The 144,179-nt window shown below is 43.0% G+C and overlaps 1 protein-coding gene across 1 annotated transcript; it reads right to left on the bottom strand.

Annotated features, from left to right (window-relative positions):
- Nucleotides 1-38,339: 38,339 nt before the first annotated feature.
- LOC311132338 (sodium/hydrogen exchanger 3-like) lies at nt 38,340-99,817 on the bottom strand. Its single transcript, XM_084165584.1, has 16 exons — nt 99,468-99,817; nt 84,447-84,749; nt 84,019-84,179; nt 74,823-74,901; nt 73,983-74,160; nt 56,559-56,779; nt 49,188-49,390; nt 48,957-49,046; nt 46,570-46,640; nt 46,291-46,420; nt 45,847-45,998; nt 40,749-40,869; nt 40,471-40,644; nt 40,307-40,361; nt 39,422-39,502; nt 38,340-39,248 (listed from the first exon to the last, which is right to left on the bottom strand). The coding sequence occupies exons 1-16, from the start codon at nt 99,685-99,687 to the stop codon at nt 38,962-38,964; spliced, it is 2,526 nt and encodes an 841-aa protein (XP_084021710.1). The 5' UTR covers nt 99,688-99,817; the 3' UTR covers nt 38,340-38,961.
- Nucleotides 99,818-144,179: the final 44,362 nt, after the last annotated feature.

The raw sequence follows: 144,179 nt of genomic DNA, 5'->3' as shown, positions 1-144,179 counted from the left end.
CTGATACCCGTTGCCTCTGATTGAGAACCACACTGGTCAACATAGAAATACTAAACTAGAACGAAAACAAACGAAAACTCACACCCTGGCTCAACATACTAGAGTCCCCAGAGCCAGGGCGTGACAGTGACCCCCCCCAAAGAAGCAGCTGACCCGTGCCGAACCAGGCACCGGTGGAACAGGCACGGGCTGTGCCGGACTGACGACGCACACCACTGGCTTGGTGTGGGGAGCAGGAACGGGCCGAGCCGGGCTGACGAAACGCACCCCTGACTTGGTGCGGGGAGCAGGAGCGGGCCGGACCGGGCTGACGAAGCGCACCACTGACTTGGTGCGGGGAGCAGGAGCGGGCCGGACCGGGCTGACGATGCGCACCATAGGCTTGGTGCGTGGAGCAGGAACAGGCCGGGCCGGGCTGACGACGCGCACCACAGGCTCGATGCGAGGAACAGGAACAGGCCGGACCGTACTGGGGACACACACCACTGGCCCTATGCAGGGATCAGGAACGGGCCGGACCGGACTGGTAACACACCCCAGTACCCCTCGCCGTGCCTCTACACTTTCCCTCTCCTCTGTGACCAGTCCTGGCGGCCTCCTCTGCAAACCCGCTGGACCGCTCTATCGCGGCCTCCTGCTGCCCCGTCGTCCACGGCGTGAGCCCCCCCCTAAAAAATTTCTGGGGGTCTCTCCTCCCCGTGGGCCAGGCCCAGTCGAGGTTGATGTCCTTTAGCGATACCTCTGGCGCTGGCTCCTGGACACGCTGCTTGGTCCAGTGTTGGTGGGATCTTCTGTCACGATCGTCGGATACAGAGGACCAAGGCGCAGCGTGGAAGGTGAACATATTTATTAAATAATGATACATGAACAAAACAACAAACGATAACGTGACGTCCAAAGGTGCAAAACACAAACCTATACAGGAACAAGATCCCACAAACACTGTGGGAAAACTGGCTGCTTAAGTATGGTTCCCAATCAGAGACAACAAGCAACAGCTGATACCCGTTGCCTCTGATTGAGAACCACACTGGTCAACATAGAAATACTAAACTAGAACGAAAACAAACGAAAACTCACACCCTGGCTCAACATACTAGAGTCCCCAGAGCCAGGGTGTGACATCAAGAATATGGGTAGTAGTAATAATTTGTCGTACAGTGAATAATTAGTCATTTGTCATACAGTAAATAATTTGTCTGGATTTCTTGAATCAGAAATGCCCTAAACTAAACTGTTGTTCTGGTCTATCCTCTCTCGAGGTTATGGCGAAGGTGACCACAGATGGTATCTATATGCATGGAAGGGATAATTTGGCCTCCTTGTAGCTCAGTTGGTAGATCACGGCGCTTGCAAGCCAGGGTTGTGGGTTCAATTCCCACGGGGGGCCAGTATGAAAATGTATGCACTCACTAACTGTAAGTCGCTCTGGATAAGAGCGTCTGCTAAATTACTAAAATGTAAATGTAAAATGAGAACAGTGTGAACCTCAACCCCCTCTGACCGTCTGAAGTGACCGTCTGAAGTAATGGCGAAAATGGCGTTCAGTATGGTCCTTTACCACTCACTCACGGTAGGTGAGACCTGAGTCCGAGCCCGCAACCTGTACACAGCATCCAGTCGAAGCTATCAACTGCCTTTTCTCTCAGGAGTACGACATGAGTCCACGTGGAGGGAGCACGTTCCAAACTTCTCTCACATTGCTGGTATACTGGTTGGCAAATGGACAAGACATAATGGGTGGTAAAGGTGGTGGCAGCCCAGGTGTGACATTAGTCTGTTTGGGAAAATCTGATTATTCCTCAGACATTGAAATCGGGACATTAATCATGGGTCATCCACTTTGAACATGTGTGCCATTGGGAAGACGAACTGTGAAGCTATCTGAAGAAGACAATGAAGACACGCCGGAAGAATGAGTGCCGTGAAGGAGGGTGGGTTGGTTAACTGTGCCCGTAATTTAATTTAAATTGTTTATTTGGGGTATCAAGTTGATTGTGGCGGTCTACACACTGCGAAATGTATAGTAATTTGTTTGTGTGCTATTTATTTTTATTTTTTACCTTTATTTAACTAGGTAAGTCAGTTAAGAACAAATTCTTATTTAAAATGATGGCCTACACTGGCCAAACCCGGACGACGCTGGGCCAATTGTGCTCCACCCTACGGGACTCCCAATCACGGCCGGTTGTGATACAGCCTGGAATCGAACCAGGGGGTCTGTAGTGACGCCTCAAGTACTGAGCTATGATCTCACACACCCGATAACCCCAAGATGAACACAAGGTAGCTCATGATGCCCCGATCTGCCGGGGAGGGGTGGAACTAGCCAGGAGATCTACTATATAAGACCTCTACATTTTTTGTATTGTTGGGCTCTCAACGAATCACCTACGGGTGGTTCATTGAGTAGCTACATTATTGCAATAATTAATCGATATTAAAGTATGATTGTTGAATCTGCAGTTTCTCTTCCTTTTGATTAGAATTTCCATGACAGGATGTAGTTTCCAGTACAGGTCGGTGGAAAGCCGGGAGGGTGGCAAGCTCTACACCAGGACATGGAAGAGTCAAAAAGAGTAAATCCAAGTGGAGTTCAAGTTAGGCAGTAGTCCAAAAACATCCAAGGCACAATGTCAAGTGGAAGGATGAAAACAGCAGTAGGCAGGTGTCTGCACAGATAATGCCCCAGTGCAGAGTAGGGTGCCCAGGTATATCCAAGTAGGCCTCAAAAGTTTCAGCAGACCTGTTTTGTATGCCTCCTTAAAAACTCTGTATGCAATATTGCACTATTGTCCAATGTGTTCACAGCCAGATGAAACAAAGGTAAATGGAGACAAAAATCCACAAAAAACTTTTCAGCTTACCTTGCTTCAAAGTAGCCTAGCCAAAATCCAACCAAATGTGCATGCAATTATTTTTATAAAAACGTCCATATGCCATTGAAACCAGTAGGCCTTTTTCGCTCATGTTCTATTGGTTTCATATCAACTTTCTTTCATTGTCCAGTAGCCCATGCTAGTTGTTGCATATTTAGATCTCCCTTTCTACATTTCTAATGAATATTTTCATCTCTGTCACATGAAACCGCTCACAATGGTGTTTTCCCGCTAATTGCATTATGGAACGAATATTTGTGCATAGTTTACTGCCTTGTACGCAATCCTGCGCTTATAATGTGAAGAAATAATAGTTTATCAAAATTGTTCTGATCGGTTGCATGAGCCTCATTGCTTTTTAACTTTTATTGGATGTAAAGAGAGGAGGACGTGTTTTCTCTAGCAGGAGGTAAGCTTGGCTTCTTATATGGTGTTGAGTAAAGCTTAAACCATGTATTTAGATTGTAGGTAGGTATTGTAGTTAGGTATTGTAGGTAGTTTATTTAGGTAGTTATTGTAGGTAATTATTGTAGGTAAGTATTGTATTCGAGTGAGCCCGGTGAAGCACGAGGCTAGCTAACCCACTACCTGGACCAATAAAGCTAGCTAGCTAGCGGGTAGCTACTGGTAACTTTTAGCAACTGTAGTAAAGCTTAAACCATGTATTTAGATTGTAGTTAGGTATTGTAGGTAGTTTATTTAGGTAGTTATTGTAGGTAATTATTGTAGGTAAGTATTGTATTCGAGTGAGCCTGGTGAAGCACGAGGCTAGCTAACCCACTACCTGGACCAATAAAGCTAGCTAGCTAGCGGGTAGCTACTGGTAACTTTTAGCAACTGTGGATAGTTGTTTCCAATGTTATTTCACGCTTAAGAGTACCTGTAATTAAGCCAGCTAGCTACCTACCATTCAGCTGTTTTTCTAACCTCATTATCTGAAGCATTAACGTTAGGTAGTTAGTAGCTACTGTACTTAATTACAGCTACTGATTGCAGAAGACCAATGTCTTCTTGTCTGCCACCCAGACAGCTGGCGTCGGGTAAGTTTGGCTTTATGCATAGCTTGGGCTTTGTCGAGTAAGGCTTAAACTATGTATTTAGATTGTAGTTGGGTATTGTAGCTAGGCATCGTGGGTTGTTGTGGGTAGTTGTTGTATGTAGTTATTGTAGGTTAGTATTGTATTCGGCGGTGCTGGGTGTAGCACGAAGCTAGCTAGCTAACTCACCTCCTGGACTAGCTGGCGAGTAGCTATTAGCAACGGTAGCAACTAAATACAATATCCTTTTAGCCAGCTACATTCGTTCGCAGCGACGCCGTTTTTCAAACAAAGTCAACACAGCAGCCATTGCTAGCTAGCCAACACTACCAGCTAGCTGTACTGTAGCAGCTAAATACAATATCTTTGTGCTAGCTAGCCAACGTTTAATTATTGCTGCGTTATGAAAGGAACTAGACACGGACACTAATTATCTGTTTAGTGTGTTAACACACTATTGGTAGTTTGTTGTAACCAAGTATTGGTGCTAAACTGTGTATTATTGGATGCTAGCATGCTAGTTAGCTATGGCGTCATAGTTAGCTAGCTGAATAAAGTAAGTTGAGTCTATTCCTTGAAACATTGAACCGCTGTAGTTTACAACAATTCTAATTTCTAAAGTGGAAGTTGGGAGAGTTTTATTCGGGTGGTTCAGTGAAACAATTATAGTTTCTGAGGTGGAAGTTGGGAGAGTTATATTTGGGAGTTTTTTGGTGAGGGAGGCCCTGCTCTCTCCTTTCCCAGATGTTTAGTTCATTTCATTCCGATCTCCTCTGCATTATTGTAGCCATCTGCTACAGCCTGTCAACTATGCCTCTGCCTATCCCTGTTCTCTCCTCTCCGCACAGGCTACACAAACGCCTCACACCGCGTGGCTGCTGCCTCTCCTCTCCGCACAGGCTACACAAACGCCTCACACCGCGTGGCTGCTGCCTCTCTAACCTGGTGGTCCCTGCACGCACCACACACCTGGAGTTCCAGGTCTCAGGCAGCCTCTGGAACTGCCGTTCTGCTGCCAACAAGGCTGACTTCATCCCAGCCTATGCTACCCTCCAGTCCCTCGACTTCCTGGCGCTGACGGAAACATGGATTACCACTGAAAACACTGCTACTCCTACTGCTCTCTCCTCGTCTGACCATGTGTTCTCGCATACCCCGAGAGCATCTGGTCAGAGGGGTGGTGGCACAGGAATCCTCATCTCTCCCAAGTGGTCATTCTCAATTTTTCCCCTAACCCATCTATCTATCTCCTCATTTGAATTCCATGCTGTCACAGTCACTAGCCCATTTAAGCTTAATATCCTTGTCATCTATCGCCCTCCAGGTTCCCTTGGAGAGTTCATCAATGAGCTTGACGCCTTGATAAGTTCCTTTCCTGAGGATGGCTCACCCCTCACAGTTTTGGGGGATTTCAACCTCCCTACGTCTACATTTGACTCATTTCTCTCTGCCACCTTCTTTCCACTCCTCTCCTCTTTTGACCTCACCCTCTCACCGTCCCCCCCTACTCACAAGGCAGGCAATACGCTTGACCTCATCTTTACTAGATGCTGCTCTTCTACTAATCTCACTGCAACTCCCCTCCATGTCTCCGACCACTACTTTGTATCCTTTTCTCTCTCGCTCTCCTCCAACACTACTCACTCTGCCCCTACACAGATGGTAATGCGCCGCCGCAACCTTCGCTCTCTCTCTCCCACTACTCTCTCCTCTTCCATCCTATCATCTCTTCCCTCTGCTCAATCCTTCTCCCTCCAATCTCCTGATTCTGCCTCCTCAACCCTCCTCTCCTCCCTTTCTGCATCCTTTGACTCCCTGTGTCCCCTATCCTCCCGGCCGGCTCGGTCCTCCCCTCCAGCTCCGTGGCTTGATGACTCATTGCGAGCTCACAGAACAGAGCTCCGGGCAGCTGAGCGGAAATGGAAGAAAACTAAACTCCCTGCCGACCTGGCATCTTTTCACTCCCTCCTCTCTACATTTTCTTCATCTGTTTCTGCTGCTAAGGCCACTTTCTACCACTCTAAATTCCAAGCATCTGCCTCTAACCCTAGGAAGCTCTTTGCCACATTCTCCTCACTGCTGAACAAGCTCCCTCACGACGCCAGGACAGCGGAGTCACTCACCACCTTCCGGAGACATTTGAAACCCCACCTCTTTAAGGAATACCTGGGATAGGATAAAGTAATCCTTCTACCCCCCCCCCCCCCCCCCCCAAAAAAACAATAAAAAAAAAAAAATTTGTAAAGTGGTTATCCCACTGGCTATAGGGTGAATGAACCAATTTGTAAGTCGCTCTGGATAAGAGCGTCTGCTAAATGACGTAAATGTAAATGTAAATGTAACCTGAATTTGGGATCTATCGTCCCACAACTGTCCCAGAGTCAGTTTGGAATAGGCTTTTTATTTCTCTACCGAAATTTTAACTTGACAGAAGATTGACATAGGCTAGTGATTTTGCTGTTCGTTACTCTTCTTGTGCTGTCTAACTTAACTATTATTCAGGATGAACTAGTGTCAATGTCGATTAATCACAGCTCACAATCCTGCAATAAAGAGGGTAAAAGAAACTGTCTCAAGTGAACATTATCTACCTTTTTGTTCAGTTGTAAGCGCTCCAATTCGTTTTATTTGTAGCTCAGCTGGTAGAGCACGGCGCTTGTAACGCCAAGGTAGTGGGTTCGATCCCCGGGACCACCCATACACCAAAAAAAATATGTATGCACGCATGACTGTAAGTCGCTTTGGATAAAAGCGTCTGCTAAATGGCATATTATTATTATATTATTTGATTGTCACTTTTTTGGGGGGATATCAGCCATGTGAACATATTTTACAGCTGATAATGGCATGCAATGCCAATGCAGCCATATGCCTACAGCAGTGGTTCCCAACTCCAGTCCTTGAGTACCCCCAAAAGCACACATTTTGTTGCAGCTCTGGTCAAACATACCTGATTCATCTCATTGAGGGCCTGATAAGTTTAATCAGGTGTGCTTGTCCGGGGCTACAATAAAACTGTGTACAGTTAGGGGTACTCAAGGACCGGAGTTGGGAACCACTGGCCTACAGTATGATGGCATTAGCCTTATGGGAATTTGCAATGCAACACTTGACATTGTGCATCTGAAGCAGAAAATAGCTTAACTCACACATTGTTTACATATTGTTGAGCTATATGCTCTCAATTTAAAAATAATACCAGTACACAATGTATATGAGGCTAATCATTATACTAGATGGTGTACATGCCCTGTGCTGATATGAAATTGTTTAGTGCAAATCCAACCCTTGTAATCTTGGTGATGAAATGGCTGGAAGCAGGAGATGGGATCTTTAGTTTAAAATCAAGTTCAATGCCAGATACTTTTCTCCCTAAAGGTCTGAGTGGCACTTAGAGGTGCCACTGTGATAATGAAGATGGCTTGCCGAAGACAACCACAACAATTACATATGCTAAATGTGGTTGAATTGTAGAATAAAGAATAGTTAGGCTTAGGGCTGTGGCGGTCATGAAATTTCATCAGCCGGTGATTGTCAAGCAAATAGTTGTCAGTCTCATGGTAATTGACCGTTAATTAACATAAACACATTTAGCATCTCCTGGCTTCCACACATAGCCTAAAAGCCATTGATGCAGACCTTTGGAACATCTACATTTTAATAAGTCTAATAAATCCATGTAATATAGCGTACACCTTCACAATAAATCCATTATTTATTTTAGACAGGTCTAAAGAAACATGATATGAAGAAAATGTAGTCTATTTCAGAAGAACAGAATAGCATACTCTGAGTTGTCCTTATGTTAGGTCCTGATCTGGCTATGACATATGGCTGTGAGCTACACAATTCTGTGGCATTATTTTATATTTTTTTATAGTATGAAGAATACAATTGAACAAAGCTGAATAAAATAGAAAGAATATTTTCTCCAAACGATTTGAGGGAGTGCGCACGTGGCTATTCTGTGTTGAGTGGTTAACAAAGAAATAGGTACTGCTATATGCTTAATTTAGAGTTATTAATGCAACTTTAGTTGTTCTACAAACGTTGGGCTATATGTTTTGATTTTTAATACATTGTAAGGCTGCATGATGCAACTCTAATGATGATTTGAAAAAAGTCGCTTGAAAGACACATTGGGATGCAACTGCGTGTGTCCTTATCCAATTCCGAGGTGCATATTGAAGATATTGGAAGAACTGTCAACATTTACTTTTTGTCAGCCAACAAGATGAGTAGGCCTAATGAACAGCAAAAGCACTAGCCTATGTCAATCTACTATCTCCCATAGTACAAAAGTTGACCTATTCTATTCTGTGCGAGAAATAAATATTACAAACATAGTCTGGGACAGTTGTGGGATGCGATGGATCCCAAATTAATACAACCACTAGCATAAAAAAACTGTTTTACGCAATGAGGCTGACACAATAGATCAGAACGTTTAGCTTAAAATGTTGCTAAACTATTAGGCTATTTCTTCACATTATAAACGCAGCAATGCGCACACCGCAATAGACTATAAGCACGAATGTTCCATTAGTGGGAAAACACCATTATCAAAGGTGACCACAAATGCTATTATGCATGTAATGCTTTTATTATAATGGTGCATTTTTATGGTGAAAATTATCTTCCCCAAACTTGAAACTCAGGCGCTGTCAGTTAGGCTGTACACCCATTGTAAAGCGGATTAATGTGCTTCATTTTAAGAATGTCACACCCTGGTTCTGGGACTCATTATGTTGAGCCAGGGTGTGTGCAGTCTATGTGGTTTTGTTCTATGTTGGGTGTCAAAGTGTTGTATTTCTAGGTTTGGTCAATGACTCCCAATCGGAGGTAACGAGTGTCAGCTGTCGGCTCGTTATCTCTGATTGGGAGCCATATTTATTTCTGTATGTTTTCCTGTGGGGTTTGTGGGTTATTGTTCCGTGTTTCAGTGTTTGTACTGTGGACTTCACGAGTCGTCTTTTGTTTTGTATTTTACGTGCTTACTCTTATTAAAGTCATGTTCGTTCAACGCGCTGCGCTTTGGTCTCCTTCACTCCTAGACGATCGTGACAGAATAACCCACCAAAGAAAGACCAAGCAGCGCGTCCAGGAGCAACAGGATCCACCTACACAGGATTTATATCCACCCATAAAGGATTCATGGACATGGGAGGAGATTCTGGATGGTAAGGGACCTTGGGCACAACCGGGAGAATATCGCCGTCCTCGGGAAGAGCTGGAGGCAGCTAAAGCCGAGAGGCGGCGATATGAGGAGGCAGCACGGAGGCAAGACTGGAAGCCTGTGGGTACTACCCAAGAATTTCTTGGGGGGGGGCTAAGAGGGAGTGTGGCGAAGTCAGGTAGGAGACCTGCGCCTACTCCCTGGACTGACCGTGGAGAGCGAGAGTACGGGCAGACACCGTGTTACGCAGTTGAGCGCATGGTGTCTCCTGTACGCAGGCATAGCCCGGTTCGGTACAGTCCAGCTCCACGTATCGGCCGGGCCAGATTGAGTGTTGAGCCGGATGTCATGAGGCCGGTCCCACGCAGCAGGTCACCAGTGCGTCTCCTCGGGCCGGCGTACATGGCACCAGCCTTACGCATGGTGTTCCCGGTTCGCCCACATAGGCCGGTGCGGGTTATTCCACCTCCCCGTACTGGTCGGGCGACGGGGAGCATCAACCCAGGTAAGGTTGGGCAGGCTCAGTGCTCAAGGGAGCCAGTACGCCTGCACGGGCCGGTATTTCCGGCGCCACCTCCTCGCTCCAGCCCAGTACCACCAGTACCTACACCACGCACCAGGTTTCCTGTGCGTCTTCAGAGCCCTGTGTCTCCTCCACGCACTGGCTCGATGGTGCGTGTCTCCAGCCCTTTACCACCAGTGCATACACCACGCACCAAGCCTCCTGTGTGTCCCCAGAGTCCTGTGCGTCCTGTTGTTGCTTCCCGCACTAGCCCTGAGATGCGTGTCCTCAGCCCGGTACCTCCTGTTCCGGCACCACGCACCAGGCCTACGATGCGCCTCAGACGGCCAGAGTCGGCCGTCTGCCCAACGGGGCCTGAACTGTCCGTCTGCCCAACGCCGTCTGAACGGCCCGTCTGCCCAACGGCGCCTGAACTGTCCGTCTGCCCAACGCCGTCTGAACTGCCCGTCTGCCCAACGGCGCCTGAACTGCCCGTCTGCCCAACGCCGTCTGAACTGTCCGTCTGCCCAACGCCGTCTGAACTGCCCGTCTGTACTGAGCCTGCAAAGCCGCCCGTCTGCCATGAGCCTTCAGAGCCGTCCGCCAGACCGGAGCCGCTAGAGCTCTCCGCCAGACAGGATCAGCCAGAGCCTTCCGCCAGACCGGATCAGCCAGAGCCTTCCGCCAGACAGGATCAGCCAGAGCCTTCGGCCAGACAGGATCAGCCAGAGCCTTCGGCCAGACAGGATCAGCCAGAGCCTTCCGCCAGACCGGATCAGCCAGAGCCTTCCGCCAGACCGGATCAGCCAGAGCCTTCCGCCAGACCGGATCAGCCAGAGCCTTCCGCCAGACAGGATCAGCCAGAGCCTTCGGCCAGACCGGATCAGCCAGATCCGTCGGCCAGCCATGAGCAGCCAGATCCGTCAGCCAGCCATGAGCAGCCAGATCCGTCAGCCAGCCATGAGCAGCCAGATCCGTCAGCCAGCCATGAGCAGCCAGATCCTTCAGCCAGCCATGAGCCGTTCAGCCAGGATCCGCCAGAGCCGTCCAGCCAGGATCCGCCAGAGCCAATCAGCCAGGATCCGCCATTGAGTCAGGTGCTGCCCCTTAGTCTGGTGCTTCCCCTTAGTCTGGTGCTGCCCCTTAGTCCGGTGCTGCCCCTTAGTCCGGTGCTGCCCCTTAGTCCGGTGCTGCCTCTTAGTCCGGTGCTGCCCCTTAAACCGGTGGGGGTCATTTGGAGGAACCTACGTAAGCGGGTAGTGACTATGGTGGGGTGGTGGTCTAGGCCGGAGCCAGAACCGCCACCGAGGAGGTATGCCCGCCCAGCCCTCCCCTGTTTGGGGGTTTTGAGGCGCGGTCGCAGTCCGCGCCTTTAGGGGGGGGTACTGTCACACCCTGGTTCTGGGACTCATTATGTTGAGCCAGGGTGTGTGCAGTCTATGTGGTTTTGTTCTATGTTGGGTGTCAAAGTGTTGTATTTCTAGGTTTGGTCAATGACTCCCAATCGGAGGTAACGAGTGTCAGCTGTCGGCTCGTTATCTCTGATTGGGAGCCATATTTATTTCTGTATGTTTTCCTGTGGGGTTTGTGGGTTATTGTTCCGTTTCGGTCGGTGTACCGTGGACTTCATGAGTCGTCTTTTGTTTGTAGTTCGTAACTTTAATTAATAAAGTCATGTTTCTTGCACACGCTGCGCCTTGGTCTCCTTCGCTCTTAGACGACCGTGACAAAGAAGTTATTTGGCCACTTTAGTTGTGATACAAACCTTATCATAACATATAGGCCTATGGGCTAGGCTACATGAGGCTATGATTCGAAAACATTTTTAAAAAAAAGGCAATGTTTCTTGCCTTAAGCTGGGCATCATTCACAAGTGATAATATATAATTCACAAGTGATAGGCTAATATTGTCACCCTTCAGACTATTATTGATTTAATCTTGTCTTTACATATACTAAATAATTTATGTGTGAAATTAGTTTTGATTTAGAATGGACGATTATCATGCACCTGTCTCGAAACAGGGGCAGGGGAAAGAATACATGTAATCAATGCCCTTATACTGAACAAAAATATAAACGCAACATCTCTGCACTTGAATAGCGAATGGAGGACACTTTTCCTGTGGTTCATTTTCATGCCAGCCAGGTAGGCTATTCTCCTGTTGTAAAGAGAAGCAATGTGCTTAATATTTGCTTAATATTAAGAAAGTTGATAAATAAATATAGTAAGCCTATAGAAAGCTGATAGGATCCTCCTCTTTTCAATAGAGGCCATCACTCTGTTTTCTCGCATAATTGCATAGCCTATAGAAGCTCATGGGCTCTCATTAAGTGTTTGATTAGATTTTCGATTACATTTGCATTGATGTCAGAGTGATTAGAGGGACAATAGAGTACTGAGTACAGGCAGCTAGCATGTTTTGTAGACTACTAATGACCATCAGCAGCATCAGAGCTTGGAGAAGCCTAATTACCGTGACTAAACGGTCAGGTGGAATTTGACTGCCTTCATGATTCGTGACCGCCGGTGTGACGGTAATACGGTCACCGCAACAGCCCTAGCTATAAGAAATACACTTTATTCATAGGGACAAGGCAAAGCAGAGATGACACACTATACTTCATTTCACCCATACAACAATATAGCCTATTATTAAAGAACAGTATGTTTACAATATCATAAACAATAGTTATTACATGTTGTTGCAAATTACATTTGATATATTCATACAGTTTCTTTTGTCATGACGACAAGGTTAAGGTGCTCTCTACTCAAATGTCACAACAGAATCATTCAGATTGACCAAAGCACAGCATATGACAACCATCCTGTATAGAAGTACAAATTGATGCTGCTGCAGCATTGCTCATCTTCACAGGGAGAATCCAGTCTACATGGTTGTCTTGATAGAGGTCAGCTGGTAAACCTACAGTACATAAACAAATGAAAACCACAACTGATGTTAGAATATCATGTCTTCAGGTCACCTATACCATCAGGGCTCTTAATTATTTGGTTATGTTTAATTCATTCAGGTGTTTTAGTGTCATATAAAGATGAAATCTATTGTTGGGCTGGAACAACATTTAGTCAACACAACATGTTATCTTATCCCATTGAGGCATTTGTCCATAAATTTTCCCTCCTTATGAATCAAGTTCTCAAAAAAGTATCATTGGGTCAGTGCCACTGGAGTTTTTTGGGATAATAATGTCCTCCAGGCTATATGGACCTCATTGTACAAGTTGTGCCTCCCCTTTTCATGGTCATGGCTAGAAGGGATCCAGCTTTTGTCAAATTAAAGTAATTTGACTTTTGTAGCAGATTAGGAGAATTTACGCTGCAGGCTAGGATAATTAACGTAGCATGTTAGGAGAATTAGGTTAAGGTAAGGAAAGGGGTTAGGCTTAGCTAAAATGCAAAATAATGACAACATTAATTTCACAAAAGCTGGATCCCTTTTAGGCCTAGATTACATACTTACATTCAAGACAAGGTATTTTTTACTGATCTGTTGTCAGCAGAGTAGGCCTAGGCTACCATCGTATTAAAAAAGATTGCGCTAATAATGTCTCCAGTCATAAAGTGTAGTAGAAGTGTATGAAATGTTTATCAAAGGCCAAATCTTTCCCATGCAAAGAAAACAAACGTCTCTGATATAGCCTATAGGCCTATGCCACTACACTCTCATTAATAGCCTACCCAATCTACTCACGACATTAGGAATAGCAGGCTTACATTAGACTGTAAATGCGATGATAGATGCATGTAATCCTTTGTTATAAAGGTGCATTTTTATAGTGTATATACACTATATATACAAAAGAATATGGACACCCCTTCAAATTAGTGGATTCGGCTATTTCTGCCACACCCATTGCTGACAGGTGTTTAAAATCGAGCACACAGCCATGCAATCTACATAGACAAACATTGGCTGTAGAATGGCCTTACTGAAGAGCTCAGTGACTTTCAACGTGGCACCGTCATAGGATGCCAGCTTTCCAACAAGTCAGTTCGTCACATTTCTGCCCTGCTAGAGTTGCACCGGTCAACTGAAAGTGCTGACTGCAGGAATGTCCACCAGAGTATTTGCCAGAGAATTGAATGTTAATTTCTCTACCATAAGCCGCCTCCAACATCATTTTAGAGAATTTGGCAGTATGTCCAACCGTGTGGGCATTCGGAGAGTACGACCCTGCCTTACACAGGAAGCGGCACAGGTCCTAATCCAGGCACTTGTCATCTCCCGTCTGGATTACTGCAACTCGCTGTTGGCTGGGCTCCCTGCCTGTGCCATTAAACCCCTACAACTCATCCAGAATGCCACAGCCCGTCTGGTGTTCAACCTTCCCAAGTTCTCTCACGTCACCCCGCTCCTCCGCACACTCCACTGGCTTCCAGTTGAAGCTCGCATCTGCTACAAGACCATGGCGCTTGCCTACGGAGCTGTGAGGGGAACGTCACCTCCGTACCTTCAGGCTCTGATCAGTCCCTACACCCAAACGAGGGCATTGCGTTCATCCAACTCTGGCCTGCTGGCCCCCCTACCTCTGCGGAAGCACAGTTCCCGCTCAGTCCAGTCAAAACTGTTCACTGCTCTGGCACCCCAATGGTGGAACAAGCTCCCTCACGACGCCAGTACAGCGGAGTCACTCACCACCTTCCGGAGACACTTGAAACACCACCTCTTTAAGGAATACCTGGGATAGGATAAAGTAATCCTTCTATCCCCCCTTACCCCACCCCAAAGAAAAAAAAGAAAAGAAAAAATAAATAAATGGTTGTAAAGTGGTTATCCCACTGGCTATGAGGTGAATGCACCAATTTGTAAGTCGCTCTGGATAAGAGCGTCTGCTAAATGACGTAAATGTAATGTAATGTAAATGTGGGCGAGCGGTTTGCTGATGTCAAAGTCGTGAACAGAGTGTGCCCCATGGTGGTGGTGGGGTTATGGTATCGGCGGACAAGAAACACAGTTTCATTTTATCGATGGCAATTTGAATGCACAGAGATACTGTGACGAGATCCTGAGGCCCATTGTCGTGCCATTCATCCACCGCCATCAACTCATGTTTCAGCATGATAATGCACAGCCCTATGTCGCAAGGATCTGTACACAATTCCTGGAAGCTGAAAATGTCCCCGTTCTTCCAGGGCCTGCATACTCACCAGACATGTCACCCATTGACCTTGTTTGGGATGCTCTGGACCAATGTGTACGACAGGTGTTTCAGTTCCCACCAATATCCAGCAACTTCGCACAGCCATTCTAGAGGAGTGGGAAAACATTCCACGGGCCACAATCAACAGCCTAAACAACTTTATGCGAAGGAGATGTGTCGCGCTGCATGAGGCAAATTAATCTAACCCCCTCAGTGAATGGCAATAACACACCCAAGAAACACCCACATCAAATCACACCCCTAAGACAACTCTCGTTTGCCATTGTAACAGCTGTCCCGCAAAGACAAGAAGACTGGTCTCGGCACCAGTGTAACAGATGTGATCGTACTTCGTAACTGTCTTGCATTGTGTTTTTAAAAAAGGACTGTCCAGCCAGCGAGCCCAGTTGATTGCTGTTTATTCTAAAGATAGGCACAAGGAAGCACATTAGATGTGCAGGACAACAGTATGTTGATGGCTGTAGATTTGTGATTTGTCTGTTAGCATGGACTTACTCTAAAATTGATTAAAATGTTTTTCCCCTCATCAATCTACACACAATAACCCATAATGACAAAGCAAAAACAGGTTTTTATCATTTTTTCAAACAAATTTATTCACAAATTCAAACTGAAATATCACATTTACATAAGTATTCAGACCCTTAACTCAGTACTTTGTTGATGAACCTTTGGCAGCGATTATAGCCTGGAGTCTTCTTGGGTATGACGCTACAAGCTGGGCACACCTGTATTTTGGGAATTTCTCCCATCCTTCTCTGCAGATCCTCTCAAGCTCTGTCAGGTTGGATGGGGAACGTTGCTGCACAGCTATTTTCAGGTCTCTCCAGAGATGTTCGATCATGTTCAAGTCCCAGCTCTGGCTGGGCCACTCAAGGACATTCAGAGACTTGTCCCTAAGCCACTCCTGCATTGTCTTGGCTGTGTGCTTAGGGTCTTTGTCCTGTTGGAAGGTGAACCTTTGCCCCAGTCTGAGGTCCTGAGCACTCTGGAGCAGGTTTTCATGAAGGATCTCGCTGTACTTTGCTCCGTTCATCTTTGCCTCGATCCTGACTAGTCTCCCAGTCCCTGCCGCTGAAAAACATCCCCACAGCATGATGCTGCCACCACCATCCTTCACCATAAGGATGGTGCCAGGTTTCCTCCAGACGAGACGCTTGGCATTCAGGCCAAATAGTTCATTCTTGGTTTCATCAGACCAGAGAATCTTGTTTCTCATGGTCTGAGAGTCTATAGATGCCTTTTGGCAAACTCCAAGCGGGCGGTCATGTGCCTTTTACTGAAGAGTGGCTTCCGTCTGGCCACTCATATAGGCCTAATTGGTGGAGTGCTGCAGATATGGTTGTCCTTCTGGAAGGTTCTCCCATCTCCACAGAGGAACTCTAGAGCTCTGTCAGAGTGACCATTGGGTTCTTCGTCACCTCCCTGACCAAGGCCCTCCTCCCCTGATTGCTCAGTTTGGCCGGGCGGCCAGTTCTAGGAAGAGTCTTGGTGGTTCTTCTTCCATTTAAGAATGATGGAGGCCACTGTGTTCTTGGGGACCTTCAATGCTGCAGAAATGTTTTGGTACCCTTCCCCAGATCTGTGCCTCAACACAATCCTGTCTCAGCGCTCTACGGACAATTCCTTCGCCCTCATGGCTTGGTTTTTCCTCTGACATGCACTGTCAACTGTATAGACAGGTGTATGCCTTTCCAAATCATGTCCAATCAATTGAATTTATCACAGGTGGACTCCAATCAAGTTGTAGAAACATCTCAAGGATGATCAATGGAAACAATGTGCACCTGAGCTCAATTTCGAGTCTCATAGCAAAGGGTCTGAGTACTTATGTAAATAAAGTATTTCTGTTTTTTGTATTTAATACATTTGCAAACATTTCTAAAGACCTGTTTTCGCTTTGTCATTATGGGATATTGTGTGTAGATTGATGAGGAAATTGTTTTACTTAATCCATTTTAGAATAAGGCTGTGATGTAACAAAATGTGGAAAAAGTCACCATGCTTTCCCAAGGCACTCTATGTACTTTTCTGATCTTAACAAGTCACTGTAAACAATAAACATGACATTTCACATGTTCACAATAATGTTATTTTCTTTTCACATGCTTGGGTAACTGTAAGTATATAACTATTGAGTCTCTTTTACTGTGAGACATTTAGTTGTCTTTTAATAAACAATTTATATATCACAGTTCTTTTTTTTTCTTGCTCAGAGTTCAAGTGGCTTTGAAGCTTTGTATGCCTCTGAGAACGACGAACACTAGCGGTGGTGATCATTCTCAACGGTGGAAAAGCCACCAGCTGTTTCTGAGCCGGGCTCAGAGTATCTGACTCTGAAACTGGGTTCTCCTCTTGGTGAACTGTTTCCTCTGTTACAGTCTCTGTCTGTGGAACGTATACCACAGAAGAACTTGGATAGCTAGAGAACAGCCTGCCATCACAACTGGTAACTCACTTGTTGTTCCTTCCCGTCTGGCAAGAATCTGATCAACATGTCTGCGAACCACTTTACCATCTCCCAACATTACGTTGTAGGAGACAGGACCAGTCACTGAGTCTATGAATCCAGGAAAAAATATTGGCCCATGACTGAAATTTCTGTTAAGGACAGGGTCCCCCTCTCTAAAACTTCGTCCCTTGGAACGTTTGTCATGATTCTCTTTCTGTCTGTTTTGTTTGCGTTCAACTTTCCTTTTCAGGTCTGGATAGACTAATTCCAATGTGGAGCGTAGTCTACGACCTAATAACATCTCAGCAGGAGAAAGTCCTGGTGTTTTTCTCTAGCTAAACAGAACACGTGACACTTTTGCTGCTATGCTCCCTTCTGCACTTTTATTAATAATTTATTTGAAAGTCTGTACTGCCCGTTTCACCAGTCCATTTGAAGATGGATGATATGGAGCAGATGTCACATGCACAATACCATTGTTTCTGAAGAATTCTTGTGTTTCTGTACTCACGAAACAGGTCGCATTGTCGCTCACCACCATCTCAGATATCCCTTGAGTACTAAAGCTCTGTCGTAGGCCATCTGTAGTAGTGGTAAATGAAGCAGAACTAACAGGATACACATCCATCCATTTTGAATGGGCATTGATGATTATCAGGGACATTTTCCCCATGAATGGCCCTGCGTAATCTATGTGCAATCTTCTCCAAGGTTTCTCTGGAAATTCCCAAGGTTGGAGTGGAGCTGCTGCTGACGCGTGTTCCTGACACATGTCTTGACTAGATTCTCTATCTCCTGATCTAGTTTTGGCCACCATAAGTAACTCATAACCAACATTTCCATACGCGAGACCCCAGGGTGACTCTGATGTTACCGCTGTAGGATAACCTGGCGTGCTGACTGTGGAATAATCAATCGTGCTCCCCACAAACCGCAACCATCCTGTACACTCAACTCTGTTTTCCTGATACATTATGGTGTGAATTCAGTTTCTTCGGGTTGTTGTGGCCATCGCCTTACCACATATTCTCTAACTCTAGACAGTACTGCATCTTTACCTGTCCAGGTTCTCACTTGCTCTGCAGTCACAAGTGTCGTGTCTGTGTCCACGAACATCAACACTATGTCCTCTTGAGCTGTTACGATGGGCGTGTACGGCAGCGGAAGACGGCTCAAGGCATCTGCGTTCCCATGGTACTTTCCTATTTTGAAAATGATTACATACTCATATGCCCTCAACGTCACTGCCCACCTCTGTATTCTCGGAGACACCATCTGTGGAACTGCCTTCATTTAATTGGAAAGAGAAAGTCAAGTTTATGATCTGTATATATGGTAAACTTCCTGCCATATATGTATTTGTGGAACCTCTGAACCCCAAACATTACTTTTAACCCCTCTTTGTCTAATTGAGAATAGTTATTTTCTGCTGAGTTAAGAGTTCTCGACATAAACCCTATTGGTCTCTCAGTTCTGTCTTGCATAAGGTGTGACAGAACTGCCCCTACCGCGTAGATTGACGCATCACACAAGAACCAACACATTCGATAACTGCATCAGTTTCTTTGATATTGCAAACAAAGCTCTTTTCCCCACTACCACTTTGTCTCTTTACGCAGTAGTGTGTGAAGAGATGCTAACACTGTTGACAAGTTTAGTAGTCCCAGGTAAGCTTTTAACTCAGTCACATTTGTAGGAGCAGATGCGATCTGGATTGTAATTGTAATTGAGTGGATGAATACCCATGGCATCTACTCTGTGTCCAAGGAACACTGCCTTGTTCCCCATGAAGGTACACTTACTCGGCTTGAGACGTAAGCCTGCACTCTCCAATCTCTGTAGTACCTCAGTCAGTGTGCTCAGATGCTCTGGCAACATGTGGAATCAACATGTGGAATCCCATGTGGAATCCCTTGAAGTATGCCCTCGATGGTCCTCTGAAAAATAGCAGGACTGCTGGAGACACCAAAAGGTAAACGTTTATACAGTGCCTTGCAAAAGTATTCTTCCCCCTTGGCGTTTTTCCTATTTTGTTGCATTACAACCTGTAATTTAAATGGATTTTTATTTGGATTTCATGTAATGGACATAAACCAAATAGTCCAAATTGGTGAAGTGAAATGAAAAAAATTACTTGTTTCAAAGAATTCTACAAAATAAATAATGGAAAAGGGGTGCGTGCATATGTATTCATCCCCTTTGCTATGAAGCCCCTAAATAAGATCTGGTGCAACCAATTACCTTCAGAAGTCACATATTTAGTGAAATAAAGTCCACCTGTGTGCAATCTGAGTGTCACATGATCTGTCACATGATCTCAGTATATATACACCTGTTCAAGAGGGAGGGGCTTTAAGCGGAGATGTATGTGAAAATTACTATAAAAACTGAGAGCTGGGAGGTGGAAAGAGAGATGCTTTGCAAATCACCTCGGCTTTGTCTATTTGTAATAAAGTCTATCTTAATTCTACAAAAACTCTGAAATACTTTGATTATTTGATTAGTATAAGGACGACATTTTCCACATCATATTGGCGACCACGAAGGGACTGGAAAGAGACCATTGGGGTACTGCGCCATCGGAGAACGTTTGGACGAATCACACACAAAAATACAGTGGCCACTGTTAATAGAGGTAAGCGATGTTCTTACTTTTAACATAGAAATTGTGTGATTCGATCAAGCTGAATCTGAGGGTGAGGTACGGGAGGGGTCTCTCCAGTATTAAGGACTACATTTAGGAAAAGTACAGAGTTTTTGTTGGAATGAGAAATAAGCATGCATGCAATGTTATTGTTTATAAGTGTAAATAAGTTCAATCCTGTGGATACCGCTTTGGAGAGCTAAGGTTAGCACTCCAGAGGGATGAACAGGCAGGTGGCTAGCCAGTACGTGAATAGGGGCTCTAACGTGGAGTTAATTGTTAGAGGCTGCTCGGGGGTAGGTATATTGTGAGATGTTAGTTCAGTGAATAGTGACCAGTCTATAAGATTCTGGGAGGATTTTATGACTGAGGGGCAGGGTCTAGGTAGTTAAAGTTGTTGTTCCACTGGAGGTAGATTATGATGAACTGACTTGTGGTAATAAAGAATCATTAGAAATACAAATGGTTTGGTTGATATGAACATATTACAATATGATGAATTTTATATAAGTGTAATTGATTACTAGAGATTGGATAAAATAATAAGTGGAATAATGTATAGGTACTGACTTGTGCACCCAAAACGTAGACGTGCGTGAGGGGTGGGAGACAGTACATAGATAATTTGATAGAAATAAGATTAAGCATTATAATAATTATCTATCATTTCGGAGCTGAGGTGATATAGTAAAGGAATTGTAGTATATGGTAGGGGAAAAAACAAATCCATTTGATTAAACTCGTTAGATCTGTTTCCAAGTCAATTAATGTAGATTTGACTCGTTGACTGCTAATTAATTCCTTTCGAGTTTGTGAGATCTTTGTTCTGTAAAGCTATTTTCTGATAATTGTGTTATGTGCCAGATGTTAAGACTACAGACCATTATAATTGGAATAAAGGAGGATTTACTTGTCATTTCAATAAAGCATAGGTTCTGCATTACTGACTAAAATCTAGGTTTCTGATTGTAGTTCGACTATGGTTATGGGTTGCTTAGATTTATAGAACAGTCAGTGTTTATTTTGTGATGTAAGACTGGACGATTTAGCAGCTTGCTTGTTTCGAATTGAAAGACTCACTTATTCAACATGAATAGTGGGACGTTTTCGAGGTAGTCATTTTTTGCGTTGCCTAATGATTTGATAGTTTAAACTACTGTGAATAGTGTTGTAATTTGGAATATTGAATTGAATATGAATATGAATATGAATTGAATGTATGCTTGTCAACTGTAGCAAGTGTTTGTTTTATTAACTATAGCCTAATCAGAAAGGATAGTTACATAAATGTAATAGCGGACTGGCAATTACAACAGAGCTGTGGCCATGATTTGAATTGATAACAAAGGAAAGTAATTTAATAGGGAAGTGAGAATTTCAAATTTTAATTGTTTGGGTAGACTGGAATGAAAGTAATGTCTTTTAATAATATGAATGCAAATATACTATTAGTTATTGGTGGTTTGTGAATAGACTTTACTAATGCCATGTTCTAGTTCGCTGGGTAAAAGAGAGTCGTACTTGCTGGACTGTATCGGGCTGTAAGGGACATTTGAAGCAGAAGTCTGAATAGTTGAATGGGAAACATTCTTTGACAAATTCTAATTGTTATTACTTTATTCTATAGTTTGCGTAACACCAGTGATGTATGCAAATAGTTAATGAATTCTAAAACAATAATTTGTTTTCGTTACGTGGACCAGTGGATTGCATGTAGTTTTGACTATTACACTGATGGGATAGCACCAACTTTTTTAGGTTATAGATTTGTTAAACAACAAATTTATATTTTGACTAAATTAATGCAATAGGCTACAATTATAACATTATCGGAAAAAGGCACAATCTAATGCGAAACAGTTATTACCTATGTCATTGATCCAGTAAGGATACCAGGATAATAGTAATAATATAAATCTGGGTAGGAGAATTTAGGAGAGGGACTAGCTGTCCAGATATAAAGAAGTAGAAGAGAAAGCTCAAAATAAATAAATAAAAAGAATATAGCGCATAAGGACAGGAGAGTAACTGTGTTATCTGGATGGGAGATGAGACAAGGGAACAAAGGATAAGAAGACTATTAAAAGAAACGCAAGGGATAACATTTCATTTTTGGAAAGAAGCAGAGTATGAAGATATATTAGGAAGAAGAATACCATTAATTGAGGAAAATAAAAACTTTTAGCTGAGAAAGCTAACAGAAATAATTTACCTTGCATCCTAATATAAACACTGAACCAAATATAAGATTAGCAACAGGAAGGCCAAGAATACAAGGAGTAGGGATGGCAGGAACACCAGTAGAAATCATGAAGAGAAGGCTCCCAGAGAATAAGGAAGAGATTGGAAAAATCTCTGATAAATGGGAAATAAGAACCAGAAAAATAGCAACAAAATGGCCAAAGGAAGGAACGTTTGATGTAACAGTGTGTGAGGAAATGGATACCCTAATAAAGAACTATAAAACAGGAGAGAAAGGGGAGAAAAGAAAGAAGAAGAGAGAGAAAGAGAGAGACATTTTGAAAATATTTTTGGAGGAAGGAAAGCCAAAGCTAGAAGGATAATAATGGAGAAGGAAAGAGAACCAAAAAAGGCTGGCTTAACTACACCACCACCATACACACAAGGGGGGCAGTATTCTCAGGTCACAGGACTAGTCTCAATAACAGGGAATGTAGAGATAGAAGAGGAAAAAGGGAAGCAGCAGGCTTCCACACCAAAAAGAGAAAAAGGATCACATTTAGATATAGACTGTTATGGGGGGCTGAGGGGCATGTTAACAAAACTGGAAAATTATGGGATAGATGAACAAGAGTATGATGGGCAAAGAGATGGGGAGAATGCAAGTAATGAGGAAGGTGAAGAACTTAGACAGTATGCTGACTCTGCTCAAGAACAGTGAGACAGAGGGAGCCACGGGATGCAAAACTATAGTAACAGAATTAGGTAAGGCACTGCAAGCCCATCTGGAAAAATCAAATTTAAGAAGCAGAAGGACAATAAAAAAGCCAGAAAAGTATGGAGCTCAATATCCCATATTGGTAAAATGGACACAGGTTCACTATGTGCCCTGGGGATCGCAGGACCTGGAAGGCCTGGTGACTAGACTGCCTAACCTGCATGAAGGAGCAGGAAAATGGATTAGAACATTTGAAGAACAAACAATGGGGAGCTACTGGCGGTGGGAGACTTGAAGGCATTGCTGGCCAGGGTGGTGGGAGTGGCCAAAATGGAGGACCTGTTGCAGGCGGGTGGCCTCATACAGGCGGTGCGGAGGACGTTACTGGATGGAGTTGCCTTTGACAATTATAGGCCAGGACTATGGCACAAACTGAGAATAGAGTATCCAGCCAAAATAGACCCTAAAGCACTGAGAGGGGAGCCATTGGGGGATAAAGAAAACCAGGCAGGTTACCTGGAGGACCAGCTCAAGAGGTGGCGACAAGAAACAGAAAAAGATCCAGAGGGGGATCCACTGATGACAACACTGTTCAGGACATCATTGATGGAAGCAATGCCAATGCCTGTCAGAAGCAGACTGGAAGATGTGGTGGGACTAACATCAAAGTCACACAAAGAGTTCTGCGACCATGTTATCCATGCAGTGGAGAAATACAGGAAGGATGAACAGAAACTGACAGAGCAAGGGAGAGACATAAAAAAAACTGGCACAGATGCAGCTGGAAGAGCTGACAAGAAAGGACAAAAAGAAAACACAAGCCCCAGTGATCACTCCAGCGCCGCCGGAAGAGGGCACCATGGCACCTGTCATCCAGGGAGGTCAACAACCACCGCCTCAGCAGCAAGGCCAAAGAGTTCCTGCCGCACCAGTAGTGAACGTGTACACACAACAATCCCCTGGACAGTGGCAAAACAAAAAGAATAAAAGCGGACTGAGGAATCAAGGGCACCGACCACAGCAGCAGACATACCAGAATGGTGGACGAGGACGACCTCCAGGCGTCTGCTGGGGGTGCAATCAATCAGGACATATGAGAAGGGATTGTCCTACTAACCTATGGCTGCCTAGGCAACCACAACAGGGTAATTGGCAAAGAAATGGCCCCAGCTCGGATGCATGGCGGCAGTCTCAGACACAGGCTCCACAGGGCCCAGTGAACCCGTGGGGAGGACCAAATCAGGGATACTAGGGATGCCCAGGGAATCCTAAAGGGGAGGGTCAGCTAGTGGCAGTAACTATGCAGGCTGATGAAGAACCTATACTGCAGGTTCAGGTGAATAATAGAGGCACACCAATGATGATAGATACTGGAGAAACTTACTCATGTGTAACTCCAAATTATGCCTCTCACCTCCCCATCTCAGGCAAAGATGCAAAGACAGTAGGATTTTCGGGACAAACGCAGCTAATACCTATGACAGTTCCAGTAAAACTAGAAGCAGGAGGAAAAGTTACCTGCATACCCATATTAGTGTCAGAACAAACTCCATTTAATCTATTAGGAAGAGATGCACTGTGTAGAATGGGCATCCAAATTAAAAGCACATCAGAGGGACTAATAATTGATCAGGAAGGTGTACGTCCACAAATGATGATGGCCATGGACAAAACAGCAAATGTATATTGGATAGGGAACATAGAATCACCAGTACACGAGGTACTAAAGAAGTGGGGAAAGTTTATTAGGGCTCAAATTCCAGAAATGAAGTTACCAAAATTAGGCTATCATTGTTCACTACAATATAACCTGTATCAAAATCATTTGCTAGAACAACTATGGTTAAGGAAGGCATGGGGTAAACCGGCCTCCATGAGATCACAATATTTTGTAATAGGGAAACAAGTGGCAGCAATGGAAGCGCAAGATGCTCCAGGTTCTGATATCATACAGACCTGGTTTGAGATACCAGGAACAGAACCTCACATAACACTTTTAGTGGCAGAGGGATATCAGGCAAAAGATTTGGGGCCAATGATGAAAAAAGCTATGAATACACAATGGGAAAATACAGAGAATCCATTGATTTTCCAGTCTGCTGACAAGAGCCTGATTAAAGTCCTATGTTCTGCAGAATTGATGGGGGAACCACAGGAAGTGGAATTAACTGAGGAAAGACAGATGCCAGTAGTTAAAGAAGAAATAAAACAGGAAACGTTAAGGAAACAAATGGAAAGTATGATCACAGAACAACTATGGGCAAAACATGATACAGATGTGGGTTTGGTAAAATCAGCTAATCCAGTTTGTGTTAAAGTAAAGTAAAACCCCCATAGAAACAGCAGTACCCAATGAAACCTGAAGCAGAGGCAGGAATCCAACCTACAATAGAGGGATTGTTAGAGGCAGGAGTACTGATTAAAACTCAGAGTGACTGTAACACGCATTGCTTCCATCAGGACCTGAGACCAGTGAATGAAATAGTTCAAGATTACCAAGCAGAGGTGCCCAATCCACACACACTGCTGACAAACATTCCACCAGATGCAAAATGGTTCTCAGTAATAGATTTATGTGGAGCATTTTTCAGTGTACCATTAGCGGAAGAGAGCAATTTACATACACAAGAATGCCTCAGGGATTTAAGCATTCTCCTCATTTATTTAATCAAGTGTTAAGAGCTGACTTAGAAGACCTAACATTGGAAGGATCACTAATACAGTATGTAGATAACTTACTGGTTTGTGCAACCATGATAGAGCAATGTCATCAGGATACTGTAAAAATATTGGAGAGGCTTGCAGAAGGAGGACATAAAGTGTCAAAGAAAAAGCTTCAATATTGTCAGGCACAGGTTGAGTACCTAGGAAGAACTATAGCTCAGCAGACTAAAGCAATTGCTCCCTCGCAATTGGAAGGGTTGAGTAAGGCTCCGATAACACAAACAGTGGGACAAATGCTGACATTTTTAGGAATGACAGGATTCAGTTCAGATTGGGTAGAGGAGTATGCAGTAAAAACAGCCCCTTTGAGAGAAATAATGAAGAATGCAGGAGTAACAGAGTTGAGGACAAAGCTGAAGTGGAATAGCAATGCAATAGCAGCATTTGAAACGATAAAACAGGATATGCAAACAGCCCCAGCACTAGGAACTCTAGACTACACGAAACCCTTCCTACTGTATGTAGCAAATCGCTGTCAGGGATTTGCAACAGCAGTATTGATGCAAGAAACCTGTGCAGGAAGGAGAAAGCAGCCAATAGCATTCTATAGCTCTAAATTAGATTCGGTAGCACAAGGACATCCACCATGTTACCAGGGATTGGCAGCTGTACAGTATGCATATGACAAAGCATCCACAATCACAATGGGATACCCAGTGGTGATCTATGCTCATCATAAAATAACTGAGTTGATTGAGAAAGGAACATTTGTACTGACCAATGCTAGAATATTAGAGCATTTTACTTTATTGACCTATCCAGACGTAACCATAAAACGATGTACTACATTTAACCCAGCAGAGAGGATACCAATAGAAACTGAAGGTGACCCGCATGACTGTGTAGCAGAGTCTTTGATGTTCACTAAATTGAGACCTGATTTGTTGTCAATTCCAATCCTAGGAGCTACAGAGGAGTTGTTTGTAGATGGGTCTTGCTTTAGAGATTATGAAGGGAATCATGCTGGTTATGCAGTAGTAAGGAAAGGGCTAGATGACAAATTCTACACCATAGAGAGTGAAAGTTGTGACCAACCATGTTCTGCTCAACTAGCAGAGCTGAGAGCATTGACAGCAGCATGTAACCAAGGAAGGGACAAAGTAGTAAATGTTTACACTGATTCAGCATATGCGCATGGGGTATGTCACTTGTTTGGAGCAGTTTGGAAACAGAGAGGATTTAGGAGAACAGATGGAAGCCCAATTTTGCATTTTGAACAAATACAAGAACTAATGATTGCATTAATGAGGCCAAAACAAATAGCAATTGTTAAATGCCAAGCACATAAAAAGGGAAAGGAATACGTTACCAGAGGAAATGATGCAGCAGATGAGGCGGCAAAAGTAGCATACAAATGTAAAGTAGCCATACAGGTTCCACTGATTCTGATAGAAGCAGCCCCAGAAATAGATGATATAATAAGAATGCAAGAGAGAGCCAACATAAACATCACACTATGTGGGAAAAAAGAGGTGCAACAAAAGATGGGAATAATTTATGGAGAACACATGAGGGACTAATAATGGCTCCTATAACACTTATGGATTTACTTATTACTAATGCACATGGACCATTTGACCATTGTGGGAGAGGGGAGGTAGTAAGAAAGATTAGGAAACAAGATTTTGGGTCTCCATATATGCAAGCAACAGTAGATTCAAGATTGGAAGAATGCGAGACATGTGTGCAAAGCAATATCAGAAAAGGAATAACAGCACCAATTGGACATATACTGGTACCAGAGGGACCTTTCAAACGCCTGGTAATAGATTGTGTGGACATGATAAAACCAGTGAATGGGAAAAGGTATATGCTAGTAGTAATTGACAGATTTAGCAGATGGGTAGAAGTAGTTCCATCTAAAACTCTAGGGGCAGCAACAGTAGTGAAATTCTTAACAAGAGAAGTGATGCCACGATTCGGAATCCCGACAGAAATCAGTACAGATAATGGTTCAGCATTTATACAGAAAACGGTAAAGCTAGTGCTGCAGCAGTTGCGCATAAAACAAAGATTGGGATGTGTGTATCACGCATGGTGGAAAAAGTTAACGGGACTCTGAAAGCAAAAATTGCAAAGAGAAGCACGAGATTGAATTGGGAAGATGCATTACCTCTGGCACTAATGAGTTATCGCATGCAAGCTAACAGAATAACGCATGAAATGCTTACGGGTCGACCCATGCCAGTGTCAGTGATAAGAGGACCATATAATTGGAAAGAGAATTAGAAGAATATATTAGGCAACTAACTGCGATACATAAAGTTATCTACCAACAGGAGAAAAACAGAGTTCCAGAATCAGAAGCGAATCCACCACGACCGGTAGTCCCAGGGGAAAAGGTCTACCTCAGGGTCTTCAGAGGGAAGTAGAACGAATCAAGACGTGAGGTGCCATACATCGTCACCCACTCTACACCAACGGCTGTACGGATAGAGGGGAGCTCGACCTGGTATCATCTATAACACTGCACCAGGGTACCACGAGGAAACCAACGATCTAGAGATGAAGGACCTGAGGATGCTGGAGTTGGCGAGAATCAGGAGATGGGGGAAGATGGTAATGGGAATGCTACTGATGAGCTACGTGCTCTTGTTGATTTCCACGGCAGAAGGGCAGACCTTCAACACCATCCAGACCTTCAAGACCTCCCAGACCTACAAGACCTCCAAGAGATTCCAGACCTCCAAGATATTCCAGACATCCAAGACGCACCAGATATCCCCATCATTGATTTCTCTGCCCTTGACTAGTTCCCCTAAAAGTAAGGGGAATGGCATACTGACAATAGTAAAGAGCAAAAGAACAAGACAGAGAAGAGAAACAGACAGGATTAAAATGTATATTCCTGCACAAGCAGGAACCATATCTAAAATACAGAAAGAGATCGCTATTAAAGTACGAGGGTCAAATGGTTATTGGTGTGGGAGGAACCAGCACAAGGATTATGGGGAAATCACATGGGGTAACTGTGACCTTAAGATAATATAAGGACATAAGGATAACAGCCCAAGACATAGATAAACAATTTGATGCAGTACTTATAAGTGCTACATTTCCAGGGGGAAGGGTTGTTGAAGTAGTTATTCCTTGGGAAAGTGCACTAAACCCTTTACATGTTAGAGCCCTACCAAATGCAGAAGAAAGGGAATGAAAGGAGGCGCTAAACAATGACTGGTATAGATGGGCACAATATACTACATTAAAATTAAAGAAAGAGAACTGCCTAATATGCACTTCATCTCCTTTAAAATAATTAACAGTAGTTCCAAATCCCCACAGTTACCAGGACTGTGCTATGTTCAACCACAACTTCTGTCATCTAAGGAACTCGGAAAGACCATATTGCCCAGCAGAATGTTTGTCATATTTAGGAAATCCTAAATATAAACAATTTTATAATCAACCAGGATGGGGAGAGACGTGTAAGCAACTAGACGTTAGAATAGGAACAAAGAAAAGGGAAACACCAGAGAAATATCAAATAGACTATGAGCAAAAATATGAGTGTTACAATAAAACAATTGGGTTATATAATTTGGGAGAATTCAAGGGAGAATGTGAAACTACATGGCATCTAGATACAGATAGCCTTTGGAATGCAGACACCCCTCAAAGAAAAATCAATCAGGCAGCAGGGTCAAGTACTGGAGTAATAGTTACCCCAGAAGTATGCGAAAATCAGACATTGGCATTGTCACTTATCGATCCATATGAGGATCAGTCAGTGGCAATTGCAGATTTTTTCTGGGTCTGTCAGGGGCAACTAAGGACAGTATTACCAAAAGGATGGAAAGGGATCTGTGCCTGGGTACAGTTAATACAAAAAGTTGTAATAGTTGACTGGAAGGCTTTAAAGGTTGATACACGAGATACTATAATACAAAGATAAAAAAAGGCATATGAAGCCGATCTGAACGTACAGATAGATGTTATAGGCCAGCCTAGAGGAATTCCCAATGAATTTAAAGCTAGGAGTGAAATTAAATCAGGATTTGAATTAATACTCCTTTGGATAACTCCTAATAAAAATTTGGAATGGATCAATTACATATATTACAATCAACAAAGGTTCATAAATTATACTGATTCAGCATTATCTGCGCTGGGAGAACAAGTACAGGCAACAAGTAGAATGACTTGGCAAAATAGACAGGCTCTAGATTGGCTCCTAGCAGAAAAAGGAGGAGCCTGTGTTATGTTTGGAAGCGAGTGCTGCACGTTCATTCCTAATAATACTGCCCCAGGAGGAACATTCTCTGAGGCAATGATCAAGCTTAAAGGATTAAGACAGGAAGTCAAGAACAATGCTGGGCAGGACGCATGTGCCTGGGATTGGTTGGACTTAACTTTTGGAAAATGGGGAGCAATGTTCACAAAAATGGTAATGATGATAGGTATAGCACTGGTAGTAATGTGAATAGCATTTTGCTGTGTGTTGCCATTGCTGAAATCCCTGTTGATCAAAACAACGGTAAAACAAATGACTGTGAGGAAAATGGCTATAAGGACCAAAACGGAATGGGACATGAAATTGACAGAGGTGATCCCTGTTCCAGGGAAACCAGGACATTATATGAATTCTAACAGGAAACCTTGCAATGTCAAAAGAGGACCACTTGACTGTCCTTATGGAAACCCAGAATGTGTGTATGGGGTAGTGGCAGGAGGAGGATGGACTTGTCATGACTACAAGGACCAGCAAAACCTGGACAGATCTGGAAGTGAACATTTTAATCTCTCAGACTTGTATCCTATTCCATATTACTTTAGTGATGATAATGACTCTAGATTATATCAAAATAACTGTCTTAAATAGAGATCATGGTTAAAACAAAGTTGCATGTATTTTATGTATTTTAATGTGTTAGGATACTAACACGTATATTGGTATTGTTTTGAGTAGAAACGCTAATATTGTTTATTGTGAGTATAACCTTAAATGCAAGGATTGTGCTTGATATCATAAACATAAGTATTCTTATGTTAGTTACTATATTAATCATTATATACTTTTGTAAGGATTTGGGACCAATGAAGTCCCAGAGGGGGGATATGATGAAGATTTTTCAGTAAACTATGAGATAAACAGAGTTTATCACAAATATGACGAACATGGAGTCAGAAATAAATATGGGTACTCTCTGTTGCTGGGCAAGAACTTAATTGGTTCCTTTCACTTGGTTTTGTGTGTGTGTGAAATGGGGATCTGACCTCGGGTCGAATTCCTCGCTCTTACCTAATCCATGACTGTCCTACCTTATCAGAGACTGAAACCAGATGGTTGCCTTTTGCCTCTCTCCTCAAACAAAGTCTTGGGAGCGGACCAAGAGTTGAGCAGAGTTCAGACTAATCATGAGTAATTACAGCATGATGGGAGGGAAGAAAGGAGTTGGGTTTGGGTATGTTTGGGAGATTGAGTGTGGACCTGTCATGTCCAACAATCAATATTCAGGTCAAGCCAGGGTGAGCCGGGGTTGAACAGAGTTTAAACTGAACATGATTATTTTTGCATGACAAGGGCTTGATTGATTGTACTACTATTGATTCTAAACTGAATAAAAGTCAACTTTAGCCGCTATCTTAGACTAAGGAAGTGGGCGGCGTGGTCGAGAGGGGGAAACTGAGGATGGTGGTGGGGGAACCCAAGAGGGAGGGGCTTTAAGCGGAGATGTATGTGAAAATTACTATATAAACTAAGAGCTGGGAGGTGGAAAGAGAGATCCTTTGCAAATCACCTCGGCTTTGTCTATTTGTAATAAAGTCTATCTTAATTCTACAAAAACTCTGAAATACTTTGATTCTTTGATTAGTATAAGGACGAGATTTTCCACATCATCAGCTTCCTCACTGATAGGATGTGTCCCATACCTTCTTACTCCTTTTTCTTGCTTCTTACTCCTCCCCCTTTGGATTGGAACTCTCTGCAGGGGATTTAGCCCTACATGCTTGTTTTATGTGTCCTTGTTTACCATACTTATGGCACTTTTCATCTTGAAAACGGCACTCGCCATGTGATCACCTTTACATCTGTAACATGCTTTCACGTGCTCACCTCGTGCTGGTTTTGCTCTCTGACATGTGCACACTTCCCTGGCCTGTCCCTTGTTTCCAAGTCTCACATTAGCACTGTCCACACATTTTCCCTGGATTTCTTTTACATCCTTGTTGCCAGTCTCCATTGCTTGAGCAAAGACCAATGCTCTATCAAAATTAAGTCCAGTCTCGGATAACTTCAGTTGGATCCAATCATTATTTATGCCACAAACTAGCCTATTTCTCAGCATTTCCTTCAGATTGTCCCCTTAACTGCAAGCTTGTGTCAGTTTACGCAACACAGCTGCATAGTCCACAACACCCTCCTCCACATTTCTGTTCCTTGAATTAAACTTAAACCGTTGCATGATCTCACTAGGCTTCAGGATGAAATGTGCTTTTAGCAACTCCACCAGCTCCTCAAAGTGTTGATCTCCAGGCTTACCAGGACTAAGCAGATTCTCATAAGACTGTAGGTTTGGCTTCCCACTGAACTGAATGGTTATTTTCTTGTCATTTTCTATTTCGTTTGCCTCAAAAAAATTACCAAGTACTTCACAGTATTCCTCCCACAATTGCGTCAAAGGGAGATACCAATCCTACCCTGGCAGCCATTTCTCTGTTAGGGTCTAGTTTTAGCCTTCCAGCTCGTGAATCCTTATAAGTCCATGGAACATGAACTTTTCATGTATCCAGTTGTTCTTTTCATTGTCCTTTTGTAGGAAAGCTAAAATAGTTATTCCATCAAACTCCAAATTATTTGAATAGTACACAACGCAGAACAGAACATCCAGGTTAAGGGTCAGTGGCCCAAGCCCGTGAACAGTAAAGTTCAGACAGAAGGGGGAATCAGATCGTTATGATTGCCAGGACTTTTGGTTTATATTTTCATTTGTTGCGCTACTAGTACTGCCTGTTGATGTTAAGGAGGCAGCTACAGTAGCTGGATGATATTAACATATTTTATTTTTATTTCATGAAATTTATTTTATTTCATCTGGGTGCTTACGGCACCTACTAACACCCTGGTACTACCCGTAGCTCCCGTTCCCCTCAGTCCGTGAAAACAGTGAGAGAAAAAGGTATGTGTTGCAGATTACTCCTGTGGAAAGGTCCATAACCTTAAATAAATAAAGCATCTCAATGTTAATGCTATAGGTATTGTTATAAGGGAGTGTGAGACTATTGAAACATGTAACTTTCAGAGTTTTTATTGTTGTAATTGATGTAGTTTTACAGAGCGCTAAAAAGTATTGCTTTTGCTAGCTACACTATATACAGTGAGGGAAAAAGTATTTGATCCCCTGCTGATTTTGTACGTTTGCCCACTGACAAACACATGATCAGTCTATAATTTTAATGGTAGGTTTATTTGAACAGTGAGAGACAGAATAACAACAAAAAAATCCAGAAAAACGCATGTCAAAAATGTTATAAATTGATTTGCATTTTAATGAGGGAATTAAGTATTTGACCCCTCTGCAAAACATGACTTAGTACTTGCTGGCAAAACCCTTGTTGGCAAGTCAGACGTTCCTTGTAGTTGGCCACCAGGTTTGCACACATCTCAGGAGGGATTTTGTCCCACTCCTCTTTGCAGATCTTCTCCAAGTCATTAAGGTTTCGAGCCTGACGTTTGGCAACTCGAACCTTCAGCTCCCTCCACAGATTTTCTATGGGATTAAGGTCTGGAGACTGGCTAGGCCACTCCAGGACCTTAATGTGCTTCTTCTTGAGCCATTCCTTTGTTGCCTTGGCCGTGTGTTTTGGGTCATTGTCATGCTGGAATACCCATCCACGACCCATTTTCAATGCCCTGGCTGAGGGAAGGAGGTTCTCACCCAAGATTTGACGATACATGGCCCCGTCCATCGTCCCTTTGATGCAGTGAAGTTGTCCTGTCCCCTTAGCAGAAAAACACCCCCAAAGCATAATGTTTCCACCTCCATGTTTGACGGTGGGGATGGTGTTCTTGGGGTCATAGGCAGCATTCCTCCTCCTCCAAACACGGCAAATTGAGTTGATGCCAAAGAGCCCTATTTTGGTCTCATCTGACCACAACACTTTCACCCAGTTCTCCTCTGAATCATTCAGATGTTCATTGGCAAACTTCAGACGGGCCTGTATATGTGCTTTCTTGAGCAGGAGGACCTTGCGGGCGCTACAGGATTCCAGTCCTTCACAGCGTAGTGTGTTACCAATTGTTTTCTTGGTGACTATGGTCCCAGCTGCCTTGAGATCATTGACAAGATCCTCCCGTGTAGTTCTGGGCTGATTCCTCACCGTTCTCATGATCATTGCAACTCCACGAGGTGAGATCTTGCATGGAGCCCCAGGCCGAGGGAGATTGACAGTTATTTTGTGTTTCTTCCATTTGCGAATAATCGCACCAATTGTTGTCACCTTCTCACCAAGCTGCTTGGCGATGGTCTTGTAGCCCATTCCAGCCTTGTGTAGGTCTGCAATCTTGTCCCTGACATCCTTGGAGAGTTCTTTGGTCTTGGCCATGGTGGAGAGTTTGGAATCTGATTGATTGATTGCTTCTGTGGACAGGTGTCTTTTACACAGGTAACAAACTGAGATTAGGAGCACTCCCTTTAAGAGTGTGCTCCTAATCTCAGCTCGTTACCTGTATAAAAGACACCTGGGAGCCAGAAATCTTTCTGATTGAGAGGGGGTCATATACTTATTTCCCTCATTAAAATGCAAATCAATTTATAACATTTTTTACATGCGTTTTTCTGGATTTCTTTGTTGTTATTCTGTCTCTCACTGTTCAAATAAAACTACCATTAAAATTATAGACTGATCTTTCTTTGTCAGTGGGCAAACGTACAAAATCAGCAGGGGATCAAATACTTTTTTCCCTCACTGTATACAAAAGTATGGGGACACTTGTTCAATTGAGTGGATTCGGCTATTTCAGCCACACCCATTGCTGACAGGTGTATAAAATCGAGCACACCGCTATGCAATCTCCATAGACAAACATTGGCAGTAGAATTGCCTTCAACGTGGCACCTTCATAGGATGCCACTTTTCCAACAAGTTAGTTCGTCAAATTTCTGCCCTGCTAGTAACTCGACTCAGGATATGACCCAGATACAGACACAGGAGACGGAAGGTTCAATACACAGAGTAGTTTATTAAACCACAGGAAGCAGGCAAAGGGCAGGTCGAGGACAGGCAGAGGTTTGAAACCAGGTCAGAGTCCGACAGGTACAGGGCGGCAGGCAGGCTCAGGGTCAGGGCAGGCAGAAGTTTGGAAACCAGGTCAGAGTCAGATAGATACAGGACAGCAGGCAGGCTCGGGATCAGGGCAGGCAGAATGGTATGGCAGGCGGGCTCAGGGTCATGGTCAGGGTCAGGGTCAGGGCAGGCAGAAATGGTCAGAACCGGTAGGACTAGAGAAAACAGGAGTACGGAAAAACACGCTGGTGGGCTTGACGAGACAAGACGAACTGGCAACAGACAAACAGGAAACGCAGGTATAAATGCACAGGGGATAATGGGGAAAATGACACCTGGAGGGGGTGGAGACAAGCCCAAGACAGGTGTAACAGATCAGGGTGTGACAGCTAGAGCTGCCCCGGTCAACTGTAAGTGTGAAGTGGTTATCCACACAAGCTCACAGAACGGGACCCCCGAGTGCTGAAGCAAGTAGCGCCTAAAAATCATCTGTCCTTGGTTGCAACACTCACTACGAGTTCCAAACTGCCTCTGGAAGCAAGGTCAGCACAAGAACTGTTCGTTGGGAGCTTCATGAAATGGGTTTCCATGGCCGAGCAGCCGCACACAAACTCACCATGCGCAATGCCAAGTGTCGGCTGGAGTGGTGTAAAGCTCGCCGCCATTGGACTCAGCAGTGGAAACACGTTTTCTGGAGTGATAAATCAATCTTCATCATCTGGCAGTCCGACGGATGAATCTGGGTTTGGCGGATGCCAGGAGACGCTACCCGCCCCAATGCATAGTGCCAACTGTAAAGTTTGGTGGAGGAGGTATAATGGTCTGGGACTGTTTTTCATGGTTCGGGCTAGGCCCCTTAGCTCCAGTGAAGGGAAATCCTAACGCTACAGCATACAATGACATTGTAGACGATTCTGTGCTTCCAACTTTGTGGCAAAAGTTTGGGGAAGGCTCTTTCCTGTTTCAGTATGACAATGCACCCGTGCACAAAACGAGGTCCATACAGAAATGGTTTGTCGAGATCGGTGTGGAAGAACTTGACTGGCCTGCACAGAGCCCTGACCTCAACCCTATAGAATACCTTTGGGATGAATTGGAAAGCCGACTGCGAGCCAGGCCTAATCTCCCAACATCAGTGCCTGACCTCACTAATGCTCTTGTGGCTGAATGGAGCAAGTCGGGGCAGCAATGTTCCAACATCTAGTGGAAAGCTTCACAGAAGAGTGGAAGGCTGTTATAGTATCAAAGCGGGGACCAACTCCATATTAATGTCCATAATCTTGGAATGAGATGTTCGACGAGCAGGTGTCCACATACTTTTGGTCATGCAGTGTTGCATGTCTTTCTGTGATGCCGATGGTTAGCTGAGCTGCCAACGTATGCTAGCGTTGCATCATGGGAGATGTAGTTTTAGCTCTCTAAGGTCTGAATGGGATAAATGCGATTTGACGCTGTAGCTTGTTTGTATTACAGTGTTTTGTATATGAGTTGTTGTATTTTAATACTGTCAACACAGAAAGCACCTAGCAATGTATTGGAGATGTGAGACAGGATATCTGTTTTACTTTTCTTCATGCTCCTCTATAGAACAACTTGTCAGATGGTGCATTGAAGACTGATGTATTCCTGTCCTGTCTTTTCATAATACCATTGCAGATATACATAAGCCGAAAAAGACAGCTCTGGTGTCGCTCTACACTTTTACTTCGTTGGGGAGTCAAGCGTGAGTGTTAGTTCACAAAAGGCTTTTTTAAAACTCTTTGAGGAGGTAGGGTTTCAGATGTTTTCGGAAGATGGCCAGGGACTCTGCTGTCCTAGCTTCAGGGGGAAGCTGGTTCCACCATTGGGATGCCAGGACAGAGAAGAGCTTGAACTGGGCTGAGTGGGAGCTGCCCTCCCGTAGGGGTGGGAGGTCCAAGAGACCAGAGGTGGCAGAATGGAGTGCTCAGGTGTCGGGTTTGAGCATAGCCTGAAGGTAGGGAGGGGCAGTTCCTCTTGCTGCTCCGTACGCAAGTATGATGGTCTTGTAGTGGATGCGAGCTTCGAATGGAAGCCAGTGGAGTGTGCAGAGGAGCAGGTTGACATGGGAGAACTTGGGAAGGTTGAACACCAGGCGGGCTGCAGCGTTCTGGAGAAGTTGCAGGGGTTTGATGGCACAAGCCGGCCACGTTTGACAAAAAATCTTAAGTATCTACTCCTAATTAAGATTCAAAGATTTCTGCAGAAAGAATGGGGTGTCAGCTATGATATGACATTTGTCAACATTCTATAGCAATATAAAGTGGGAAAGCGGCCGTGCGTTTGGACAATTAATAGACACTGTAGTAAATAAAACCGAATAAAAACATCTGTCTTGTCCAGGAACGGAGTCTACACCGGTGCGCCATTGCCAATCAGAGCTACAGTAGGCCTATATGCAAATAAGCCATTTGCCACACGGGCCTGCCATCATTCACTTTGAACTGGTCTTTGTGTTTACAGGCAGTAGCAACAGCGCGACTGTATATCATTAGAATGCATTCGCCAAAAGCCACAAAAAATACACCAAGAACGGATTTCTGCAAATACCATGGGAGTCCTCTTACATTTGGGAACAGTCCTACTGAGCAAACAACCATGAAAAGGTAGGCTAAATCTCCCTCAGTTGCCTATGCACCTCAACAACAACAAGAGCTAAAAATCTAACAAGGGAACATTAGATAAACCCTCTCTCAACTTTTTCAGCAAAATAGCACTGACAAATGATGGGGAATAGTAGCCTGCTGCTTGACTGCCAATGCATGCTTGTCCCAACCCACGTTTTGACAACTGAATGGGAACTTGCCTCCCTTACAAAAAAAGATTGCAGTTTTGAAACTGCAGTAAAAGTGCAGTAACTGCAGTCGATTGTGGTATTCTGTAGTAAAAAAAAAGCTTGAGAGGATCTGCAGAGAAGAATGGGAGAAACTCCCCAAATACAGGTGTACTGTTGATATTATGCAAAAAGAAAGCTACACCCTTACGAAAAAAGATTGCAGTCAGAGCGCCGTGTAACTGCAGTATGCTGCAATTACTGCGTCCAAAATACCACAGTCGACTGCAGTTACTGCACTTTTACTGCAGTTTCAAAACTGCAATCTTTTTTTGTAAGGGCAGCATTCTTGTTTAGACTACTGTAGCCAGATCGATAGATATTTTGAAAAGCAGTGGTCTTAAAGCGCCAATGTACTATTTTGAGATATAAAAATATATTACACAGCTATTTAATATATCCCATAATAACCAAATGTGGCCTATTACTATCTGAATATAGAGAGAGAAAGCATGTCAACCTAGCCCCTGCATGACCCTAATGCATTTACTGTATATACTACCACGTCCAGGCCAGTAGAAATTCTGTTTGGGCCAGTAGATTTTAAAGTGAACGATGGATCCTGTATAGATTTACCATTTGTACATATTTACCGTAACAGAGATACGAAGCTAGTCATTGTGGAACACCTGGCTATTATGAAAGACACCACTGTAAGTGAATGATTGTTGCAGCCCCTCACCATCTGTGAATATGTCTCCCCTGATAAATATTCTGCTTAGATTAGTGTAATGCAAAGGCGAACAGACTGATACAAGATACAGGTGGCCAATACACTTTATTGGGGAACAAATAGTGGCTACAAGTCTCTCAAACAAATTGAAAAAAACACACACAAAGCGATTAAGACATCATTTCAATCAATACAATTGCAATAGGCCTAAAAAGGCCTAACATTTCTAAATCTACAATATAACTTTAGATAATTTTCTCACATTAAGGGGTGAGGTGGTCACAAAAAGGACAGTCTGAACCCATGCATAAACTTGCTTGTTTGGTGTCATTCTATGGACTTAAATATGGCGAGTGTGGTGGAACTTTATTTTACTGTCGGTCAACATGGGATCTAAGTGAGTTTGTATTTGTTAAAGGGATTGGTTTTGTCAGGTAAACTGAGTAAAAATGTACCTTGGGTTTGGATGGCAAGGTCACATGTCCAATCATTCTTATTTGGTGTTGGTCTCATGTCTTAAGATGGAGTTGCATACAGTACAGTCCCCTTTCCTTTAAAAAACCTAACCTACAACTAAACACACAGTAAGAACAGGGAAGAATTCAGTCAACTGTGCAATTCCAAAAGCCTTATTTGGAGAGCACATTGCAACTGGGGTCAGAACCTGGACCTAGGGTTAGGGGTCAAAAGAGGTCCGTTTGTGGAACGGCTACATTTGGGTTCCCCGACCCTGTCCGTCTTGTGGTGGTGGGGGCTCAGAGATGCCCTCCTGTTTGCCAGGGGAGTCAGCCAGCAGGAAGGAGTCATTGGAATGGGTGCTGAGGCGCAGCGGAGCCAGGCGGAGGTTGCTCGGTGTCCAGGGCAGTCTCACCTGAGCCCTCTGAGAAGGGGTCACGGTGCTGCTTTCCGCCTCGGCTTCAGCCAGCCATGAAGGAATCTGCTGCATTGGTGGCATGGGGTCCATCTCTGCCATGAAGGCTGGGTTGACGATTCCAGCTAGACCAGGAGGGAGATTTAAATTAATTGGAATTGATTTCATTGATTGAAAGTTCTCTTAAGAGGTGAGCTTATTGTTGTTTAGTGACTGAAGCGTTTTAGTGTCTGACTTAGACATGTTTAACTTGGTTAATTTAATTCATTTTGAGTTGATGTGAAGAAGACTCTCTTACCTCCTCTATTGGCTCTCATGGGGAATGAACCACCAGCAGCCTCGCAACCAGAGGCACTGTCTCCTTCAGAAAACTCAAAATCTGGAGCCAGAGAGAAATTATGTTGTTTACTTATGCACAGGTATCTAAACCCAAATGGCAGAAAGCAAATGTAATCAGCCTCGTCCTCTTCCTATGTGTCACTAAGTTTTATGTCATTGGTGTTACCGGCTTGAAATTCACTCCAAAGATACTGTATACAAGGACCTTGAGTGTTCCCTCCAGTGGCAAACTGTTATAAGGGGAGGGGTTTATATTAAAGAGAAGTATTAGCTAATCACATCCATGTAGTATGTTTTAAAACTGAGGATTCCATTGATACATTTAACCGGTGTGAAATGGCTAGCTAGTTAACGTTGCGTGCTAGTGGCGTTTCAATTGGTGACGTCACTCGAGACCTTAAAGTAGTTGTTTCCCTTGCTTGGCTCGAGCCCAGGTTGGGGCAAGGAGAGGGTCGGAAGCAATACTTTTATATAAATACAAAGTGTCATTGGTGTTACTCTATTTAAATTAAGGGAAATTACATTGTGAGCAAAATGGTTAATCATATCACTTTAGTAAATTATTTTTAATAGATTTGAGAATATGTGGCCTCCATTTAAGAAAACCCTCAATTACCTAAAATGTGTCATTGGTGTAACCGTCATTTGTGTTACTACTCCTACTGGTGGCACAATGTTATCATAATGGTACAAATTATTAAAAGATATTAAGCTGCTATATTAGTTGATTTAGAATAGGTACCCCCAAAACATCTAGAAAAAGGCCACCGTAGTTTAAGAACGACTCTCCCCTCAACCTCATATAATGCAAAAAAGAAGTGAAAAGCAAAGAGCAAAGAAGTACCTTCATCCCCATAAACATATCTTTTACTGTTATCCGTGGATTTTCCATTTGGCATCTAAAAATGACACAAAGTCAAATACACAACATACATATTATCACATTGCCTCCAAGAGGATGGTTATGAAGACAAGGGGGAAGGAGAAAAAAGTGCAGTCATTCCTGACCTTTTGTGGCTGGTCTTTCTTTAAATGCTTGGTTATCTTCTTGGGTGGAGCGACACCCATTTTGGCTGACTTGAAGGACTCTAGACGGCTCCTCATTGTTCTCTGGAAGATCTCTTGCACCTCATTCTCGTCCTTGTTGACTTCGAGTTGCTTCCGACTGTACCTGTGTCTGTGCTGTTAGGTGAGGGAATGAGAGCAAGAGAAGAGGGTAAAAAAAAGTTGCTTTTTTAGCGCCCCTGAGATTTTTGAGGATCTAATTGTCTTTGACTAAGCAATACCTGTTTCCTGCCTTTGTACAAGTGCTGCTGCAGTAGATGGTGTGCGTCAAAGTCCTCTGACTCCCTCATCTTCAGGTCCTGCTCATGTATGTCCAGGCAGACAGAGGGCACACTGTCCAGTCTAGAAGGGAAGAAACATAAATGTTCACTGTTGGTAATTTGCTGGCCACTGGAAGGCAGACTTGAAAAACGTACAAGGGCCCGGTTTCCCAAAAGCATCTTAAGGCTAAATTCATCGTTAGAACCCACGTAGGAGCATTGTTCAATCTCAGAGCTGTTTCCCAAAAGCATTGTTTAATAAAGTGGCACTTGAAAACGCTTGTTATTTACCAACTCCCTCAAACTACTCGTAGAACAGCTAAGATGTTTATCTGTCTCTCTGTGACCGGCAATAACTTCACAACGAAGTTGACTACAAATGTAAAGTTGCCAATGTCTTTGCAATTGTTACAAACAAGCAAAGGATGAAAAGATGCTTCAAATGAAAACCGAGATGACTGCATTAAAATATAAATAATCTATAGTATAGGCTACATAGGCCTACAGTCCCAGTCAAAAGTTTGGACACATACTCATTCAAGGGTTTTTCTTTCTTTTTACTACATTGTAGAATAATAGTGAAGACATCAAAACTATGAAATAACACATAGTAACCAAAAAAGTTTCAAATAGCCACAATTTGCCTTGATGACAGCTTTGCACTCTCTTGGTATTCTCTCAACCAGCTTCATGAGGTAGTCACCTGGAATGCATTTCAATTAACAGGTGTGCCTTCATAAAAGTTAATTTGTGGAATTTCTTTCCTTCTTAATGCGTTTGAGCCAATCAGTTGTGTTGTGACAAGGTAGGGGGGCTCAAATAGAACAGCTCAAATAAGCAAAGAGAAACGACAGTCCATCATTACTTTAAGACTTGAAGCAGTCAATACAGAACATTTCAAGAACTTTGAAAGTTTCTTCAAGTGCAGTTGCAAAAACCATCAAGCGCTATGATGAAACTGGCTCTCATGAGGACCGTGACAGGAATGGAAGACTGCTGCAGAGGATAAGTTCATTAGAGTCACCAGCCTCAGAAATTGCACCCCAAATAAATGCTTCACAGAGTTCAAGTAACAGACACATCTCAACATCAACTGTTCAGAGGGGACTATGTGAATCAGGCATTCATGGTCGAATTGCTGCAAAGAAACCACTACTAAAGGACACCAATAAGAAGAAGAGACCTGCTTGGTCCAAGAAACACGATCAATAGACATTAAACCGATGCAAATTTGTCCTTTGGTCTGGAGTCCAAATTGGAGATTTTGGGTTCCAACCGCCGTGTCTTTGTGAGACGCAGAGTAGGTGAACGGATGATCTCCGCATGTGTGGTTCCCACCATGGTGCATGGAGGAGGAGGTGTGATGGTGTGGGGGTGCTTTGCTGATGACACTATCTGTGATTTACTTAGATTTCAAGGCACACTTAACCAGCATGGCTACCACAGCATTCTGCAGTGATACGCCATCCCATCTGGTTTGCGCTTAGTGGGACTATCATTTGTTTTTCAACAGGACAATGACCCAAAACACACCTCTAGGCTGTGTAAGGGCTATCTGACCAAGAAGGAGAGTGATGGAGTGCTGCATCAGATGACCTGGCCTCCACAATCACCCGACCTCAACCCAATTGAGATGGTTTGGGATGAGTTGGACCGCAGAGTGAAGGAAAAGCAGCCAACAATTGCTCAGCATATGTGGGAACTCCTTCAAGACTGTTGGAAAAGCATTCCAGGTGACTACCTCATGAAGCTGGTTGAGAGAATACCAAGAGTTTGCAAAACTGTCATCAAGGCAATGGGTGGCTACTTTGAAGAACTTCAAATATAAAATATATTTTGATTTGTTTAACACTTTGTTAGTTACTACATTATTCCATATGTTTAATTTCATAGTTTTGATATAGTCACTATTATACTATAATGTAGAAAATAGTAGGTGTGTCCAAATGTTTGACTGGTTCTGTACATGAAAAATATTTTCCTTTATTATTTTCCCGTAATCCTACCACCCCTACCCTAATTGGAGTAAACTAATGGACAACAACACTTACACTTCTACTTCCAGCTAATACACTGCATTTGGAAAGTATTCAGACCCCTTGACTTTTTGTTACGTTACAGACTTATTTTTTTCAAATATAAAAAAAAAGGAAATATAACATTTACATAGGTATTCAGACCCTTTACTCAGTACTTTGTTGAAGCACCTTTGGCAGCGTCGAGTCTTCTTGAGTATGACGTTACAAGCTTGGCACACCTGTATTTGGTGCTTCTCTGCAGATCCTCTCAAACTCTGTCAGGTTGGATGGGGAGTGTCACTGCACAGCTAATTTCAGGTATCTCCAGAGATGTTCGATCGGGTTCAAGTCCGGGCTTTGACTGGGCCACTCACAGACATTCAGAGACTTGTCCCAAAGCCACTCCTGCATTGTCTTGGCTGTGTGCTTAGGGTCGTTGTCCTGTTTTGTGCCCCCTCGGGCTTGTGCGGTGGAGGAGATCTTCATGGTCTATACTCAGCCTTGTCTCAGGGTAGTAAGTTGGTTGTCTGTTGATATCCCTCTAGTGGTGTGGGGGCTGTGCTTTGGCAAAGTGGGTGGGGTTGGCCCTGTCCAGGGATATCGTCGGATCCCCCCCCCCCCGTCAGCCTCCAGTATCTATGCTGCAATAGTCTATGTGCCTGGGGGGCTGGTGTCAAGTCTTTCCTATCTGGTGAAATTCTCCTGCCTTATCTGGTGTCCTGTGTAAACTTTAGTATGCTCCCGCTAATTCTCCCATCACTTGCTCTCTCTCTGAGGACCTGAGCCCTAGGACCATGCCTGAAGACTCCTGGCTGTCCCCAGTCCACCTGGTTGTGCTTCTGATCCAGTTTCAACTGTTCTGCCTGCGGCTATGTAACCCTGACCTGTTCACCGGACGTGCTACCTTGTCCCGGACATGTTGTTTTCGACCTTCTCACTCTCTCTCGCTCTCTCTACCACACCTGCTGTCTCGACCTCTGAATGCTCAGCTTTGAAAGGCCAACTGACATTTACTCCTGAGGTGCTGACCTGTTGCACCCTCCACAACCACTGTGATTATTATTTGACCCTGCTGGTCATCTATGAACGTTTGAACATCTTGAAGAACAATCTGGCCTTAATGGCCATGTACTCTTAAAATCTCCACTCGGCACAGCCAGAAGAGGACTGGCCACTCCTCAGAGCCTGGTTCCTCTCTAGGTTCCTGCCTTTCTATGGAGTTTTTCCTAGCCACCGTTCTTCTACATCTTTATTGCTTGCTGTTTGGGGTTGTAGGCTGGGTTTCTGTAGAAGCACTTTGTGACATCTGGTGATTTGGTCATGTGTAGTACCTACTATATAATTTTGTAGCCAGTCAAGATGCTCTAAATTGTGCATCTGTAGCTTTTTGAGGATAGTAAATACTACAGTATACTACAGACTGCAAAAAAACTACAGTAAATACTACAGGTATGTTTGCAAAAACACAACAGTAATTACAATAGTGTATATACTACAGTATTTAATTTGCATATACCCTTCCTATTCCCCTCCCCCATATCCCAATTTGTGCCACCCATAAATGAGGAAACCTACATTCCAAGTATAGACCATATATTGTGTTCCCTAAAGGTTATAGAAAAAAACAGAAGCTCTGAACTATCCGTTCAGAACTCCTACATTCATTCAAGTTATGGGAAATTTGCTCTTTGAGTATTTTGTCAAGTAGTTTTCCTCAAGGAGAAAGTGCCCAATGCTATGTCAAAGATAATAAAACAAAAACACTACAGTAAATACTACAGGATACTACAGTCCGCAGAAACACTACATTCATGACTATGGTCGTTTTTTTGTATATTTTTTTTACTACAGTATTTATACTATAGGAAACTGTAAATACTGTAGTATTGTTTTCATGTGGGTGTTGAGCACATCCTAGAAGGTTTGAGACAGCCTTTATCCTAGAAGGATCCACTAGGCTCATGCAATCTCCTCGGGGTGGTCACTAGTTCTCCATCAACTTGGTTAACTGTCATGCAACATCATTTCCATCCTATCCTACAATATAGGGATTTTACTACACTGATGACTCGCAACCGCTAGGGTGCATTCACTCCCTTCACGAAGCAGACTGGCTCCCAGACTGTTAGACACAGCAGGCACTTTTCACCTGTTCAGCTAGCTATGCTGTAGGTATAGCCACCGTTGGGCACCATGCGTAGGGTATTTGTTTCCCACAACAGCGACCCGGGTTGGCCGGCCGTTTGCTAAATTGGTGCCGAATATGGGATGGTGACTATGGGACCATTGGAACACACCATGCGTGTTTTCTTAAGGTGATGCCTCTGTAACAGATCGTCCACTCTTGCTAGACTGATACAGACGTCTAGCCTCCTTATTGGAGCAATATGACAAGGGAACCCCCCATCTATGAAAGGTTGTTCTAAGGAGGGATTGCGCTATGCATGCCAAAATCCCATTCCTATGGTCCCGTTCCTGGCCCTGCCAGTCTTACTGGCATCCCGTATAGCAGCTTTTCAGCCGCAGGAAGGCGTACATCGCCTACAACCAGTGACCAAGCAGATAGTTTGCGCCGCTGGAAAGCATGGAAATGAGTTCTCTAATTTAATACTGCTTTACTTAGCCATTACATCCGCAAAGCAGGTGAGTAAGCTGCAAACACTATCAGTTTCAGTGCCTGTACTTTGCCCCATGGTTGTCCAAGGTTGCTTCAACCTAAACCCGTGTTTGTGCCTAAAGCTAGTAGTGCTTGCTATAGCCTCTCTTTAGAGCTGTTGGCCATGTCAAACATCCTTCCTTCCAATATGCTTTCTATGTTAGAATTGCCAGAACAATCTGAGATACCAAAAATATTTTTTGCTGGCGTGGAATCACCCAACAGGGTTTAAGTTTACATATCCGCCTTCCCAAGTTAATGATGCATGTGTTTTAGACATGCATAAGGTTGCATCCCAAATGGCACCCTATTCCCTATAGTGCATTACCTTTGACCTCAGCCCTATGGAATAGGGTGCCATTGGGATGCAGGCAATGTTACTTACAAGATGGAGGAGACTGGAACATGATCCGGTCCCATATTTTCTGTCATGATGTAAGGCATTATCTCTGAGAAATCGGCACCAAACTTCTTATTGAAATCCACATCGGCCTTGCTTTCATTCCGTACGAACGCCAATGAGCCTCTGCGTTCTCCCTATGATAATGGGATAAAAATACTTAATCAAATCAAAGTTTATGGTCACGTACAAAGTTTAGCAGATGTAACAGTGCGTGCAGTGAAATGCTTATGTTACTAGCTCCTAACAGTTCTAATAACACAACCATTTCGCTGCACCCGCTGTAACATCTGCTATACACATTTTTGTCATGGTATGCCATCCAATTTTTCTATTTGTTGTAATGTTACAGTAAATCAGTGATCCTGGAGGTTAACCTATTGTGTAGCATTGTAACTACAGTATTAAGTTGTCATGGCTTTCCCTGACCTCTTTCACATAGCTTGAAGCATCCTTGAGGTTGAGCTTGTGGAAGATGTTGAATATTTGGTCACAAGACTTCCTGGCAGAGGATGTCATCAACAGCCAGTACAACCACTTCTCCTCAAAGTTATTCCACCTTAGAAGGATATCAGAAGAGAGTCAAAAAACTATTTAGTGCTCACTTTAGTCTTTGAAGGAATGGTATGTAATACATTTATTTAAATAATACTTATATGATAATAATAACTTATTGATGTTGCTAATATGATGTTAGTGTCCACATACTTATCTTTCATGTAGTTATCTCCTATTTGTCCAGAAATGTCCTCTATGGCGACAAGCATGTGGTCGAAGGTCTGAAAAAATAAAAGAAATGATGAGTCATGGATTTATTTTGTCAAGATTATATTTCAATTGACCAATTTCACACACTTTTAGATGAACTGGTTGATGTTTTATAAAAGAGGGTTTAGCTACTGACACTCAGCCCTTGATGAACAACCTTCATCTTGCAGACCCATCCGCCTCTATTCACCTGTCCCCCTTGCCACTAACTGCTGTCGAGTTCATGTTTGGGGGGGCCAGTTGACATGTGCATTACTGGACACAGGTTCCACAGTGACCCTTAACCACCTGGTGCTTAACCTTGATCACAGTAACTGGAGAACGAGCTCCTATACTGGGAAGCTGTGAAGTCTACAGGTGGGTGACTGTGAGGCTGAGGCAAAGCTTGACTTCCAGACAAATACCATTATGTTCCAAGATGATAAACCCATTCCCCTTCTCAGTGAGTCTGCCTTCCCACGATGCCCACTGACCAGAAAAGTGACACTCCCAGTACGAACAAACCAACCGTGCCCTAGCCTTCTGTGGGAAGCCCCCTTTCAGAGTGCACGTTCCCCCTCTCCAATGATAGCCACCACCATGGAGCCCCATGAGGAACTACAGCCCCCGCCTACACCAGTTCTACAGATGGCAAGTGTCACCACAGACACAGAATCAGCAGCAGTCGCCACTGTCAAAGCCATGTGGGAGCAACTTTACACATTCCGGCACAGCTTTGCTGTCACCCCTATTGATGTAGATCGAACCCACTTGGTGCAGCACACCATTGCCAATGCGCCAGATGGATGCCCTATGCCTGCGAAGCCGCAGCGGAGGAGCTCATAGAACAGATAGCATCTACTGACCCCAATGAACCGTGATAGGCCTCCCCGTAGTCATGGTCCCCAAAAAGGATGGACCCTGTAGGTTCTCTGCTGACTATCGGCAACTTAACAACAAGATGGTGAAAGACTCCTACCCACTGCCTCGGATAGACAGATGCCTCGATTATGTCGCTGGCTCAGCTTGGTTCTCCTCCCTGGACCTACGGAGCGGATACTGGAAGGTACCTCTGGCACCCGAAGACAAAGCAAAGACATTGTCTTATGGAGAAGGTTCTCAAAGGTGTGCCCGGAACAATGTGTATTGTATTTCAATGACCTACTGGTGCGTGGGACAAGGTTTGAGACTGCGTTGGAAAACATTAGGGAAGTTCTGGGCCGAATCCAAAGAGCTGGGCTGAGTGCAGTTTCATGCAGAAAGAGGTTACCTTCCTCGGACACAGAGTCAGCCAGGCAGGCGTCATGACAAAGCCGGACAAAGTCGTTTTTACTGATATCCACATGGCAGTCAATACTCTCTTTGAGTGGGGGATGGACCAACAGCCTTTAACATCCCGAAGCAGGCTTTGTGTCAGGACCCTGTGTGTATCGCCCCAGATCTGGGAAATCTGCCAGCAGTGAAGGCCTCGTGCAGTCTTGTCGCAGCTGACTTCAGAAGGAGAACGAGTTGTTGCATATTACAGTCGCACCTTTGACAAGCCTGAGAATAATTATTGTGTAACCCGCCGGGAGCTTCAGGGAGACGGGTATAGCTCATTCATTTTAATGGCATTCGCTTTTAACATTATAATGTGAATCAAGTATATTTTAAAATGTTGTGTATTCAATAAAGGATACACGTTTTGAAAGTGCTATTGTGTACATGATCTGGGGTTATAATTATGTTTGTATTTTTCAGAGAGCTTTGGAGAGGCCTTTCGCTGCTCTTACTGTTGAGTTAGTTAGTGTCCCGATAGGTAGGTCGTTGAGCTGGTATCCAGGTAAAATACTTGGGGTTGCCTTAGTAGGTGGACTAGTTAAATTGTCTTTTTATATATATATATATATGTTTGTATGTTGTGTCACCACTCTTCCCTAGAGACCTCCTGGGTTGGCTGTTCTTAGGAGGGAGCTATTTGATTCGAAAGCAGACTGTGCATTCTTATGCCATTTACCACCAGTTTGTTATCCTATAAGAGTATTATACCACGAGTGCGCTATCTCACACTGTTTCATCACGAGTGTAGTAGCTTACAATGAGTATTTCATCACGAGTGTGCTTTATTTAAAGTCCGCATGAATCTCGCCCTGCTGCTAATTTATTTGTGTGTTCTCCTCTTAATAAACCGTGGAACTTTGGAACTCTGTTTATAAAATTCATTTGACAGACCTGTGATTGAAAAACTGGCATAGTACAGTTTACTAAAAGTAGAAACGTTACTTTTGGGATTTATTCGAGAGATGTAAGGTTTGTTGTCTGATTCTCTGCGGTTGATGAACAACAAAGACTTCTAATCAGATAGTTACCCTACTCTGTATTTTTTCAGCTAGTGTGCGTTCTGTCACTGCTGCTCTCTTCACTTTCAGCCAGGTGACCAGTGGTTTCATGGTTATTCCCTGCAACAAATAAGGAGATAACAAATTAACATATACTGTACCAGTCTGTTCAAGTCAAGACATATTACATTGTATGAAAGAAAACTACAAATGGTGAAATATGTATGGTCTGATGTTTGACATTTAAATGAGCTATTTTACCTGCAGCATCACAGTGAAGTACACTACTATGAGGGTGGTGCTGATCATCAGATTCTTCTCCTTGTACTTATTCTCATCCAGCAAGAGCACAAGGCCATAGGCTACGGCCCCTCGTAGGCCACCGTAGCCCATCACTACTTGATCAATAAAGTCCAAGGGAACCAGTCGGTACTGGTTCAGAATCCAGGTCAGTAAAAAGACCCCTATGATATAAATACACACATATATTTCTGTTACATGTACAGTGCCTAGTGAAAGTCTACACACCCACTGCAGAGTCTAAACATTTTGCTGCCATAAAATTACATGTAAAAAGGGATTAAATTAGTTTTCCTATACAGATCTGCACAACCTACTTCACATTTTCAAAGTGAAATAAAATTATAAAAAATATTCCTAATTTTTAAAAATACAGTACCAGTCAAAAGTTTGGACATAATTACTCATTCCAGGGTTTTTCTTTATTTTTACAATTTTCTACATTTTAGAATAATAGTGAAGACATCAAAACTATGAAATAACACATATGGAATCATGTAACCCAAAAAGTGTTAAACAAATCAAAATATATTTTATATTTGAGATTCTTCAAATAGCCACCCTTTGCTAATCATGTTATTCTACCTGCGACACGGTAGTATTGCTCATGTAAAAATATCTTTCTACCTCAGTCCCCCCTCCTGCTAGCTAACTACATCGCTAGCTAGTGTGACTTGGTTAGCCCATGCTGCAAGGCTTAAGCTAGCTCGGCTAGCTCGCTGCAAGGCAAGCTAACCTCGCAATTCTACCTAGCTCGGCTAGCTCTCCCCCTCACTTAGTTTAACCTGCGTTTATTCGCCGGTACTAACTAGACCGTTGACCCGGCCACACGCCTCTTTCGGTCGTGGGAGTAGGCTAACCTAAAGGCTAACACTATCCTAGCTCAACCCCTTCAGCTAGCACCAAGCTAGCTACAGTACAACTCCAGGTAGCTGCTAGCTAATGTGGTTCAGCCTCGTTGATATAGCGTTCTCTACTGTGCTAATCGCTACTAGTCATCAGCCACAAGGCTTCTTTCTTCCCAAAACGAGCTTAGCACAGCACTCAAATACCCATGTTCTTGTGCTTGCAGTTCTAAGATTGCTAGGAAGGATGTTCACCATCTGTGCATAATGTGCTTGGGACGGAAACATGCCAAGATGGCACTCAAGGACTTTGAGTCCTACGATTGCTGCAAGTCGCTAACTGAGGCGAATCTGAAGAAGAGACTCAAACCGGCCTCTCTCTCGGTAGCCCGGTTCAACCCACGACCAAGCACAGCTGGAACGAGATCATGGATAGCCTCAATTCTGCCCTCTATCAGTCTTGGGAAAAGGCAAATTAGGGGACGATGAGGATGATGGAGCGATTAACTTCGCCAGTCTCTTTGAGGCGGCACCTGACATGGAGGTCGACCAGGTCCCACCCTCTCAGACTCTTAGGCGAGACAGCCCCGAAGACAGAGAAGACGCCATTGCTCCACTGGAGTTTGGGTTCCTTGATGTCTGTAGGCGAGCCGCGACGAGACTGGAGATCGAGTGGCCGGCTCCCCCGGGGAACAGAAACCGAGAAAGGGATCTGTACGATGGGAGAAGACTTTCCACTAGCTCAGCCCCAATAAAGCAACTGCTACCTGCAGTTCCAGCTTGCCTACGGGAAGCTAAGTGCTTGTGGAATACTGTAAGTCCCTTACTGGCAAAGTGCTGGCTAAGGCTCCCCGAGCTTGGACAAGCACAACATGGAGGAATCCGAGTTTTGCAGCCCCCATAAAAGCCGATTTATGCTTGATCCGGCTATATGGTGCAGAGGCTCCGTATGGAGGGTGTGAGACAATTGCTCTCTCGCTCACAGTAGCCCTGTGGGTTGACATGGTTAACCTCCCTGTGTCACGACTTCCTCCGAAGCTGCCTCCTCTCCTTTTTCGGGCAGGCTTCGGCGTTTGTCATCACCAGCCTTCTAGCCACTGCCGCTTCTCATCTCATCATTCCATTTGTTTTGTCTTATTTATTATACACACCTGGTTCATATCCCCTCATCAGTACCTATATAAGTGTTCCCTCTGCCCCTTTGTCTTTGTGTGTGATTGTTTATTGTGGAGGTTAGTTTAGCTCGGAGGAGCTCCATGTATTTTGTATCGCCGGGATATTTCACCCGTGTGCCTTGTTGTTTACCAGTGCGCCTGATTACTCACTGTGTTTGACGCATTGCTGCATACCGCTGTGCCTTCGGAATAAACCCTTTTATTCTGTGATTTACCCTCCTGCGTCTGTCTCCTTTTAAATCACTCGCCACAGAATCACACACCCGACATGAAGTCAGCAGGAGAAGAGCACATGCCTGGAGTCGTGGCACGGATCCGGGAGCCTTCTACAATGTTAGCAAGCTTGGGAGAAGTGATGGATCGGGTTCTCCAGGTCATCCAACGCCTGGAGAGGAGAGGACCCAACCCGTCGGGACCAGCTGAGCGACCGGATCCAGCCACCCACACCCCAGCACCCAGAGGGATTAATCTCTCCCGACCGAAGGATTATGACGGGACAGCTGCCCGCTGCCAGTGATTCCTCCTGCAGCTGGAGATCTACTTCTCGTCCATCAGCCCGGCTCCATCACGCTTCTTCACAAAATTAGATCTCCGGAGTGCATATAACCTGGTGTGTGTCCAAGAGGGGGACGAGTGGAAGACAGCATTCAGCACAACCACAGGGCATTACGAATACCTGGTGATGCCGTATGGTTTGATGAATGGTCCATCCGTTTTCCAGTCCTTTGTGAACGAGGTGTTTCGGGACATGCTTGTTCGCGGTGTAGTGGTCTACGTTTTGGTGTATTCCGAGACTTGCACCTCGCCCTTCGAGCTCATCTCGATAATAAGTGACATTCCAGTCAGCCGGTTCTCTACCTGCTTATGACCAGTCCTGATGTGGTTGCCTTTCGCAGGGTCCCGTATGGCACCCTTGCAAACAGAACCCTTTTGACCACTGTGTCTGCCCCAGTCACCAGTTGGCTAAATGCCCTGCGCACAACCAGCGTGTGGACCGTTTTCCTTCGGCCTGCTGCTAACACGCAGTACCTATATGTAGCCTGCTTAACCTCTCTCTGTGATTCAGGTCGAGTAGTTTATTCATGGTCGGCTTTTGGGATTCTTTCTGACTTCCTGTCCGCTGCCTTTCCCAGAAGAGCATCTCCTTTCGTTCCAGTGTCTGCTCTGTGCCTTTGCTGGAGTGGACAAAACCCTTTTACTATGCTGTTATGCTCTCCTTGGTACCTGCCTTCGACAGAAGCTGGATACCTTTCTCTTCTCCTACACTATCCTGCTGGGATAGTGGGGGCTATTAGGATTTATTCTAATAGTTGGATGTTGGCCTTCGGAGGGGGCCTACTACGGCCCTCTCCTACAGAGAACTGAGCGTGTTTCCTTTTGGGGTATCTCCTCTGGGAGATCGGTTTCGGGACCTCTTAGGGTCATCTGTGCCGGGACCTCCTGGCTTTTGGAGAGCAAGTTGCGATACAGGAGTTCACTATATCCCATTGTGAAATACGGAATGAGTAGTTGAAATATAGAACTCAAGGTTATTTACATAACCCTGGTTCTCTGATATTATGAGTGAAGTATTTCACTGCACCTTTGAAAATTGTCAGTGAGTGGGAGAGTGGCACTTTTAAGCAGGGGGGGTCGGACCCTTTTCGCTGTTCTCCCGGTCTGTCTCCAACAGATGTTTGTGATTTGGTTCTTCGAGTTATGGGAGTTCCGAAACAAAATCCTATTGTGAAATATTTCACTTATAACCCCGGTTCTCTGATATTATGTAAATAACCTAGAGTTTCACCATGTGTTGTATTGGATTTGACACAAACCTGTAGTTTTTAATTCAGTTTTGAAAAAGTTATTTTCTTTGCTGTGTTGTGTCACGCCCTGGCTCTGGGGACACTGTTATGTTGAGCCAGGGTGTGTAATTCTATGTTTGTATTTCTATGTTGGCCTGAGTGACTCCCAATCAGAGGCAACGAGTGTCAGCTGGTTGTCTCTGATTGGGAGCCATATTTAACTGTCTGTCTTTCACTTTGTGTTTGTGGTTTCTTGTTCTTATTTGGTTTGTGTTCAACCGTAGACATCACGTTTTCGTCTGTTGTTTTGATCGTGTGATCATTCTAATAAATATAATGTTCGCATTCAACGCTGCGCCTTGGTCTCTCCCTGACGATCGTGACAGAAGAAACCACCAAAACTGGACCAAGCAGCGTGTCCAGGAGCCATCGCCTGGGGAATCGCTTGCAGATCTCCGTGGCAACCTCAACTGGGTCCAGCCTTGTAAAGAGCAGAGTGGATGGACTTGGGAACAGTTGAGGAAGAGCTTCGACTGGGTCAAGCCCATTGAGGAGCTGAATAGCGGGAGTTGGAGACAGAAGAGCGAGAGTTGGGCGAGAACGATAGAGGCCTGGCCCACGGGGAGGAGAGACCCCCAGAAAATTTTTAGGGGGGGGGCTCACGACGTCGGGGCAGCAGGAGGCCGCCAGGTTACGGGGGCCACTGGTCGAAGAGGGGATGGAAGGTGGAGAGGCACGGCGAGAGGTACTGGGGTGTGTTACCAGTCCGGTCCGGCCCGTTCCAGATCCCAATGTAGGGCCAGTGGTGTGTGTCCCCAGTACGGTCCGGTCTGTTCCTGCTCCCCGCACCAAGTCAGTGGTGCGCTTCGTCAGCCCGGCTCGGCCCGTTCCTGCTCCCCGCACCAAGTCAGTGGTGCGCTTCGTCAGCCCGGCTCGGCCCGTTCCTGCTCCCCGCACCAAGTCAGTGGTGCGCTTCGTCAGCCCGGCTCGGTCCGTTCCTGCTCCCCGCACCAAGTCAGTGGTGCGCTTCGTCAGCCCGGCTCGGCCCATTCCTGCTCCCCGCACCAAGTCTGTGGTGCGTTTCGTCAGCCCTGTCCGGCCCGTTCCTGCTCTCCGCACCAAGTCTGTGGTGCGCGTCGCCAGCCCAGTCCGGCCCATTCCTGCTCCCCGCACCAAGTCTGTGGTGCGTTTCGTCAGCCCGGCTCGGCCCGTTCCTGCTCCCCGCACCAAGTCTACGGTGCGTGTCGCCAGCTCGGCCCGGCCTGCTCCCCGCACCAAGTCAGTGGTGCGTTTCGTCAGCCCTGTCCGGCCCGCTCCTGCTCCCCACACCAAGCCAGTGGTGTGCGTCGTCAGTCCAGCACGGCCCGTGCCTGTTCCCCACACCAAGCCAGTGGTGTGCGTCGTCGGTCCGGCACGGCCCGTGCCTGTTCCACTGGTGCCTGGTCCGGCACCGGTCAGATGCGTTACGCCGGAGCTAGAGCAATCCGCTCCATCAGTGTGCAGTCCAGCTCCGGCCAGCGGGGCCAGACCGGACCAGGGGTACTTTGGGGGGTTGGAGAGGGAGTGGGGATCAGGCCCGGAGCCGGATCCGCCGCCAAGGCGGAGTGCCCACCCGGTCCCTCCCCTGTGGTATCCGCGCCTTTAGGGGGGGGTACTGTCACGCCCTGGCTCTGGGGACACTGTTATGTTGAGCCAGGGTGTGTAATTCTATGTTTGTATTTCTATGTTGGCCTGAGTGACTCCCAATCAGAGGCAACGAGTGTCAGCTGGTTGTCTCTGATTGGGAGCCATATTTAACTGTCTGTCTTTCACTTTGTGTTTGTGGTTTCTTTGTGTTTGTGACATGTTGTCTTGCAGTATTACTTAACGGCCTTGTTGCAAACAGAATGGATGATTTGGAGTGGATTTTTTTTAACACAGGCTTTCTTCTTTTCACTTTGTCACACAGGCAAGTAATGTGGAGTGAATGCAATGTTGTTGATCATCTGACCATTTTGAAATATTGTGGTGGCAGCATCATGTTATGGATATGAGTTTGTCAGGATCAAAATAAATATGAAAGGAGCAAAGCCCAGGTAAAAAGTTAAAGGAAAATACTACAGTTTACTACAGAATATTATAGTACTTACTATAGAATTCCGTACTAACTGTAGTATACTCTAGAAGACTATACTCCACACTGTAGTATCCCTTGAGTATGTAGTGCTTACTATAGAATCGTATAGTATGCTGTAGAATACTATACTCTACACTATAGTATCCCTTGCTCAAGTGCAGTACTTACTATAGAATTGTGTAGTATACCGTAGTATAATGTGAAAACACTACAGTGAATACTACTGTAACGTCTGCAAAAACACTACAGTGAATAATACTGTAGTATAGTAATTTAATATGGGGTGTGTAGACTTTCACTAGCGACTGTATTTAAAATATGTATTCGATTCATTTTGAATAACTTTTGAACAAGATACTTTCGAGAGCTGTAATTTGTATTTTCAAAATACGAAATACTTTTCTATACCATTTTGTTATAGCAGTTCACAATTTTGTGGCCCCTTTTACCCTGCATTGGTATTAGAAGTATGATGGCACTGATGTGATGAGAGCATCGGCTAAATTACCAAAATGTACATGTACTGTAAATGTTCAAATGAACACTCGCAAAGCATGCTCGTTATTATTCTAATTAGCTCTGCCCCCGAAATGAGACCAATAATAATACCCAGTGTGCTTTGCTATTGTTAATTTTTGTATGTATATTTTGGTCATTTAGCAGACAATCTTATCCATAGCAACTTTCAGTCTTAGTTAACTAAAGTAGTAAAAAAAAAACACATCAAAGTCATAGCAAGTAGAACGATTTTTGTTATCGTTATTGAGAATGTTGTTGTATTTTGAAAATACAAAAATACCTAAAATTCCTGTATTTGGTGCCTCCCGAGTGGTCTAAGGCAGTGCTAGAGGCGTTACTACAGACCCGGGTTCATTCCCGGGCTGTGCCACAACCGGCCGTGCCCGGGAGTCCCATAGAACGGCGCACAATTGGCCCAGCATCGTCCGGGTTATGGGAGGGTTTGGCCGGGGGGGCTTTACTTGGCTCATCGCGCTCTAGTGACCCCGGTCGCCAGTTGAACGGTGTTTCCTCAGACACATTGGAGCGGCTGGCTCAGGGAAAAGCTGGCAGGTGTTAAGGTGCGTGGTTATCTAGATACTATACAAAAGTATCCTTTTATTTTATTTTGATACATTGGTCTGTCGGGTATTTCGTATTTGAAACAAGATACTTTCAGATGCATCTTTTGCCAATCTCTGCATACACACACATAGTGTCAGTGCTGGTAATGTGAAGCATTCAACAAGTATCCTTGTGTATAATATTGAGCTACACACACAAGGATTGCAAGTTGGTAATTGCCTAAACTTCCAAACCACAATATTGTTCATCCTGTAGAGATTGAGCAAAATAGAATCTCCATTGATTCCCCCTCTCACAAAATCATACTAAAGATTATGACCCAAACTCACCCATGAACCTGAACACAAAGATGAAGAGGAGTGTGAGGAGGATAAAGGCTGTGTTCCACACCCATATAGACGGATCTATGGCCGAGATGCCGAGGAAGACAAAGATGATGGTCTCTGAGCCATTTGCGAACACCTTCATTGTGGATCGTACCGTGTTGACCGACTTCTCGTCCATGTTGGCATTGATATACTTCTGACAGCAGACGCCACAGAACGTACACCTATGACACAGCAAGAAAAGGGTCATGTCACTTAGAACATATACTAAAATGCAGTAGGTACTGTATGTGATGGTAAATAGAGAGCTTTGACATTGTTGACCAGAGTCAACCTCAAGGGTCATCAATGGCAAATACATACACTCTCAGAAAAAAGGGTTCCAACAGGGTTCTTCGGCTGTCCCCATAGGAGAACCCTTTATGGTTTCAGGGAGAACACTTTTTGGTTCCATGTAGAACCCTTTTGGGTTCCATGTAGGACCCTGAAGGTCCTACATGGAACCCAAATATGTTCTACCTGGAACAAAAAGGGTTCTACCTGGAACCAAAAAGGGTTCTCGTATGGGCACAGCCAAAGAACCCTTTTAGGTTCTTATGATAATGTGTAATTAATTGGGTAATAAAGGATGGAATATAAAATATGAATGTATATATATATTCTACAGTAAACGGGGCACCACCTATCATTTAAGTCCTGAGGAAACTTTCTTAGCAAGTATGGATAGGAGGATGGTTTCTTTTAACTCACAAGGATAGAAAAAATATAATCACAATGATTCTAAACGAGACAAAGCAGGGAATTAAAGTGAAAGAAAGATACATGCTCACACCAATAGGGATTAAAGGAGTGAGAAAAGGCTGCATTGAATGTGTTTACGTTTAGTAGCTCAATCTCTCGGATTCACAAACGCCCTTTCAGTGCAAAAGGTCCCTGTTCAAACAGTTCCGGGTTGGTGTCTTCGTCCAACTGAGATCGAAGCGAGAGCGGAGGACAATCATTCAAATTCCAACATTGGTGTTTGGCCTCCACTCATTGAGATCGGGGGGTCAATAAGCAAGGGGCGCTTTTCAGTTACCAACTACGCTGACGTCTGAGCAGCAGAAGGATTTCGGTCGGCTATGGCTATTATTCGCACCATGCTTTTATAGTTCAGTTCGAATGGACATTGAGGTCAGTGAGTTTGGGGCTAGGTGCTGAGGCTCCTTGCCTGATTGGCTGAAATATTCTGTGGTAGCATGTTCCGTGGTAGCAGGAGGTGCACCCAGCCCCACGGAGGAGAATCCCTTTCCTTAGGGAATTGAATATTGTTCCATTATTGATGGATACATCCTTTGTCCACCGGGAAAGGTGAGTCATTGTTCAGGGTATACTGTTCCCTACATAATGATACAAAACCTGTTCTCCTTGAAAAATAGAGAATTTATTCACAACGGGGAGAATACACAATCTCATTTAACATTTCTACAGCACACAATGATCATAGCATGCATCAGTATAGTTCTTGCCTCCACTTCTTGCCTCTCAGCCTAGATCCTTATATAATGATTTCTCCCAAAAAGCAAGGTTTCTGGTGTTAACAAGAATGTTCTCCTGATTCCAAATGAACGGTCTGGATTCTGTCTGTTTAGAGCAGGGCGAACCATTTGGCGGGCCCCTGCTGTTACGATGCTGTTACTGGTGGACTTACCATTTGGCAGAAGAGGCAATTGACTCAGGCCTCACATCATCAAGGGGCCTCGTGAGCTGGGCGTAATATATATATATATTTTTTTTTTATCATCCTCTTGAGGCCCCTCAAGGTGCCCCCCGCTAACGACCCACTGTCGTGGGCTGCTCAGCTCAGCTCATCACTCTCATTCTGTCTTGCTTCAGCAGGTTGGTTCAGCAGCAGTAAAATCTGAGGGGAAGTTTCAAAGTTGCAAGGGAAATGGGGAGGGAGGGGGTTTTGCCTTCCTAGCTAGCTAGCTTAACTAGCATCTCCCAATTTGATGCAGTCAAGACAGGTACTACATAATCATATTGGATGATAAATAACCTAGTTATGGCAGCTAGTATTCTACTATAACACGAGTCGGCTTGGTTGGTTGCTGTTTCTCGCCCCTCCCCCGCCTGCTAGAGTGGCACCTCTCTCTCCTTTTTCATGTGGTTTTCCAGTAGACTAAACTCTTTGTTGCGTATTGCTACCTTTAACAGTTCAGAAAGTGCATTGCAAAAAAAGTTAAAGGTAAACACCTCTCTCCCTCCTCTCCCTCGCACTTTATTACCTCCGGTTAACTTTATTACCTCCGGTTAATAAAGTTAAAGCTTAAAAATAGACTCTTCTGCTGCTTCCCTCACTCGGATCGGACTGGGACTATACGGAACGGGTGTAGTTGTCCTCGTGTCCGTTCAGAACCGTTCTCTATATTTAATTTATTTATTTATGCATAGTAGGAAAGCCCCAGGTCCATTTCGGAACAGGTCCTACTTTTTGGACCCATGAAGAACTCTAATGTGTAGCCCATGTATCTGATGCTGTCTGGCCAAAAAGAGAATGGCATGTCATACTCTTTTTGGCCAGACAGCATCAGATACATTTACATTTACATTTTAGTCATTTAGCAGACGCTCTTATCCAGAGCGACTTACAGTTAGTGAGTGCATACATTTTCATACTGGGCTACATACAGTGGGGAGAACAAGTATTTGATACACTGCCGATTTTGCAGGTTTTCCTACTTACAAAGCATGTAGAGGTCTGTAATTTTTATCATAGGTACACTTCAACTGTGAGAGACAGAATCTAAAACAAAAATCCAGAAAATCACATTGTATGATTTTTAAGTAATTAATTAGCATTTTATTGCATGACATAAGTATTTGATCACCTACCAACCAGTAAGAATTCCGGCTCTCACAGACCTGTTAGTTTTTCTTTAAGAAGCCCTCCAGTTCTCCACTCATTACCTGTATTAACTGCACCTGTTTGAACTCGTTACCTGTATAAAAGACACCTGTCCACACACTCAATCAAACAGACTCCAACCTCTCCACAATGACCAAGACCAGAGAGCTGTGTAAGGACATCAGGGATACAATTGTAGACCTGCACAAGGCTGGGATGGGCTACAGGACAATAGGCAAGCAGCTTGGTGAGAAGGCAACAACTGTTGCCGCAATTATTAGAAAAAGTTCAAGATGACGGTCAATCACCCTCGGTCTGGGGCTCCATGCAAGATCTCACCTCGTGGGGCATCAATTATCATGAGGAAGGTGAGGGATCAGCCCAGAACTACACAGCAGGACCTGGTCAATGACCTGAAGGGAGCTGGGACCACAGTCTCAAAGGAAACCATTAGTAACACACTACGCCGTCATGGATTAAAATCCTGCAGCGCACGCAAAGTCCCCCTGCTCAAGCCAGCGCATGTCCAGGCCCATCTGAAGTTTGCCAATGACCATCTGGATGATCCAGAGGAGGAATGGGAGAAGGTCATGTGGTCTGATGAGACAATAATAGAGCTTTTTGGTCTAAACTCCACTCGCTGTGTTTGGAGGAAGAAGAAGGATGAGTACAACCCCAAGAACACCATCCCAACCGTGAAGCATGGAGGTGGAAACATCATTCTTTGGGGATGCTTTTCTGCAAAGGGGACAGGACGACTGCACCGTATTGAGGGGAGGATGGATGGGGCCATGTATCGCGAGATCTTAGCCAGCAACCTCCTTCCCTCAGTAAGAGCATTGAAGATGGGTCGTGGCTGGGTCTTCCAGCATGACAACGACCCGAAAAACACAGCCAGGGCAACTAAGGAGTGGCTCCGTAAGAAGCATCTCAAGGTCCTGGAGTGGCCTAGCCAGTCTCCAGACCTGAACCCAATAGAAAATCTTTGGAGGGAGCTGAAAGTCTGTATTGCCCAGCGACAGCCCTGAAACCTGAAGGATCTGGAGAAGGTCTGTATGGAGGAGTGGGCCAAAATCCCTGCTGCAGTGTGTGAAAACCTGGTCAAGACCTACAGGAAATGTATAATCTTTGTAATTGCAAACAAAGGTTTCTGTACCAAATATTAAGTTCTGCTTTTCTGATGTATCAAATACTTATGTCATGCAATAAAATGCAAATTAATTACTTAAAAATCATACAATGTGATTTTCTGGATTTTTGTTTTAGATTCCGTCTCTCACAGTTGAAGTGTACCTATGATAAAAATTACAGACCTCTACATGCTTTGTAAGTAGGAAAACCTGCAAAATCGGCAGTGTATCAAATACTTGTTCTCCCCACTGTATAGTAAGACAGAGGGGGTTGTTTTGCTCGCTCTGATGCTTTCTCCAGTGAGATTGTTTTAGCCACTTGTGAATTGAAGGAAAGTTGGCTGGTGCACAGTGCACTGTTGGGATGCTGGAATTATTTTGGATGAATATGTGAAGGTAACCAACTTTTTGATGTGAATTGTTTGACAATCAGATGGAAACATAATCACTGGTTGTGTTCATGGCAAATTAAAAAGTAATATATGTTTACAGTTAAATTACATGTCTTTACTATAAAACAGATTTTTTTTAAATGAGGGGGGAGCCTCAGACTGGCCTCTGCCTGGGGCCTCCAAATCACTAAGTCTGCCCCTGGGTGAAGTCCTGAATAGAACGTTTGAAGTGGATGTTCTGCTATTTAATGGTCCTCTGGAGTGTTCTGGGTCATCCTACTCTCCTTGACCTGTCGGGATCCCGGTAGGGGTTGAGGGGAGCAAGGCTTCGGTTCATGAGACTATGGTTGGCAGTCATACTACTCCTAAGCGCAGGTAGAGTACACAGGCCAGACATCCTGTGATGATCCAGCCTATCATGATGGAAACACATTGGATGGTGTCTGATGGACTCTAGGAATGGGTGAGGGGTGTCCTAAGGGATTTAGGTTTAACTGGGGCGATGTGCAGGCCCTGGGTAGTCAGCTTAAAGTCAAGGAGTTTAGTACCGTCATAGAGAATCTCATCTTGAATGAGTCTAGGTAGTACAATGCGACATCCCCTAGGTGTACTATATCTCCTTCAGGAACCTGGATGAGAACAGTTTGATTTGGGAGAGGCAGCTTAGTGACAGTGTCATGACGATCATATGTGACTATGACGTGGCTGGCCGGGGTACTGACGAGCCACGAATCGCCGGCTATCTCAACCTGCGTGACTGTTATGTCATCCTTAGCGGATACTACAGTTTGACAACGTTCATCCTCAGAAAACGGCTTAAGGCTGCACAGACGATCTACATTATATAAGATGAAGGGTTTACCAGGACACAAGCAGTGAACGTCTTTTGTAGGGTTACACATGATTAGATTGGGGGTCAGATACAGGTCAGGATTACTCTCTAGGTAAGCAACCATAGGAGGGGTGTGGAACTTAACATGCATATACGGTTAAGTATGACTTCACAGAATCTTTCTTGAAAGCCACTCAGGTAAAACAAGGACACCACGAGGACCCTAGAACCTAATATGATAGGATGAAATGGGCCCTCTTTCCAAGGGTGTATACACCAAGTGCAAAGGAAGAAGATCATTTAAAGATCATATGCAAAGCTTCTGAAGATACAATGTCACCCCATGAGCTAAGAGACCTCACCAATGAGATGTGGCATGATGGATATGTCTCTGTTAAGAAACATCACAGTGCTGAACAGTCGGACAACCCACAGCGACATAGGAATAGACAGAAATGTCCTAACCAAAAGTCAGGACACTGGTCCTCATCAGATGCCAGGCATACAGGACCACACCAGTACCTAAGTGAGCAGCTGCTTACAACTCACATAAATATGTTTCTTAATTGATTTTTTTTTACTTTGAGACTTGTGTGTATTGTTGTGAATTGTTAGATACTACTGCACTGTTGGAGGTAGGAACACAAGCATTTCCATACCCCTGCAAAATATTTATCTGCTAAATATGTGTAAGTGACCAATACAATTTGATTTGATATTTTGATTTGTTGTGCACCTGATGGGTAGTCGGCCTATGAACTCTCGAACCGAGCGAGTCAGTTTTCCTGATCAGGAAAACTTTATGGAGTTTAATAGGGTTAAAGAAAAGCGAGATAACTGTAAGATATTCTTGAACACTTCTATGTTTGGGATCAAATTTATTGATAAGACGGGACAACTCATTGAGCTGCTCCAGAGTGTCCAAGGAGTCAAGTTCTTTGTTCCTGACAGGTGTTACTTGGGAGGGGCCAGATTGCTCAGAAAGAGCGGGTTTTCCCAGTTCCAAACCACCTTGCTTTGTGGTGAGATTGTCTGTTTCCCGGTAGGCAACATCTGAATGGGTTTCCCAACAGTCTGCTCTGTCTGGAATCTCACTCCAGCCATATTTCATCATGCCTGATTGGTCAGACAGTATTCTAAACTAGTTCTGGGTATGGCTGGCATTGGATGGTTTGTCAATTTGCTCTTCCGCCCCCTGTTGGGAAGGAATGAGTTCACTTAGTGTTAGCCTAGCATCCTTAAGCTCGGCCGCCTTTTTCACCAGCTAGAAAGATGCATTATGTGTATCAGACTGTACAGTCGTGGTCAAAAGTTTTGAGAATGACACAAATATGAATTTTCACAAAGTCTGCTGCTTCAGTTTTTATGATGGCAATTTGCATATATTCCAGAATGTTATGAAGAGTGATTAGATGAATTGCAATTAATTGCAAATTCCCTCTTTGCCATGAAAATTAACTTAATCCCCCAAAAACATTTCCACTGCATTTCAGCCCTGCCACAAAAGGACCAGCTGACATCATGTCAGTGATTCTCTCATTAACACAGGTGAGAGTGTTGACGAGGACAAGACTGGAGATCACTCTGTCATGCTGATTGAATTAGAATAACAGACTGGAAGCTTTAAAAGGAGGGTGGTGTTTGAAATCATTGTTATTCCTCTGTTAACCATTGTTACTTGTAAGGAAACACGTGCCGTCATCATTGCTTTGCACAAAAAGGGCTTCACAGGCAAAGATATTGCTGCTAGTAAGATTGCACCTAAATCAACCATTTATCGGATCATCAAGAACTTCAAGGAGAGAGGTTCAATTGTTGTGAAGAAGGCTTCAGGGCGCCCAAGAAAGTCCAGCAAGCGCCAGGACCGTCTCCTAAAGTTGATTCAGCTGCGGGATCGGGGCACCACCAGTGCAGAGCTTGCTCAGGAATGGCAGCAGGCAGGTGTGAGTGCATCTGCACGCACAGTGAGGCAAATACTTTTGGAGGATGGCCTGGTGTCAAGAAGGGCAGCAAGGAAGCCACTTCTCTCCAGGAAAAACCTCAGGGACAGACTGATATTCTGCAAAAGGTACAGGGATTGGATTGATGAGGACTGGGATAAAGTCATTTTCTCTGATGAATCCCTTTTCCGATTTTTGGGGCATCCGGAAAACACCTTGTCCAGAGTTGACAAGGTGAGCGCTACCATCAGTCCTGTGTCATGCCAACAGTAAAGTATCCTGAGACCATTCATGTGTGGGGTGAGCCAAGGGAGTGGGCTCACTCACAATTTTGCCTAAGAACACAGCCATGAATAAAGAATGGTACCAACACATCCTCAGCGAACAACTTCTCCCAACCATCCAATAACTTTTTGGTGACGAACAATGCCTTTTACAGCATGATGGAGCACCTTGCCATAAGGCAAAAGTGATAACTAAGTGGCTCGGGGAACAAAACAACAACATTTTGGGTCCATGGCCAGGAAACTCCCTTGACCTTAATCCCATTGAGAACTTGTGGTCGATCCTCAAGAGGCGAGTGGACAAACAAAAACCCACAAATTCTGACAAACTCTAAGCATTGATTATGCAAGAATGGGCTGCCATCAGTCAGGATGTGGCCCAGAAATTAATTGACAGCATGCCAGGGTCTTGAAAAAGAAGGGTCAACACTGAAAATATTGACTCTTTGCATAAACTTAATGTAATTGTCAATAAAAGCCTTTGACACTTATGGAATGCTTGTAATTATACTTCAGTATACCATAGTAACATCTGACAAAAATATCTAAAAACACTGAAGCAGCAAACTTTGTGAAGACCAATACTTGTGTCATTCTCAAAACTTTTGACCACGTGTAAGTGATGAAACCTCCCCTTTGAGGTTTCCATCCTTGTCTGTTTGGGCACTTGGCTTGGAAAATGCAAACTTCTGCAGTCTGGGTGTCAAGGTACCACAACAATGTTTTTATTTGAACCATGAAATAAGACATTGTCATGGTCCTGATTGTCTCTCTATCACAGGTGAAGGATATTTTAAACGAACAAAAATAGTTCTACAAGCATGTCACGGATTCAGCCGAGGCTGCTCCTCCTCCTTGCTCGGGCAGGCTTCGGCGTTCGTCGTCCCCGGAGTACTAGCTGCTACCGATCTATGTTTCGGTGTTTGTCTTGTTTGGTCTTTATTGTTTACACCCGTTTCCCATTATGTTACATTGTATTCCCTTTATAACCCCCTGTCTCTCATTGGTTATTGTGTGTGATTGTTTTTCGTGAGGTCGGCAGTAGCTGTGTTGTGCGAGTATTTGTTTCCTCCCTGTTAGGAGGTTTTTGGGTTTTTTGTACTTTGATTACTGTGTCAGTAAAGTACATCTGCCAGTGGCTCGGTGTCCTGCGTTTGACTTAGTTTTACCGCATACACGTCACCATGACAAAGCAGTTGTTGTAACAACAAGATAATAGCTTTAAGTTTTGTGTCTAAATACTGGTCAACAAATAAAATAATAGACAACCTGACCATAGAGGTCCAGGACCTGAAGAACAGTTTGCTGTTCTCCCAGGGTCAGCTCGATGAGTTTAAACATCAGATCGGCAAGATGACAGCAATCTGTAAGTCATTGAGAGAGGACATCAGTTCTGTATGTGAATCCATAATAACAATGACAGAGAAATCAGATTATCTCGAGGGACAATCAAGGCGGAACAACATTGTTGTGGATGGAATTGCAGAATCTCCACATGAGACCTGGACGGAGTCTGAGGACAAAGTGAGGGAAATTATCTCAGAGAAACTCAAGATGGACCACAAGAAGATTGAGGTGGAGCGTGCCCAAAGGACTGGAAAACCCACCACTGGTCCAGGTGACAGGCCCAGGCCAATAGTGGTAAAGTTCCTGAGGTTCAAGGACAAGGTAGCTGTTCTGGAAAGAGCCAAGAACTTGAGATGAACGTAGTCAGGTCCATAGATATTTGGACATTGACCAAGTTATTATTATTTTAGCTGTCTACCACTGCATATTGGAGTTGAAATTAAATAATGAGCTGAAAGAGCAGACCTTCAGCTTTAAATTGAGGGTTTACGCCCCCCCCCCCCCCTTTTTTTTAAGGGACCAAAAGTAATTGGACAATTGGCTGCTCAGCTGTTTCATGGCCAGCTGTGTGTTATTCCCTCATTAGTTAATGTACAAGTAAGCAGATAAAAGGTCTAGAGATGATTTCAAGTGTTGCATTTGCATTTGGAATCTGTTGTTGTTAACCCTCAATATGAAGTCCAAAGAGCTGTCACTGCTAGTGAAGCAAGGCATCATTAGGCTGAAAAAAAAACCCATCAGAGAGATAACAAAAACATTAGGTGTGACCAAATCAACTATTTGGTACATTCTTAAAAAGAAAGAATGCACTAGTGAGCTCAGGAACACCAAACGGCCCGGAAGACAACGGAAAACAACTGTGGTGGATGACAGAATAATTATTTCCCAGGTGAAGAAAAACCCCTTCACAACAGTTAGCCAGATCAAGAACACCCTCCAGGAGGTAGGCGTATCTGTGTCAAAGTCAACAATTAAGAGTTTATATATATATATATATATATATATATATATATATTATTTTTACTTTTTTTGTCTATGGGTTCCAGACGTCAGGCATTCATTGACTGCAAAGGATTTGCAACCAAGTATTACAACTCAGAATTAAATTTATGATTATGTTAATTTGTCCAATTACTTTAAATTAAAGATGAAAGTCTACACTTAAAGCACATCTTGATTGTTTCCTTTCAAATCCATTGTGGTGGCGTGCAGAGCCAAAATGATGCAAATTTTGTCACTGTCCAAATACTTATGGACCTGACTGTACATCTTCCTCAACGAGGACTATCCTGAAGCTGTGTGCCAGAAGAGGAAATAACTTATCCCAGCCATGAAAGCTGCCAGAGCGAGTGGGGACATTGTCATAGCAGATGTAAGCAGTCTCATTGTCCAAAAGCCAGGAAGGGATGAGAGAGCCAAGCCTATGGGTTCGTAGCTTCAACCCCGCAGCTCACACACACACACTTACACACACCAACTGATTAATGGACTGCTGAATGTATATATTCTTTCTCTTGCTTTGTTTGCTCTTTTCCATATTATGTCTATATCTGATAAGCTACCCAGGAAAGGGCTGAAAATAGTCCATATGAATATACGTAGCCTTAGAAATAAGGTTCATGAAATCAATAACTTGCTAACATCAGATAACATTCATATATGTGACCTACCGGCTCGATTCGGTCTTATGTAGCTAAATTTGAAATGGTGATTTTTACATTCGATAAAAGTAGAGACTCAGAGCTAGAAAATTGTATATCATACACTACAGTTGAGGAACAATGGGAAAGTAATTCTGCTTTAAAAGTTGATAAACTTGAAACCTCATTTTTGAGAAAATGGCCCTTGAATGTTTTGGTACACCTACTGGAGAGCACTTCTTTGTCTACACCCATTCAGCATCGTTCATTCACACCCTCTTAAGCTTTAGCCCAACCAAGCTCTTTAAGGATTCACGTGTGAGGCCATGTACTAAACAACCAAAGATTTCAAGACTAAAGGCTTGTTTATACTACGGATGTGTTCGTAAATTCAATCTGGAGTGCCAGAGTGCGCTCTGGGCATTCGTAAACTCTGAGCGTTGTGAAGAAGTGAAGTAGTGACACGCGACATACACCTAGTTTCCTGAAGTGAGTCACATATTAGCTATTTCTGAGACTCACTTAGATAATTCATTTAATGATATAGCAGTAGCAATACAAGGATATAACATCTATTGAAGAGACAATAATGCTTATGAAGGATGTGTTGCTGTATGTATTCAGAGCCATATCCCTGTAATGCTTAGAGAAGATCTTATGTCAAGTGTTATTGAAGTGTTGTGGTTGCAGGTTCACCTGGCATATCTAAAGCCTTTTCTTTTGGGATGTTGCTATATGCTACCAAGTGCTAACAGTCGGTATCTAAATAATATGTGTGAAATGCTTGATAGTGTATGTGATGTAAACATAGAGGTCTACTTTCTTTGGGACCTGAAAATTGACTGGTTTTCATAAAGCTGTCCCCTCAAGATGAAGCTTCTCACTGTAACCAATGTCTGTAATCTGGTTCAGGTTATTAACCTACCAGGGTGTTTACAAACACTACAGGAACAAAATAATCCACATGTATTGATCACATTTTTACTAATACTGTAGAACTTTATTCTAAAGCTGTATCCGTACCCATTGGAGGCAGTGATCACAATATAGTGTATAAATCCATGAAAGCCAAAGTTCCAAAAGCTGGGCCTAAAATAATGTATAAGAGATCATACAAAATATTTAGCTGTGACTCTTATGTAGATGATGTGATTTAATAAGGTGCATCCAGACGCTGTACTTGATACATTTACGAAATTGTTTCTTCCAATTATTGATAAACATGCACCTGTTAAGAAACTGACTGTTAGAACTGTTAAGGCTCCATGGAATTGAAAAACTGTATGGTTGAAAAAGATGGGGCAAAATGAGTGGCTTTAAGTCTGGCTGCACATCTGACTGGCTGACTTACTGCAAATTGAGAAATTATGTGACTAAACTCAACAAAAAGAAGAATAAAATGTATTATGAAGCCAAGCTCAATGATATAAATAATCATGGGAAAAAAACAGAGTACTTTAAATAAAATGATGGGCAGAAAGACAAATTCAACTCCATCTTGCCAATTATTTTAATGATTACTTCATTGGCAAAGTGGGCAAACTTAGGAAGGAAATGCCAACAACGAACAGTGAGCCATCGTACTCATGCATAAAAATATACAAATAATGAAAGAAAAGCATTGTAAGTTTTAATTTTGTAAAGTTAGTGTGGGAGAGGTGGTAAAATTATTGTTATCGATCAATAATGACAAACCTCATAGCATTGATAATTTAGTTGGAAAGCTACTGAGGATGGTAGCTGACTCTATTGCCACTCCTATCTGTCCAATCTTTCATCTGAGCCTAGAGGAAACTCTTTGTCCTCAGGCCTGGTGGGAAGCCAAAGTCATTCCGCTACCCAAGAGTGGTAAAGTGGCCTTTGGTTCTACTGGTTCTAACAGCAGACTTATCAGCTTGCTGCCAGCTCTTAGCAAACTGTTGGAAAAAATGGTGTTTGACCAAATACAATGCTATTTCTCTGTAAACAAATTAACAACAGACTTTCAGCATGCTTATAGAGCAGGGCACTCAACATGTACTGCATTGTCACAAATGACGGATGATTGGTTGAAAGAAATTGAAAATAAGAAGATTGTGGGAGCTGTACTGTTAGATTTCAGTGCAGCCTTTGATATTATTGACCATAACTTGTTGTTGAGAACTTATGTATTATGGCTTTTCAACATCTGCCATATCCAGGATTAGGAGCTAACTATCTAATAGAACTCATAGGGTTTTCTTTAATGGAAGCTTCTATAATGTCAAACATTAGAGATGCTTCAGGGCAGCTCTCTAGGCCCTCTACTATTTTCACCAATGACCTGCCACTGGCATTAAACAAAGCATGTGTGTCCATGTATGCTGAGGATTCAACCATATACGCATCAGCAACCACAGCTAATGAAGTCACTGAAACCCCTAACAAAGAGTTGCAGTCTGTTTTGGAATGGGTGGCCAGTAATAAACTGGTCCTGAACATCTCTAAAACTAAGAGCATTGTATTTGGTACAAATCATTCCCTAAATTCTAGACCTCAGCTGAATCTGGTAATGAATGGTGTGGCTGTTGAAGTTGAGGAGACTAAATTACTTGGTGTTACCTTAGATTGTAAACTGTCTTGGTCAAAACATATAGATTCAATGGTTGTAAAGATGGGGAGAGGTCTAGTTAAGCTGCAGCTGGCCCAGAACAGAGCGGCATGTCTTGCTCTTCATTGTAATCAGAGGGCTAATATTAATACTATGTAGTTGAGGAAAGACTGACTGCGTCACTTCTTGTCTTTATAAGAAACAATTTGTTGGAAATTCCAAATTGTTTGCATAGTCAACTTACACACAGCACTGACACACACACGTACCCCACCAGACATGCCACCAGGGTTCTTTTCACAATCCCCAGGTCCAGAACAAATTCAAGGAAACGTACAGTATTATACAGAGCCATGACAGCATGGAACTCCCTTCCATCTTATTTAGCATAAGTGAACAGCAAACCTGGTTTCAAAAATCAAATAAAGCAGAACCTCATGGCACAACGCCTCTCCCGAATGTGACCTACTTGTTGTGTGTATGTACTGTATGTGTAACTGATAGATGCACACACACACAACATGTTAATATTTTTTAAATGTAATAAATTGTTGTCTTTTTTTTGTCTGCTGTGTCTTTTTCATTATGTGTCGGACCCCAGTACAGAAGGGGGAAAAAGTATTTAGTCAGCCACCAATTGTGCAAGTTCTCCCACTTAAAAAGATGAGAGAGGCCTGTAATTTTCATCATAGGTATACGTCAACTATGACAGACAAAATGATAATTTTTTTTCCAGAAAATCACATTGTAGGATTTTTTATGAATTTATTTGCAAATTATGGTGGAAAATAAGTATTTGGTCAATAACAAAAGTTTCTCAATACTTTGTTATATACCCTTTGTTGGCAATGACACAGGTCAAACGTTTTCTGTAAGTCTTCACAAGGTTTTCACACACTGTTGCTGGTATTTTGGCCCATTCCTCCATGCAGATCTCCTCTAGAGCAGTGATGTTTTGGGGCTGTCGCTGGGCAACACGGACTTTCAACTCCCTCCAAAGATTTTCTATGGGGTTGAGATCTGGAGACTGGCTAGGCCACTCCAGGACCTTGAAATGCTTCTTACGAAGCCACTCCTTCGTTGCCCGGGCGGTGTGTTTGGGATCATTGTCATGCTGAAAGACCCAGCCACGTTTCATCTTCAATGCCCTTGCTGATGGAAGGAGGTTTTCACTCAAAATCTCACGATACATGGCCCCATTCATTCTTTCCTTTACACGGATCAGTCGTCCTGGTCCCTTTGCAGAAAAACAGCCCCAAAGCATGATGTTTCCACCCCCATGCTTCACAGTAGGTATGGTGTTCTTTGGATGCAACTCAGCATTCTTTGTCCTCCAAACACGACGAGTTGAGTTTTTACCAAAAAGTTATATTTTGGTTTCATCTGACCATATGACATTCTCCCAATCCTCTTCTGGATCATCCAAATGCACTCTAGCAAACTTCATACGGGCCTGGACATGTACTGGTTTAAGCAGGGGAACACGTCTGGCACTGCAGGATTTGAGTCCCTGGCGGCGTAGTGTGTTACTGATGGTAGGCTTTGTTACTTTGGTCCCAGCTCTCTGCAGGTCATTCACTAGGTCCCCCCGTGTGGTTCTGGGATTTTTGCTCACCATTCTTGTGATCATTTTGACCCCACGGGGTGAGATCTTGCGTGGAGCTCCAGATCGAGGGAGATTATCAGTGGTCTTGTATGTCTTCCATTTCCTAATAATTGCTCCCACAGTTGATTTCTTCAAACCAAGCTGCTTACCTATTGCAGATTCAGTCTTCCCAGCCTGGTGCAGGTCTACAATTTTGTTTCTGGTGTCCTTTGACAGCTCTTTGGTCTTGGCCATAGTGGAGTTTGGAGTGTGACTGTTTGAGGTTGTGGACAGGTGTCTTTTATACTGATAACAAGTTCAAACAGGTGCCATTAATACAGGTAACGAGTGGAGGACAGAGGAGCCTCTTAAAGAAGAAGTTACAGGTCTGTGAGAGCCAGAAATCTTGCTTGTTTGTAGGTGACCAAATACTTATTTTCCACCATAATTTGCAAATAAATTCATTAAAAATCCTACAATGTGATTTTCTGGATTTTTTTCTTCTCAATTTGACTGTCATAGTTGACGTGTACCTATGATGGAAATTACAGGCCTCTCTCATCTTTTTAAGTGGGAGAACTTGCACAATTGGTGGCTGACTAAATACTTTTTTTCCCCACTGTACCAGTGAGTCACCCTCATATGTTACATTACAAAGGCGCCTCAAGGAAAGTAAAAGGCAATTTGATTTGAGTCAATAAGTACATTACATTACACTAAAAACAGGCACGTAATCTGCAATCTTTATTGTGAGAGCCATTGTGACATTAAAATTCCAATATTGGTGTTTGGTCTCCACTCATTGAGATCGGGCGGATCAATAAGCAAGGGGCACTTTCCAGTTACCAACTACGCTGATGTCCGGGCAGCAGAAGGATTTAGGTCGTTTGTGGTTATTATTCGAGCCATGCTTTTATAGTTCAGGTCGACTGGACAGTGAGGGCGGGGCTAGGGGCTGAGGCTCCTTGCCTGATTGGCTGAAACGTTCCGTGGTCTCGCTTAGAAGGAGGTGCACCCAGCCCCAGGGAGCAGAGTCCCTTTCGTCAGGGAATGTAATATTGTTCCATTATTGATGGATAAATCCTTTGTACAACCGGGAAAGGTGGGTAATTGTTCAGGGCATAATGTTCCCTACATAATGATACAAAACATGACCTGCTCTCCTTGAAATAGAGCGGTTATTCACAAAGTTTAGAATACACAATATAATTTAGCATTTCTACAGCACACAATGATCATAGCATGCATCAGTACACTTCTTGCCTCCCAGCCCGGATCCTTATGTAATGATTTCTCCCAAAAAGCAAGGTTTTTGGTGTTTACATTTACATTTACATTTTCGTCATTTAGCAGACGCTCTTATCCAGAGCGACTTACAAATTGGTGCATTCACCTTATGATAGCCAGTGGGATAACCACTTTACAATATTTGTTTTATTTTTTTGGGGGTGGGGTGGGGTAGGGGGGTAGAAGGATTACTTTTATCCAATCCCAGGTATTCCTTAAAGAGGTGGGGTTTCAAGTGTCTGCGGAAGGTGGTGAGTGACTCCGCTGTCCTGGCGTCGTGAGGGAGCTTGTTCCACCATTGGGGTGCCAGAGCAGCGAACAGTTTTGACTGGGCTGAGCGGGAACTGTGCTTCCGCAGAGGTAGGGGGGCCAGCAGGCCAGAGGTGGATGAACGCAATGCCCTCGTTTGGGTGTAGGGACTGATCAGAGCCTGAAGGTACGGAGGTGCCGTTCCCCTCACAGCTCCATAGGCAAGCACCATGGTCTTGTAGCAGATGCGAGCTTCAACTGGAAGCCAGTGGAGTGTGCGGAGGAGCGGGGTGACGTGAGAGAACTTGGGAAGGTTGAACACCAGACGGGCTGCAGCGTTCTGGATGAGTTGTAGGGGTTTAATAAAGAATGTTTTCCTGATTCTATTTGAATAGTCTGGATTCTGTCCGTTTAGAGCAGGGCAAACCATTTAGCGGGCCCCTGCTATTACTCTGCCATCCTGTCCTGGATAGAACGTGTGAAGTGGATGTTCTGCCATTTAATGGACCTCTGGAGTGTTATCTTGTAAAGGCGTCAGCATACTTCAGTCAGCTTCACTTGAACCATAAGCTCGCATACTCCCTTAAAAGACCTTCGCTTGAAAAACTAGAAAAAGTGGCAATAGTACTGTTTGTCCATTTTGAGATGCCATAACCACTTCCTCAAAATAGTCAGAATAACTCAAGAAATCTGTCATTAATTTTGACCTTTTTGCCGAGGAGATCTTAGTAGCGCAATTTTACACCTAACTAAGATGTTTGGTGCAGTATTTCTCAAAGAAAGAATTTGCATGAAAACAAGTCATCTCTCGTTGAATGACAACAAAGACTTTATTGAAGAATCCCTACTGATGACCAATTACCAACGAAGGTGCATAGACTCTGGCTACCGATTTCAGCTTGCCTAAAGAAAAAAATGTGTGTGCCCGAACAGCCGAAAAACCCCTTACCAAAGTCCAAAGCGAACAAAAACGTCACAAAATGTCGTCATAATATATGCACAAACTCTTCCAAACTGTTTAGTCTGGGAAGCATGCGGACACCTTAATCCAGAGTGCATTGGGAATGGGGGAAAAGAGTTGGAATTGGCCTGGTCTTTCATCAGCCGACTTCCCTACAATAGCTCCTTTTTTTCTAAGAGTGTACTAAGTAATTGAAATACATATCCAAAAACTAAGCCAAGGTAAGTGGAAATATCATGTTAGGTTTCCAGTGGAACACCCCTTAACAGAAAGGGTATACAGTAAATTGTCTAATAAATCAACATAACAGTCAGAAAGACTTACGACAGGATAGCGGATAGGGAGAGCATCTCGGCTGTGAGGTAAGAGAGGTAGCCCAGGACGAAGATGAAGCCTGGCTCGATAATCTGGATGTTCTTGGTGCATCTGGTCAGGAGCGAGATCAGCACAGCAAAGATGACACCAATCAGGGAGCCTCCAACCGCCACCACGAAGAATGAGACTACACAGAGCAGAGGAGGGTGATAAAAAAGAGAGAGAGAAAGAGGAGGAAGAAGAGAGTCAGAAGGACATAGAGAGGGAACAAAGAAAGTAATTATTTCATGAAAACATAAAATGTTAGTTAGACCAGCGGTATGCAACCCTGTTCCTGGAGAGCCGCAGGTACTGTAGGATTTTGTCCCAACTAGGTACCCCACCTGACCAACTGAGCTAATTGATCAGTTCAGTGATTGCCTAAATTCAACATACTTGGTCTTCCAGGTCGGTTAAATCAAAAACCGCTCTCCAGGACCAGTGTTGCCTACCCCTGGGTTAAACAGACTCTATTGCTTGTTGCATTACCCTTACAGTTTGCTTCAAGTTGGCACAATAAGCTGTCACGTTTGACTATCTGACAGGGCTCCATTTGTTGGCCTGAGAATCAAACACTTATTCCATACATAGTGCAGTACTTTTGACAAGAGCCCTATGGAACATGGTCAAAATAAGTGCACTATATAAGGAATAGGGTCAAAAGAAGTACAAAAAAAGTATGAAAATGTATGCACTCACTACTCTATGTCGCTCTGCTAAATGACTAAAATGTCAAATGTAAAAGAAGTGCACTATATAAGGAATAGGGTGCCATTTTGGACGTAGCCAAGGTGTGGCGCTCTTACGTACTTATGCCTTTGATGATCTCTACAGCGTTGATTTGTGCCCCTCCAAGCGACACAAATGCATTAAACACATTGAACAGCACCTGAGGGAACATGGAAATAAAGATGAACGGTCACTGAGGAGGTGGGGAGGTTAAGCAACCAAATCAATTGAACATTACATTATTTAATGTGTTACAATTAATTGAATCAATTGTGTAATATAATCCATTAGATAAAAATTGTATTCTTAAATCATTTGAATGTGATTGATGTTGTTATGTAGGCCTACAAACAGACAAGTAAAGCATGTGACTGACCGGTGCAGTTCAGTCAAAGTGCCTTGTCTTGTGTATTGCCTTTGTACTTTATTTGTCGGGTTTAGGTTTCCAATGATTAATGTCATTACATTTGGAACTCCACAAACTTCTTATTTAACACATTACAAAAAGTTAAGTAAATGTGTTTGGCAAAAAACTGTAGTGTACACATTAAGTCTGTGTCCCAAATGGCACCCTATTCCTTACCAAGGGGCATATTCAGACTTACCCTACGCACGTGTGTAATGAGGTTTGTGTGGGTGGTTCCCTTGCGCGCACTGAATACATTTAATTAAATCCCAGAAAACACACCCACTGGGTGGCCTACCAATTTGCTCAATGAGTTTTTCTTCAAATCGTTTTTCGGTTCATTCATCTAAAGCAATCCCTTTAAATACTGAATTTGATTGGCACAACATTAGAATGTAGCCTATGGAGAAGGCGTTCAGAATGGAGATGAATGAAAGATGCATATGCATATTTATCTCTGTTTCAGAACCCATGCTTAGATTTAAAAACACTTAAGAGTGAAATATATATATATATTTTTATTAACCTTAGGCTTACGCACACAATAAAAAAACTGTGATTTAATTAATTCAGAAAATTGCCACATTCAGTTCTTCAACCCATGATAAAGTTGGAAGATTAGTGTACATATAAATATAATATGGAGAATAGTGTCCAGTAGTATACCCTGACCTATTGCCCGCCCTAACCATGGAACTGTGTGATCCCACTGGTCACAAACTGGTTGAATCAACATTGTTTCAACGTAATTTGTCAACGTATTGTGACATGGAATCTACATATGAAACACATTTAGATTTGCAAAAAGTCATCAAGCAGTACTATTTTCATCTAATTTCAACCAGCGTTGCAAAGATTGAATTGAGGGCAATACTTCTACTTAAATACAATCCCACAGAGCACAAAAAGGTTGAATTAATGTTCAATGTAATTTGTCAACAAATTGTGATGTGGAAAATGTCTACGTGGAAATGTCTACGTGGAAAATACATTGGATTCATAAAAAGTCAGCAACTGCTGATTTGAGGGTGACTTTTCTACCACAGGAGTATGTCATCATGGTAACCAATTTTCAACGTAGACAAACCTTGTATAAAATATGTTGAATTTGTACCTTTGAAACAACGTCAGATCTTCAACATTATATCCACTATCAGAAAAAAGTGTATGCCGGGCAGCACCTCCTACTGGAAAGTTGATCTATCTACAGCTATGGTTGCTAAACTTCTAATAGTTAGCCTAATTTCAGTTAATGTGTATAGAGCAGTGGATGATCTCCAAGGCTGGAAGACTGTTTCCCTTTTTCTCAGTGATACAACAAATTATCTATTACCAGTGTGTTCATATACCTACATTTAAAAATATATAATTTAAGTGTCCACTTCACAATAACATCACTTCCAGTTGACCGGGTCAGCTCTAGTAGGGCAGAAATTTGACGAACTGACTTGTTGGAAAGGTGGCATCCTATGACGGTGCCACGTTGAAAGTCACTGAGCTCTTCAGTAAGGCTTTTCTACTGCCAATGTTTGTCTATGGAGATTGCATGGCTGTGTGCTCGATTTTATACACCTGTCAGCAACGGGTGTGGCTGAAACAGCCAAATCCAAGTAATCTCCCAACATCCGTGCCTGACCTCACTAATGCTCTTGTGGCTGAATGGAAGCAAGTCCCCGCAGCAATGTTCCAACATCTAGTGGAAAGCCTTCACAGAAGAGTGGAGGCTGTTTATAGCAGCAAAGGAGGGAACAACTCCATATTAATGCCCATGATTTTGGAATGAGACATTCAACGAGCACTTTTGGTCATGTAGTGTATGTTTTTAATATGTTTTATTCACGTCTTCATCACAATCCCCCAAAAAATCTAAGTTAAATAATAGGACTATATTGTTTAATTTGATTTAACTTCGATTTTTGGTTGAGATAGAGACGTGAATCCTACACATGATTTATTAAATTGAAGACAATCTGGATATTTAATTGTTTTTGGTTGTCAACGCAAACAAATATCAACATTTGAAGGAGTTGACTTTTTCCACATTTTGTTACGTTACAGCCTTATTCTAAGATTCATCTTTTTTTTTACTCATCAATCTACACACAATACCCCATAATGACAAAGCAAAAACAGGTTTTTAGAGTATTCAGACCCTTTACTCAGCACCTCAGCGATTAAAGCCTCAAGTCTTCTTGGGTATGACGCTACAAGCGGGCTGTCATGTGCCTTTTACTGAGGAGTGGCTTCCATCTGTAACGTAACAAAACGTGGAAAAAGTCAAGGGGTCTGAATACTTTCCGAATGCACTGTATCTGTGCGACTGGCTTAATCCTATTTTTTAATTTAAATGTTTGGTTTAAATGGAGACGTGAATCCAACATATCATTGGTTAATTTATCGACGACTTAACAGACTATTTACTGTATTGCAAAAGTGATATTGAATGTTATATGATTGTCAACACAACCAAATATCTATATTTCTGTGCCACTGACTTAGACTGGCTTCCAGTTTGTCAAAAAGATTATAATTTATAATACAATTTCAAAGCTGAAATGTCTTGAGTCAATAATTATTCAACCCCTTTGTTATGGCAAGCCTAAATAAGTTTAGGAGTAAAAATGTGCTTAACAAATCGCAAAATAAGTTGTGTGGACTCAATAATAGCGGTTAACATGATTTTTAAATAACTACCCCATCTCTGTACCCCACACATACAATTATCTGTAAGGGCCCTCAAACGAGTAGTGAATTTCAAGCACACGTTCAACCACAAAGACCAGGGAGGTTTTTCAAGGCCTTGCAAATAAGGGAACCAATTGGTAGATGTGTAAAAAATCATAATTTAAAAAAGCAGGTGGTGAATATCCCTTTGAGCATGGTGAAGTTATTAATTAAGTTTGGATGGTGTATCAATACACCCAGTCACTACAAAGATACAGGTGTCCTTCCTAACTCAGTTGCTGGAGAGGAAGGAAACTGCTCAGAGAGGCCAATGGTGATTGAAAGAAAGTTACCGAGTTTAATGGTTGTGATATGAGAACTGAGGATGGATCAACAACATTGTAATTACTCCACAATAATAACCTAAATGACAGGAACCCTGTACAGAATACATTTTTTCCAAAACATGCATCCTGTTGTCAACAAGGCACTTTAGTAATACTGCAAAAAAATATGGCAAAGAAATTAACTTTTTAATCTGAATCCAAAGCGTTCTGTTTGGGGCAAATCCAACACAACACATCACTCAGTACACTCTTAATATTTTCAATCATGGTGGTGGCTGCATAATTTTATGGGTTGTCTTGTCATCGGCAAGGACTAGGGAGTTTTTTAGGATAAAAAGAAACAGAATACAGGCAAAATCCTTTCCAGCAGGACAATAACCTAAAACACAAGGCCAAATCTTTAATGCAGGGAAACTTAAATCCATTCTACCTCATTTCTACAAGCATGTTAAATGTGCAACCAAATGAAAAAAAACTCTGGACCACCTTTACTCCACACACAGAGACGGGTACAAAGCTCTCCCTCGTCCTCCATTTGGCAAATCTGACCATAATTATATCCTCCTGATTCCTGCTTATAAGCAAAAACTAAAGCAGGAAGCACCAGTGACTCAGTTAATAAGAAAGTGGTCAGATGACGCAGATGCTAAGCTACAGGACTGTTTTGCTAGCGCAGACTGGAATATGTTCTGGTATTCTTCCAATGGCATTGAGAAGTACACCACATCAGTCACTGGCTTCATCAATAAGTGCATCGGTGATGTCGTCCCCACAGTGACCGTACGTACATACCCCAACCAGAAGCCATGGATTACAGGCAACATCCACACTGAGCTAAAAGGTAGAGCTGCCGCTTTCAGGAGCGGGACTCTAAACCGGACGCTTATAAGAAATCCTGCGATGCCCTCCGACGAACCATCATACAGGCAAAGAGTCAATACAGGACTAAGATTGAATTGTACTACACCAGCTCCGACGCTCGTTGGATGTGGCAGGGCTTGCAAACTATTACTGACTACAAGGGGAAGCACAGCCGCGAGCTGCCCAGTGACAGGAGTTTACCAGACAAGCTAAATCACTTCTGTGCTCGCTTCGAGGCAAGCAACACTGAAGCATGCATGAGAGCATCAGCTGTTCCGGATGACTATGTGATCACGCTCTCCGTAGCCGATGTGAGTAAGACTTTTGAGCAGGTCAACATTCACAAGGCTACAGGGCCAGAATGATTACCAGGACGTGTACTCCGAGCATGCGCTGACCACCTGGCAAGCATCTTCACTAACATTTTCAACAGCCCACCATAGTCCCTGTGCCCAAGGAACACTTAGATAACCTGCCTAAATGACTACCGACCCGTAGCACTCACGTCTGTAGCCATGAAGTGCTTTGAAAGGCTGGTCATGGCTCACATCAACACCATTATCCCAGAAACCATAGACCCACTCCAATTTGCATACCGCCCCAACAGATCCACAGATGATGCAATCTCTATTGCACTCCACACTGCCCTTTCCCACCTGGACAAGAGGAACACCTACGTGAGAATGCTAGTCATTGACTACAGCTCAGTGTTCAACACCATAGTGCCCTCAAAGCTCATTACTAAGCTAAGGACCCTTGGACTAAACACCTCCCTCTGCAACTGGATCCTGGACTTCCTGACGGGCGGCCCCCAGGTGGTAAAGGTAGGTAACAACACATCTGCCACGCTGATCCTCAACACGGGAGCCCCTCAGGGGTGTGTGCTCAGTCCCTTCCTGTACTCCCTGTTCACCCATGATTGCATGGCCAGGCACGACTCCAACACCATCATTAAGTTTGCCGACGACACAACAGTGGTAGGCCTGATCACCAAAAACGATGAGACAGCCTCTAGGGAGGAGGTCAGAGACCCGGCCGTGTGGTGCCAAGATAACAACTTTTCCCTCAACATGATCAAGACAAAGGAGATTATTGTGGACTACAGGAAAAAAAAGAGGACTGAGCACGCCCCCATTCTCATCGACGGGGCTGTAGTGGAATACGTTGAGAGCTTCAAGTTCCTTGGTGTCCACATCACCAACAAACTATCATGGTCCAAACACACCAAGACAGTCATGAAGAGGGCACGACAAAGCCTATTCCCCCTCAGGAAACTGAAAACATTTGGCATGGGTCCTCAGCTCCTCAAAAAGTTATACAGCTGCACCATCGAGAGCATCCTGACTGGTTGCATCACCGCCTGGTATGGCAACTGCTCGGCCTCCGTCCGCAAGGCACTACAGAGGGTAGTGCGTTCCACCCAGTACATCACTGTGGCCAAGCTTCCTGTCATCCAGGACCTCTATACCAGGCGGTGTCAGAGGAAGGCCCTAAAAATAGTCAGTCTCCAGCCACCCTAGTCATAGACTGTACTCTCCATTACCGTAGCCCCAAGTCTAGCTCCAAAAGGCTTCTTAACAGCTAATCATGTCTTCCCAGACTTTTACGCTGCTGTTACTCTGTTTATTATCTATGCATAGTCACTTTAACTCTACCCACATGTACATATTACCTCAATTACCCCGACTAACCGGTGCCCCCTCACATTGACTCTGTACCAGTACCCCCTGTATATAGCCTCCCTACTGTTATTTTATTTTACTGCTGCTCTTTAATTATTATTATTTTTAACTTATCTCTTTTTTTACTTAACAACTGCATTGTTGGTGAAGGGCTTGTAAGTAAGCATTTCACTGTAAGGTCTACACCTGTTGTATTCGGCGCATGTGGCAAATAACATTTGATTTGATTTTAAATCTACACTGGAGTTGCTTACTAAGACGACATTGAATGTTCCTGAGTGGCTTAGTTACAGTTTTGACTTAAATCGACATGAAAATCTATGGCAAGACTATCTAAAATCTATGGCTGTCTAACAATGATCAACAATCAACTTGACAGAGCTTGAAGAATTTTAACCTTTTCACGTGTGAGTTACAAATATCTCTAACGGTCGCCCCAGCGTGAGTTTATTTTTTTATGTGTGTGATGTCAGAATGCACTTACTGTTCCAAAATATGTTTGTTACGTAACATGACAGTTAACCCACGCTGCCCTCAAACCAAGGCACTCTGCCTGCTAATTAACTATAGGCTATGGTTCAACATGTCAATTTCAAATTATTTTCTAACAAGTTTTATTTTTTAACAACAGTTTGAATTGAGGTGTGTTCCGCCTCCTCATTCATTCACATAGAAGAAGCCCATTTCACTGTTGCGGACAATTTACTTTGAGGCATTACTGAGCAGGACACACTTCTCTCTTCAATGAGAGCCCAAGCACAAACTTTTTCCTCCCTGGCACATTTTCCGGCTGGCGCCCGCATTGCCTTCACTACTGATAACAACTTTGGACTTGTGTGCGTTCCTATCAAAGTGCCTTATACGCTATCATTATAGTTTCTGTATATCATGTTGTCATTTCTACTGTAGCACACTGTATGTATGTATGGAGCATTATGTATTTACTTTTATTCAAGTTTTCAAGTACTGTTGACGAATCATGCATTCCGATTCTTGTATCGATTGTAATGGACACATATGATGTGTGTAAAATACTTTTTTGAAGGTTGTACTGATTATGATGAGCTAATGCTAAGCTAATTGCCAGCTATGTGTGGCGCCATGTTTGTTGACATCATACAATGCATTCTGGTTGTCACATAAACGTCTGTCAGGGATGATTCACTCTTCTTTCGAGTAAACTTCTGGAAGTGAATGATGAAAGTGAATGATGGTAGATGACACACCCCCTTCAACATGCATACTGCAAACAGACTCAACTCATCTTGTCAGCTCTTCTTATCATCTTTGGTTGACACAAAAAAATAAACATGGCTGCGTGCATAAACTACCCATCGTCGGAATACTTTCGATATAAGTGTTTTACTCAATTATTTCGATCACTGGTGAGGTCACCCATGATGTGTTGAATTGTAAATAGTAATTGCTATTAGCTAATTCATATTATGGTTTCTGTCAGTCGAGAGTTAGCTAAATATGACCGCTTGTGCTAGGTCACTCTTTCCTCAGTTAGCACTACGACTAATGTAGCCTACATTTTCCGGTTTGGATGAGAATTGTTACTTCTGTGAATGTCTGAACATTGCATCCAAAAATAAACTGGTCACATTGAGGACATAACGTTGTAAAGACTATGTTTGTGCAAAATGTTTCTGTGGCCAGCTCAAACGCTGACTGTTGCGTCAATCGTAACTGGACATTCTAAATAAGTGTTCTAATCACACCGGTTTGAGCGTACGCTGCAGGGACCACTGTAGAATAATCACACCTGTGTATTCGTGTCAAAGGGTTAAAAGAATAATGGGCAAATATTATACAATCCAGGTGTTTAAAGCATCTTAGAGACTTACCCAAAAAGACTCACAGCTGTAACCGCCGCCAAAGGCTTCTATAAAGTATTGACTCAGGGGTGTGAATACTTATGTAAATGAGATATTTATGCATTTGCAAATATTTCTAAAAACATGTTTTTACTTTGTCACTATGGGGTATTGTGTGTAGATGGGTGAGAAAAATACATACTGTATTTTGAATTGAGGCTGTAACACAACAAAATGTGGAATAAGTCAAGGGGTATGAATACTTTCTGAAGGTACTGTAGCATGAAAAGGATTCAGATCTTTTTGCTATAATAATCTGCGCAGAATCTCGAACAGCATTGATCACTTGCACTATGTACTTTTAAATTAATCTCAACTGCAATCCAAGTAATTTGGACAGTGATAACACATTAAGTTGTGGTAAAAATAAAGACACTTTAACTTTGTTGTGCTTTTAAATGGCTGAAACACAGTGATGACATATTTAGATGACTATTTTTTTTCCATTGGCATGTGCTTGTGCTTTTAGATGGTTCAAATAATAGTTGTAACACATTGGGAATTCAACAAACTCCGTCTGTCTTTTTGAGTGGGTGAATAGTGGTTGAAATCTCATTGATCAACATCTCAACCAAATATTACCTAAATGTCCACGTTGAAATGACGTGGTGTGCCCAGTGGGATGATATGGCCAAGTATCGCGCCATGCGTCAGGTTCAAACTGTTACAGCTTGGTCTGCGCTCCATAATGATTTAATTAGCCTACATGTCAATTTTCTTACATGAAATATGATCAACTATGACAAATTATCCTCAGCAATAACGACACGGACGTGAAAGCGTTTACAGAGGAAGCAAATGGAATGAAATGGAATTATACAAACTGTAGGCTACCAACTGAAAGGAACCTGATCAAAATGGCCTACGGGCCCTGATCAAAAGTAGTGCACTATATAGGACAGGGGTATTCAAATGCTATTTCAGAAGGTCCAACCTCACAAATTTCCTAGGATGGCAAAGGTCCAGAGGGATATTGTCATTATCGGATTGTCATAATGGGCGTAGTATGCAGATTTAAAGCTAATTTCCTGCAATTCTATAGATTTTTCCATGTCTTATGTGTGGTCATGTGATATCTAAGGGACTCAAACATTACAACAAAATCAATGGGCTGAAAAACCTAGCTAAAAACGTATGCTGACATCGGCTAGTTGATCAACTGTAATAAATAGCTCTTTAAGGTCAGCAATGACTGACATAACAAGATTAAAACTGCTGATGCCCTGCCAAATAATGAAATTGCAGCTTGTGTATTCAACTATTACATATTTCAAGAGTAAGTTGAAAGCCAGACTGAGTTCCAAAAATAAATAAATAATTGAGGCCCACGGTCCGTATTGACACCGCCTATTGTGTATGGCTGATATAGAGAAAAGGGTGCAATTTGGGACGCAACTAATAATGATGAATGAGGATAATCAAGTTTGTGAGACTGACCACTGTGACGCCGTCGTTGAGAAGGGACTCCCCAAACACCAGGATGTACAGGACTTCGTTGACATGGACCTCCTCAAACACGGCAATCACAGCCACGGGGTCCACAGCAGCAATCAGACTCCCAAACAACAACAACTGCAGGAGACCAGTGTTGATATCACCTACAGAGGCCCAGAGTAAAAGGTGTTATGATCTCAGACCTTTGATCTACCTTACACATTAACTCTGAGGACCTCACAAATGCTAGTTCCAATCATCTGAAAACTATAGAAGAACCCGTGGTCAGTTCAGGCTTTGGTTGGGCCTGTCCCAAATGGCACCCTATTCCCTATATAGTGCATTACTTTTGACCAGGGCCCTCTGGTCAAAAGTAGTACACTAGCATAGGAAATCGGGTGCTATAGGAACGCACACGTTGCCTGCCTTACCCATGGCCCCACCCAACCAGCACCCCCAAAGGGCGAGTCCCAAAGTGGCAGCGTTCCAGCAGGTGCCAATAACAGCGTAAACCAGGATGGCGCCCAAGTTGCCGAAGAACAGCTTGTTAGGCATGGAGTAGCCCGCGTCCAGGACGATCTGGGGCAGCAGGTAGAAGAAGAAGGTGAAGGGCTGCAGCCTGAAGGTCTGCACCTTGTCTGCCCCGTAGATGATGCCGCCCAGGACCCAACCGATGCAAATGAGGAGGCCGCTCTCCGGGATCACGCTGGTCAGGCTGGGGCTCAGCTGGAAAACTGTTGGTGAACAGAGTGAGACAAGGACAAAAGAGACATTCAGAGATACGTAGAGTGAATGAAAGACAAAAAGGGTCATCATTTGGTAGATTCTGGTGGAGCAAAGTCAAACAGACCTGAGCCCGGTTTCCCGAGAGCGATTTAATTTAGGCTTACAAATGTTTTAATGGTGCATTTTTCCTACAATGGCCGAAGATGTAACACTAATTTCCCAAAACACCATGCAGAGAAAACATTCCCTAAGTGCGTTGTTAAGGCATGAGTCGATACTGATTGGATCGAAAGAAAGGCAGCGCTGCTCTCGGATCAGCATTCTACCTTTCATATCTTACCTAACATTATAATTAATCCACAATTCTGACGAGGCATCAGATCCTAGAGAGATATTATCACCTATGGCTACAAATATTGAGGCGGCTTATTCTAATGCTTACCCTATAATGCACTAAATCGAGATTTGGCACATCATTGTGCACGTTACACATAATGAAATATATTGATTGAAATATATTGAAATTACAGACAGTAGCATAGAAATAGCTAAATAAAACTCAACTGAATGAACATGGAATTGATTGTAATGTCATTTAAATAATAGCTCTACAGTATGTAGCCTACACTGTATTTATATTTCTAATACAGTCATCTCGGTTTTCATTTAATCATATTTTTATCCTTCGCTGGTTAGTAACAATGTAAAGAAATTGGCAACTTTGTATTTGTATTCACATTTGTTCTGAAGTTATTGGCGGTCACAGAAAGACATATAAACATCTTGATTTTATGTTTAGTGGAAATCTTCTGAGTATAAAGTGACGCGGAAGGGCAAAAACGACAACAATCTTAGCTGTTCTACAAGTGGTCTGAGGCAGTCATTAAATAACAAGCTTCTTCAAGAGCAACTTTAGAAACAATGGTTTTGGGAAACAGCTCAGAGATTTAACAATGCTCCTACGAAGGTTCTAACGATTAATTTAGCCTTAAGATCCTTTTGGAAAACCGGGCCCTGGTTAGCATAAAGTTAAAGAAAAAATGGCAATTGGAAGAACTGTCTTCTTAAGATGGTTTTTTAAATCCGGGCCTTGCTTCATTACTCCAATGATGCCTCCAAGAGAATACATGGCCCTTGTGCTCTGCTCACTGCCTGATAAACCTATGAAGTAAAAAAATACATTTTGCATAGCCAAGTTAGCTAATTAGTTCAGGCCTCCTTACACTTTCTTGATCCCTGAGGTTGTATTCATAAAGCATCTTAGAGTAGGAGTGCTGGTCTACTGTATGTTCAGTTGTGGCTTAAAGATCCTACTGAATATTTCATGGACTGGGAGGACCTGATCATAGAACAGCATTCCTACTCTAAGACGCTTTATGAATAGGCCTACAGGCTGTGGCCTTACACTTTTTTGATTGTTGGTCAATAACGGGATCAAGATGTCCACAGGATACCATGGAGTCCGACATTGACATTTGTTCCTACCTGACAACATTATTGGGATCTACACACAGGAAGGTGTTAAAACTCAAAGCCGTAACTAAACGGTAAAGCAAAATAATTAAAATGTGTTAGGTTGCGAAACTTGCAAATGATCAACCATTTCAGAAGACTGAGAAAGTGTAGTTTTTCTGTCCTTGGAGTATGATTAACCAGCAATGTGCCGTTATAAATGTTCTCATCACTCACTCATTCTCTGGATTAGTGGAGAGAAGCACGTTTTTAATGTCGGTAATGCTTTTTCAGATTCCACACTATCATTCAGGTTACTCCTTCTTTAACTTTTATTAACATTTCAAGTACTGGTGACAAATCATGCATTCCGATTATAATGGATTATAATGGACACATATGATGTGTGTAAAATACTTTTTTGAAGGTTGTACTGATTATGATGAGTTAATGCTAAGCTATTTGCCGGTTATGTGTGGAGCTATGTTTGTTGACATCATTCAATGCATTCTGGGTGTCACATAAACATCTGTCAGACCAAAATGAGGTGAAGGCATGGTTCACTCGTCTTTTGAGTAAACTTCCGGAAGTGAATGATGGTAGAAGACACCACCCTCCCTTAGCCTTCAACATGCATACTGCAAACAGACCTAACTCATCTTGTCACATCTTCTTATCATCTTTGGTTGACGCAGAAAAACAAACATGGCAGCGCGCACAAACTCTACCCATTGTGGGATTTTTTTAGACAGTGTTTTACTCAATTATTTAACATATATTTTAGTAATTTAGCAGACGCTCTTATCCAGAGCGACTTACAGTTAGCGAGTGCATAAATTTTTCTAATACTGGCCGCCCGTGGGAATCGAACCCACAACCCTGGCGTTGCAAGCGCCATGCTCTACCAACTGAGCTACAGAGGAGGCCCAATCACTGGTGAACTCACCCTGATGTGATGAATTGTAAATAGTAATTGTTATTAGCTTATTCATATTATGGTTTCTATCTGCCAAGAGTTGACTAAATATGACCTCTTGTGTTAGCTCACGCTTTACTCAGTTAGCGCTAGGACTAATGTAGCTTATATTTTCCGATTTCAATGAGAATTGTGTTATGCTGTTGCTACTTCTGTAAATGTCTGAACATTGCATCCAAAAATAAACTGCTCAGATTGAGGACATAATGTTGTAAAGACTGTGTTTGTGCAAAATGTTTCTGTGAAAAAACAGTTTGGCCAGCTCAATCGCTGATCGTCAAACCTCAATCGTAACAAGACGTTCTAATGAAGTGTTCTAATCACACCGGTTTGAGCTTACGCTGCGGGGACCACTGTAGTATGATCACACCCGTATGTTCGTACACGTCAAAGTGTAGAAGATTCCCCTCAACTATTCTGTTTATTTATCCTACAGGACCTCGGCTCTGAAAATAAAATATTTAGCAAGTTGCAAAAGCTGTTTCAAAAGTATTTTTTTCGTTTTACAGTTGAAGTCGGAAGATTACATACACCTTAGCCAAATACATTTAAACTCAGTTTTTCACAATTCCTGACATTTAATCCTAGTAAAAATTCCCTGTTTTAGGTCAGTTAGGATCACCACTATATTTTAAGAATGTGAAATGTCTGAATAATTGTAGAGAGAATTATTTATTTCTGCTTTTTATTACTTTCATCACATTCCCAGTGGGTCAGAAGTTTACATACACTCAATTAGTATTTGGTAGCATTGCCTTTAAATTGTTTAACTTGGGTCAAACGTTTCAGGCATCCTTCCACAAGCTTCCCACAATAAGTTGGGTGAATTTTGGCCCATTCCTCCTGACAGAGCTGGTGTAACTGAGTCAGGTTTGTAGGCATTCTTGCTCGCACACGCTTTTTCAGTTCTGCCCACACATTTTCGATAGGATTGAGGTCAGGGCTTTGTGATGGCCACTCCAATACCTTGACTTTGTTGTCCTTAAGCCATTTTGCCACAACTTTGGAAGTATGCTTGGGGTCATTGTCCATTTGAAAGACCCATTTGCGACCAAGCTTTAACTTCCTGACTGATGTCTTGAGATGTTGCTTCAATATATCCACATAATTTTCCTTCCTCAAGATGCCATCTATTTTGTGAAGTGCACCAGTCCCTCCTGCAGCAAAGCACCCCCACAGCATGATGATGCCACCCCCGTGCTTCACGATTGGGATGGTGTTCTTCGGCTTGCAAGCCTTCCCCTTTTTCCTCCATATATAACGATGGTCATTATGGCCAAACAGTTCTATTTTTGTTTCATCAGACCAGAGGACATTTCTCCAAAAAGTACGATCTTTGTCCCCATGTGCAGTTGCAAACCGTAGTCTGGCTTTTCTATGGCGGTTTTGGAGCAGTGGCTTCTTCCTTGCTGAGTGGCCTTTCAGGTTACTGTGGATATAGATACTTTTGTACCTGTTTCCTCCAGCATCTTCACAAGTTCCTTTGCTGTTGTTCTGGGATTGATTTGCACTTTTCGCACCAAAGTACGTTAATCTCTAGGAGACAGAATGCATCTTCTTCCTGAGCAGTATGACGGCTGCGTGGTCCCATGGTGTTTATACTTGCGTACTATTGTTTGTACAGATGAACGTGGTACCTTCAGGCGTTTGGAAATTGCTCCCAAGGACGAACCAGACTTGTGGAGGTCTACAATCTTTATTCTGAGGTCTTAGCTGATTTCTTTTGATTTTCCCATGATGTCAAGCAAAGAGGCATTGAGTTTGAAGGTAGGCCTTGAAATACATCCACAGGTACACCTCCAATTGACTCAAATGGTGCAAATTAGCCTATCAGAAGCTTCTAAAGCCATGACATAATTTTCTGGAATTTTCCAAGCTGTTTAAAGGCACAGTCAACTAAGTGTATGTAAACTTCTGACCCACTGGAATTGTGATACAGTGAATTATAAGTGAAATAATCGGTCTGTAAACAATTGTTGGAAAAATTACTTGTGTCATGCACAGATCAGATGTCCTAACCGACTTGCTAAAACTATAGTTTGTTTAAAAGAAATTTGTGGAGTGGTTGAAAAACTAGTTTTAATGACTCCAACCTAAGTGTATGTAAACTTCCGACTTCAACTGTATGTGTAACTTATACTCAAGTGATTCATCACCAACACTCCAGATCTGGGATAAGTTAGTTAAATGATAAGTAAACAATAGATAACCAGTACCCACGCTTTTGTTAAAATAATTTTTCCTTCATGACATTAATGGTAATATCTCCCGAGTGGCGCAGTGGTCTAAGGCACTGCATCGCAGTGCTAGCTGTGCCACTAGAGATCCTGGTTCGAATCCAGGCTCTGTCGTAGCCGGCCGTGACCGGGAGACCCATGGGGCGGCGCACAATTGGCCCAGCGTCGTCTAGGGTAGGGGAGGGAATGGCCGGCATGGATGTAGCTCAGTTGGTAGAGCATGGCGTTTGCAACGCCAGGGTTGCGGGTTCGATTCCCACGGGGGTATGAAAAAAAAAAATGTATGCACTCACTAACTGTAAGTCGCTCTGGATAAGAGCGTCTGCTAAATGACTAAAAAAAAAAAAAAAAAAAAAAAAAAAAAAAATTAATAAAAAAAAAATAACTAAAATGTAAAATGTAAACAGCGTGTTGCCTTGATAACACTGACAAGGGCTGCAAATGCTAGAGAGTAGTGGCATTATGTTGGGCCTATTTATGGCACAAATGCTTCACAAAACACAGCTTTCGTTCTCACTGGATGATATTGCCTGCTTCCTTTGATCTGTCTGATGTTTACAATTGGCCCATCGTCGTCCGGGTTAGGGGAGTGTTTGGTCGGCCAGGATGTCCTTTTCCCATCACGCTATAGCTGACACGGTCGCCAGTTGTACGACGTTTCCTCTGACACTTTGGTACGGATGGCTTCCGGGTTAAACGAGCAGTGTGTCAAGAAGCAGTGTGGCTTGGCAGGGTTGTGTTTCGGAGGACGCATGGCTCTTGACCTTTGCCTCTCCCGAGTCCGTACGGGAGTTGCAACGATGGGACAAGACTGTAACTACCAATTGCATATCATGAAAAAGGGGTAAAAAAAATGCATAAAAAAATGTATCTCCTTTGAAATGAGACCCAAATTATACATGGAAGGTCAGAGTCTAAGAAATTATTTTTTATGTTTTATGATCATGAAAGAGTAATCTTCCTTGAGTCCAGGCCACATAGAAAGTCATTACAACTTTCACAGCCTTTGCCAAATCTGTCTGCCAGCATCATTGTGAATGATACCAACTCTGCAATATCTTCCCTGACATAGCAGTTTTGTGTCTGTAACATTATTTTGAACTGTGGCAGAAGTGGACCCTGGATTTGGTATGTATTCTTTCATCTCCTTTTATTTGATCTCAACTGCTCTCCACAAAAGTTCAGAACACCAAATTAAAACATTAATTTATCAATCTTCATTAGGAACTAAATCAAATCAGGCCCCACTCTCTAACAGTGAATCTGCAGCTGGTCATCTAATCCTCAAGACCCCTGAGCTGACTGCACCCACCTGTATGCATACACATTTTGGATACCCCAGCCACCAGTATCCATAAGGTGATGAGGTAGGGGGCTTCCACATGGTGCCATTTAAATGTCACGATTTGTATCCCTGAGAGGCTGGACCCATGGTCCCCTCCAGCCTGGCTGTGGTTCGATCCCACCACCCCTAGCTCTGGATGCGACCCCTGGGGTGCTCCCACCTCTGTACCCTCAACTATCAGGCCCACAGTACAAGTCAGCAACAATGCCCCCAGCAGCCAGAGGCAAGTTATGCATGGCATTTCACCAAATAAATAGATAAATAAATAATGGAGCAGAATTTGTTCTCGGGGTTCTTTGAGAGTCCTGAGAACGTATTTGGCCTCTCCTGATGCCCTACGCTCCGAGAGGTTCAGGGTATTCTTGTCCCAGCATCACATAGATATCTGGAGCCAAACTGTAGTACAGACTGTTCAGCCCAGCCGGACAGAATGTTACGTTTCTGTCCCTCTTCTCTCCTCTCCTCTCTTCTCCTCTCTGACGGTGGCACAGTCTCTCTCTCTCTCTCTCTCTCTCTCTCTCTCTCTCTCTCTCTCTCTCTCTCTCTCTCTCTCTCTCTCTCAGATGACCTGCTCAATGCTCAGGTCACAGTGGTGTGGGCCGGGCCGGTGTCTGAGGGCAATGGTGCAGTGAGGGCAGAGGTGCACTGAATAACAGGCTCAACCGTTTATATGTCCTCTCAAGGTGGAAGGGTGTGGAGGGAAGAAAGAGGAAATACAGTACCTCCTCTTTAGGGCATCTGCTCTTGGTTACTCAGTCACATTGAGCAGTGTCTGCATTGCTTGGCTTCGGTTCCTCAGTCTCTATTGCACTCAGTCAAGGGCAGAGACTACTATGGCACTCTCAAGGAGAAAACTTCATCCTAATGTGTGCTTTCAAGTCGGATTAAAAAGTTGTTACATTGGATCTGTGGGTTTTGTTGTGGAATTTCAGTTCATTGTTTGCCTGGCTCCAGAGGGCTGTTTCATGCCCACATTCTGACTGAGGTGTGTGCACATGGGACAATACATCTGTGGGTGTAAACTTAGGGACATTGTGTATTTGTATGTATTCCATAACATTGTTGATATACAACAAAAACTTGTCAAGTAGGAAACAATGGCATCATGTATTTGTGATGTAAACACTGTTGCCATTCTGGTGAACTCCATAGTGATGATGTTGTTTCGGGTCAGGAGCTGGGTCCAGAGGCATCATGACTTGGTTTTACTATCTGTCACTTATTGGTTAGTTACTGTGCTCAAATAGCATAACAAATATGACTCTTTACCCAGGGGGCACAGGTAATCCAACTGACATTTTCTTTTTTTAATGGAATTGTTTGTAATATGTGTATTACGTAGCTCCTGAGTGGCGCAGTGGTCTAAGGCACTGCATCGCAGTGCAAACTGTGCCACTAGAGATCCTGGTTCGAATCCAGGCTCTGTCGCAGCCGGCCGCGACCGGGAGACCCATGGGGCGGCGCACAATTGGCCCAGCGTCGTCCAGGGTAGGGGAGGGAATGGCCGGCAGGGATGTAGCTCAGTTGATAGAGCATGGCGTTTGCAACGCCAGGGTTGTGGGTTCGATTCCCACGGGGGGGCAAGTATAAAAAAAAAAAGATATGTATTCACTAACTGTAAGTCGCTCTGGATAAGAGCGTCTGCTAAATGACTAAAATGTAATGTAATATGTATAAGTGAATAATCATAAGTCAGTATACACTGAGTAAACAAAACATTTAGAACTGCTCTTTCCATGACATAGACTGACCAGGTAAATCCAGGTGAAAGCTATGATCCCTTATTGATGCCACTTGTTAAATCCACTTCAAATCAGTATAGATGAAGGGGGAAGAGACAGGTTAAAGAAGGATTTTTAAGCCTTGAGACAATTGAGACATGGATTGTGTATGTGTGCCATTCAGAGGGTGAATGGGCAATACAAAATATTTAAGTGCCTTTAAACGGGGTATGGTAGGAGGTGCCAGACGTACCGGTTTGAGTCAAGAACTGCAACGCTACTGGGTTTTTCACACTAAACAGTGGTGCATCTCAATATTAGGAAGATGTTCTTAATGTTTTGTACACTCAGTGTATGTGACAGTATATGTGAACATATACTGACTTTATTCAGCAGTCAATGTAGCACATATCACAAGTGCTCACATAGATAGGCCTGTTGTACTTAGAAAGGCCTAACAGGTGGACATTTTCACATTGTCTGGAAGTGTTTCGAAACTGCAACCATGACAGACCCTATGAGTAATCTATTTTCACAAATTATAAATGATAAGTCAAATGTTATTTTAACATAAAGTAAAGTTGGATTTATCATGATCTACTTTATTTACTGCCAAATGTTTAGCTCCATTGCTAAATAGGGTGGGAAAAGATGGCATGCATCAGTTCACATTATTAGCCATATTAATTAACTAATGTCCCAATGTATAATTTTAACCAGCGCCCGGCCTGCCATTTAGCCTTTAAAATGTTAAACATGACCTTGGCCTTGAGGCCCATGTTCCTCCAAGCATGTATAAGTATGCACTTTTTAACACCTGAATAAAAAGGTTCAGTCTTGGCAAGATGGAAAGGTTAGACAAAGGACATTTTTGGGCCTGAAGTTGCAGACACAGTACATATTCTTGTGGAATGAAAAGTTGTATCTTTGTAGTGTATATTGCAAAGTTGCTAAGTTCATACTGGTTACAATTGAGTCACTACGAGCCATAGCATTCAGTTTTATTTTTAACCCTTCAGTTTTTCTGCTACTAATGCCTTGTGGGGGGGGGGGGGGCACCTACTGCAACCTCTAGGAAATCATAATGTTTTGAAGTTGTTTAGAGCACACAGCGCTTCACACTATTTGAGTTAAAGAGAGATGCGTGCTGGCAGCTGGAAATAAAACATTTTCCATCAAGAATAATTTCAAAAAATTCTCGATTAGTTACGATACTCATTTTGTCCGAGTACTCGGCCCACCCCTAGTTTTCACTCCAATCGGCTTTAAAATCTATGGCAAGACTTGAAAATGGCTGTCGAACAATGATCAACAACCAACTTGACAGAGCTTGAAGAATTTTTTTAAGAATCATGTGCAAATATTGTAAAATCCAGGTGTGCAAAGCTCTTAGAGACTTACCCAGATAGACTCACAGCTGTAATCGCTGCCAAAGGTGATTCCAACATGTATAGACACAGGGAGTTGAATACTTATCTAATCAAGATACAGTATATTAGTGTTCTATTTTCCATATACAGTACCAGTCAAAAGTTTGGACACACCTACTCATTCAAGGATTTTTCTTGATTTTTACTATTTTCCACATTTTAGAATAATAGTGAAGACATCAAAACTATGAAATAACACATATGGAATCATGTAGTAACCCAAAAAGTGTTAAACAAATCTAAATATATTTAATATTTGAGATTCTTCAAAGTAGCCACCCTTTGCCTTGATGACAGCTTTGCACACTCTTGGCATTTTCTCAACCATCTTCATGAGGTAGTCACCTGGAACGCATTTCAATTAACAGGTGTGCCTTCTTAAAAGTTAATTTGTGGAATTTATTTCCTTCTTAATGCATTTGAGCCAATCAGTTGTGTTGTGACAAGGTAGGGGTGGTATACAGAAGATAGCCCTATTTGGTAAAAGACCAAGTCCATATTATGGCAAGAATAGCTCAAATAAGCAAAGAGAAACGACAGTCCATCATTACTTTAAGACATGAAGTAAAAATGTAAAGAACTTTGAAAGTTTCTTCAAGTGCAGTTGCAAAAAAACATCAAGCGATATGATGAAGCTGGCTCTCATGAGGACCGCCACAGAAAAGGAAGAACCATAGTTACCTCTGCTGCAGAAGATAAGTTCATTAGAGTTAACTGCACCTCAGATTGCAGGCCAAATAAATGCTTCACAGAGTTCAGTTAACAGACACATCTCAACATCAACTGTTCAGAGGAGACTGCGTGAATCAGGCCTTCATGGTCGAATTGCTGCAAGGAAACCACTACTAAAGGACAACAATAATAAGAAGAGACATGCTTGGGCCAAGAAACACAAGCAATGGACATTAGACCGGTGGAAATCTGTCCTTTGGTCTGATGAGTCCAAATTTGAGATTTTTGGTTCCAACCGGCGTGTCTTTAGGAGACACGGAGTAGGTGAACGGATGATCTCCACGTGTGGTTCCCACCGTGAGGCATGGGGGAGGAGGTGTGATGGTGTGGGGGTGCTTTGCTGGTGACACTGTTTGTGATTTATTTAGAATTCAAGGCATACTTAACCAGCATGGCTACCACAGCATTCTGCAGCGATACGCCATCCCATCTGGTTTGTGCTTAGTGGGACTATCATTTGTTTTTCAACAGGACAATGACCCAAAACACACCTCCAGGCTGTGTAAGGGCTATTTGACCAAGAAGGGGAGTGATGGAGTGCTGCATCAGATGACCTGGCCTCCACAATCACCCAACCTCAACCCAATTGAGATGGTTGGGATTGAGTTGGACCGCAGAGTAAAGGAAAAGTAGCCAACAAGTGCTCAGCATATGTGGGAACTCCTTCAAGACTCCATATGTGTTATTTCATAGTTTTGATGTCTTCACTATTATTCTACAATGTAGAAAATAGTAAAAAATAAAGAAACACTTGAATGAGTAGGTGTGTCCAAACTTTTGACTGGTAATGTATGTATATATATATATATTTCTTCCACTTTTACATTACAGAGTATTTTGTGGCGATCATTGAAAATAAATGACAATTAAATCCATTTTAATCCCACTTTGTAATAACAAAATGTGGAAAAAATCAAGGGGTGTGAATACTTTGTGAAGGCACAGTGTATGCACATTTACACAAACACACATAAAGTGTAATCAATGTCACATCTCAATTATGTCTGTTGTGAACACTCACATTGCTAATGACTACCATGTCACCACAACAAACGAGACCTAAACACAACACAACACGGTAGATGCTCCATTACCTTTAACCATTAACCTTCAAAAGATGACACTCCATAACTCATATCTGTACATACATACGCATATACCTTAGCACAAATTACATTATCACTTGCCAGAATCAAAGTTCTCCTTTACCTTATGACTCAGGGTAAAGTAAAGCGTAACCAAACAAACTCTCAGAGTGTGAATAGAGGGTGGCAATCTATGGTACGATGAAATACTATAAAGATGAGTAGCCCGGGGAAGGGGATGTACATCAGAGGAGGCTCCTCAGAGGAGGAAGAGGACCATCCTCCTCATTGAAATAGTGAAACATTTAAAAAGTTATCCTTTTTAGATAAAACTACACTAAATACATTCATATCAAATCAAATTTTATTTGCCACATGCGCCGAATACAGCAGGTGTAGACATTACCGTGAAATGCTTACTTATAGCCCTTAACCAACAATGCATTTATTTCTTAATAAAAAAGTAAAATAAAACAACAACAAAAAAGCGTTGAGAAAAAAAGAGCAGAAGTAAAATAAAATAACAGTAGGGAGGCTATATACAGGGGGGTACCGGTGCAGAGTCAATGTGCGGGGGCACCGGCTAGTTGAGGTAGTTGAGGTAATATGTACATGTGGGTAGAGTTAAAGTGACTATGCATAAATAATTAACAGAGTGGCAGCAGCATAAAAAGATGGGGTGGGGGTGCAAATAGTCTGGGTAGCCATGATTAGCTGTTCAGGAGTCTTATGGCTTGGGGGTAGAAGCTGTTGAGAAGCCTTTTGGACCTAGACTTTGGTACCGCTTGCCGTGCAGTAGCAGAGAGAACAGTCTATGACTAGGGTGGCTGGAGTCTTTGACAATTTTGAGGGCCTTCCTTCGACACCGCCTGGTATAGAGGTCCTGGATGGCAGGAAGCTTGGCCCCAGTGATGTACTGGGCCGTACGCACTACCCTCTGTAGTGCCTTGCAGTCGGAGGCCGAGCAGTTGCCATACCAGGCGGTGATGCAACCAGTCAGGATGCTCTCAATGGTGCAGCTGTATAACTTTTTGAGGATCAGCATGGCAGATGTGTTGTTACCTACCCTTTCACCAAATAATTAATTAAAACACACTGTTTTTCAGTGAAGGTCTATAGTAACTTCAACAGCAATCTCTGGGGTAGCATTATGGTGTAGCAGGAGGACAGCTAGCTTCCATTTTCCTCTGGCTACATCGACTTCAATACAAAACCTAGGAGGCTCGCAGGCCTCACCCCCTTCCATAGACCTACATGATAATTATGACCACTTCCGGAGGACGACCTCCAACCAATCAATGCTTTTGCAGTATGAACTGACATGTTGTCCATCCAATCATGAGATTAGGATCAGAGAATGAACCTAGTGTGTTGTATTGGGGTTGTGCCGCAGAGCATTATGGGGGGTTCTATGTGTTGAGAAGCTTGGTGAGTTGTTGACATTGTTGGATAGAGATTGAGAGTGAAAAGTGATAGTTGAGCATTTTTAGCATATTATTCAATTCAAATTAGTTTCTTCAAATTACAGGAGATGGAGGAGGTATATTATAAATGGTTTTCTTGGTTTTAGAACTTTATTTTTGTGTCCAGTTGCCTTGCTAACTTCAGTAGCAAGTAGCAGTAGCTAGCAGTCAGTGCGAGCATGGCACCAGAATGGCAAATGCTACCGTAAATGCTGTGGACTTTTTGTTGAAGAACCCCTTTCATTCTCTGGGGTACATGGAAAAGGTGCAAATTAAAACCGAGGGTCGACCTCTGCCTGAGATCAGTTTCATGAAGAAGGATGAAAAGGTGAGGGTGTTCAATACCAATTGGTATCAACAGTATAGCTGGTTAACAGGGAGCCTTTCATCAAGCCGCCTATATTGCTGGCCTTGCCTGCTTTTTGGAAAGCCTTGGGCGAAAGGGGGGTACAGTGACCTGAAGAACATCGATCATTCAGCTAAACGGCATAACAAAAGCAGGAAGCATATAAATGCCCACATCAGATTCAAGCTTCTGGGAAAAAGCCGCATCGATCATGTAAATGGACGAAAGTCTGTGTATTCAAATTGAGCAACACAACGAGAAAGTAAGAAGAAACAGGGATGTTCTCAAGCGGCTTATCGACACCACTGCATATTTGGGCATGTTAGGGCAACTACAAGGAGCTTGCAGAGGTAATTGCCCGTTACGATGCTTTACTTGCTGAACATATGGAACTTTCGACTGTCTTTTCTGGGATGTCGAAATCAATTCAGAATGATTTGATAGCTTCCATCGCATCTCCATTAAAAGTGAGATTAAAGAGAGGTTGACGCAGCGCATTACTCGTGCGCGTTCAAGTAGGCTTTCCACTTTCCTTCTGTATTTATTTAGAAAAGGTACACATAATCACTCCGGACAGACACAAGCAAACAATCAATACATAAATGTTGCAGCAGCCTAGGCTACACCTAAACATTAGAGATCTGACATGCTGTACGATACTATTTTTTCAGTCTGATCAACTGTAGGCTACTAATAATAGCAGCTGCATACAGCCTATGCAACCTGTCCATCTGGTCAGGGCAAATAAATAGGTAATGTTATGTATTTATAGTCCATTTGTGTGTCAGGATAAAATGTGAATGTGATCAAATTTGGTTTATATTCCAATTTGAGCTGGCTAGGCTGCCTATACATTTTCAATCCAAAAATAATTAGCTGTAATTAATCAATCAACATAATAGTGATGACAGATGTGAGTACATTTTTTATTAGGCCTGCATGATGCAAACATGCATTAAGCAAGCTCAGCCCTGTGAGTTCTATTGTCTATCAGTTGTTATCTCTGTGTCTGGGTCGAGGAAATACCCCTCTTAATCTAGTCTAAATATAATGAATATGAACAAGTATAAGGTTGCTGCAGTTTGACAGGGTTGTCTTCCCCCCCAGGGCCAGGAGTTTATTTCAGGAGTAAAAAAAAAAATATGTGACCTGATTAGGAACAACTGGTCCCGTCATAGCCTTGTCACTAGTCTGCTTGCAGTTGTTAGTTATTGTCAGGTATGTGGATGATCAAGGCTTTATTCAGGAATGTTTCTTTGGCTACTTTGATGTGTCAAGAGGTGAGATGAGCAGTCTGTGTTTGACTTTGTGAATTCTGATATGTCTGAGTTTAACTTCATGGAGAAACTCGTTGCCCAAACCTACGATGGTGCAGCTGTAATGGAATGTATCTGCTATTTGTATTTACAGCTAAGTCCCCTCCTGTTCCCTGATTAAGAGGTGATGACCACTCCACTCCACTACCATTGTCAACTCTCTCCTGACATGAACTGAAGCCACGTCTCATGTGCCCGCTCATTCACTGGCCCATATCAATTTTCTCTCATTACTGTATGGAGAGTCAATCACACACACAAACGCAATCACATTATTACACATCAATGATTTTGCTTGGACTAACTCATTCTTAGATGTTTTGTGTAACTGTGTAGTGTATTGTGTTATTGGTTTTTGTCTTCCCAGTCAAATCCTGTCTTGCCCTCAGTGGAAGATTGAGCTCTTCTCCAACGCCATCCATCCATGATGAGCCTGTCCTGCACTGAAGCCTATGAACACCTCAACCCCTGTCCTGCACTGATGTCAAGCCTCTGAACACCCCAACTCATGCCTCATACCCTCATTGTTGTCTCCGTGTGTTCCGAGCCTATACCGTGGGTCTCCCATCCTCCTCAATTTTTCAAGTCACCAGCCTCCACTGATGTACATGTATGGTACTCACCGAGTTTGCAGAGCCAGCTGACCAGGATCCAGAGTGCCACCAGGTATGGGAAATGAATTTCCTCCCACTTCCAGATAACGATGGGCAGGGTGGTGATAGGATCTTTTGTTCCATTTCCTGTGCTTTGTTCTTCATTCCTTGCCTGAGATGCCAGGCTGGGCCTACTAATGGCAAGCAGTACCATCACCAGGAAGAACGTGGAGCGCCACAGAACTGGCATCTTGGAGCTGGATGCTTTTCAAATCTTGAGCTTTGATCAATTTTGGTGTGTGTCTCTCTCTCCCTCTCTGTACTCTCTCACTGACTCTCTGGATTGTCAGTGCTGGCCCTAAGTATGTTTGCTCCCCTCTGTCCTAGCTCAGGCTAGAACACACCTTTTCACTGCAGGTGAATGTCCCTCCCACTCTTTAGCCAGACCGGCTAGTTGGGCCACTTCTTCAATGGCAGGGTGCAGTTCTGCACAACCGTACCACCCTCTTGGTATTCATTGGCTCAGGACACCAGAGGCGTCATGCACATAGGGGTCAGAGAGGCACGTGCCCCCTCAGATTTGTCCTGTTAAAAAAATATGTTGTTGTTGTTTTTTCTCTGTAAAATAACTATCCACCTAGCACTTTTATGAAGTTTGATTTACTATTTGTATTTCTTTGTATTTATTAGGGATTCCCATGAGCTACTCTTCCTGGGGTCCAAACACATTAAGGCACTTACATCACACATAAAACAAAAGATAAAACAGTACATCATATAACATTATTACACCTCTACATATCTACAATACAAAATGTATTATACCACCATACAACAATGTACGTGTGGGTAGAGTGTGTGTGCTAGCATGTGTGTGCGTATGAGTGTCTGTACCTGTGTGTGTGTCTCTTCTGTATTTTTTAATCTGATTCTACTGCTTGCATTAGTTACCTGATGTGGAATAGAGTTCCATGTAGTAATGGCTCTATGTAATACTGTGCACCTCCCATAGTCTGTTCTGGACTTGGGGATTGTGAAGATACCTCTGGTGACATGTCTTGTGGGGTATGCATGGGGTCCGAGCTGTGTGCTAGTAGTTTAAACAGACAGCTCGGTGCATTCAGCTTGTCAACACTTCTTACAAAAACAAGTAGTGATGAAGTCAATCTCTCCTTCATATTTCAGTTTTTTATTTTGTAATAAATTAGCAACATTTCTAAAAACCTGTTGTTTTCTCTTTGTCATTATGGGGTATTTTTATAGATTGATGAGGGAAAAAACAATTTAATCAATTTTAGAATAAGGCTGTAATGTAACAAAATGTGGAAAAAGTCAAGGGGTCTGAATACTTTCCGAATGTACTGTAAGTGACTTTCAGAGATGAATGAATATGAATGTCATCTGTAATTATCAAGTTATTTATTTCATGAACCTTGTTTCTTAGGCTAAAAACAGTACCAGTCAAAGGTTTGGACACACCTACTCATTCAAGGATTTTTCTTGATTTTTACTATTTTCTACATTGTAGAATAATAGTGAAGACATCAAAACTATGAAATAACACATATGGAATCATGTAGTAACCAAAGAATTGTTAAACAAATCAAAATATATTTAATATTTGAGATTCTTCAAAGTAGCCACCCTTTGCCTTGATGACAGCTTTGCACACTCTTGGCATTCTCTCAACCAGCTTCATGAGGTAGTCACCTGGAATGCATTTCAATTAACAGGTGTGCCTTGTTAAAAGTTAATTTGTGGAATTTCTTTCCTTCTTTAATGCGTTTGAGCCAATCAGTTGTGTTGTGACAAGGTACGGTTGGTATACAGAAGATAGCCCTATTTAGTAAAAGACCAAGTCCATATTATGGCAAGAACAACTCAAATAAGCAAAGAGAAACGACAGTGCATCATTACTTTAAGACATAAAGGTCAGTCAATCCGGAAAATGTAAAGAACTTTGAAAGTTTCTTAAAGTGCAGTCTCAAAAACCATCAAGCGCTGTGATGAAATTGGCTCTCATGAGGACCGCCACAGGAATGGAAGACCCAGAGTTACCTCTGCTGCGGAGGATAAGTTCATTAGAGTTACCAGCCTCAGAAATCGGCAATTAAGTGCACCTCAGATTGCAGCCCAAATAAATGCTTCACAGAGTTCAAGTAACAGACACATCTCAACATCAACTGTTAAGAGGAGACCGTGTGAATCAGGCCTTCATGGTCGATTTTGCTGCAAAGAAACCACTACTAAAGGACACCAATAATAAGAAGAGACTTGATTGGGCCAAGAAACACGAGCAATGGACATTAGACCGGTGGAAATCGATCCATTGGTCTGATGAGTCCAAATTTGAGATTTTGGGTTCCAACCGCCGTGTCTTTGTGAGACACAGACTAGGTGAATGGATGATCTCTGCATGTGTAGTTCCCACCGTGAAGCATGGAGGAGGAGGTGTGATGGTGTGGGGGTGCTTTGCTGGTGACACTGTCTGTGATTTATTTAGATTTCAAGGCACACTTAAACAGCATGGCTACCACAGCATTCTGCAGCGATACGCCATCCCATCTGGTTTGCGCTTAGTGGGACTATCATTTGTTTTTCAATAGGACAATGACCCAAAACACACCTCCAGGCTGTGTAAGGGCTATTTGACCAAGAAGGAGAGTGATGGAGTGTTGCTTCATATGACCTGGCCTCCACAATCACCCGACCTCAACCCAATTGAGATGGTTTGGGATGAGTTGGACCGCAGAGTGAAGGAAAAGCAGCCAACAAGTGCTCAGCATATGTGGGAACTCCTTCAAGACTGTTGGAAAAGCATCCCAGGTGAAGCTGGTTGAGAGAATACCAAGAGTGTGCAAAGCTGTCATCAAGGCAAACGGTGGCTACTTTGAAGAATCTCAAATATTAAATATATTTTGATTTGTTTAACACTTTTTTGGTTACTACATGATTCCATATGTGTTATTTCATAATTGTGATGTATTCACTATTATTCAACAATGTAGAAAATAGTAAAAATAAAGAAAAACCCTTGAATGAGTAGGTGTGTCCAAACTTTTGACTGGTACTGTATTTTAATGTGGGCTATTTTTAGCACTTTTCTGGGATGCTTGATTGTTTTTATTGCCTTACTGGGAAGCTTATCAGAATTAGACATGCTCTTGTTATTTCTGTTTGAGCTGATAGGGTGAGCTGCACACGGTGGACTTCCTACTAGGGCATACCGCCTCAGTGCTAACAGTATAACTCTGGTTCAAAAGCACATGATTACTGAATACAATAGCTGTAGGATGAACAGAGGCATTCAAGGTAGTTAGAGGGACATACATTAAGTTACTTACATTACCCCCTAAGAAAATAAAATAAAAGTACTTACTTCCAATGCCCCTGGGAAAGTGTACATTTGCTGCAGCATTATGACAACTCAGCATCACAATGGTTGTGATTAACTTAGCTGGTCATTGATAAGTAATTGTCTCAACGCAGCCTTGAAATGCATGGACAGATTTCAGGATCGAAGATGATTTGGATGGACTCTGTCATTCCTGTAGAGCAGGGGTGTCAAACGTCTGGCCCGCGGGCCGGATCAGGCCCGCAAACGGGTTTAATCCGGCCCGCGAGATGATTTTTAAAAAAAACTGCTGTTCCAATTGCGTCCACTGGATGGCGCAATAGCAATTGTGTTAAGCAAGCAAACTGTTTATACCGGGGCAGAGCAAGTAGGTCAAGCACGTGCAGCCAATGAGCTACTTTGTTTTGCCCGCGATATTTATTACGGCTTCTACTTTTAACATTATGTGCTTTGGCACCCTCATTGCCCCAATATGGCTCTGTCAAAAAAGAGAAAAGTGGTCGTAGAGTGCAGAGTGTTCCAAGAAAAATGGTCATCCTATTTATTCACAGAATTGAATGGGAAAGCTGTATGTTTGGTGTGTTCAGAGCATGTTGCAGTGCTGAAAGAATATAACCTTCGTCGCCACTATGTGAGTCTTCATGCCGACAAATATGACAACTTTCAAGGACAGCGGAGATGAGAGAAGGTGAATGAACTGTTGGCGGGTCTGAAGAAACAGCAGTCTGTGTTTACTCACAGCCGAGACATCAGTGACGCTGCAGTGAAAGCTAGCTACCTCATTGCTAATGAAATCGCAGTGGCTTCAAAACCATATAGTGAGGGTGAATTTGTAAAAACATGCATGATGAAGGCAGCGGAGATTGTGTGCCCTGAAAAGCGGCAGGCTTTTGCAAATATCAGCCTGACAAGAAACACAGTTGCAGACAGGATTTCCGATCTTTCAGTGGATTTGGACAGCCAGTTGAAGCAAAAAGTAGTCATTTATTGCGTTTTCGGTTGCAATTGATGAAAGCACGGACATTACAGATGTTGCACAACTGGCCATTTTCATCCGCGGAGTTGATGACACATTGACTGTCACCGAGGAGTTTGTGGAGTTGATGCCGATGACAGATACAACGACAGCAGCTGATATTTTTACCGCACTCGTCGGCGCGCTGGACAGGGTCGGAGTGGACTGGTCCCGCGCTGTCAGCCTGGCTACAGATGGTGCGCCCTCAATGATCGGGAAAAAAGCAGGCGTTGTGACAAAGTTCCGAGAGAAAGTGCAATCTGCAAATGGAGGACGTGATTTTTTGACTTTTCACTGTATTTTGCACCAGGAGGCTTTGTGTTGCAAGTCATTAAAGATGGATAACGTCATGAAGGTGGTCATCCAAACTGTTAATTTCATCCGATCCAGAAGCCTGAATCACCGTCAGTTTGACAGCCTTCTCAGAGAGAAAGACCACATCTATGGCCTGCCATACCACACTGAGGTAAGATGGTTAAGCCGAGGTGCTGTGCTGAGGCGTTTCTTTGATTTACGAGAAGAAATTGAACAGTTCATGGAAGAAAAGGGCAAACCAGTGTTAGAATTTCATTCCGCAGAATGGATGCAGGACCTTGCATTTATGGTGGATGTTACAGAGCACCTGAATAACTTGAACAAACAGCTGCAAGGGCGCAACAAAGTTGTCACGCAGTATTATGACAGCATACGTTCTTTCAAGTTGAAGCTGTCATTGTGGGAGACGCAACTTGCCGGTGGTGATGCAGCTCACTTCCCCTGTCTGAAAAATGTGTGCGCGACCCAACATGTGGCAGACATGAAGCGGTTCAAAGATAAAATAACGGGACTGTTACGGGAGTTTGAGCAACGCTTTCAGATTTATGTTTATATGTTTTTATGTTGATGTGCTATTGTTTTTAATTGATTTTATTTTATTTGTATATTTAACCTATTCTTGACTCTGTGGTTCTTGCACTTGTTTGGGGAACAGGATTTCATTATTTTTATCTACATTTCTGCCTGAGAAATGACACCCTGATATAGTTCTGTGATCTGTGAAACAGTTCTGTTAATCACTGAGGCATTGTGTGTTTGTGTGTTCTTTTTCTTTAGAATTTTCAAATAAACTTGACGTGTTTTATGATTAATAGTGATGTTGTGCTTGTACTATTTTGGACACACTGTCCTCAGGCTCCAGCTTTATGTTGTATGTTGATCGTATTAAAACAAAGAAAACAATCTGAAGTTGTTGTTTTTAAGTTATATATACACCATGATTTTTCCGGTCCGGCCCACTTGGAATAGATTTTCCTCCATGTGGCCCCTGAGCTAAAACGAGTTTGACACCCCTGCTGTAGAGCATCTTCTGTTTCCAGAAGGTGTCGAAGTTATCTATAAAAGTGATTCCAACAGAGCTACAGTAATCTTTTAGTCAGGTGTGTAATGCCAGTAGCCTTCTGAAATGTTCACACCTGCGGCCCAACGATGTTACCGGAACTGAAATAATTGCTAGCTATGCCCTCCTAATGGTGTTTGACCCCACGGGCACTACGACAGCATCAGCATCTGTCGTAGAACGGTCGGAAGCAGCCTTGTAATGTCCTGTACTCGTGCTCTAGGATAGCACAGAGTTTTGCCCCGGGAACGAAGATGTTTCTTACCATAGAACTGCCGATGACGACAGATGGTGCAATGGCTGCGGAGGTCCGGCCATTCTTTCACATCCAGTGGTTTCACAAACCCCTCGAGGACCGAAGGGTAGTGGGGCCAGATGGACCCAAACCAGCTGTAGTATCTGTTGTGGGTGATGAATGGGCTGGAGTCTCAGACAGCCTCATGGTCTGGTGAGGGTGGGAGCTCTGAGGATCTGAACCGAGGTAGAAGCCACCAGAGAGGGAGACAGAACAGAGGACGAAGACGCAGGTACCCCTTGATCCGATCTCGAATCGGAAGCCCCCAGGAAAGAAAGGCAGCGAATCTGTTTCTTGTCTGTGTCCGGTCCGGGCTTAACATCTCCAAGGAGGCCCTAGTTGCCAGAGGATGCTGTTTTCGACTTCCACGGCAAGTGACATACAGTGGGGAGAACAAGTATTTGACACACTGCCGATTTTGCAGGTTTTCCTACTTACAAAGCATGTAGAGGTCTGTAATTTTTATCATAGGTACACTTCAACTGTGAGAGACGGAATCTAAAAAAATCCAGAAAATCACATTGTATGATTTTTAAGTAATTAATTTGCATTTTATTGCATGACAAGTATTTGATCACCTACCAACCATTAAGAATTCCGGCTCTCACAGACCTGTTAGTTTGTCTTTAAGAAGCCCTCCTGTTCTCCACTCATGACCTGTATTAACTGCACCTGTTTGAACTCATTACCTGTATAAAAGACACCTGTCCACACACTCAATCAAACAGACTCCAACCTCTCCACAATGGCCAAGACCAGAGAGCTGTGTAAGGACATCAGGGATAAAATTGTAGACCTGCACAAGGCTGGGATGGGCTACAGGACAATAGGCAAGCAGCTTGGTGAGAAGGCAACAACTGTTGGCGCAATTATTAGAAAATGGAAGAAGTTCAAGCTGACGGTCAATCACCCTCGGTCTGGGGCTCCATGCAAGATCTCACCTCGTGGGGCATCAATGATCATGAGGAAGGTGAGGGATCAGCCCAGAACTACACGGCTGGACCTGGTCAATGACCTGAAGAGAGCTGGGACCACAGTCTCAAAGAAAACCATTAGTAACACACTACGCCGTCATGGATTAAAATCCTGCAGCGCACGCAAGGTCCCCCTGCTCAAGCCAGCGCATGTCCAGGCCCGTCTAAAGTTTGCCAATGACCATCTGGATGATCCAGAGGAGGAATGGGAGAAGGTCATGTGGTCTGATGAGACAAAAATAGAGCTTTTTGGTCTAAACTCCACTCGCTGTGTTTGGAGGAAGAAGAAGGATGAGTACAATCCCAAGAACACCATCCCAACCGTGAAGCATGGAGGTGGAAACATCATTCTTTGGGGATGCTTTTTTGCAAAGGGGACAGGACGACTGCACCGTATTGAGGGGAGGATGGATGGGGCCATGTATCGCAAGATCTTGGCCAACAACCTCCTTCCCTCAGTAAGAGCATTGAAGATGGGTCGTGGCTGGGTCTTCCAGCATGACAACGACCCGAAACACACAGCCAGGGCAACTAAGGAGTGGCTCCATAAGAAGCATCTCAAGGTCCTGGAGTGGCCTAGCCAGTCTCCAGACCTGAACCCAATAGAACATCTTTGGAGGGAGCTGAAAGTCTGTGTTGCCCAGCGACAGCCCCGGAACCTGAAGGATCTGGAGAAGGTCTGTATGGAGGAGTGGGCCAAAATCCCTGCTGCAGTGTGTGCAAACCTGGTCAAGACCTACAGGAAACGTATGATCTCTGTAATTGCAAACAAAGGTTTCTGTACCAAATATTAAGTTCTGCTTTTCTGATGTATCAAATACTTATGTCATGCAATAAAATGCAAATTAATTACTTAAAAATCATACAATGTGATTTTCTGGATTTTTGTTTTAGATTCCGTCTCTCACAGTTGAAGTGTACCTATGATAAAAGTTACAGACCTCCACATGCTTTGTAAGTAGGAGAACCTGAAAAATCGGCAGTGTATCAAATACTTGTTCTCCCCACTGTATCTCCATTGCTGGTTGGTAGGATCAAGAACAGGAACATCCACCAAGTCATCCAGGAGCATCCTACTAGCTCCATTCTCCAAGGAAGGGAGAGACCCCTTCGGGGAGGGATCCCTGCAGAGTACCAGCCAGTCGGCTGTGGAGAGCCGACATGGCGGCAACACTTCCACCAGGCCAGAGCGGTGTCTGGCTTCTGGGGTAGAAGAGAAAGAAAAAGTAGGCGGCCGTGGATTCCCCTGTAGCTTGTGTAGGTTCACTACTTGTTTGCCACTTCACCCCTGTAGTCCTCTGCAAGCAAACAGTTGTTACATTGAAAGTCCGGGCAGTCCACATTGTCCCGGAATATAGCAAAATTAAAAAAGCTTCTGCAGCGTTGAAAACGTTTGTTAGCGTCCTCCATTTGAGGCTCCAGGCTAGCTAGGCTAGCTAAGCCAGCCAGGCGTCCGTGTTTCTCCTCTTGACAGGTAACTCCCAACTTGTCCAAGAGATTCCACACTTCTATAAAAAAAAGGCCAAGGTAAGGCTACACCATTCACACAATTAATTAGAATTCACGATATGAAAAATTAATGGCGGTGTCGAGTATTATAACTCAGGCTAGTAGAACAAGATTCGTCAACAACACACTCAGTGGCGAAATGGGCATGACTCAGATTTTTTTTGGGGTGGCGGGAATGGGCTTCCATAGAATTCGGTTTTTAAAATATGATTCTGATCCTCCGGATAGGGATTCAGATTTGGCCTTTAATAGTGATTAAATGTTGTTTTTTGCATTTTTTAAAAGTGATTGGAATAGTTTTGATGCCGAAAATCTGGATTATCTTTATCCCACTGGAATGGTGGATTCAGGGTGGATTTAGAAAGGTGAAAAGCACTACAACTAAGAAATATCAATGTAACTAAGGTGACAATGTTTAAAAAAACGATCTTACATCTGAAAACCACCTATGGCTGCAAATAGGCTATTGAGGCAGTTTAATATGCGTACCCAATAATAATGCACTAAATCACAGTTTGGACACATCATTGCGCATATGTTGTCACATCATTAAACACATTGAGGCAGCAATTACAGACAGTAGCCTAGTGGTAAAATAGAACTCAATTGATCTAAGATGGCACTGCAGGGGATAGCAGATGTTTTATTTGATCTTATTTTTAATTTTTTTACATAATGTCCTCACTATCATTTCCTATGACTAAAACCAGCTTCTGGAGATCAGAACAGCGATCACTAACCACGATTTGGATGACAATTTCTACTTCAACGAGTCAGCAGCTCTGGACGTTTTGCTTACTCCGGACCAGGCCCCAATCCCCGGGACTCGAAAGAGGAAGCAACTGCACAAAAGAGGCAGACGAGCAGGTATCCTGACTAGACTACGTTGGTGTGCAAATAAACCACCTCTACCCTCCGCTCTGTTGTCGAACATACATCCACTAGAGAACAAACTGGACGAGCTCTGTTCAAGACCATCTTATCAACAGGACCTGAAGAACTGTAATATTTTATGTTTCACGGAGTCGTGGCTGAACAAGGATATGGATAATATACATCTTGCTGACTTTTCCATGCATCGTCAAAACCGGTCGGCAGCCTCAGTTAAGATGAGGGGGGGAGGGGTGTGTCTTTGTTAAGAACAGCTGGTGTGCGATCTCTAATGTTAAGGAGGTCTCAAGTTTTTGCTTGCCTGAGTTACAATACCTCATGATAAGCTGCAGACCATACTATTTACCAAGAGAGTTTTCATCTATATTTTTCATAGCTGTCTATTTACCAAAAAACTATGCTGGCACTAAGACCACACTCAACGAGCTGTATAGGGTCGTAAGCAAACAAGAAAATGCACACCCAGAGGCGACGCTTGTTGTGGCCGGTGATTTAAATGCAGGGTAACTTAAATCTGTTTTACCCATTTTTTTCTATCATGTCACCCTGTGCAACTAGAAGTGACAACATTTTAGATCACCTTTACTCCACACACAGAAACGCATACAAGGCTCTCCCTCGCCCTCCCTTTGGCAAATCTGACCATAACTCTATCCTCCTGATTCTTGCTTTCTCAAACAGAAAGTACCAATACGAAAGTGGTCCGATGAAGCGGTTGCTAAGCTACAGGACTGTTTCGCTAGCACAGACTGGAATATGTTCTGGGATTCATCCGATAACAATGACGAGTTTACCACATTAGTCACCGGCTTCATTACCAAGTGCATCAACGATGTCACCACCACAGTGACCATATGTACATATACCAACCAGAAGCCATGGATTACAAGCAACATCCGCACTGAGAGAAAGGCTAGAGCTGCCGCTTTCAAGGAGCGGGACATTAACCTGGACGCTTATAAGAAATCCCGCTACAACCTCTGACGAGCCATCAAACAGGCAAATCTTCAATACAGGACTAAGATCGAATCCTACTACGCCGGTTCTGATCCTCGTCAGATGTAGAAGGGCTTGCAAACGATCACGGATTACAAAGCGAAACCCAGCCGCCAACTGCCCAGTGACGTGAGTTTACCAGACGAGCTAAATGCCTTCTATGCTCGCTTCAAGGCAAGCAACACTTCAAGGATTTCCTCAAAGCTCACAGTATACTTTGCCAGAGAGGACGCCGGAGAGGGAAGAGAGCAGGTCGTAACTCCAAGTATATTCAAACTATTGTTGGAAATAGACCCTCCTCTGAGTGCTCCCAAACTTTAAGCAATGCACTGCCGCATCAGACAAATGCGCAAAACTTAATTGACATCCAGACCATTGTAAACCAGCAAGATCCCAGTTTGTGCATCGGTTTGTGTCAAGAACTGCAACGCTGCTGTGTTTTTCATGCTCAACAGTTTGCTGTGTGTATCAAGAATGGTCCACCACCCGAAGGACATCCAGCCAACTTGACACAACTGTGGGAAGCATTGGAAGCATGGGCCAGCATCCCTGTTGAACGCTTTCGAGTCTATGCCCCAACAAATTGAGGCTGTTCGGAGGGCGTGCAACTCAATATTAGGAAGGTGTCCTAATGTTTGGTATACTCAGTGTAGATGAGTTGCATGCAACCTTGTCCATTAACAAAGCTGACATCTCTGCAATGTCTGAATCCTGGTTCTCCCCGGATCATCCGGAGGAAGCGTTCAGAATAGATGGCTACTCCCACTACTCTAAGTGTCAGACCAATCGCCGTGGAGGAGGCATGTCTCTGTACATTAGAGATAGCATCCCATACAGCCAGCTGTCAAATATATCCCTGTCCCAGAAGATTTGGAGTGCCTGTGGGTTTGGGTGAGCCCTCGCCACCTGCCTCGCCCCCTCTCTATTGTCATATGTACTGTTTACATCCCTCTTCAGTCTCTTCACCAAAATGCATTAAGAGACAATCTTATAACATCATCAGACCTATTAAGAACTGAGTACCCTAACTATGGTCTTGTCATACTAGGAGACTTTAATAGATTTGACACAAACACTGTCTATCAAGGAAATGGACTTACCCAAGTTGTGCAAGATGGTACCAGAGGTGAGGCAATACTGGACCTAATCATTAGAAAGATGGCACAATTCTACCATAAACCATCCATCCTACCACCCATTGGCCTCAGTGATCACCAGTCCTATGGTCTCCAAAAATCATAAACAAGAGACAAAATAAAAACAGAAGCGAGAGTATTGACCAATCAGACAATCAAACCTAAACAGTTTTGGAAAGTGGATCACAACCCACTCCTGGCAAGCAATACACAACATTGCTAATGCAACATCCAAGACTGCTGCCTTCTATAGCACATTGAACTCTGTGTGTAACGAACACTTTCTCTGTCCTAACTGTGAAAATGCACCTTTCTGACAGACCCTGGATGACAGCTGATATCAAGAACCTGATCACTCGTTGTCAAAAGGAATATGGGAGTGGAAAGAATTCTACACTTTCCAGATTCTACAGGAACAAAGTTCAGAAAGCCATCAGTCATGCAAAACATACATTTTATTCTAACCAGATTGCTCATCATAAAAAATAAAACCCAAAACAGTGGCACAGACAGGTGCAAACCATGTCTGGAATGAAAAAGGCCCCTCTGAAATCTATATTCCTGGCTATGATCAAAACAATAACATTGGAATAGCAAATTAAATTAACAACCGGTTTTCTCAGGTCAGCCAACCACTAGACACATCAACCCTCCCAGCCTTCCTACCTGCACCGCAGCCTCTCCTGGAAGGTGTATGGTAAGCTGCGTATGATCAAAACCAACAAAGCCCCCGGCCCCAATGGTGTGCCACAGCGGATACTACGAGAATTTGCCTGCAAGTTGAGTCAACCCATCTGTGACAACATATATGCACTCACTATCTGTAAGTTGCTCTGGATAAGAGCGTCTGCTAAATTACTAAACATGTAAAAATCCTCAATACTTCATTCCAGCAAGGTGAATTCCCCTCCCAGTGGAAAGAAGCCACGGTCGTGCCCATCCCCAAGACCAACCCTCCGTAAATCGACCAGCTATGATCAATATCCCTGACACCACAACTATCAAAAGTTGCTGAGACATTCACTGCCACCTGGATGAAGGAAGACATAACACGCAATATAGACCCCAGACAGTTTGGAAGTGTGTGGTCTAAAAGGACACAATGTGGAAATAAGCTTTTAAGCTTTATTGTGTTATCCCTGATGATGTTCTTAAATTCTATCTGGAGTCGTCACCAGCTGGTCTAATACATTCGATCAATCAATCAGTGTGAAGATTTTAGGGGTAATGGTACAGAAGGACTTACAACGTGATGAGCAGGTTTCTACAAAGAGCAACAGAAAAAGTTTTTTCCGTTGCCACCTTAAAAGGTTCCATGTGCCACAGGAAGAACTGGCGAGCATTTACACCGGCTACATACGCCCCACCCTGGAGTATGCTGCTACTGCTTGGCACAGCTCACTGACCCAGGCCCAGTCTGATGACATGGAGCGTATTCAGAAGAGAGCATGCCACACCATCCTAGGAGGATACTCCAGTTATACTGAGGCACTTCAGACGCTGTCCTTATCCCGGCTTCATGAAAGACGGACACAACTCTGCACTGACTTCTCTATCAGCCTCCTAAAACATACATTCAGAGACTGGCTACCCACTGACCGAATTACAGTGACAGGCAGGAACACCCGCAGCCAAATCCAACGGACTATACCAAAGTCTAGAACTGAATGGTATATGAGGTCACCAATCCCATATTTCTGCTCATTGATTAATGAGTCACTTTAATACCGCAGGACATTATAGATTTTTTTTAAACTCTACATTTTCTTATTTTGTTGCTCTTATCCATTAACTCATGGTTTTCAGTTTATATTGACTGCTATGTGAGTGGAATAAATAAAACACCCACGACTTTGTGGCCTTTTGCTGATGACACGACGGTGGTAGGACTGATCACCGACAACAATGAGACAGCCTATAAGAGGAGGTCAGTGACCCAGCAGTGTGGTGCCAGGACAACAACCTCTCCCTCAACGTCAGCAAGACAAAAGAGCTGATCGTGGACTACAGGAAACGGAGGGCCGAGCACGCCCCATCCACATCGACGGGGCTGTAGTGGAGCGGGTTGAGAGCTTCAAGTTCCTCGGTGTCCACATCAGTAAGGAATTAACATGGTCCACACACACCAACAGTCGTGAAGAAGACACGACAATGCCTCTTCCCCCTCAGGAGGCTGAAAAGATTTGGCAAGGGCCCTCAGATCCTCAAAAAGTTCTACAGCTGCACCATTGAGAGCATCTTGACTGGCTGCATCATGGCTTGGTATGGCAAATGCTTGACATCCGACCGCAAGGCGCTACAGAGGGTAGTGCGTACGGCCCAGTACATCACTGGGGCTGAGCTCCCTGCCATCCAGGACCTCTATACCAGGCGATGTCAAAATTGTCAAATATTCCAGCCACCCAAGTCATAGACTGTTCTCTCTGCTACCACACGGCAAGCGCTTCTGATGCACCAAGTCTGGAACCAAAAGGACAATGAACAGCTGCTACCCCCAAGCCAAATAGCTACCCGGACTATCTGCATTGACAATTTTTGCACTAACTCTTGACTCATCACATACATTGCTGCTACTGTTTATTATCTCTCCTGTTGCCTAGTCACTTTACCCCAACCTACAGTGCCTTCAGAAAGTATTCACACCCCTTGACTTTTTCCACATTTTGTTGTGTTACATTTGTTCAATTTAGATTTTGTGTCACTGCTCCGTGGGATGTTCAAAGTTTCGGATATTTTTTTATAACCCAACCCTGATCTGTACTTCTCCGCATCTTTGTCCCTGACCTGTTTGGAGAGCTCCTTGGTCTTCATGGTGCCGCTTGCTTGGTGGTGCCCCTTGCTTAGTGGTGTTGCAGACTCTGGGGCCTTTCAGAACAGGTGTATATATACTGAGATCATGTTACAGATCATGTGACACTTAGATTGCACACAGGTGGACTTTATTTTACTAATTATGTGACTTGTGTGAAGGTAATTGGTTGCACCAGATCTTATTTAGGGGCTTCATAGCAAAGGGGGTGAATACATATGCACGCACCACTTTTCCGTTATTTCTTTTTATAATTTTTTGAACTATTTTGTGTATGTCCAGTACATGAAATCCAAATAAAAATCAATTTAAATGACAGGTTGTAATGCAACAAAATAGGAAAAACACCAAGGGGGATGAATACTTTTGCAAGGCACTGTAACGATGCACTTTGGCTGCTCTACAAGTGGTCTGGATCACTCGTAGATGTGCAAAGGTTTTTAAGAGCCATGTTACTAACGAAGGCTCTGGGAAACACCTCGGCTACTAAAGATACATCATAAAATGGTTCTAACAGTGATCTTAATGCTACGAAGGCTCTGGGAAACTAGGCCCTGTTCAATACATTGAAAATCCACATTCTGTGATCTTGATATTGTGGTATCTGTATCAGAATGTTCCTATCCAATTATTTTCTGGAAAAAACGACAGAAACCGTCAGATCGAAATGATCCTGGATTGCAAAAAAGAAGCTGATAGAATAATTTAGATCCCACTTTTTGTTTTATGGACCCAGGGGATTCATTCCTTTTAGTGTGAACCCCTGACCAAGAGAGGTGGGAGTAGTGGGTCAGGGAGTGACTGCGCACTACAGTAAAACCAGTCAGAGTTTGATTCCTTTGTCCCCCTCACAAGAAAGATCTACTCACCCTCTTCTACCCCTAACAGACAACTGCCATAACAGTGGCAGTGTTGAGCCTCCATTGCCACTATGTGGCTGTGTTTATAAGAGAGGGTTGAAGGTGAACCTTAGTTTGGACCGACAATTGTAAATATTTCCGAGAGCACCTTAAAAAGTCTGCTTCTGCATATGACTTACCACTGTCCACCTTGGTTACAATCCAAAAGGTCTTAACGCTTCCTATTTTCAATGGGCGTGGCACATCACCTTGTTCCCAGCAATTCATTTGTTATCTTATCAAGAAGGAACGTTATGTAATTAGGCTATATACAGGAAGGACACATCATGTACACTTCATGTAGCTGATAAATGTAATTCAAATGACTTAATTTCCCAGATTTTCCAGTTCATGACAAGTAATTATATTCATATTTGCCAACAGGTAGTCATATTTCCTGATCTGTTTTCCTCCTGTTAGATAAATAACAGCTTACATGCTTACATGAGAAGCTTTGCTTATCTGAATCCAGGGCCTTTTCTCAATTTGTCCTCTCTCGCCTCCTTTTGAAAATGTAAAAGGTAATCGAGGAGGCGGCAAGGAGAGGGAACGTGGACGAAAATCTGCTTATATGAAATGAGACTCTCCTTCTTCACTTGCCCGTCATCAGGCAAATTACGTGTTGTGGATCCCAAAATAAATGTGTAAAGTGATCCCAAAAAATTTAGTTAATTGTGCAAGACAGTTCAAAGATAAAATGATGAGTATTTTATTTTACCTAGTAGCCTAGTCAATTATTGCTGTTTGAACTGTCTGATTGCTCAGTACTTGTGACTGTCATTATGGACTATTTGTGTAACAGTCTTGCTAAGTTGTGGGCGTGTTGTATTGTAGGGAGTTTTCTTCACCTCTGCCCGGCAATCAGCAATCAGTGCTGGGAGGTAGTCCTAGTACTGCAGTCTCCACAGTTTTTTCATTGGCAGCATTGTCAAGCGGTGATGTTGTCACCAAAATGAAGACTGACTCCGAAACAAAGACGTTCTGCCGAGTTGTTCTGCAGAGTTATTCGAAGAAGGAAAGAGAGAAAGGCTCCACACCATTCTCTCACTTGAGTATCTTACTTAGTTATTTTCTGATGATCTCATTTTGCTCTTTTGTAGCTTTGGCAAGTATGTGTGTGTTTCCCATCCCAGTTCGCTCCTCTCCCTGTAGGTTTTACAGAAGCTCCCCACCCAGTGGCTGCAACCCTTCTAATTTAGTGTACCCTGCCAGCACAATCCATGTGGAGTTCCTGGTGTCCGGCAGTGTTTGGAACTGCTGATCTGCGGTCATTTCAGGCCTATTTGTTTAACCTTCTCTTCCTCTATTTCCACTGCTAAAGCTAATGTCGATTACTCTAAATTTCAAGCTTCTGCCTCCAACCCTGGGAAACTCTTCTCCACTTTCTCCTCCCTCCTTAATCCTCCACCTCCTCCGTCGCTCTGCTGATGACTTTGTCAACCACTTTTGAAAAAAGGTTGACGACGTATGTTCCTCTTTCACTCAACCTACTGAGTCCACTGGTCCCACTCACACAGAACTACAGACCGGTATCCCTTTATTTTCTTTCCAAAACACTTGAGCGGGCTGTCTGACCAGCTCTCTCAGAACCATCTTCTTGACCCTAACCAGTCAGGCTTCAAGGCGGCTCACTCAACTGAGACCGCTCTCCTCTGTTCTCATCCTCCTAGATCTATCAGCTGCCTTCGACACTGTGAACCATCAGATCCTCCTCTCCACCCTCTCAGGGTTGGGTGTCTCAGGCTCTGCATACTCCTGGATTGCATCCTACTTGGCAGGTCACTCCTACAAGGTGGTGTGGAGAGGATCTGTGTCTTCATCACGTGCTCTCACTACTGGTGTCCCCCAGGGCTCGGTTCTAGGCCCTCTCCTCTTTTCTCTTTACACAAAGTCACTCGGCTTGGTCATATCCTCACATGGTCTCTCCTATCATTGCTATGCTGATGACACTCAACTACTCTTCTCCTTCCCCCCCATCTCAGGTTGGATGTCGGTCCATCACCTCAACCTCGACAGAACGGAGCTGCTCTTCCTCCTGGGAAAGGCCTGCCCGCTCCAAGACCTCTCCATCACGGTTGACAACTCCATGGTGTCTCCGTTCCAGAGTGCAAAGGCTATGCTCAAACCCTACATCACAACCTGAGCACTCCGTTCCGCCACCTCTGGTCTCTTGGCCCTCCCACCCCTACGGGAGGGCAGCTCCCGCTCAGCCCAGTCAAAACTCTTCTCTGTCCTGGCAACCCAATGGTGGGACAAGCTTCCCCCTAAAGTCAGGACAGCGGAATCCCTGCCCATCTTTCGAAAATGTCTGAAACCCTACCTCTTTGAAGAGTATCTTAAAAAACTCTCACAGCGCCTCCGACGCCCCCTATCAAGGAGGGGAGGAAACCCTTACATTCGCCTGTATAATAGATAGTCTGTTGGTCCCTCGAGTATACAGCATATTGCACTTTCACTTTAAATATGTAGCTATAGCACTTTGAATGAATTATTTTGGGTAGTTTCTGTGTTTTCATGTTTTATGTACTGTCTTTTAAGCACTTTACCAAAATAATTTCCCCCTGGTGGGGGGAATAAAGTTGATCTGAACATGAACACAAACCAATACTGCCTGATGACTTAGGCTACAGAGGGCTAAATAAAGGGAGAATAATCAAGGTAATGATGAGGTCCAGGTGTGTGTAATGATGGGGAGCAGGTGTGTGTAATGATGATTGCCAGGGCCGGTGGTTAGTAGACCGGCAACGTCGCGCGCCGGAGCGGGAGTAGGCGTGACACACTAAAAGCACTCAGATGTTCGTCAATTAAAATGATTTTGAAGGGTTACTTGGAAGGGATTCTGAAACTCTACATCCTAATTCAACTAATTAATCTAACTACATCACATCAAGCTTTCATTGTAGACATTTACATTTTACAGGTGGCATGAACCTCACAAGTCAGAACTAGTGAGGTGATGTTCACGCCGGCATGAATACTTTTTCAAGGACACCAGCATGGACTGAAGAGCTGCTTGCACAACAACTCTGTTTACAGTTTGTGTGTGCTGGCGCCTACTGTTATACTGGCTTGTGTTTTAGAGACTGTGGGTCTTCTGTCAAAAGTGACTAAGGATCGAGTGGTTGCTGAATGCAAGGCTATCGTGGTCAGTTAGAGGGGTCAGATGAGTCTGTGGCTCTGACATCCAATGTCAAGGTGAGTAGCAGAGGTTTTGCTACAGGTACCAGAAACTGGATCAGACCAGCACTAAGCAGAGTTAAGGTGCATAAGGAGGATAACTGACTAAAATGCTTATAGAGATCAGTGTGTATTGATTCTCAGTCCTGCTTCGCCATCGGAATGTACTGTATGCATTGACGTGGACACAATAGAGAGGTTGGGAACAGAGAGAGAGCTGAAAACCTTTTCCGATTGCATCCAGGGGTGTCATGCACCCCAAAAATCTGAGGTGGCACAAACTATGTGAGGATGGCTGGGGGGGTGGTCTGGAGGGGGCCAGTTGGAGATTTTTTTGTATTTTTCAAACACCTGAAACATATTTAATCAATTAAAAAAATATGCCATTTAGCAGACGCTTTTATCCAAAGCGACTTACAGTCATGCGTGCATACATTTTTGTGTCTGGGTGGTCCCAGGGATCGAACCCACTACCTTGGCATTACAAGCACCGTGCTCTACCAGCTGAGCTACAGAGGACCATACTCACCATTGCAGGACCATATTTGTCCTGCAATATAGAGCCATAACCATTATGCTTAGTTCTGTGTCAAAAATGTAGATTTTTGTGCATATCTAAGCATACCTCTTGAGCTGTCTGTATCCTCCTGACTGGTGGTAATTTTTTTAAAGAAACGAAATGCATCTGCTAAAATCTGGGTAAAAGATTGAAAGGAATGTGAGTATTATTCAGTAAATGTAGTAATTGCTTGCTTTTCTAAAGTCTACCAACCTTGCCAGCAGGCATACCAGCTAAGATAGTTCGACACAGAGGTAGCGCCACAGGTCCCAGAGTGGTGTGGAGAAGGAATACAATCTGGAGCCTGTAGTTTTTCCTGATCTGGTAACCTAACCAGGTAAAACTCTGGACCTTATACGGTATGATGTGATTCATCTGTTGAGTTTTTTTTTTTACTCCTGGAAAAACTCCTGACCTTTGGGAGGATGAAACCATTGTCGAACTGCAGCAACCTTGTACTTGTTCATATTAATTATATTTTAAACAAGGACTAGGGGGGTTTCCTATACACAGACAAAGAGAAGCAACATGATTGGACAATACAACTCAGACAACTCAAACAGGGCTGAGCTTGCTTTATGCAAGTTTGCATCGTGTAGTCCTGCCCTATGCAACTGTCGGCCTAATAACAAATTTGCTCACAGTTAATCATTTTTGGATTGAAAAAGTCTAGGTAGCCTAGTCAGCCCAAGTTTGAATATAAACCACATTTTATCCCATTCACATTTTCTCACAAACAAATGGGCTATAAATGCACAATGTTACCATTTTGTTTACCCTGGCCAGAGGGACAGGGTGCGTAGTAGGCTAGATAGACTATGCAGCTGCTGTTGTTAGTAGCCTACAGTTGATCAGACTTTTTAAAAATGGTGTTTCCCTGCAATACAACATGTCAGATCGCTAATGTCATAGGCTGCTACATTTATGTAAGAGTTTTTGCTTGTCTCCGTCGGGAGTGATGTGTTATCATGCTTACTAAATAAATACTGGACAAAAGTGGAGAGCACGCCTTGAGCTTTGTGCGTTGTGCCTGCGATTTCTCTGAATCTGACATGCAAAGAGACGGACAGAGAAATTGTGTGCGAGTTGACAAATCATGAGGCAAATCAGTCTAAAAAACAGCACTTTGCCCCTCTTTTTAAGATTTGTGTCGATATATTTTATTAAACTAAATCAAAAGTGGTGTGGCGCTGCCACACCTGATTGAAAAGTGCTGTGGCAAATGCCGCCTCGTCACATGTTTTCCGGCGGCCCTGGTTAGACAAGCTAGCTACTCTAACTTGATTGACAGCCTGAAATGGATTCTTTGTAGCTAGTTTTGAGGTTGGGAGATTGGGTACCTATTTGGGCTAGCTAAAGCCAACTTCATAACATTTGTAATAGTATTACAGATAAACAACAGCAAAAATGCAACAAAAAAATACAAAGAAAATGTTGTATTATTATTATTTTAAACAGGACAAATCTGAGGGGGCACGTGCCCCTTACCCCCTATGGGCATGACGCCTCTGATTGCATCCCAGTAAATCTCTACTGTAAACAAACTTTTGAAGTGTCTGACAAAAGACTGTTTTTATTGCGACACTGTCGAGTCATTATTAACAAAGAGAAACAAACCATGAGGAAAATGTAACTCTCCCCTAGGGCTAAATACAAGGTTTCTGTCCTCAAAGACTAAAAAAAACCTCAGATTAAAGAGATCTATTGGTATCTTCCTCATTCCTCTGTCCCTGGAGGCAAGGGTGCTTTTTAGAGGTGCGTCAATATAAGCCCCAAAATATGCCAATTATAACTGTTTACCTTGTCTACACATGTCATATACAGAATGGATGAAACTCTAAACTAAGCTTTCATTAGTAACATATACAGTCCAAAATTATTGGCACCTGTGATAAAGACAAGCAAAAAAGACTGTATAAAATAAATAATACTGGGAAATTCTTTTATACTAATACAATTTATCAGAGAAAAATATTTTGTTATAAAAGTCACTAAAAATAAATAAAAAAAGATAGGTGTCAAAAATTATTGCCACCCCTGTTTTCAATACTTTGTGCACCCTCCCCTTGCGAGGATAACAGCACTTTATCTACAGTATATTGGGTTTTTTGAGAGTGAAGAACACAATGGGAGGGATCTTAGACCATTCCTCCATACATAATCTTTCCAGATCCTTGATATCCTTCGGTCTGCGCTCTTCAATTTAAACCACAGGTTTTCAATAGGGTTCAAGTCCGGAGTCTGAGATGGCCATTGCAAAATGTTGATTTTGTGGGCAATGAACCATTTCCTTGTGGATTGTGATGTGTGCTTGGGGTCATTGTCTTGCTTTTTGCTAAAATGTCTTACGACTTGGTAGAATTCATTATGCCATTGACTTTAGCAAGGGCCCCAGGACCAGCGGAAGCAAAACAGCTCCATAACATCAAAGATCCAGCACCATATTTTACACTAGGTATAAGGTTATTTTCTGCATATGCATCCTTTTTTCGAAGCCAAACCCACCACTGGTGTCCGTAGCCAAAGAGCTTTATTTTCGTCTTATCTGACAATAAAACCCGGTTCCGATCCAATGGCGTTTAGCAAACTCCAGGCATGGTCCTTTGTAGCTCAATTGGTAGAGCATGGCGCTTGTAACGCCAGGGTAGTGGGTTCGATCCTCGGGACCACCCATACGTAAAAATGTATGCACGCATGACTGTAAGTTGCTTTGGATAAAAGCGTCTGCTAAATGGCATATTATATTATTTACATTTGTTGGTTGCTCTCAATAAAAGGGGGTTTGGTATTTGTATTATTTATTTTATAGTCCTTTTTGATTATCTTTATCAAGGGTGCCAATAATTGCGGAAGTGACCGTACAATAGTCTAAATGCCAAGAGTGCTTGTTTTGGGTGTTGTAAATCTTTTCCGACTGTACTATAAAGTCTTCACTGTTATGATCAAACAGAGAAGAAAGGTAGACTGTCAATGCCCAGACTTGGAAAAGCCAACACAAATAGTATTCCTCCCTCCTGCTGGTAGCAACTGTTCAGGGTGATGGAAAATGTATCCTCTATCCTCCATTGATCCACCATTGTTTGTGGTATCACATAGTAGGGAGGAAAGATATTGCTTGTTTAACAGCAGCAGACGCAGTCATCTCATGCTCTGTCTGCATTATCAAGTTGCATCAACATAAGCTCCTCTTGACTGTGTTGTTTGTTTTAACATTTAACAATGTGTAGTAGGAAGCAGGAACTTGTTTGTATTTATTTAACAGACACTCTTATCCAGCATCTTATCCAGTGTCAGCTAATGTGGCTAAATAATCAACTACTGGTGATACAATGCACTAAAGGCTCCCGAGTGGCGCAGCGGTCTAAGGCACTGCATCTCAGGGCTTGAGGCATCACCACGACCCCCTGGTTCGATTCCAGGCTGTATCACAACTGGCCGTGATTGGGAGTCCCAAAGGGCGGCGCACAATTGGCCCAGCGTCGTCCAGGTTTGGCCGGTGTAGGCCGTCGTTGTAAATAAGAATTTGTTCTTAACTGACTTGCCTAGTTAAATAAAGATAAAATAAAAAAATTAAAAGGCGTCCACATGTTGTCCCAGCAGAAGCAGTTCGGAACAGTTTGACTTCATTTTGGAATTCGGCAAACGTCAAAATTAATGATAGATTTCTTGAATTATCTTAGATTAATTCTGAATATTTTGAGGAACGGTGTCTTAAAAGGGACAAACAGTACTATTGCCGCATTTTTCTCGTTTTTCAAGTGAAGGTCTTTTCAGCGTGTATCGAGCACACTCGTTCAGTTCAGCCAGCCAAACTGAAGCATGCTGACACCTTTAGGCTGTGTTTACACAGCCAGCCCAATTGATATCTTACCAATATTTGGTCTTTTGACCAATCAGATCAGATCTTTTGCAAATAATTGGGCAAAAGATCAGAATTTGGCTGCCTGTGTAAACGCAGCCATTGTGACTAAACCAGAGAGGATAAGAGACCTCTCAAGCTGGGTGGCCAATTGGCACGCCACAGATTCACAGACAAAAAGGCTGTCATTCAATTAATGGAAATTAGATAAAATATATGCATACCGGTAATATGCACCACTAAGGTGATTAACTCCTGAGTGGCGCAGTGGTCTAAGGCACTGCATCGCAGTGCTAACTGTGCCACTAGATCCTGGTTCGAATCCAGGCTCTGTCGCAGCCGGCCGCGACCGGGAGACTCATGGGCGGCGCACAATTGGCCCAGCGTCGTCCAGGGTAGGGGAGGGAATGGCCGGCAGGGATGTAGCTCAGTTGATAGAGCATGGCGTTTGCAACGCCAGGGTTGTGGGTTCGTTTCCCACGGGGGGCCAGTATTTAAAAAAATATGTATTCACTAACTGTAAGTCGCTCTGGATAAGAGCGTCTGCTAAATGACTAAAATGTAAATGTAATTAAAGGGTCAAGGGTCTTCCTCTAGCCTATAATTGGATGATAAAAGAAACTAAGGCTGCATTCACACAGGCAGCCCAATTCTGATCTTTTTGCCACCAATTGGTATTTTGACCAATCAGATCAGATATTTTCACATAAGATCTTTTTCAGACCTGATCTGATTGGTCAAAAGATCAATTACTGAAAAACTATCAGAATTGGGCTGCCTGTGTAAACGCAGCCAATGACCGACAAAACAGACTCGGACTGTGAGTGGCAAAAACAAAAACAAAAAAACTGACTCAATGGTATTAGAAAAGTTATCTTCAGAGCTATATGAAGAAAAGGCTTCAACGGAAAGTATAGGAGCCTTAAGTATCAAGTGTTGATACTGCTCATGCAGTATAGACATGAAGGGAATTTTCCCTAATTAGTCTTAATAGGCAGCCATCACACCCACAATGTCTCATTACACACATACATGTAAAGTCCCTAATTCGTTCCACGTAGGCGCCAACTTTGTACAAGTTTTCTGTCCTGTGTTTGGACAGCTTGTAGACAGCTCTGGTGTGTTTATCTACTTTAAAGCGCTCGGCTCATCAGAGAAACCTTGAACCCACTTTTGTGACGCCAAAATGGGGTGAATGCAAACTGAAGAGCATGTAACACCACTACTGGTAAATCTCATGCAGTGAGACTTGAACAAATACCAAGGTCACTGCATTAAACATATTCTCTTTACGAACATATATTTGACCATTTATGGCTAATGCTTTTGTGTCTTTTATCGTCCCTCTTTCCAACTTGACACTGCTTTCTCTCCCTTAGCATACAAGAGACAGGTCAGAGAGGTCCCACTGCCATAGAGTTAACACTGTAAATCCTTGAATAAACACAACATCAAGTTTATGCAGGGTAGGCTATTGATAAAAAAAACGATATCCCTTCACAGTTCCCAGGTCCAGAACAGAGGCTGGGAAACGCACAGTGTTAAATAGAGCCATGACTACAGATATCGGATCTAAATATGACCCATTTCGTCGCAGGAGGAAAATGATACTGCAGCAGGAGGATTTGAATGTCTATTTAATATTTAGAATTGACACCAGGGGGCAGCTGGAAGCGGTGTTTGTAGGCCACACAATAACTTAGACCGCATGTCCACTGGGCGTCAGCTCAAGTAGCCTATCTATGCTACGTGCAGGCTACAGCGCGTCTCGAGTGAATTCTTATGTGGATTATAATAAATTGACAATATTTGTAGGGGTAGATTCATTTTTTGTTAGGGAAAATATCTATATGTTTAGATCAATTGTTTTATTATATGTTCAAGGCAAGCAATAGGCAAAATACATTCAGTGCCTGTGTAGTCAAGGCACACATATGCCACAGTAAGCATGGGTTAGAATCTGGTCCACTAATGCCCTTTGAATTTTTGGAGGAACTAGTACTTTTCTAGTTACTCACTGTGGGCTGTACTTATACTCTTACTCAAGTAATTTCTGAAGGAAGTAACTTAATTTTTACTCCGTTACATTTTACCAAATCACATTTATTTCTATTATTATATCGTCGTTGTCGAATGAAAACCTCCTAACCAAATGTTGTGAAGGTTGATACTATTGGTTCCCCTTTACATCTGTCAGTTGTGTAAAGTACTTAAGTAAAAATGCTTTACAGTACTACTTAAGTAGTTTTGGGGGTATCTGTACTTTACTTTACTATTTTGATTTTTTTAGAACTTTTACTTTTGCTCCACTACATTCCTAAAGAAATAATGTACTTTTTACTCCATACATTTTCCCTGACACCCAAAAGTACTTACATTTTGAATGCTTAGCAGGACGGGAAAATGGCCCAATTCACGCACTTATCAAGAGAACATCCCTGGTCATCCCAACTGCCTCTGATCTGCGGGACTCACTAAACACAAATGCTTTGTTTGTAAATGATGTCTGAGTGTTGGAGTGTGCCCCTGGCTATACGTAAATGTAAAAAACAAGAACATTGTGCTGTCTGGTTTGCTTAATATAAGGAATTTGAAACTATTTATACTTTTGATACTTAAGTACACTGAACAAAAATATAAACACAACAAGTAAAGTGTTGGTCCCATGTTTCATAAGCTGAAATAAAAGATCACAGAAATGTTCCATATGCACAAAATCTTACTTCTCTCAAATTCTGTGCATAAATTTGTTTATATCCATTAGTGAGCATTCTCCTTTGCCAAGATAATCCATCCACCTGACAGGTGTGGCATATCAAGAAGCTGATTAATGCAGCTTCTTCCAGAAGGACAACCATCTCTGCACACCCCACCAATCAGGCCTTTATGGTAGAGTGGCCAGACGGAAGCCACTCCTCAGTAAAAGGCACGTGACAGCCTGCTTGGAGTTTGCCAAAAGGCACCTTAAGGACTCTCAGAACATGACAAACAAGATTATCTGGTCTGATGAAACCAAGATTGAACTCTTTGGCCTGAATGCCAAGTGTCACGTCTGGAGGAAACCTGGCATCATCCCTACAGTGAAGCATGGTGGTGGCAGCATCATGCTGTGGGGATGTTTTTCAGCGGCAGGGACTGGGATACTAGTCAGGATCGAGGCAAAGATGAGTGAAGCAAAGTACAGAGAGATCCTTGATGAAAACCTGCTCCAGAGCACTCAGGACCTCAGACTGGGGCGAAGGTTCACCTTCTAACAGGACAACGACCCTAAGCACACAGCCAAGACATTGCAGGAGTGGCTTCGGCCCAGCCAGAGCCCGGACTTGAACCCGATCGAACATCTCTGGAGAGACCTGAAAATAGCTGTGCAGAGACGCTCCCCATCCAACCTGACAGAGCTTGAGAGGATCTGCAGAGAGAAGAGAAACTCCCCAAATACAGGTGTGCCAAGCTTGTAGCGTCATACCCAAGAAGACTCGAGACAGTAATCGCTGCCAAAGGTGCTTCAACAAAGTACTGAGTAAAGGGTCTGAATACTAATGTAAAAGTGATATTTTAGTTTTTTAATAAATTAGCAAATATTTCTAAAAACCTGTTTTTGCTTTGTCATTATGGGGTATTGTGTGTAGATTGATGAGGAAAAAATACAATTTAATAATTTTTGAATAAGGCTGTAACGTAACAAAATGTGGAAAAAGTCAAGGGGTCTGCATACTTTCCGAAGACACTGTATGTGGAGAAATACCAAAAACCCAAATGTATTCAGCCACCAATTATTCTGTTCATACATGAACTATTCAAGAAAAAATACTTTATTTTTGTTAAATCTCTAGGCATTTTCAACATAATACAAACCTGTGTGGCAGCCATCACATCAGAGAGCAAAAAGCCTCTCCTCATCCTCATTTCTGTCTCTCTGCTGCCTGCCTCTGCCTGTCCATCCTCTACTCCTGGCTTTCCCACTACCACTGCCTCTTGCCCTGCTAGTCGGCCTGCCATCAACATTGTCCAACGCAACCTGCGCATACAATGAATGTCGTTAGCTAGATGTTAGATGTACTGCTATGTGAAATACTTTCTTACATAAATTGGCTATTACAAAACAATTTCACAAGGTTGAAACTATTGCAGCTAGCTGTAGCTGCAATTGTGTCTAACTAGCTTTGGTTTAGCAAACGTTAGCAAGGCTAGCATGGGAACCGACAGAACACATCACGGAAACTTTACAAATTGCACAATGTTGGTATTACAATACAAATACTTTTTGGAGTTGAACGTTGTATTTCACCTCATCCCTTGAAATGTTGTGTTTCAAGTGGTTAGCTAGTAGATTGCTGCTGTAGCTGTATGAAATGGCTGGCTAGCTAGCTAGCTATGCCTATGTAAACAAATCCACACGTTTTAGAATGAAAGGGAGATAGCATGCAAAAGGGCAGTGACTATAGACTTGTTGACAAATGGGGTGGGGGTTGGGAGGGGGGAGAGTTGTTTGAAAATTGCCTAACTGTTGTTGTAATACGCCAAGGAGCATAGGGATATAGGGATATCTCATTTAAAGGTTTGTAAAATAGTGGTACAGTCTGCAGCCTTTTAGTAAAACGGTTGACACGGGCCCAGGGGGCAAATCTGTGGGGGTTCCATATCGAAATCTTTTCAGGGTAACAAAATATACCTCTGCCAAATTGGTGTGTTCATCTCAAAACAGGACTTCTGAACTGCAATTTGTATTACTGTCTATGGCCATTTCATAAGGCGACTGCACCAGGGGACAAATCTGGCACATGAAACATGTTGGTATTACAGACTCAGTCAGGGACATCTTGAAAATGTCAGTGAAGACACTTGCCAGTTGGTCAGCGCATGCTCGGAGTACACGTCCTGGTAATCCGTATGGCCCTGCGGCCTTGTGAATGTTGACCTGTTTAAAGGTCTTACTCACATCGGCAAAGGAGAGCGTGATCACACAGTCATCCGGAACAGCTGATGCTCTCATGCATCCTTCAGTGTTGCTTGCCTCGAAGCGAGCATAGAAGTAATTTAGCTCATCTGGTAGGCTCGTGTTACTGGGCAGCTCAGGGCTGTGCTTCCCTTTGTAGTCTGTAGTTTGCAAGCCGGTGTAGTACGATTCAATCTAAGTCCTGTATTGACGCTTTGCCTGTTTGATGGTTCGTCGGAGGGCAAAGCGGGATTTCTTATAAGCGTCCGGGTTAGAGACCCGCTCCTTGAAAGCAGCAGCTCTACCCTTTAGCTCAGTGCGGATGTTGCCTGTAATCTATGGCTTCTGGTTGGGGTACGTATGGTCACTGTGGGGACGACGTCATTAATGCACTTATTGATGAAGCCAGTGACTAATATGGTGTACTCCTCACTGCCATCGGAAGAATCCCGGAACATATTCCAGTCAGTGCTAGCAAAACAGTCCTGTAGCTTAGCATCTGCGTCATCTGACCACTTCTTAATTGAAAGAGTCACTGGTGCTTCCTGCTTTAGTTTTTGCTTGTAAGCAGGAACCAGGAGGATAGAGTTATGGTCAGATTTGCCAAATGGAGGGCGAGGGACAGCTTTGTACACGTCTCTGTGTGTGGAGTAAAGGTGGTCTAGATGTTTTTTTCCTCTGTTTGCACATTTAACATGCTGGTAGAAATGAGGTAAAACAGATTTAAGTCCCCGGCCACTAGGAGCGCCGCCTCTGGATGAGCGTTTTCCTGTTTGCTTATGGATTTACACAGCTCAATGAGTGCGGTCTTAGTGCCAGCATCGGTTTTTGGTGGTAAATAGACAGCTACGAAAAATATAGATGAAAACTCTCTTGGTAAATAGTGTGGTCTACAGTTTATCATGAGATACTCTACCTCAGGCTAGCAAAACCTCAAGACTTCCTTAATATTAGATTTCGGGCACAAGCTGTTGTTTACAAATATACACAGACCGCCACCGCTTGTCTTACCGGAGGCAGATGTTCTATCTTGCCGATGCAGCGTATATCCTGCCAGCTGTATGTTATCCATGTCGTCGTTCAGCACTCAGTAATTACCTGAGTAACAGTTTTTAATGTCCCGTTGGTAGGATATCCGTGATCTTAGTTTGTCTATTTTGTTATCAAATGATTGTAAATTGGCTAATAGGACTGATGGTAGAGGCAGATTAAGCACTCGCCGTCGGATCCTGACAACCCAGCTAACAAAATTACGTTCCAGGACGTGACCACAAAGTTATTTTAGTCCCCACATAAGTTATGATAACGTTATTGTGAAACTTACAGACGATGTTCCAAAATGTATATCATTTCGATTTTAACGTTATATGAAGACAAACCATAGCTCTAAATGTAACGTTATGAAATGTTCCTAGGATATCTCCAAAATAACATGATATTCAGAACCTTTCATGGACTACCAAGGAACGTTTTTAATGTTCCCATGATGTCTGTATAGCGACCTGATTATTTATAACCTCTATAATACTTATTAGAAACGTTATGAATGTGCCTATAATGTCCCAAACGGGCTATGACATTCAGTACCTCTGAAAGACTTAAGGGGAATGTTACAAATGTCTCAGCTAAGTTCTTTGTTAGCTGGGAAGGCACCCGGACCTACGTCCCCGATATCTCCATCTCTTTCTCATGCGAATGATGGGGATTTGGGCCTTGTCGGGTGTCTGAAGAAAATCCTTTGCGTGCAACTCGTTAAAGAAAACATCTTCGTCCAGTACGAGGTGAGTAATCGCTGTCCTGATATCCAGAAGCCCTTTTCAGTCATAAGATACGGTGGTAGAAACATTGTGTACAAAATAAGTTACAAATAACGCGAAAAAACACCGAATAGCACAATTGCAAAACTATTTTGAATGGAATAAATTCAGCACTTATTAACAATAACCAACACAATTCCAGTCAAAATAGATGTAAGAAATACTGTACTATATCCAACCCAACTCCAAATGTTGACTGTCATTACAGCCATAAAGGTGATGCATTTTCAAAACGCAAGTTAGGCTACATTTTAAAAAAACTGTGTTTTACACTTGCATTTGGAGCTGAAAGTCATTCATGTTAGCAGCCAATATCAAGTAGGGATACATCATGTCACATCTCTGGAGTTCAGAGCAAGCTAAATCATACAATCATACGGCCTACTTGTAGCAGAGGTTGCAGGCTCGGATGGAAAGCATGTTCTGTCTGCACCGCGCCATCACATTGGAGGGCAGCCTACCTGCCAAGCCCGGTAGCCCTTTTCTTCCTCACAAATATGGTAATAAATTTGCCACAATATGATACATCTTCATCCGATAACATTGAAGACAGTGTGACTTTACAGCTGCTTATCTTCAGACATATAGTCAGTAGCCACCTAAACTAGGCCTATCTGAAATATGAAAATGATCAATGAAATCGTCAGGTTGTGCTGGCAATCATAAGTCAGTGGTAGATTGCTAAACTGTATTTTATATGGATGATAAACATCTGTTGTTGCCAGGCAAAACTGGAGGAAATGAAACAAGTTCTTTCTGGTCAGTGGTCACTAATCTGTAAATGCGCGCCAGCCTTTGTGCGCCAGTGCTGATGATTGACATTGACCAACAATCAAGATGCACGGCACAACTTTTCGGTTCTAAAGCATAGATGAGAAGTGGGTTCAGAACAACAACGATCAAAAATGCATACCCGCCAAAAATATGGGGTGGAATTATACCACCACCGAAAAGGGCACTTTGCTGATGTCTATTGTTTTGTCGTTTGCTATTCACCATACACAGGTTGATGTCGTTTGCCTTGTTGACGTGACTCTGCGCATTTTTTTTAACTGCTCATTTTTTGGACTTCGTTGTTCATGTGACTCCGATATGTGCTTAAAATCCATTACATTTCAAATGTAGTTCGAAATGTAGCTTCCTAAACAGGAAAAAGCATCATCACACAGCCGGCGTAAACATTGCTATCTTGCTTGTTTGTTTACGTTGCAGCCAATGTAGCAGCGTGAGCAACTAGCTAGTGCTAGCAATTCATTGAACAACTATCCTAGAATGGAATTACTTAACAAGAATAACAAGTAACAGAATCGATCCTCAGTTCATGTCAGTGTATTAAACTGACACCGATCAGAATAATTATTTTATGTCCCGTGTAGCTCAGTTGGTAGAGCATGGCATTTGCAACGCCAGGGTTGTGGGTTCGTTTCCCACGGGGGACCAGTATAAAAAAAAAATTATGCACTCACTAACTATATGTCGCTCTGGATAAGAGCGTCTGCTAAATGACTAAAATGTAAATGTAAATATGTGGGGTCCTCCTCGCACATTGCTTGGTCTGCTGCTTGCTAAATCGTTGTGGACGTATGACAGGTAAGCTTGAATTCATGGTGCAGAGGCTGAATCCAAAAATAAAATTATTTTGCGTACTGTTTAAGAATGTTAAGTAGCCCGAACAGTGGTGTTTCACTGTTAAGCGAATATTGTGTTGCATTAGGACTGCTGGTATTTTATTTCAATAAGCAGGCTTGCATTGTGATAAATTCATACAACTATAACACCCATGCATATTATTAAATTACACTGATGTTCAAGATAGCTTGGTTTTATATTCACCTTATACATTGATAACTAATATTGATAGGTAATATGATGCAATATATTGTAGTGTGCATAACATTTTCTTAAGGTTACATTTTATTTACAGTAATTAGGCTAAATATATTTGACAAGAAGCATGTTCAATAATTATCTCTTCTTCCTTAGAAACAATTTGGAAGCATATGGCATTGATTGGGAAACAACAATGTCAGTGGATCCAGAGGAAATCGTACAAGTTCCTGGACACACACACACATTACATTGATATTTTGTTACATTTCCATTTTTCATGTTGAGCAGACAGAAAAAGTTTAATCACTAGAAGTTGTGTTCACAATCATACAATAGAGAGATTGTGGCGAGATGTTTGGTGCGCTGTTTCAAGCAATTATCAGTACCTCACGAGAACTGGGACTCTTGATCCAGATAATTCACTCCAGTTGAAGCTCGCATCTGCTACAAGACCATGGTGCTTGCCTACGGAGCTGTGAGGGGAACGGCACCTCCGTACCTTCAGGCTCTGATCAGTCCCTACACCCAAACGAGGGCACTGCGTTCATCCACCTCTGGCCTGCTGGCTCCCCTACCTCTGCGGAAGCATAGTTCCCGCTCAGCCCAGTCAAAACTGTTCGCTGCTCTGGCACCCCAATGGTGGAACAAGCTCCCTCACGACGCCAGGACAGCGGAGTCACTCACCACCTTCCGGAGACATTTGAAACCCCACCTCTATAAGGTGAATGCACCTATTTGTAAGTCGCTCTGGATAAGAGCGTCTGCTAAATGACGTAAATGTAAATGTAAATGTAAATATAATGCTACCAAGAGTCAACATGCAACTTTTCAGACTAGTGCCTTTTATGTGTTGATCTGAGAATTCCTAAACCTGTGTTGTTTTTATTCAGACAAGAACTAACCGTATTCACCATTGGGCCAGCCCACCAGTGAAGGAGAGAGAGAGAGAGAGAGGGATGGAGGCCAGTGCAGCTGTGACCACAACTGTATTGTTGAATTGGCCAGTTACCTGAAAATTGGCACAGATGCACTGATCTCTCTCTCTCTCTTTGCTGCACTGGTTTGCTGTCTTCACTGATGGTGAGCATGTAAACCATCTCACTTATGGCATATGCAAACATTCCATTTATATGGCAGTATTATTTTGAGTATCTAAGCTATAACTTTGGTTAACCATGACCAGAAAATGTTTAACATTTCATGGCTACGCGCCAGCCATCTCTAGCACTGTGGGTCACCACAACGTGTACCCAGGTGAACAGTGAGAGCGCTCACAAAGTAGCCGTAACCGTGTTAATAATAAGTTACCTGAAGTAAGCCTACAAGGTTAACACGGGCAGATCTCGTTGCCAACAATAGTGAAGCTGGCATTGTGACGCAGAACAATGGGCTGGTGCCACTGGGCTCAACATAACTAATAGGAGCTGGCAGGGTGAAAAATGCCCTAAAATAAGGCCAGTTTTTTCGCGATTACTTTGAAATTACGGCAGGCAGCTGGGACATATGGTAATATTATGAAACTGGGCTCCATGGCAGATGCAATGAATTAGTCTTTATCAGAAAAAAGCGTTGTTAAAAATGTCATCTAAGTAAAAATTTTCAAATGTGATGGATCTTAAGTGCATATCAGAGTCACATGAACAACAAAGTCCAGCGAACAAGATAATATTTTTTGCAGAGTCACATCAACAAGTCAAACGACAGGGGCTTGAACAAGCGATCGACAAAAGCAGACGACAACAGAAGTTGACAACAGCAGTTGACACAGCAGGGTTAATAGCAAACAACATAACAAAAATCAGCAAATGCATTATGCAATACAGTAGACACTTTTTTGCGCAGATGGAACCCCATATATTAAGACCAAAATATGTATTTTGCCTAACCTCTTCCCAACTGACTCAAACCAGACGTCATTACAGGTCTCATGGCGGTCGTTATTTAAAATAAATCTTAAAATATTGAATCTTCTCAGTTACATGCACAGATAGGGCTCTATGGTATAATTTCACCCCCAATTTTTTGGGGGGTATACATTTTTTGTCGTTGTTGTTCTAAACCCACTTCTTATCTATGTGTAGTGTATTAAGATTATGACTATTCTAGTGGAACCTGGGGGGGATGTTTATTTTAGTTCCAAAAGAGCCGTTTTTAGGGTGACGCCCCAGGGGAGACAGGTGATTGGACAGCAGAGGGAGCAACCCATATTTTTGCATATCTTATAAGTATAGGCTAGACAAAGAAGGGGTTAGAACAGACAGATTATCTTTGGACACTGTTCTCCAGCCCTGCAGGGTCTGTAAACTTATGCTGACATCTTGTGATATAAATAAAACTTATAATCAAAGTACAGCCTAAGCGGACTCTTTGTTTGACAGCAATAATTACCAGCATTGACGCGATACTACATATGCTTTAGAACTGAAAAGTTGCGCCGCACATCTTGATTGTTGATCAATGTCAATGACCAGTCATCAGCACTGGTGCGCAAAGGCTGGCGCGCATATCCAGATTAGTGACCACTCAACAGAAAGAACTTGTTTCATTTCCTCCAGTTTTGCCTGGCAAAAACAGATTAGGCCTACGTTTATCATCCATATAAACTGGATGATATACTACTGACTCATGATTGCAGAACAATAAAAACCTGACGATTTCATTGATAATTTTCATATTTCAGATATGCCTTGTTTGGGTGGCTACTGGCTATATGTCTAAGCAGCTGTAACATCACACTGTCGTCAATATTATGAGATGAAGATGTAACATACTCTGGCGAATTTATTACGATATTTGTGAGGAACAACAGGGCTACCCGGCTGGCAACGAGCACTTGGCAGGCAGGCTGCCCTCCAATGAGATGGCGCGGTCAGACAACATGCTTTCCATCCGATCCTGCAACCTCTGCTACAAGTAGGCTGTATGGTTGTATGATTTAGCTTGCTCTGGACTCCAGAGATGTGACATGATGTATACCTATTTGATATTGGCTGCTAACATGAATGACTTTCAGTTCCAAATCCAAGTGTAAAACAGTCTATTTATGTTATCTTGCGTTTTGAAAATACATCACCTTTATGGCTGTAATGACAGGCAACACAGGGCTGTAAACTTTTGAAGAGAGCTTGGAGTGAGATTTGCTATGTGAATTTCATTGCCCCCTGGCACAACCCCTAGACGGGGGAAAATGTTACTGTTTTAAAGCTTATTTCCTGCAATTCTACGTATTTTGACATGTCCTATGCCTATGACCAGGGTAGAACATTTACAAATAAAAACCACAGGTCAGGTGTATTCAGGATGCATTGAACATTAAATGAACACTCAATTGGACGACTTTTACTTTGAGATTTTTGGGGGATGAAATGTAAAGTATGTTAATGTAGCGGGTTTTATATGTACCACAGAAGAACCAAGAAATGAAGAGTGACATCATGGCTGTCTTTTTGGGCTTTTATGTAGATCTGCAATGGTATTATGATAAGACAGGACAGGAATACGTCAGTCTTCAATGCACCATCCGACAAGTTATTCTTTATCAGTGTTTTCTCTGATTCACACGATCACATTCATACATGAAGCCATAATGTATAGAAAAAAATAATAAACAATCTTCAATACAAAGACTGTATAATAGTAATTCTTAGACAATAGAACCATACCTGCAATGGTATTATGAAAAGACAAGACAGGAATACATCAGTCTTCAATGCACCATCTGACAAGTTGTTCTATAGAGGAGCATGAAGAAAAGTAAAACAGATATCCTGTCTCACATCTCCAATACATTGCTAGGTGCTTTCTGTGTTGACAGTATTAAAATACAACAACTCATGTACAAAACACTGTAATAGAAACAAGCTACAGCGTGAAATCGGATTTATCCCGTTCAGACCTTAGAAGCTAAAACTACATCTCCCATAATGCAACGCTAGCATACGTTTGCAGCTCAGCTAAATACCGCCATCACAGAAAGACATGCTAGCTAGCAACAGCAATACTTTTTAGCACTCTGTAAAACTATATCAATAACAACGATAAAACTCTGAAAGTGACATGTTTCAATAGTCTCACACTCCCTTATAACAATACCTATAGCATTAACCTTGGGATGCTTTATTTATTTAACGTTGTGGACTTCTACACAGGAGTTTTCTCTCGCAGTGTTTTCACGGACTGAGGGGAACGGGAGCTATGGGTAGTACCAGGGTGTTAGTAAGTGACGTAAGCACCCAGATGAAATAAAATACATTTAATGAAATAAAAATAAAATATGTTAATATCATCCAGCTACTGTAGCTGCCTCCTTAACATCAACAGGCAGTACTAGTAGCACAACAAATGAAAATATAAATCAAAAGTTCCTGGCGATCTGATTCGCCCTTCTGTCTGAACTTGGAACGTTCCTGTTCGCGGGCTTGGGCCACTGACCCTTAACCTGGATGTTCTGTTCTGCGTTGTGTACTATTCTAATAATTTGAAGTTTGATGGAATAACCATTAACTCCCCTACACTAATATTTTTTTGGGGTGGTTTGACACTTTACTCAGACAGTAATGAAATTACATAGGGAGACAGGCAAATGCTAGAAACAGTGGGAATGTTGGAAGCAGGGATTGATCCCTGTTCTCAGTTGGAAAGTTGTATGCAACGCATGCCAGGGAGTGCTACCACTACACCAAGGCTCTGCACAGAAAATATTAATGGTTGATGGCAGTGGGTAACCAAAACATAGATTGCAGTCTCCTTGTCCATAGACTGCTTTCAAGGTAAGGACACAAACATTTTGTAATTTGGGTAAACTATCTCTTTGAAATACATTTACATTTACGTCATTTAGCAGACGCTCTTATCCAGAGCGACTTACAAATAGGTGCATTCACATTATAGCCAGTGGGATAACCACTTTACAATTTTTATTTTTTTGTTTTTTTTATTTTTGGGGGGGGGTTGGAGTAAAGGGGGGGGGGGGGGGGGGGGGGGGTAGAAGGATTACTTTATCCTATCCCAGGTATTCCTTAAAGAGGTGGGGTTTCAAATGTCTCCGGAAGGTGGTGAGTGACTCCGCTGTCCTGGCGTCGTGAGGGAGCTTGTTCCACCATTGGGGTGCCAGAGCAGCGAACAGTTTTGACTGGGCTGAGCGGGAACTATGCTTCTGCAGAGGTAGGGGAGCCAGCAGGCCAGAGGTGGATGAACGCAGTGCCCTCGTTTGGGTGTAGGGACTGATCAGAGCCTGAAGGTACGGAGGTGCCGTTCCCCTCACAGCTCCGTAGGCAAGCACCATGGTCTTGTAGCAGATGCGAGCTTCAACTGGAAGCCAGTGGAGTGTGCGGAGGAGCGGGGTGACGTGAGAGAACTTGGGAAGGTTGAACACCAGACGGGCTGCGGCATTCTGGATGAGTTGTAGGGGTTTAATGGCACAGGCAGGGAGCCCAGCCAACAGCGAGTTGCAGTAATCCAGACGGGAGATGACAAGTGCCTGGATTAGGACCTGTGCCGCTTCCTGTGTAAGGCAGGGTCGTACTCTCCGAATGTTGTAGAGCATGAACCTACAGGATCGGGTCACCGCCTTGATGTTAGCGGAGAACGACAGGGTGTTGTCCAGGGTCACGCCAAGGCTCTTCGCACTCTGGGAGGAGGACACAACGGAGTTGTCAACCGTGATGGCGAGATCATGGAACGGGCAGTCCTTCCCCGGGAGGAAGAGCAGCTCCGTCTTGCCGAGGTTCAGCTTGAGGTGGTGATCCGTCATCCATACTGATATGTCTGCCAGACATGCAGAGATGCGATTCGCCACCTGGTTATCAGAAGGGGGAAAGGAGAAGATTAGTTGTGTGTCGTCAGCGTAGCAATGATAGGAGAGGCCATGTGAGGATATGACAGAGCCAAGTGACTTGGTTGATAGCGAGAATAGGAGAGGGCCTAGAACTGAGCCCTGGGGGACACCAGTGGTGAGAGCACGTGGTACGGAGACAGCTTCTCGCCACGCCACTTGGTAGGAGCGACCGGTCAGGTAGGACGCAATCCAAGAGTGAGCCGCGCCGGAGATGCCCAGCTCGGAGAGGGTGGAGAGGAGGATCTGATGGTTCACAGTATCAAAGGCAGCAGACAGGTCTAGAAGGACAAGAGCAGAGGAGAGAGAGTTAGCTTTAGCAGATAGGGCTGGAAGAAAATCCTGTTTGCTCCAGGGAGGTTGGCCACCGCTGATCTATGTTTCCCAAGTGATGGGTGTTTTAAAATGTTCTTGTTATAACAATGAATTTCTCAAACCTAATGAATATCAATATTCAGGTGGTTTATGTCTACTAGTTGAAGATCCTTGCCATCATCTTCCTCTACAATATGTGTTTATGAGTTGCCTAGCAATACAATACTAAAATGTAAATAATTATATTTGATTCCAGAAGCATTTAATATCCAATGCTAATTTTGATGATTTATTAAAAACTGTCCATGAATGGCTGCAAAAATACAGCCTAATTTAATTCATTTTCAAAGACACAAATAGCCATATGAGATTTCAAATGTGATTACACTGGCAAAATTGGGAAGAAGTGGAATAATACAAAAAGTGTGAGGAATAACAGTAGTGTTCTTGCTGACAAACATATTTTAGCCCATTGTTAAGAATTAGAATTGTTCCACTGATCAGACTAAATAAAGGAAATAGATAATAAAATATCTTGAAGACAAGATGACTGTCACGATCGTTGAGAGACGGGTCAGACCAAGGTGCAGCGTGGTATGCGAACATGTTTATTAAATCAAATAAACAGAAAACAAAACAAGAAATGACGTAATGTGAAGTCCTCAGGCTAAACATATACAAGCCTAACACAGAACAAGATCCCACAAACATAGTAGGCAACTGGGCTACCTAAGTATGATCCCCAATCAGAGACAACGGGCGACAGCTGTCTCTGATTGGGAATCACACCCGGCCAAACCTAGAAATACAAAACCTAGATCACAAACATAGAATTTCCAGCATAGATTCTCACACCCTGACCAAATCAACTAAAAACAACAGGCCTCTCAAGGCCAGGGCGTGACAATGACAAATCTGCCCTACACCCTAAACAAATTATTTGTCTATGTATTATCCCCCCTCTAGAATCAAACTTACACATATGGGTTCACAATCTCCTTGACAAAATTATTTTCATAGTTACAAATCAGGTCACCCTACCAAACGTACCTGCTAAAACATGCTGTAGGTCTGTCTGCTGCCTTTTCGTTGTCACAGCCTAAATTCCAATCACCAAACGAGTAGACTAATGCAAGTGTGGATTAAATCAACTTTAGTACATGCTGTCAAAAGTTTGCCTTCTGCAATAGGGACGAGAGTAAAAGCAACCGAAATTTGTTGACAACATTGTACATAAAACAGTGCTACCGTGCTACTCTTTTTCAGTGGTGATTTTAGCATGTACAGTATATCTTGGTGGGACAAACTCAACATTATTTTGTTTAGATGAATGCCAGCAAAGCCACTACACAACTCAACACTAAACAATACATTCATTGCACTACAACGGTGAGAAACAGTGCCCACAAACTGTTAGGGCCTACATAAAGCTGTCCCAACAGCAGAGCATTCTTTTCAGCACAATGGAGTGAATCCTTACCACTGCTACACCTGGCTATCAGTGGAGCCTTGTCTGGCAGTGAAACAGTTAATTCAGCCTCATTTACAGCCTTTAAAAAAAACTTAGCTGATATGGCTGACTTGCTTAAACAAATGTGGTTTGTACTGACAATTGAGATGTACAAACTATGGCATAAGGGGACGGCGAGCAGATAAGAGGCCATCCTTACTTTCGATTAAGACATTCATGAGCGAGCTAGGACGGACATAGTCAATATATCTATTTTTTCAGCACTTTTGAAATGTACAGCGACAGAATTCAGAACATGGGCCGTTCTTACAGTATTCTCCCTGTACACCAAGTCAGAACCATAGGATAAATAAAGGGGGCATATAAGCAGACAATGAAAACTCTTACAATATTCAATGATGACATTTCTCTAAAACAGGCTATAGGCTACATGTGCACCACCAACAGCTAACAGCTCTGCCCCTCCTGCCCTGAATGACGGGTCGCCACTGCTCTTTTTACAGTTTTATAAACTCAATGGAGAACTTTCTCTCTCCATTCAGCTCCACTATAATATCCACTATATAAGGGTGTTTCTTTAAAACATGCATCCAATCCCCTTGATCCCATACATAACTAGACCAATCATATGCTTCAATGTGCCGCGGTTCACAGTGCAGTGTAAAGACAGGTCGTGATGTTAAATTGCAGGTGCAGATGCTCCGATTTCAAAACGATTTGGAGCACAGTTGCAAAGTTAACTCACTGACTGGACTAATTAGAAAATAAAAGCAGTACTTTTCAATGCGTGAGATATGAGAGGTATGCAGTGAGAGCGTGAGAAGAGGGTCAATTGCGTGTGTCTCACGGCCAATGCGTGAGAGTTGGCAGCTCTGGCAACGTTGGGTTGGATAAAGTACAGTATTTCTTACAATCATCTATTTTGACTGGAATTGTGTTGGTTATTGTTGATAAGTGCAGAATTTATTCCATTTCAAAATAGTTTTGCAAAATACTTTACTTATCAGATTGTAAGATTGTGCTGCTTTCCCCTTTTTTTGTAATAATTTCTCAAGTGGTCTGTGACCACAGTTGCAAGACATTTTATTTTCAGGGTGCCATTGTTTTGGGGGGAGTGCATGCCCCCCAAAATCTTCTCATCAAGCTTATAAACTGAAAAATCTGTAACAATCATGCATTTTGTAATAAAAGCACCAAATTTGGCACAGAGATAGTTTTTTATTTTATTTATTTATTTAACCTTTATTTAACCAGGTAAGCCAGTTGAGAACAAGTTCTCATTTACAAATGCGACCTGGCCAAGATCAAGCAAAGCAGTGCGATAAAAACAACAACAACACAGAGTTACATATGGAATAAACAAAAATAAAATGTACAGTCAATAACACAATAGAAATTCTATATACAGTGTGTGCAAATGTAGTAAGTTATGGAGGTAAGGCAATAAATAGGCCATAGTGCAAAATAATTACAATTTAGGATTAACACTGGAGTGATAGATGTGCAGAAGATGGTGTGCAAATAGAGATACTGGGGTGCAAATTAGCAAAATAAATAACAATGTAAATAACAATATGGGGATGACGTAGTTGGGTGGGATAATTACAGATGGGCTGTGTACAGGTGCATTGATCGGTAAGCTGCTCTGACAACTGATGCTTAAAGTTAGTGAGGGAGATTTGTGTCTCCAGCTTCAGAGATTTTTGCAGTTCGTTCCAGTCATTTGCAGCAGAGAACTGGAAGGAATGGCGGCCAAAGGAGGTGTTGGCTTTGGGGATGACCAGTGCGATATACCTGCTGGAACGCATACTACGGGTGGGTGTTGCTATGGTGACCAATGATCTAAGATAAGGCGGGGATTTGCCTAGAAGGGATTTATAGATGACCTGGAGCCAGTGGGTTTAGCGACGAATATGTAGTGAAGGCCAGCCAACGAGGAGGTACAGGTCACAATGGTGGGCAGTATATGGGGCTTTGGTGACAAAACGTATGGCACTGTGATAGACTACATCCAATTTGCTGAGTAGAGTGTTGGAAGCTATTTTGTAAATGACATCGCCGAAGTCAAGGATCCGTAGGATAGTCAGTTTTACGAGTGCATGTTTAGCAGCATGAGTGAAGGAGGCTTTGTTGCGAAATAGGAAGCAGAGTCTAGATTTAACTTTGGATTGGAGATGCTTAATGTGAGTCTGGAAGGAGAGTTTACGGTCTAACCTGACACCTAGGTATTTGTAGTTGTCCACATATTCTAAGGCGTGGCAGTCACCTTATGAAATGGCCACAGACAGTAATACAATTTACAGTTCAGAAGTCCTATTTTGAGGTGAACACACCAAATTTGGCAAAGAGGTAAATTTAGGTACCCTGAAAAGATGGAACCACCACAGATTTGGCCCCTAGGGGCCGTGTCAGCCATTTTACTAAAAGGCTGCAGACTGTACCACTATTTTACAAACATTCAATCTACAAAAAGTAATCGCCTTTTTAAAATTCATATATTTCTTGCCTATACTTCTGGCCCTGGCTCTCCTGAAAACCAAATGGTTTGTAAGCAACACACAGGATATTACAATGAGAACAGAAGGAAACAGCAGTCATTTAGGCCACATTTTTGAAAAACATTTATAGGATAAGTGTAGCAGAGATGAGTTAAAACAATCTAGTGATGAAGTAGCCCTGCCTGCGACTTAAAACCACCCTTGGCCAAACACTAAATATTTTTTGGACATAATGGTTAAGACCTTTGATTCCGGAGCAGGAAACTAGGGTTCACATCCTACCAGTAATGTGAGCATGTAAACAAATGTCTACTAAAGCTACTTTGCAATGCCCATATCAGGAGCAAATTCTGACTAAATACAGCTGTAACTGGGAAAATATCACAACCATTAGGTTGGAACAGGGACTTCACGAGGTGATATTATCACAATACTTAGGTGCCGATATGATATGTATTGCGATTCTCATGATTCTATATGTATTGCATATGTCTGCTGCAGAGGGACAAGAGAGAGCCATGAGAAACAAGTTTTGATCAGCCATGGAAATAAAAGTGCTGAAAACGAATTGGCTCCCTATTTAAAAAGATAGACAACAAGCTATAAAGGAAAAATACTGGAGTTTTGGTGTAGGTACAGCAAACTAGCGTAAAAATAATATTGCAATATTGTCAAAACGATACGATATATCATTAAAAATAATATCCCGATATTTAACTATCACCTTTTTTTTCTTCCCATCACTACTCCTGGTTTAAGTATTTCCAGTCTTTTACATCTTGTTTAACTGGCAGCATTCGTCTATCATTATATTGACATTTCACATGTTCCTCTCTCTCCACCCCCATTCTCGAAGATATCTTCGACTCAGGTACGGTAGTCATCCACTCTCAGATGTGGTGTTTTTTAGCTATAGTCCACCTGATAGAGATGGACCCAATGGTACGCTACACATGTGACCAGGCTCTTCAGCACCCCTGGTACAGTGCACCCGCATGCATGCACAAACCTTGCACATATTCTTGTGCCCTCCAACAGAGCCTGGCCCTCATGTCTCTCTCCCTCCCTCAAGCTTGCTGGAGACACAGCCCTGGATAAGAACATCCATGAGTATGTCAGGGCCCAGATCAAGAATAAACTTTGCCAAGAGCAAAAGTAGAGTGGGTTACTTTTACTGCACTCTCCTACTATCATCTATTGTAACTTCATGTAACATTTTGTGAGCTTTATGGTGCAAAATAGCATTTTACAATAAGGGTCCCTTCACAAGGTTTATAAATGCGTACGTCTATGTTTGTGGTCCGTCACGAGGCGTGTCCAGCTGGGACCAGGTCAGGAGGCTCCCAGCCAGACCACCCTGCCCAGCCCCTGTAGAAGCCACCTGCTGCTGCCTGAGGCTGAGGAGGAATACACAGGTCAGTGGCTCACAACACCACCCATTAGGATGACATGTAGTGGAATAGCAAAACAAGTGTTTCACTTACTAAAACTATGATATTTCTCACTCACTAAAATTAATAACGTTTTAGTAAAGAGCCTTGATTTCCTAGATCACAGTGTGTCTGGTCCTGAACTCTCCCTGTCCCTCTGTTTCAGAGTCTCCAGTTGAGGAGTGCTGCTCCCAGAGTGCGGACCGGCGGGGCAGAACGAGACCCCCTGGCCAACTGTACCTACCGCTGCCATCCAACCAGCTGCATCTGATCCCCCGGCCACCTGGAGTGTGGCCAACCAATGACTTTCCCACAATTTACCTGTGGAGTCCAGAGAAAGCCCCAGTCTGTCACGGAACACAGAGTTGTTGTTCCAGCGCCCCGCCACCAGATGAGGCTGGCCTGTTAAGACCCCAGGGTGGGTACCATTGCCAACAGAGAAGGTCACTTGACCTGGATTGGGGTGAGAGTAGAGGATGAGCTGAGAGAGGAGAGGAGAGAAAAGGAAAGGAAAGGAGGAGAGTAATGAGCTCAGTCCTCTTGCTTAAGAGCAGGGAATAGACGTGTGTGAATACAAAGCCAAATGTGGATATGTTTTTCAATGTGTAGATACAACCAACTAACTTTCCCTTTTGGATCACCCTTCCATGAATCTTTTCATCATTCGTATTGGGGTTGTTTTTTCAAGCAATTGTATGTGTACAGAGAAAGCTTGAATTAAATTGTCTCGTCTCACGTCATCATTACATCTGTCACTCTCGCTCTCACCATAAGGTCACGTTAAGTTGATACAAAAGTAGGATTTTATGTTATTCACTCAAGACTACTTATTTTGTAAAATATTTTTGCATCACCCTACTTTTCCCAATACTCTGTTTAATTGTCCATCATTTTAATGTATGTACTAGAAACAGCTTGACCTGGCAACCTTTGGGGTCTAAGATGTTGAGATTAAGTGGCATTGAAAAGTCTGACATGGAAAACATACCCTAACCTGTGATCTGTGTAAGAGACAATATAGTGAGAAACGGTCAGTTGTAACACATTCGGCTGAGGTTTTCAGCCCTCTATCAAAATAATAATAATATAATTACCAACCTTTGGAGTCTAAGACGTTGAGAAAAGTGTCATTGATGAGTCTGACATGGAATATCACATCTAACCCTAACCTGTGAAAAATGTACAGTTGTCATCAAGGCAAAGGGTGGCTACTTTGAAGAATCTCAAATATAAAATATATTTTGATTTGTTTAACACTTTTTTTGGTTACTACATGATTCCATATGTGTTATTTCATAGTTGTGATGTCTTCACTATTATTCTACAATGTAGAAAATAGTAAAAATTAAGAAAAACCCTGGAATGAGTATGTGTGTCCAAACTTTTGACTGGTACTGTATGGACTACCACAATATTCGACCTAACCCCAATTCACTAGTGGTCTTCAGTGAGGTGCACAGCTGCATCTTTATGTCCTCCATGACATCCATCTCATTAGTTCAGAACAGGATGAATTAATATCTCTGGGTTACGCCCCAAAATATATTGTGTTCATTGTTTTCACAGCCCTTTATGTAATGAGAATAAGGATAGGTGTCACATGATGGGTTAAACATGTTTGGAGAATTTGACATAGTGGTTCCCAACTTGACTTCTTTGACACATGCTAAACATCATGAGAAAAAATGCAGTTTAAAGCCATTTACCTTTGGATAAAAGTGTCCTATATCAGTCTACAAGGTTTTCATTGTAATCCATTAGGG

The sequence above is a fragment of the Coregonus lavaretus genome, assembly GCF_964263955.1.
Source record: "Coregonus lavaretus genome assembly, chromosome: 7".
Classification (NCBI taxonomy): Eukaryota; Metazoa; Chordata; class Actinopteri; order Salmoniformes; family Salmonidae; genus Coregonus; species Coregonus lavaretus.
The sequence above is the reverse complement of the archived record's forward strand: the minus strand, read 5'-3'. Positions and strand labels throughout refer to the sequence as shown.

What these genes read in the sequence shown, in the direction of transcription:
- LOC311132338 (XM_084165584.1), bottom strand. Translation starts at nt 99,687, where the DNA reads ATGCCAGTTCTGTGGCGCTCCACGTTCTTCCTGGTGATGGTACTGCTT. An exon ending in CTGGTTGGGTGGGGCCATGG is followed by an intron (nt 84,180 to 84,446) that starts GTAAGGCAGGCA and finishes GGGCCTCTGTAG; the next exon opens with GTGATATCAACACTGGTCTC. An exon ending in TCAACGACGGCGTCACAGTG is followed by an intron (nt 74,902 to 84,018) that starts GTCAGTCTCACA and finishes ATGTTCCCTCAG; the next exon opens with GTGCTGTTCAATGTGTTTAA.